We start from the raw sequence: 144,179 nt of genomic DNA on the forward strand, positions 1-144,179 counted from the left end.
ATACATATTGCCAGCCATACATATTGCCAGCCAGTTATTAACTAATTTAGCTAATAAAAGCAGAATCTAATGTGTGTTAATAAGCTAACCCCATCCATTTGTTGTCATATGATAATGGTATTTGGTCCTATTATTATGGCAGGGGTCAAAGACAGGCAGTAGTGAGAAGGAGAGAGCGTCACCCATGCTGAGGCAGGGAGAGGACGAACAGATCGTCAGGTGAGAATTTCAATTATAAGGCGCTATCAGTTCAACGCCTCATCTTTGCTGATTAAGTGCTATAACAAATGTTGCCGACATTCGGATTTAATTTGGTTGTCATGGTAGGGGCCAGAGTGAGAGGAAGCGTGGTGAAGGGTACACAAAGAACAATTGTTTTTGACATTAAAGGGCTCAAATCAATCAGATCCGCTTTAGCCAACATCCGCATAGAGCTGGAACTGGGTTAGAGCTGTCAAATCCACAAGTGGCTCCTGGCATTACACCTAAAGCAGACATTGCCAGATATCCCATGCAGCCTGGTTTACGAACACCAGAATGTCAGATGTAACCTACACCTTGATTAGGATGACACAAATCCTAATGATTTCCTTTATGGTTTTTCAATTTGAGGGAGGGGGGGGGGGCTGCCTTTAATCAACATCCACGTCTTCAGTGCCTGGTGAACAGTGGGTTAACTGCCTTGCTCAGGTGTAGGACGACAGATTTTTACCTTGTCAGATCTGGGATTCGATCTAGCAACCTTTTGGTTACTGGCCGAACGCTATAACCACTAGGCTACCTGCCACCTAAGAACACAGTAATAGTAATATAGAAAAAAAATGGTATTTCAGTTGCGATTGGGGTATATTTTTGGATGTCAACCCCCCAATATGCAATCAAAAGTTACGCCCTTGTCTCTAAAGGAATACAGGCACATAGCAATGGAACACACTCAGTGCCAATGGCTCCACGGAAACAGCAGAAGAAACTGAACCTTTCAATCATGATGCATTATGCATGTTTATTTCACACAATAGACTAGAACAAACAATCGACTGTATAGATATGACATTGTGTGCGAGAGAGGCTGCAAAAGAGACAGTCAAGCAGAGCTAAATAAAAAGAGCCCTTTCTGATAGCATGGCGAAGGATTTCTAAGAAATTACAGTGAATGCAGACAAGACATGACACATTCAAATGGAGTTTAAAAAAAAACTGTTATAACCGGTTAGGTAGCGGTGGACACAGAGGGCCTTTATTACAGAGCTTAAGGGACGAGACAGAACATTGACACAGAGAGAAGGAGAGGTGATCTCTCTCTAACACTGTAGGAGGGAACCAGGGAAGGAGACAGGGCCCTGACATGAAGGGTCCAATTTCCCACTGCTGTATCCACCCATCCTTCACCTCCCTCGTTCCACATTACCAACGAGAGGAAGAAATGACATTCACTTTCCCTGTGAATGTGAGAAAAAAACAACGCAGGGAGCGAGACCACAAAACACACATAGAAAAAAACCATTGGGCCATTTTAAATGTCAGATAACGATCTGTGATAGGAGAAGACAAGGATGCAGTTACGGGTCCAGAGGCGATGGAGGAAGAATAATGTGGAACACAAAATGTACAAAGCAAACAGAGGACTTCAAACAGCCGGGTTACAAAGGACTCTGGATGTGTGGGACAGAGAGAAGCCGAGGCAGGCAGGGGACACACAGCTTGGTGCATCAGCAGTTGCAGCCATGCTGGGGGATTGCTACACAGACGGTGATGGGAATACAACACTCATACTGGGAAGTTGCCCTGTACAAACACGGGTTCCCACAAGCTGCAAAACATGGGGTGTCCAGAGTTCACATTACACTTAACACTGGCCAGCTGCTGGATGCAGGAGGTGTGTTGATCTGGTGTTTGAGACAGTTTTTTGTAAGCAAATGTAATTCTGTAAGTCACAGGGCTCTCCAACCCTTGTCCTGGAGAGCTACCCTCCTCTTATACGTTTTCACTTCAACCCCAGTTGTAACTAACCTGATTCAGCTGATCAACCAGCTAATTATTAGAATCAGGTGTGCTAGATTAGTGTTGGAGTGAACAGGTAAAAGGTTGGAGAGCCCTGGTGTAAGACAAGTTACACAATCAGTTTTGTAATGTTCAGTAGATGCCACTAGTTTCTAATATACCTTCTCTGCATTCACCTCTTCCAGACATGTTCAAACACCTTATGGCCATTGGTGAAGTGAACGTTCAATGTATCTGGTAGTTTCTAGTGTGTGTTTATACCTTTTTTGGTCGTCTTTAATGGTCTAGTTAAACATTCCTTGCAACCACCCATCCCTTCCAGTCAAAACCCCAAACAATGACTGAAGGCATACTAGTATATATCTGGTAGTTTCTAGTGTGTAGTTATACCAAGTTTGGTAGTTTTTAGGGTCTAGTTATACCTTCCCTGTACCCACCCATCCCTTCCAGACAGAACCCCAGACCATGACTCATGGCAGAGCTGCTGTTCTATCAATGTTTATTAAGTGTTTGCATAGCAACAAGTCTGACTGTGTGTGACTACTTGGTCCCATCATAATCCAGTTAACTAAATAACAAGCAGACTTAATAATTACATACTATTATTCAAATAATAGCATCAGTCAAGCAATCAATCTGGCAAGTGTTCTTAAGAGCGTCTGGGAGAGTCTTCATCGGTCAGATTTCCTGGTCTGATTGTAAATAGACTGGGTAATAAATGGTCTGGTATACTTGTTTTGGCGGCGTAACTGTGTTGGAGCAAATCAGTGAGCAGCTGCTGTTATGGTCATTGTCACTGAAACCACACCAGTCCGTCCGTATATCCCACCCACGTCAGAAGTTCAGAACGACTCAGTGAATACAATGGCAATGTCAACTCCCCCCGGGGACACAGTGCTGCACCGCAGGGGAACTTACTGCTCTTTAAATGGTCCATGTACATTTTCTTCTCCCTTTCTCTCTCTCCCCATCTTTCACTCTCTCTTCCAGAGTGAGCCTGAAGTAAAAGTGTCTGCATCCATAACACGAGAAGAAAAAAGAAAAAGCGTCTGTCTGACCACAGCCTCACATTGATCTATTGATATGGCTTTCCCTTTAATCAGTGGCCGCGTCACACAGGTCCATCTAAAACCTCAATGAGGAAGTGTGCTTCTCATCTGATCCTAGGATAGTTATGCTAAATACAGAGGCTTGCAAAAGTATTCACCTCCCTTGGTATTTTTCCTACTTTGGTGCATTACAACCTGGAATTAAAATAATTTGGGGGGGTATATCATTTCATTTGCACATCATGCCTACCACTTTGAAGATGCAAAATATTTTTTATTGTGAAACAAACAAGACATAAGAGAAAAAAACAACACTTGAGCTTGCATAACTATTCACCCCCCCAAAGTCAATACTTTGTAGAGCCACACCTTTTGCAGCAATTACAGCTGCAAGCCTCTCGGGGTATGTCTCTATAAGCTTGGCACATCTAGCCACTGGGATTTATTTTGATTCTTCAAGGCAAAACTGCTCCACCTCCTTCAAGGTAGATGGGTTCCGCTGGTGTACAGCAATCTTTAATACCACAGATTCTCAATTGGATTGAGGTCTGGGCTTTGACTAGGCCATTCTAAGACATTTAAATGTTTCCACTTCAACCACTCAAGTGTTGCTTTAGCAGTATGCTTAGGGTCATTGTCCTGCTGGAAGGTGAACCTCCGTCCCAGTCTCAAATCACTGGAAGACTGAAACAGGTTTCCCTCAAGAATATCCACGTATTTAGCGCTATCCATCATTCCTTCAATTCTGACCAGTTTCCCAGTCCCTGCCGATGAAAAACATCCCCACAACATGCTGCCACCACCATGCTTCACTGTGGGGATGGTGTTCTCGACGTGATGAGAGGTGTTGGGTTTGCGCCAGACATAGCATTTTCCTTGATGTCAAAAAAGCTCAAATTTAGTCTCATCTGACCAGAGTACCTTCTTCCATATGTTTGAGGAGTCTCCCACGTGCCTTTTGACGAACACAAAACGTGTATGCTTATTTTTTTCTTTAAGCAATGGCTTTTTTTCTGGCCACTCTTCTGTAAAGCCCAGCTCTGTGGAGTGTATGGCTTAAAGTGGTCCTATGGACAGATACTCCAATCTCCACTGTGGAGCTTTGCAGCTCCTTCAGGGTTATCTTTGGTCTTTGTTTGCCTCTCTGATTAATGCCCTCCTTGCCTGGTCTGTGAGTTTTGGTGGGCAGCCCTCTCTTGGCAGGTTTGTTGTGGTGCCATATTCTTTCTATTTTTAAATACCGGATTTAAATGGTGCTCATTGGGTTGTTCAAAGTTTCTGATATATTTATAGAACCCAACCCTGACCTGTACTTCTCCACAACTTTATCCCTGACCTGTTTGGAGAGCTCCTTGGTCTTCATGGTGCAGCTTGCTTGGTGGTGCCCTTCGCTTAGTGATGTTGCAGACTCTGGAGCCATTCAGAGCAGGTGTAAATATATTTAGATCATGTGACACTTAGATTGCACACAGATGGACTTCATCTAACTAATTATGTGACTTCTGAAGGTAATTGGTTTCACCAGATCTTAACTAGGGGCTTCATAGCAAAGGGGGTGAATACATATGCACGCACCACTTTCCTGTTTATATTTTAGTTTTTTTTTAAACAAGTCATTTTTTTCATTTCTCTTCACCAATGTGCACTATTTTGTTAATGTCCAAATTAAAATCCATTTAAATTACAGGTTGTAATGCAACAAAATAGGAAAAACGCCAAGAGGGTTGAGTATTTTTGCAAGGCACTGTATAAACAACAAAGGTCTCTGGTCAAAAGTAGTGCACTTAATAGGGGATGTGGTGCTATTTAGAACATATACTTCAGTTATAATGTTGATGGTGTGTTAATCAACAACACAGAACACAAGACAGACAGACTGGTAATGAAACAACAGTTCAGGTAGTTATGGGATCAGATCTGTATTTACAGTTTCATTAAGATACATGGGACTCTGGAAACATAGCCATGCAGAAGATATTATGGAATGATTGTCATTGGCTTTTGAGGTAAAAACTACACGACTAAATAGTGTGAAATATGAAAACTACAGAGCATTCAATTTAAAAGCTGAAAACGATTGATCCAGCCCTTGCATTGTTATGACTTGCTATTAAAATACTGCAAGCAGGGATCAAAGTTTTTATAAAGAGAAGTAGAATATCTTGGAATTGGGCCAGGATGAAGACTGTGTACTTGATCTTTGCCAGAATACAAAAGCACCCTCCATCCCTTCTCTCTCTCTCTCTAGCCCACCTCTCGTGCTCTGTGTAGCAGGCTGACGTGGTGTGTGGCCTGGTAGTCAGTCTGGTAGTCTCTGATCTGATCTCGGACAAACACAGTTCATCCTTCCTCTTTATTTGTGCTTGCAGCACTGTGCTCTCTGTCGATAGATATCCTCGGTGAAAGGTCTGTAAAAACCAGAGAAAAAACCCCACATAAACAGGAGAAGAGAGTATTACTGTTCCTCCACCGTACCAACCTGTGCCTGGAGCCCCGTGTGTGTCTGTAAAAGGTGTCCCTCCTCCTGCATGTTATCCATTGATGTACAATTTTCTGCACCATTGAGCCTCCTTCTAAGGCCACGTCCTATACAGAAATTTGACTGCAGGGCCACTCTCCCTCCCTACCGATGGACTGGCAACAGGTAGGTGGAGACTGGGGAGGGATATGTTTTGAGTGGGAAGGACAGGGACAGGTACAGTAAACAGAGCTACCTATTATTTTACTAGTCTGTAAAGGAGTGGGAGGTAGGACATAAAATATTGAGGGATGTTTGGGATGAGAATTGAGCTTAAAAATGTATGTTAACAATAACGCTTATTTAAATTCAACGTGAATCAACAATATCTGTGAACGCCTTGAGAGGGAATACAATGGCATAGAAATGTAATCTCATCCTAGTTCTGCAGTGCACTGGCACCCGACTGAAATAGAACACGGACTTGATTGACACACACTTAGTTTCATGTAGAGTGATTGTGAATGCAGTATCAGGGAAATGCAATCTCAGCATCTTCTGATGCATATCTTCTTCCCTGAGTCTCCTTGATGTTTGTTTTGATAGGTGAGTAAATGAGTATGTCTTTATGTGTCCCTGTGTTGATGACCGGTCTGGTGTGTCATCCAAAGACAGGCAGCTAACAATCACCTTTCTGTTGTCCATCACTGGGGGTGTTGATGTCTCTTGCTCACACACACCCACATGCTCCACCGACAGCACGCACGCACATACCACACCCACAAGCTCCCCCACACACACTCTCATGAGGACTGCCACTGCAAAGGAAGACCCAGAGTTACCTCTGCTGCAGAGGATAAGTTCATTACAGTTACCAGACTCATAACCATTTATTTCTTTTGGATGCAATTTAACAGAATTCAAATAACAGACATCTCAACATCAACTGTTCAGAGGAGACTGGGTGAATAAGGCCTTCATGGTCAAATTCCTGAAAAAGAACCACTGCTAAAGGACACCAATAAGAAGAAGAGATTTGTTTGCGCCAAGAAACACGAGCAATGGACATTAGACCGGTGGAAATCTGTCCTTTGGCTCCAACCGCTGTGTCTTTGTGAGACGCAGAGTAGGTGAACGGATGATCTCTGCATGTGTGGTTCCCACCGTGAAGCATGGAGGAGGAGCTGTGAAGGTGCATTGCTGGTGACACTGTCTGTGATTTATTTAGAATTCAAGGCACACTTAATGAGCATGGCTACCACAGCATTCTGCAGAGATACGCCATCCCATCTAGTTTGCGCTTAGTGGAACTATCAGTTGTCTTTCAACAGGACAATGACCCAACACACATCCAGGCAGCGTAAGGGCTATTTGACCAAGAAGGAGAGTGATGGAGTGCTGAAATCAGATGACCTGGCCTCCACAATCCCAACCTCAACCCAATTGAGATGGTTTGGGATGAGTTGGACAGCAGAGTGAAGGAAAAGCAGCCAACAAGTGCGCAGCATATGTGGGAACTCCTTCAAGGATGTTGGAAAAGCATTCCAGGTGAAGCTGGTTGAGAGAATGCCAAGAGTGTGCAAAGCAGTCATCAAGGCAAAGGGTGGCTGCTTTGAAGAATATAAAATATATTTTGATTAACACTTTTTTGGTTACAACATGTGTTATTTCATAGTTTTGATGTCTTCACTATTATTCCACAATGTAGAAAATAGTCCAAATAAAGAAAAACTCTTGAATGAGTAGGTGTGTCCAAACTTTTGACTGGTATTGTACTAAACTAAAATATAAACGCAACATATAAAGTGTTGGTCCCATGTTTCATGAGCTGAAATAAAACATACAGAAATGTTCCACGCAACCCCAGGACCTCCACATCCGTCTTTTTATTTATTTAGCCTTTATTTAACTAGGCAAGTCAGTTAAGAACAAATTCTTATTTACAATGACGGCCTACCCCGGCCAAACCCTTCCCTAACCCTGGCGACGCTGGGCCAAATATGCACCGCCCTATGGGATTCCCGATCACGGCCGGTTGTGATACAGTAGTAGTGATGCCTCTAGCACTGAGATGCAGTGCCTTAGACCGCTTAATCACTCGGGAGCCCTGCCGGATCAGAGACTTGTCCCAAAGCCATTCCTGCATCGTCTTTGCTGTTTGCTTATGGTTGTTGCAAACTCCTAGTCGGCTGTCATGTGCCTTTTACTGAGGAGTGGCTTCCGTCTGGCCACTCTACCAGAAAAGGCCAGAATGGTGCAGTGCTGCAGAGATGGTTGCCCTTCCCCAGATCTGTGCCTTGACACAATCCTGTCCCAGAGTGCTGACATGCTCTATAAACTGTTGGACCTTATTTAGGCAGGTGCCTTCTGGAACGTTCCTCCATCTCTGACACTCTCCATCCAAGCTTGTAGTGTCATACCCAAGAAGACTCAAGGCTGTAATCGCTGCCAAAGTACTGAGTAAACGGTCTGAATACTTGTGATATTAACGTGATATTTTTGCTTTGTCATTAGGGTATTGTGTGTAGATTGATGTGGGAAAATAATTACTTAATCCATTTTAGAATAAGGCTGTAACGTAACAAAATGTGGAAAGGGTCAAGGGGTTTGAATACTTTCCCGAAAGTACATAAATACAGTGTATGTATGTGGACCCCCATTCAAATGAGTGGATTGGGCTATTTCAGCCACAACCGTTGCTGACAGGTGTATGAATGAAATCGAATACACAGCCATGCAATCACCATAGACAAAACATTGGCAGTAGAATGGCCTTACTGAAGAGCTCAGTGACTTTCGATGAGGCACCGTCATAGAATGCCACCTTTTCAACAAGTCAGTTTGTCAAATTTCTGCCTTGCTAGAGCTGCCCTGGTCAACTGTAAGTGCTGTTATTGGGAAGTGGAAACATCTAGGAGCAACAACGGCTCAGCCGCGAAGATGTAGGCCACACAATCTCACAGAACGGGACCGCCAAGTGCTGAAGCGGGTAGCCCATCCTCTTTCTATTCTGGTTAGAGCCCGTTTGCTCTGTTCTGTGAAGGGAGTAGTACACAGCATTGTACGAAATCTTCAGTTTCTTGGCAATTTCTCGCATGGAATAGCCTTCATTTCTCAGAAGAAAGTTCTTTGTTTCTGGCCATTTTGAGCCTGTAATCGAATCCACAAATGCTGATGCTCCAGATACTCAACTAGTCTAAAGAAGGCCAGTTTTATTGCTTCTTTAATCAGAACAACAGTTTTCAGCTGTACTAACATAACTGCAAAAGAGTTTTCTAATGATCAATTAGCCTTCTAAAATGATAAACTTGGATTAGCTAACACAACGTGCCATTGGAACACAGGAGTGATGGTTGCTGATAATGGGCCTCTGTATGCCTTTGTAGATGCTCCATAAAGTAAAAAAAAAAAAGAAATCTTCCGTTTCCTGCTACAAAAGTCAATTACAACATTAACAATGTCTACACTGTACTTTTTATCAACTTGATGCAATTTTAATGGACAAAAAAAAATGGCTTTCTAAGTAAGCCCAAACTTTTAACGGTAGTGTGTGTATATATATATAAAAATTACCCATCCACCACTTTGGAGGATAAAAATAAACATTTTGAAACGTTTTTTTTTTAAATGTCTCATCGCATATTACCTACAGATTCTGAACCTGTCTGCTCACTCCATCTCTCACTAATATAATGTTTAAGAACGCTTGCGGGGGAGTTTGATCAGGGACAGGAAGACATAACGCTTCTCTTTATCCTCACTCAACCCTTTCATGTGTGCAGCACGAGGGAGTGTGGATTTGTATGGGCTTGATGTGACTCAGCATTGAGACAGATGTTGGTCTGCTAACAGTAACAACTGTTATAGAAACACTTCTGTCACTCGGAACTAAACTGTGACTGTAAAGTTCAACTTCTGTCATTGTAAAAACCGAGGGAAAAACCCATAGGGAGGCTGGATTGTGATCAGCCTATTGGGCTTTTCTTCTTTTTTTTCAACTTAGTTGTATAAGTCATCCCACATCATCATGATTAAAATCACATTCATCTGATGCAACACATGCTAAGAAACAACCAAACTTATCAAGGCCAATCAAGGAGATCAACATGTAACTTTATTTATGTCAATTTTAGTAATTTAGCACAGTGGTTCTCAACTGGTTTTGCCTCGGGACCCAAATTGAACCAGTTTGTTTCATTCGCGACCCAATATTTGAATCGCAAAAACAAATTGACAAAATACATGGAACATTTTTGTTTATGCTATATTGATAGTAAATTATATGACAAGAGAACAACATCCCCACCTCTTTCATTGTCAATAATACAATTTTGCTCATATTTTTGATGAATAATGTTAAACTCACTGGCTTGAGACCATAAAATCAACCAAAATAGTGCTGCTAATAGCTCTATATTGAAAATGCTGTGATTGAAGAAACATTTTTCGGATATTAAAGTATAAAAAAATGTAAGTTCATTATCATTTCTACTCACTTTCTACCTGGTTTAAGTTGTTAACATTCAGACTGGAGTATTTTTTCACCAGATTTTTTTATATCATTTGTAACTCAAGATACCGGCGACCCATTAAAAAAATGTGGGTGGTGACTCACCACTTGAGAATAGCTGATTTAGCAGACGCTCTTATCCAGAGCGACATACAGGAGCAACTAGGGTTAAGTGCCTTGCCCAAGGGCACATTTTTCAACTAGTCAGCTCGGGAATTTGAACCAGAGACCTTTCGGTTAATGGCCCGACACTCTTACCTTGGCTACCTCCTGTCCTGTACGTGTCAGTCCATTTAACTGGATGTGATCTGATAGTGTCTGCATTGACGCAGCCAGCTTGTTCAGTGCCTCTCAAGGCTACGAACCCTGTTCACCGCTGAGACAGAAGAGTGTGATAAGATAGCCACAGTGAACAGACAGAAAACAAGAGAGATGCTTACCCCTCAAAGATGATGGCCACTTGGTATGATATGGCTACCACTACTGTCAGCACCAACCCCACCGGACTGGCATTCCTGGAGGAGGGAGATGAGCATTATACTATGTTCACAATATGTACATTTATTCATAAATTAAATATGTTATTCCACTGGCAAATGATACAATCTGATTATGTAGGTCAGGGGTGGGGAACGTCCGGCCTCCGGGCCGTATACGGCCTACGAGACCGTTTGATCAGGCCCCCGAGCCAATTCATAAATAAAAAATAATTTAATTTAAAAAATCTGTTTTTCCACAACAACATTTATTTGAATTCTAAATCCACCCACACACCTCCCCCAAAGCTTTGGCGGTACCAGACAGCTCGTCATCATCGAGCACCTGTAGATCATAAAAATGACTACAGTAAAGAAAAGAAAAGTAGATGCGGAGTGTCACGCTTTCCAAGACAAATGTATATTTTTTTGTCGAAGTGAAAGGCAAACCTGTATGCCTAGTTTGTGGGGATGCACTTGCAGTAGTGAAAAATGCGAATTTGGAGCGTCATTGCAGCTCGAAACATGCTAAACCGAATGAGTTGCAAGAACAACTTCGAGTGGATAAAGTCATTGCTCTTCAGTGGAGCGTGGTTGCCCACCAAGCCGCCTTTACGAAACCTCATTTGGATGAGGAAAATGTTATGCAAGCAAGTTTTGTGGTGAGCGAGCTTATCGCAAAGAAACTGAAGCCTCATTCGGAAGGAAAAAACATTGAAGGACTCCGCAAGACATTTCTTTGGCATGTGACGAAACAACTGACAACAAAAACCGCCACTTTGCAATTTTTGTGCGTGGGATTACCGCTGAGTTTGACACAGGGGAGGAATTGCTGTCTTTGGAAGCCATGCATGGCACCACCAGAGGTGCGGACTTGTTTGAGAGACTTGGCTTGAGCAAATTTGAGCTACGGTTTGAAAAATGATGTGGCCTTACTACAGATGGAGTGCCAGCCATGGTTGGCTCAAAAAAGGGGTTAACCTCATTAGTGAAAAAAGACATGAGTCGTCTCAATCTTGATCCAAGTGTATGCAACTCCATCATACATCAGAAAGTCTCTGTGTACAGTCCCTAAAGCCGACCAATGTAATGGCAACTGTAGTGTCGACCATTCATTTTATCAAAAGCAAAGGGCTGAACAACCGCCAGTTTAAGGAGCTATTGAGTGATCTTGAATCGGAGTATGGTGATCTAGTTTACCACTGTGAGGTGCGATGGTTGAGCCGTGGAAACAATACTCGTGCGGTTTTACGGACTGAAGGATGAAGTAAAAGAATTCATGGAGATGAAGGGGAAACCTGTAGTGGAACTGAGAGATGACAAGTGGATGTGTGATTTGGCCTTCATGGTGGACATGACTTGAACGTCAAGATTCAAGGGCCGAACCAGCTTCTCAGCGATCTGCTGTCAAATGTGAAATTGTTTGAAGCGAAATTAAAGCTGTGGCAAGTCGAACTAGAAAGGGACGACACAGTTCATTTTCCTACTCTGCAAGGACAAGAGCCTGAGATTATGTCGGAATATGCCGGTGAGTGTGGAAAGCTCGCAAAGGCATTTTGTGAGCGGTTTAAGGATTTGAAAAGTAAACAACTGGAGTTGAACATATTTGCAACCCCGTTTAACGTCGAACTAGCAGATGTGCCGGATGGCCTACGACACGAAGTCATTGAGCTGCAAAGCAATAACGAGCTCAAAGCCAGGTACAACAACCTCCCTCTCCTTGAGCTCTACAAAATGTATGTTTAGCGCTGAGCATGTTCCTGTTCTGAGGAGACATGCACTTAAATTTGCATCTGTTTTCGGGACGACCAAACTGACTCTTGCAAAGACTCGATTCTGCTCAAGACTAACTGACACAAACCTGGAAAACCTGCTGCGAGTAGCGTCGTCTTCTCTGCCAGCTGACATCAAACGCCTCAAAGATAAGCAGTTTCAGCCATCGCATTAGAGGTGAGCTTGAACAAGTAATCATAATAACAACATTATTTACAATACTTAATATTTATTTAAATAGGATTTGCACTTTTCTAAATACTCAAGGACACAAGAAACGTCATAAAAGTCATATTTAAACTATAAAACCAATGTCAGTGATTAAAGTCACATTAAGACATGAATAAAGCAGAAAATAGCACATTTTAATATGGCCGCTGAATTAATTTATAAATATCCAAATGGCCCTTGATAGAAAAAAGGTTCCCCACCACTGATGTAGATGATACTTTCATGATAGTAGTTGATTATATACAGTGTTTTTAAAGGGGGTGTGTGAATGAATGATGTTGTGGGATCATTGGGATGACAAACAACAGGAGATGATCAGGCTGGATTCAAGCCATGTGTTTTGTAATCGGATGTCAATTTCAGGCGCCTGTGTTATCGGCAATTATAGTAATTATAGAGGATATGGACAAAGCTGAAAGAAGTTGTACCGAGCTGGACAACAAGAGAAGGAGAGAGAGAGTTACATATCCTCTATGTAAGGGGAACAACTGAAGACTATTTCTTTTCTGCACCAGCGATTACTAAGGGAGCAAATGACCACTCTGCTTTCAGATGGAGTCTGGCCACGCTTCATGTGGACTCAATTAGGCACTAATCACACACATATTGAGCAGCAGTAGCATTTACAGTGAGGGATGAGATATGGAAGGCTTTTGGGAACTAAATGGAAGGCGCACGCACGCACGTGCGCGCACACACACACACACACACACACTTGCTGCCTAACTTCTCTTGACCTGGCTGAAGGTCTGCTGGTGGGTAAACGAAACATGGGCATTGCTGGTCAAAGTGCCCTTTTCCATTGAATTTCATTCAGAGACAACTGAATGTTAATTGTAAGACAAAGCGTCACCTTGAGTAATCCAGCCTAACCAAAACAGCTGTCACCATTTATCAAGTTTTATGCTTCTGTGCAAAGTCTGTACTCATTATTTTGCAGTGGGTTTCAAACACAGCGAGAAGTTGGAACAAAGGTGAAGTTAAAGGGATACTTTTTTTCAACGAGGCCCTTTACCTACTTCCCCAGTGTCAGATGAACTAGTCGATACCATTAGCACGTCTCTGTGTCCAGTATGAAGGCAGTTTCGCAAGTCAACGCGAACTGGCGTTCGCGCAATGACTAAAAGTGTATGGGTATCTGCACGCTAGTCTATGGGTATCCACGCTAGTGGATACCCATAGACTTCCAGTCATCGCGCTAATGCTAGTTAGCATTGGCTCGAGAAACTACCTCGTCAAGGAAAGTGCAAACAAGGACTTGTTGTTGGACTTTTCTGTTACCATCTGGTGTAAACATAATAAATATATACCTTATTCAGCACCAGATCCCGAAGTGAACCACATTCATTATACAGATCAAATAAATATCTATTCTATGCAGCTGACAAAACCCACTCGATAATATGGGTCACTAGCTATATTTTGACATCCCCATTGCCCTACATCCCACACTGTCCTACGTTATATGAGCTGTGCATTGGCCGTGCAGAGCCAGACATGTAAAGTACTGTAACTAGAGCTTTTCACTGACTCAGAACAGCAGCATGTGTCAGACTCACCCAGTCTGGATGTGACTAAATGCCACACAACATGGCCTGCATATTAGTATGAGCTGTTTGTAGGGCCTCTACTACAGACTGTGGCTACATGTCAGATGACATTCCCTGTGTACTACGTTTAGACTATAGCCTTATGTGACTTTGGTCAATTTTATAGAGAGTAATGTGTAGTGGTTTGGTGCTCTAAGATCTGTATAAAATCTTTAGAAAACTTTTGCCTATTGTTGTCATACCATACCGTCAGAGTTATGGTCAAAGTTGGTTAAAACACATATAGATCTGGGGTGCATAGATTACCAAAGTATGAGTCATAATACCCATAAAACCTAGTAGTCAAACAAGGAAATGATTCCAATTGTTTTCCCACCATTCATTTATCCCATATGGGATTTGAGAAACACTTAAAATAAGGGCTGTGTTTCATGTAGGCTTACTTTTGTATGACGTTTTGATAACCGTGAAAACTCTCTCTAGGAAAAGGTGACTTATCAATATATTTACCTGTATTTATCCCCCAAACATGAAATGCTAATTAGCTGCTAATGTGGCTATCATAAAGAACTACAAATGCCATTATGATCTGGACGAGACTGCCAAATCCAGGCAAAGGTGAGAATCTCTAGATTAACTAATGTTAGCTACATTTTGAAATTAATAAATTGGCAAAATGTAATTAAATGGACAATTCTGTGAACTGTCTTGTACAAGTTTTAACTTAACATAGTACCTGTTAGCAAAGGTGTCAGAGATGATGTTCAGATGCTTGCAGGGATTTGTAGTCTTGCATGATGTCTACTCTGATGCTAATGATCATTTTCTGATCTGAGAGTAAATAGTGCCGAATATATTGATAGACGTCACCTTGTCCGAGAGAGATTTACACGGTTATCAAAACATCGCCAGGGTAAGCCTTATATGAAGTGTTTCTAAAATTCCCCATGGGAAAAATGAACAGCGGAAAAATGATTGAAACCATTTCCCTGTTTGACTGCTAGGTTTTATGGGTATTATGACACTGTGGGGCTCGATTAAAAAAAAACAAGTTTAATGACTTCATTATTAAAGTGACCAGTGTGTGTATGTATGTATGTATGTATGTATGTATGTATGCACACACAGGTCACTTTAATAATGTTTACGTACAGTTGAAGTCGGAAGTTTACATACACTTAGGTTGGAGTCATTAAAACTTGTTTTTCAACCATTCCACACATTTCGTGTTAAACTATAGTTTTGGCAAGTCGGTTAGGACATCTACTTTGTGCATGACACAAGTCATTTTTCCAACAATTGTTTACAGACAGATTATTTCACATATAACTCACTGTATCACAACTCCAGGGGCCAGAAGTTTACAAGTTGACTGTGCTTTTAATAAACCGCTTGGAAAATTCCAGAAAATGATGTCATGGCTTTAGAAGCTTCTGATAGGCTAATTGACATCATTTGAGTCAATCGAAGACCTCAGATAAAAAACTGTAGACCTCCACAAGTCTGGTTCATCCTTGGGAGCAATTTCCAAACGCCTGAAGGTACAAGCAATAGTACGCAAGTATAAACACCATGGGACCACGCAGCCGTCAGACCACTCAGGAAGGAGAGGCGTTCTGTCTCCTAGAGATGAATGTACTTTGGTGCGAAAGGTGCAAATCAATCCCAGAGCAACAGCAAAGGACCTTGTGAAGATACTGGAGGAAACATGTACCAAAGTATCTATATCCACAGTAAAACGAGTCCTATATCGACAGAACCTGAAAGGCCGCTCAGCAAGGAAGAAGCCACTGCTCAAAAACCGCTATAAAAAAAGCCAGACTATGGTTTGGAACTGCACATGGGAACAAAGATCATACTTCTTGGAGAAATGTCCTCTGGCCTGATAAAACAAAAATATAACTGTTTGGAGGAAAAAGGGGGAGGCTTGCAAGCCAAAGAACACAATCCCAACCGTGAAGCACGGGGGTGGCAGCATCATGATGTGGTGGTGTTTTGCTGCAGGAGGGACTGGTGCACTTCACAAAATAGATGGCATCATGAGGTGGGAAAATTATGTGGATATATTGAAGCAACATCTCAAGACATCAGTCAGGTTAAAGCTTGGTCGCAAACGGGTCTTCCAAATGGACAATGACCCCAAGCATACTTCCAAAGTTGTGGCAGGACAACAAAGTCAAGATATTAGAGTGGCCATCACAAAGCCCTCAATCCTATAGAACATTTGTGGGCAGAACTGAAAAAGCGTGTGCAAGCAAGGAGGCCTACAAACCTGATTCAGTTACACCAGCTCTGTCAGGAGGAATGGGCCAAAATTCACCCAACTTATTGTGGGAAGCTTGTAGAAGGCTACCTGAAACGTTTGACCCAAGTTAAACAATTTAAAGGCAATGCTACCAAATACTAATTGAGTGTATGTAAACTTCGGACCCACGGGGAATGTGATGAAGAAATAAAAGCTGAAATAAATCATTCTCTACTATTATTCTGACATTTCACATTCTTAAAATAAATTATCCAAACTGACCTAAGACAGGGAATTGTTTCTAGGATTAAGGTGTATGTAAACTTCCGACTTCAACTGTATATACTGTATTCTAGTCAAGGCCATCCTATTAAACTATTGCTGTATATATACTATTCTATCCACGTATTCTTCAGATAAACTATATAGCATATGCACAGAAATAGTTGAAAAGGATGGCCTTGACTAGAATACAGTATATACCCATTTTCATATGCAAAACAGTATTTAACATTATTAAAGTGACCAGTGTTCCATGTCTATGTACATAGGGCAGCATCTTCTAAGGTGCAGGGATCAGTAACCAGGTGGTAGCCGGATAGTGACAGTGACCAAGTTCAGGGCAGCGTACTGGGTGGAGGCCGGCTAGTGGCAGTCTGGACGGCGTTGAGAAGAAAGCTGTTTTTCAGTCTCTCGGTCCCTTCTTTAAAGCACCTGTACTGACCTCGGCTTCTGGATGATAGCGGGGTAAACAGGCTGTGGCTCGGGTGGTTGAGGTCCTTGACGATCTTCTTGGCCTTCCTGTGACACCGGGTGCTGTAGATGTCCTGAAGGACAGGTAGTGTGCTCCCGGTAATGTGTTGGGCTGACCGCACCACCCTCTCAAAGGTGCATCTGTAAAAGTTTGTGAGGGTCTTAGGGGCCAAGACAATTTCTTCAGCCTCCCGAGGTTGAAGAGGCATTGTTGTGCCTTCTCTGCCACACTGTCTGTGTGGGTGGACCCCTTCAGATTGTCAGTGATGTGTACGCAGAGGAACTTGAAGCTTTTCACCTTCTCCACTGCGGTCCCGTCAATGTGGATAGGGGTGTGCTCCCTCTGCCGTCTCCTGAAGTCCATGATCAGCCCCTTCATTTTGCTGAGGGAGAGTATTTTCCTGGCACCACTCCGCCAGGGCCCTCACCTCCTCCCTGTAGGCTGTCTCGTCATTGTTGGTAATCAGGCCTAATACTGTTGTGTCATCTGCAAACTTGATGATTGAGTTGGAGGCGTGCATGGCCACGCAGTCATGGGTAAACAGGGAGTACAGGAGGGGGCTGAGCACGCACCCTTGAGGGGCCCCTGTGTTGAGGAACAGCGTAGTGGAAGTGTTATTGCCTACCTTCACCACTTGGGGCGGCCAGTCAGGAAGTTCAGGACCCAGTTGCACAGGGCGGGATTCAGACCCAGGTCCCCGAGCTTAATGATGAGCTTGGAGGGTACTATGGTGTTGAAGGCTGCGCTGTCGTCAATGAACAGCATTCTTACATAGGTATTCCTCGTGTGCAGTGCGATGGCGATTGCTTCACCCGTGGATCTATTGGGGCGGTATGCAAATTGCAGTGGGTCTAGGGTGTCGGGTAAGGTGGAGGTGATATGGTCCTTAACTAGCCTCTCAAAGCCCTCCATGATGACAGAAGTGAGTGCTACTGGGCGATAGACATTAAGTTCAGTTACCTTCGCTTTCTTGGGTGCAGGAGCAATGGTGGACATTGTGAAGAAAATCAATTCGCCCCAATGTTTTGCTACGTTGCGTGTTGGTTTGTACTGAACAACAAATTTCCCCGAAATGGTGTGCACCCTTCTTCAACAGCCTTTGGGGGTCACCATTTGAAATCGATCTTCCTATTGCTTTTCAACCCTTTTCCCCAGAGAAATATGACATTTATGATGTCAGGTAAAAAAAAGGTAATCCTTTATCTCTCGTGTAACTTTGGGGTTATCGCTGGGAGGACATGACAATAGACAGACATTCTCATTCCCACCAATAGGAAAAGGGGATTACTTTTTGTCCTTCTCCATTTTCAAAGTTGTATCTCAGGGCAATGTGTTACATATACTGTACATATACAGTGTGTGGGTTGGATAACAAACAGCGTACAGTATTCTTTCCATTATGAAAGGATACATTATCATTGCTTTAGATGGTAAAGGGGGACCTGGCCTGGTATGGCTGCCACTGTAGCAGACGCAACCAGGCCGGTAGATGTAACCAGGCTGGCTCTCACCCAAGGGAGGATCCCTCCTCTGCATTTCATTGAGTTCCATTCATCTTTATATCTCCTGTTATCTGATTACCTTTCTTAATTGGAGCAGTGGGATCAATGTTAATTTGATTCCCGCTGTCCTGTTCTGGGCCAGGAGAGAGGTGGATGACAGACCGAAGGAGACAAAATAAGAGGGAGAGAAGATGAGAGTGAATGAAAGTCAGTGGGTAAATGAGGAGGAGGTTTGGATACTTGGGTCAAGGTGACCACGACACACCTGAAGGACACTCTTTGTCTGATGACGTGACCAAGCCACCCACCTCTGGAATACAACAAACGTGTATACATATCCCCACATGCTCAGAGACGGCAAATTCATGAGAACACCCACAGACACTCACACACAGGTACATTCATGAGAACACCCACAGACACTCACACACAGGTACATTCATGAGAACACCCACAGACACTCACACACAGGTACATTCATGAGAACACCCACAGACACTCACACACAGGCACATTCGTGAGAACACCCACAGACACTCACACACAGGTACATTCATGAGAACACCCACAGACACTCACACAGAGGTAAATTCATGAGAACACCCACAGACACTCACACAGAGGTAAATTCATGAGAACACCCACAGACACTCACACACAGGTACATTCATGAGAACACCCACAGACACTCACACAGAGGTAAATTCATGAGAACACCCACAGACACTCACACAGAGGTAAATTCATGAGAACACCCACAGACACTCACACAGAGGTAAATTCATGAGAACACCCACAGACACAGAGGTAAATTCAGAATAACTGTATGAGAACAGTGACTACCTGGGAATTGCTTTGGTCCTCTGTTTTGCTTCACAACCTACTGAAGTTAACCATTGTGTAAAAACATCCTGAACTTATTGTGTCAAAATGACAAAGGTTATAGATTCAGAATTCAGCACAAGAGCTGATCTAACAAACGCCTTTGCACATGTATTATCACTACAGAAAGGCGAGTGCAAACACTGAACCCCCCCCACACACACACACACACAACTCCCCCACACACACACACATAATGGCCGTCACCTAGGGAAAGTGTCATCTCAAATTGAACAGCAGAAAGTGGGTCAATGAGATTCCGTCGAGGGAACAAGGCGACAGGTTGTCGGTGTTGTCGCTGCAGACCAGATCGCTGGGTGGGTGACTCTTGCTAACGCTCTGCTCAATACGGACCTTTTTTCCATTCCATACGTGTCCATCCGCCATGCAGGCAGGGTGGAAGGCCTCAGTCAGGGACAGCTGGCTAGAATAGAAACGTCATGGCCCCAGGATGACCACAGGAGAGAGAGGAGCGGATAGGAAGGAGGAGAAGGTAACAGAGGGATTGAGACTTGAATAGAAGGGCAAACCTGGGGGATTTGAGACCAACATAAAACCTAGATGACATGCTGGGGGATTTAAGACCAAAATAAAACCTAGATGACTTGCTGGGAGATTTAAGACCAAAATAAAACCTAGATGACTTGCTGGGAGATTTAAGACCAAAATAAAACCTAGATGACATGCTGGGGGATTTAGGACCAAAATAAAACCTAGATGACATGCTGGGGGATTTAGGACCAAAATAAAACCTAGATGACATGCTGGGGGATTTAAGACCAAAATAAAACCTAGATGACATGCTGGGGGATTTAGGACCAAAATAAAACCTAGATGACATGCTGGGGGATTTAAGACCAAAATAAAACCTAGATGACATGCTGGGGGATTTAAGACCAAAATAAAACCTAGATGACATGCTGGGGGATTTAAGACCAAAATAAACCTAGTTGACATGCTGGGGGATTTAAGGCCAAACAAAATCATTAAATGTTTTATTTGTCATACGCTACATAAACAACAGGTGTCGTAAACTAATAGTGAAATGCTTAGTTACGGGTCTTCCCAACAATACAGAGACAAAAAAAGAGAAAAAAATAACGGCAAGGAAGAAATACACAATGAGTCGATGTCCAGGGGTACAAGGGTATTTGTGTTTAGATATGTACGTATACTGTAGGTAGGGGTAAAGTGACTAGGCAACATGAGAGATAAACAGTAGCAGCAGCGTACGTAATGAGTCAAAAGAGTTAGTGCAAAAAGGGTCAATGCAGATAGTTAAATAGTTAACTAACAGCTACCCGGACTAACTACTTAGCAGTCTTATGTCTTGGGGGTAGAAGCTGTTCAGGGTCTTGTGTGCAATAATAGTGCAATAGTAATGTTTAACATGATTTTTGAATGACTACCTCATCTCTGTACCCCACACATACAGATAATTGTAAGGTCCCTCAGTCGAGCACTGTATTTCAAACACAGATTCAACCACAAAGACCAGGGAGGTTTTCCAATGCCTTGCAAAGAAGGGCACCTATTGGCACATGGGTAAAACAAAAAGCAGACATTGAATATCCCATGAAAAATGATGAAGTTATTATTACCATTTGGATGGTGTATCAATACACCCAGTCACTACAAAAGACAGGCGTCCTTCCTAACACAGTTGTCAGAGAGGAAGGAAATCGCTCAGGGATTTCACCATGAGGCCAATGGTGACTTTAAATCAGTTATAGAGTTGAATGGCTGTGATAGGAGAAAACTGAGGATAGATCAACAACAACATTGTAGTTACTCCACAACACTAACCTAATTGTGATGGATAAACAACAGTTACTCCACAACACTAACCTAATTGTGATGGATAAACAACAGTTACTCCACAACACTAACCTAATTGTGATGGATAAACAACAGTTACTCCACAACACTAACCTAATTGTGATGGATAAACAACAGTTACTCCACAACACTAACCTAATTGTGATGGATAAACAACATAGTTACTCCACAATACTAACCTAATTGTGATGGATACACAACATAGTTATTCCACAATACTAACCTAATTGTGATGGATAAACAACATAGTTACTCCACAATACTAACCTAATTGACAGAGTGAAAAGAAGGAAGCCTGTACAGAATACAAATATTCCAAAACATGCATCCTGTTTGCAACAAGGTACTAAAGTAATACTGCAAAAAATGTGGCAAAGCAATTCACTTTTTGTCCCGAATACAATGTGTTGTATTGATTTTATCCCAAACAACACAATAATGAGTACCACTCTCCATATTTTCAAGCATAGTGCTGGCTGCATCATGTTATGGATACGCTTGTAATCATTAAAAGAAACGAACTAACCACAGGCAAAATCCTAGAGGAAGACCTGGTTCAGTCTGCTTTCCACCAGACACTGGCAGGGGAATTCACCTTTCAGCAGGACAATAACCTAAAACACAAGTCCAAATCTACACTGGAGTTGCTTACCATGTAGACAGTAAATGTTCCTGAGTGGCCGAGCTACAGTATTGACTTAAATCTACTTGAAAATCTATGGCAAGACGTGAAGATGGTTGCCTATCAATGATCAAGGACCATTTGGCAGAGCTCGAAACACAATCCAGGTGTGGAAAGCACTTAGAGACTTATCCAGAAAGACTCACAGCTGAAGTCACTGCCAAAGGTGCTTCTACAAAGTATTGAGAGTTGCTTCTACAAAGATGTGTAAATGAGATATTTCTGTATTTCATTTTCAATAAATGTGCAAAAATGTCACTTTTCATTATGGGGTGTTGTGTGTAGATGGGAGAGAGAAAACAATCTAATCCATCCATTCAGACCTAGACTTTTTCCACATTTTGTGGTGTTACAGCCTGAACTCAAAATGGATTAAATCGTTTTCCCCCTCTCTTATTTCTCTCTTACAGCCTTTTTCTAAAATAAATAAATAAATAAATACAAATCCTCAGAAATCTACACACAATAACCCCATAATGACAAATCGAAAACAAGTTGACATTTTTGAAAATGAAAAACCTTACTTACATAAGTATTCAGACCCTTTGCTATGAGACTCGAAATCGAGCTCAGATGTATCCTGTTTCCATTGATCATCCTTGAGATGTTTCTACAACTTGATTGGAGTCCACCTGTGGTAAATTCAATTGATTGGACATGATTTGGAAAGGCACACACCTATCTATATAAGGTTCCACTGTTGACAGTGCATGTCAGAGCAAAAACCAAGCCATGAGGTGGAAGGAATTGTCCGTAGAGGTCTGAGACCGGATTGTGTCGAGGCACAGATCTGGGGAAGGGTACCAAAACATGTCTGCAGCATTGAAGGTCCCAAAGAACAGCGGCCTTCATCATTCTTAAATGGAAGTTTGGAAATACCAGGATTCCTATGGCCGCCCGACCATATTGAGCAATCAGGGAAGAAGGGCCTTGGTCAAGGAGGTGACCAAGAACCCGATGGTCACTCTGACAGAGCTCCAGAGTTACTCTGTGGAGATGGGAGAATCGTCCAGAAGGACAACCATCTCTGCAGCACTCCACCAATCAGGCCTTTATGGTATAGTGGCCAGACGGAAGCCAGTCATCTTCAGTAAAAGGTACATGACAGCCCGCTTGGAGTTTGCCAAAGGCACCTAAAGACTCTTAGACCATGAGAAACAAGATTCTCTGGTCGGATGAAAACAAGATTCAACTATTTGGCCTGAATACCAAGCGTCACGTCTGGTGGAAACCTGGCACCATCCCTACAGTGAAGCATGGTGGTGGCAGCATGATGCTGTGCGTGTGTTTTTCAGGAGCAGGGACTGGGAGACTAGTCAGGATCCAGGCAAAGATGAACGTAGCAAAGTACAGAGAAATCATTGATGAAAACCTTCTCCAGAGTGCTCAGGCTGAGGCAAAGGTTCACCTTCCAACAGGACAACGACCCTAAGCACACTGCTAAGACAAAGCAAGAGTGGCTTAGGGACAAGTCTCTGAATGTCCTTGAGTGGCTCAGCCAGAGCCCGGACTTGAACCCGTCTATGGAGAGACCTGAAAATAGCAACGCTTCCTATTCAACCTGACAGAGGTTGAGAGGATCTGCAGAGAAGAATGGAAAAACTCCCCAAATACAGGTGTGCCAAGCTTGTTGCTTCATACCCAAGACGACTTGATGCTGTAATCGCTGCCAAAAGTGCTTCAACAAATTACTGAGTAAAGGGTCTGAATACTTAGGTAAATGTCATATTTCAGTTGACATTTTATTTATAAATCAGCAAAAATGAAAAAAGTTTTTGCTTTGTCATTATGGGGCATTGATGAGAAAAAAAAAACGATAATCAAATTTTACAATATGGCTGTAACATAACAAAATTTGGAAAAAGTCTGGGGTCTGAATACTCTCTGAAGGCACTGTATATGCAGAGTCAGGAAGGATATTAGGAGAGCAAGGGAAAAGGAGGGAGAGAAGAAGGAGGTGTGAAGAATGTTATACGGTGATGATGGTGAGAGTGTATCGGGGGTTGACAAACACAGGAGGATGGTTTCCAGGTGCTGGTGAATGAGGGAGGTCTCTCTGTTAGAGCCAGATGTATATGGATAGCAGGTAAAGTGTTAAAACCTACTCGTGACAATACTGCATCAGTCTCAATGCATCTGCTAATCTCCTTTAGGTCATGGGATGGACGGAGGTAGAGTAAGTAGATGTGTGTGTGTGTGTGTGTGTGTGTGTGTGTGTGTGTGTGTGGGGGGGGGTGCATTTGGGTGAGTGTGTGGAGGTGCTTTGCCTGGATGAGCTAAGGAGAGCAAGGGAAGCAGAACTTGTAGCCTACGTGAAAATCTATTTTGTGGCAATGGAGACAGAGAGGTGGTTAAATCCCCCAAAAAACTAGGCACCAGGCACCTGTTAAGAATGATCCCAGGAGTTCAAGCCTCATAACTGTTGAATAGTCATGTGACGTTAAGAAATTAATGAACATGCAGTAATGCAACATCTCCAGTACTGTATCAGTCTGCATCATTGATACAATGGTGCAGTGCTATAGTTTGTGTGACTAAACAGCCTTTCGAAACCAATATCTGACCACTGAGCCACACGTGCGTGTGGGGGCACACCTCATGGTCCGACTGTAGCCCTTTCATCCCTGGGGTTACTGACGCTCGAGCGCGGGGGGATGCTGGAACGGCACAGGGGCGATACCGCTGCCTAGCAACTCAAACGATTTTAAAATGGAGGGAAAGAAGGAGTGCAGGGAGAAAAGTAGAGAAAAAAGGGAGCTGCAGGAAAGGAGGATAATAGGTTGCAGTAATAGGCTGCTCTCTCCTGCTGTCTGCCTAGCAACAGTGCCAAGCCACTCACCAGTGGTTTGGTCACTGTTGTCATGGAGACCACACACACATACAGTTTTCCGCTCCTGAAGGAGAAGTGATTCGAAACTCATAAACAGCAATACACAGAGTGACGTTTGACATTTGTAGTGCTCGTCATTGTTCCCCAGCTCCAAAATTATAATCTAATTGAGTCTTTATTTATACAGATTAGACGCAATTCCCTCAAGGTTTTGCATCCCTATGTTTTATCATGTACCGAAATGCAATTGTTTCTTTGCTGCAGGTAGAGTTTTTTTGTGTCCTGCATGAACACTCTGAAATAAATCAAATCAAAGTTTATTTGTCACGTGCGCTGAATACAACAGGTGTAGACCGTACAGTGAAATGCTTACTTACAGGCGCTAACCAATAGTGCAAAAAAAGGTATTAGGTGAACAATAGGTACAGAAATAAAATAAATAAAACAACAGTAAAAAGACAGGCTATATACAGTAGCGAGGCTATAAAAGTAGCGAGGCTACATACAGACACTGGTTAGTCAGGCTGATTGAGGTAGTATGTACATGTAGATATGGTTTAAGTGGCTATGCATATATGATGACCAGAGAGTAGCAGTAGCGTAAAAGAGGGGTTGGCGGGTGGTGGGTGGGACACAATGCAGATAGCCCGGTTAGCCACTGTGCGGGAGCACTGCTTGGTCAGCCCAATTGAGGTAGTATGTACATGAATGTATAATTAAAATGACTATGCATATATGATAAACAGAGAGTAGCAGCAGCGTAAAAGGAGGGGTTGGGGTGGGCACACAATGCAAATAGTCCGGTTAGCCATTTGATTACCTGTTCAGGAGTCTTATGGCTTGGGGGTAAAAACTGTTGAGAAGCCTTTTTGTCCTACACTTGGCACTTCGGTACAGCTTGCCATGCGTAGAGAGAACAGTCTACGACTGGGGTGTCTGGAGTCTTTGACAGTTTTTAGGGTCTTCCTCTGACACTGCCTGGTACAGAGGACCTGGATGGCAGACAGCTTTGCCCCAGTGATGTACTGGGCCGTACGCACTACCCTCTGTAGTGCCTTGCGGTCGGCGGCCTAGCAGTTGCCGTACCAGGCAGTTATGCAACTAGTCAAGATGCTCTCGCTGTTGCAGCTGTAGAACCGTTTGATGATCTCAGGACCCATGACAAATCTTTTTAGTTTCCTGAGGGGAATAGGCTTTGTTGTGCCCTCTTCACGACTGTCTTGGTGTGTTTGTACCATCCTAGTTTGTTGTTGATGTGGACAGCAAGGAACTTGAAGCGCTCAACCTGCTCCACTACAGCCCCGTCGATGAGAATGGGGGCGTGCTCGGTCCTCCTTCTCCTGTAGTCCACAATGATCGGCTTAGTCTTGGTTACGTTGAGGGATAGGTTGTTAGTCTGGCACCACCCGGCCAGGTCTCTGACTTCCTCCCTATAGGCTGTCTCGTCGTTGTCGGTAATCAGGCCTACCACTGTTGTGTCGTTTGCAAACTTAATGATGGTGTTGGAGTCGTGCCTGGCCACGCAGTCGTGGGTGAACAGGGAGTACAGGAGGGGACTGAGCACGCACCACTGGGGAGCTCCAGTGTTGAGGATCAGCGTGGCAGATGTGTTGCTGCCTATTCTTACCACCTGGGGGCGGCCAGTCAGGAAGTCCAGGATCCAGTTGCAGAGGGAGGTGTTTAGTCCCAGGATCCTTAGCTTAGTGATGAGATTTGATGGTACTATGGTGTTGAACGCTGAGCTGTAGTCAATGAATAGCATTCTCATGTAAGTGTTCCATTTGTCCAGGTGGGAAAGGGCAGTGTGGAGTGCAATAGAGATTGCATCATCTGTGGATCTTTTCAGGCGGTAAGCAAATTGGAGTGAGTCTAGGGTTTCTGGTATAATGGTGTTGATGTGAGCAATTACCAACCTTTCAAAGCACTTCATGGCTACAGACGTGAGTGCTACGGGTCTGTAGTCATTTAGGCAGGTTGCGTTTGCGTTCTTGTGCACAAGGACTATGGTGGTCTGCTTGAAACATGTTGGTATCACAGACTTAAATGAGGGACATGTTGAAAATGTCAGTGAAGACACCTGCTAGTTGGTCAGCACATGCCCGGAGCACACGTCCTGGTAATCCATCTGGCCCCGCAGCCTTGTGTATATTGACCTGTTTAAAGGTCTTACTCACGTCGGCTACGGAGAACGTGACCACACAGTCGCCTGGAACAGCTGATGCTCTCAAGCATGCCCTAGTGTTGCTTGCCTCGAAGCGAGCATAGGAGTGATTTAGCTCGTCGGGCATCAGATGTAGGTGTAAGCTCGGGTCACTGGGCAGCTCGCGGCTGCTTCCCTTTGTAGTCTGTAATAGTTTGCAAGTCCTGCCACATAAGACGAGCATCGGAGCCGGTGTAGTATGATTCAATCGTAGCCCTGTACTGACGCTTTGCCCGTTTGATGGTTCGTCACAGGGCATTGTAGGATTTTTTGTAAGCTTCCGGGTTAGAGTCCCACACCTTGAAAGCGGCAGCTTTACCCTTAAGCTCAGTGTGAATGTTGCCTGTAATCCATGGCTTCTGGTTAGGGTATGTACGTACAGTCACTGTGGGGACGACGTCCTCAATGCACTATTTGATAAAGCCAGTGACTGATGTGGTGTACTCCTCAATGCCACAGGAAGAATCCCGGAACATGTTCCAGTCTGTGATTGCAAAACGGTCCTGTCGTTTAGCATCTGCTTCATCTGACCACTTTTTTATAGACTGAGTCACTGGTGCTTCCTGCTTTAATTTTCACTTGTAAGCAAGAATCAGGAGGATAGAGTTGTGGTCGGATTATCCAAATGGAGGGCAAGGGAGAGCTGTGTATGCGTCTCTGTGTGTGGAGTACAGGTGATCTAGAATTATTTTCCCTCTGGTTGCACATTTAACATGTTGATGGAATAATTAACATCCTAATGACAAGAGAATAAACCGTTAATACCATCAAACTAATTCCATATAATGAGAGCACAAGACAGTGTGCAGGAAGGAACAACAGCGGAAAGAGCAACAGCAGACAATATGTTGTATTTTACACCGTGAGTACAGGCTGTTTTGGAGCTGCAGTCTAGGCTATCAACTGAGCCCTAGTGCACACTGAGACCTCCATTAGGGGTAATTCTGGCCTTCCTGTTCTGTCTGATGAGTGGAGAATATGTAGCCCCCACCATCTCATGTGCTGTCTGTACAATTTTCATGCATTTACATTTTAGTCATTTAGCAGACGCTAAAGAACATACATTTACATACTTTTTTCATACTAGTGGAACCCGCAACCCTGGCGTTGGAAGTGCCATGCTCTACAAACTATGCTACATGGAACTACACCTCAGGCCGCATGGCAAATGGCCCAGGAACACAAGAACAATACTTGAGGGCCAGTCAGTCCTCCCCCTGTCAAGAGGAAAGAAATCTCTCAAGGAAAGACGCAAGCAGGTTTATCAAATCAAGCACATAGCCATGTAATCTCCATAGACAAACATTGGCAGTAGAATGGCCTTACTGAAGAGCTCAATGACTTTCAAAGTGGCACCATCATAGGATGCCACCTTTCCAACAAGTCAGTTCGTCAAATTTCTGCCCTGCTAGAGCTGCCACGGTCAACTGTAAGTGTTATTATTGTGAAGTGGAAACGTCTAGGAGAAATAACGTCTCAGTTGCGAAGTGGTAGGCCACACAAGCTCACAGAACGGGACCGCTGAGTGCTGAAGCACGTACTACCAAGTTCCAAACTGCCTCTGGAAGCAACGTCAGCACAAGAACTGTTCATCGGAAGCTTTATGAAATGGGTTTCCATGACTGAGCAGTCACACACAAGTCAAAGATCACCATGCGTGATACCAAGCATCAGATGTAGGTGTGTAAACCTCGCCGCCATTGGACTCAGAAGCAGTGGAAACGCGTTCTCTGGAGTAATGAATCACACTTCTCCATCTAGCAGTCTGACGGAAGAATTTGGGTTTGCCGGACACCAGGAGAACGCTACCTTCCCCAATGCATAGTGCCAACTGTAAAGTTTGGTAGAGGAGGAATAATGGTCTGGGGCTGTTTTTCATGGTTCAGGCTAGGCCCCTTAGTTCCAGTGAAGGGAAATCTTAATGCTACAGCATACAATGACATTCCAGACTTTGTGGCAACAGTTTGGGAACGCCCTTACCTTTTTCAGCATGACAATGCCCCTGTGCACAAAGCGAGGTCAATACAGAAACGGTTTGTCGAGATTGGTGTGGAAGAACTTGACTGGCTTGCACAGAGCCCTGACCTCAACCCTATTGAACACCTTTGGGATGAAATGGAATGGCGACTGCGAGCCAGGCCTAATCGCCAAACATCAGCCCGACCTCACTAACGCTTGTGGCTGAATGGAAGCAAGTCCCTGCAGCAATGTTCCAACATATAGTGGAAAGCCTTCCCAGAAGAGTGGAGTCTGTTATAGCAGCGAAGGGGGTACCAACTCCATATTAATGCCCATGATTTTGGAATGAGATGTTCGATGAGCAGGTGTTCACATACTTTTGGTCATGTAATGTATGTCCTACGGAGCCATTGTACCGACTTCCTGTTATGATGAATATTACTTCACTACAAAGTGAAGTGCTGTCATTATGTCTTGCCAATCAGACAGTGTGAGTGGGACTGGGACCGGAGAATTATGGGTTTTCAGCTAGCCAAACAAACAAACCAATGCACACACACCTAGCACAAACATACACTCAAACACACTCTCTCTCGCACCCACAAACAGACACGGACACACAGACTTACATGAATGCGAGTCCCAGATAGTTGGCAGTGCTGCCCCAGTACATAGGGTTCTCAGTTACATTGAAGGGGAAACCTTTCACTTTCTCTTCCATCAGGATCCCAAAATAGTCACCTGGAAGAAACACACGGACATAAGATATTCAATACATCACACTACAGGTGACCAGATACACTACCCTCACAAGGCACACTGATAAGCTTTAATATTGCAGATAGATTGTGGCTCTATTAATGTTATTGTCTGCATCATTTCCAATCACCAATATACACTGAAAAATATATATACGCAACATGTAATGTGTTGGTCCATGTTTCATGAGCTGAAGTGAAAGATCCCAGAAATGTTCCATATGCACAAAAATATTATTTCATTAAAAAAAATGGCACAAATTTGTTTACATTCCTGTTAGTGAGCATTTCTCCTTTGCCAAGATAATCCATCCACCTGACAGGTGTGGCATATCAAGAAGTTGTTTAAACAGCATGATCATTACACAGATGCACCTTGTGCTGGGGACAATAAAAAGCCACTATAAAATGTGCAGTTTTGTCACACAAAGAATGCCCCAGATGACTTTTTGAAGGAATGTGCAATTAGCATGCCGACTGAAGGAATATCCACCAGAGCAGTTGCCAGAGAATTGAATGTTAGTTTCTCTAACATAAGCCGACTCCAACGTCATTTTAGAGAACTTGTCAGTATGTCCAACTGGCCTCACAACTGCAGACCACGTGTAACCACACCAGCCAAGGACCTCCACATCCAGCTTCTTCACCTGCGGGATCGTCTGAGACGAGCAACCTGAACAGCTGATGAAACCGAGGAGTATTTCTGTCTGTAATATAGCCCTTTTGTGGGGAAAAAACTAATTCCAATTGGCTGGGCCTGGCTCCCAAGTGGGTGGACCTATCCCCTCCCAGGCCCACCCAAGGCTGCGCCCCTGCCCAGTCATGTGAAATCCATAGATTAGGGCCCAATTCATTTATTTCAATTGACTAATTTCCTTTTATGAACGGCAGTTAGGAAAACATTTAAATTGTTGCATGTTGCGTTTATATATATTTTTCAGTATATTTCTTTGTAAATATATAGTAAATATATTATTTTAAATACGGTACATATATTTTTTAAACAACCCCTCCCCTAATTGGAGTAAACTAATGGACAACATTACTTAGGTTTCTTTGCTCAGCTTATAAATACTATATACATTTTGCAGACCGTATATTTGACATCAGTTATATTTGGTTTGTTTTTAGTCTGAGCCGTCAGCTACCCTTAACCCCTCCCATCTATCTCTTAAGACCATCCAGTTTTGATTTCTAACTGCCATATATGTATTTTCCACTCTGTGCTGTGATGTTTTACAAAGGTTCTGACCCTTTATATGCTCATAGTTTCTACAGATTGCAAATTAAATAAATATTTTTGCTAAGAGTTGTATTATATTACTGATTGATTGTCTATGACTTTTCAAATCACCCAGAAGCGCTCTTTTCAGAGTTAGCTCCTAATAAATGTTGCTATTTTTTTTACCATTCCTGAACCTTCGACCAAAAACAAGCTTCATATGGGCAGTACCAAAACAAGTGATCTAATGATTCTGTCTCTTTGCAGCAAAATCTGCAGAGTTGGGATGGTTGTATCCCCCCGTATATATAAATAACATTTTATTGATTGCAAGTTTGATATAATAATTTAAATTAAGTTTTGAATCCGGCGTCGTTTTATGCATCAATTCATGAACCATATGCCATGGAATCGGTACATCGAAAATCTCCTCCCAACTATTTTGCAACCTGTACGGCACAGCTGTACATTTTTTGGTCCTTAAATAAAAAAGTACACCAGTTTTATTTATCACAATCTTTAACCAATTTTGGTCTTTAATGCAGGACAGACAAGTTCCTTATCTTCTCCCCCTTCCACTTGCCTCCTTCATTTTTGTGGTAATGCTGCAATCAGTTGGTTGTAACTTCGGATAGAGCAGACATTTCCATATATTTCTGTTAACTGCATGTGACATACATTAACTCCACCAGTTCGATTTATGATAAAAAACGTATCTTTGTCAATTTATTTTTAAATTCTCAAAAAAATCATGTTTTTTTTAAATCAATTTGTGTGTTTGAGATGAACAATAATATTTGTTCTGTCTTTTCGGGTGTAATAAAACCAAAAAAGTGGTTTTAAAAATAGCAATATTTTGGAGATTCATTCATTTTCAAAAGGCCATTCTTGAACACTGGGTGTGCCATTCTTGCTAATCTGCTAGAGAACCAGTTCGGATTTAAGTATAGTTTTGTATGACTGAAGCCTTTAGTGAGAGGTCTAATGCATGAATATTTAATCATTTCTGCCCTCCGAATTCATATTAATTATATAAATAGGCCCATAAATATGGCTAAATATTTTGGCTTGGTGGATGGTTATAAAATGGAGGAAGGTGGAGGGAATGTATGAGTGAGGCTGGTGGCAGGAGTCTCTGATCTGGGGCATAACTCAGTGAGCACCTGGCTGCCAACTGGCATAACCTGCCAGTGGGAGCTCTCCCACCATACACAGACGACACAAAAATACACTATTATGGTTGGTTTGGCAACATCTCTGGATTTTTGCATTAGGGTGAGGAGGGGTATACTATGAAGTTACAGTTGAAGTCGGAAGTTTACATACACTTAGGTTGGAGTCATTAAAACGTGTTTTTCAACCACACCACACATTTCTTGTTAACAAACTATAGTTTTGGCAAGTCGGGAAATATCAAAAGAAATCAGCCAAGACCTCAGAAAAACTATTGTAGACCTCCACATGTCTGGTGCATCCTTGGGAGAAATTTCCAAATGCCTGAAAGTACCACGTTCATCTGTACAAACAATAGTACGCAAGTATAAACACCATGGGAACAAGCAGCCGTCATACCGCTCAGGAAAGAGACGCGTTCTGTCCTAGAGATGAACGTACTTTGGTGCGAAAAGTGCAAATCAATCCCAGAACAACAGCAAAGGACCTTGTGGAGATGCTGGAGGAAACAGGTACAAAGTATCTATATCCACAGTAAAACAAGTCCTATATTGACATAACCTGAAAGGCCGCTCAGCAAGGAAGAAACCACTGTTCCAAAACCACCAAATGAAAAGCCAGATTCCGGTTTGCAACTGCACATGGGGACAAAGATCGTACTTTTTGGAGAAATGTCCTCATGTCTGATGAAACAAAAATAGAACTGTTTGGCCATAATGACCATCGTTATGTTTGGAGGAAAAAGAGGGAGAATTGCAAGCAGAAGAACACCATGCCAACCGTGAAGCACGGGAGTGGCAGCATCATGTTGTGGGGGTGCTTTGCTGCAGGAGGGACTGGTGCACTTCACAAAATAGATGTCATCATGAGGATGGAAAATTGTGTGGATATATTGAAGCAACATCTCAAGACATCAGTCAGGAAGTTAAAGCTTGGTCGCAAATGGGTCTTCCAAATGCACAATGACCCAAAGTTGTGGACAATAAAGTCAAGGTATTGGAGTGGCCATCACAAAGCCCTGACCTCAATCCTATAGAACATTTGTGGGCAGAACTGAAAAAGTGTGTGCCAGCAAGGAGGCCTACAAATCTGACTCAGTTACACCAGCTCTGTCAGAAGGAATGGTCCAAAATTCACCCTAATTATTGTGGGAAGCTTATGGAAGGCTACCCGAAACATTTGACCCCCATTAAAGGCAATGCTACCAAATACTAATTGACTGTATGTAAACTTCTGACCCACTGGGAATGTGATGAAAGAAATAAAAGCTGAAATAAATCATTCTCTGCTATTATTCTGATATTTGACATTCTTAAAAAACTCCTTAGGGCTGCAATCCCGTTAACGGGATCGATATGACAACAGCCAGTGAAAGTGCAGGGCGCCAAATTCAAAACAACAGAAATCTCATAATTAACATTCCTCAAACATCTTATACCATTTTAAAGTTAATCTTGTTGTTAATCCCACCACAGTGTCTGATTTCAAATAGGCTTTACAGTGAAAGCACCACAAACGATTATGTTAGTTGACCACCAACTCACAGAAAAACAGCCATTTTTCCAGCCAAAGAGAGGAGTCACAAAAAGCACAAATAGAGATAAAATTAATCCCTAAACTTTGATGATCTTCATCAGATGACACTCATAGGACGTCATGTTACACAATACATGTATGTTTTGTTTGATAAAGTTCATATTTATATCAAAAAATCATAGGCGCATTCCTTTCACTAGTTCCAAAAACATCCAGTGATATTGCAAAGAGCCACATCATTTTACAGAAATACTCATTATAAATGTCGATAAATATAATTGTTAGACATGGAAATATAGATATGCCTCTCCTTAATGCAAGCATTGTGTCAGATTTCAAAACAACTTTACGGAAAAAGCAAACCATGCATAATCTCAGACGGCGCTCAGAAAATAAATAAAATTATCCGCCATGTTGGTGTCAACAGAAATCAGAAATCACATTATAAATATTCCCTTACCTTTGACTATCTTCATCAGAATGCACTCCCAGGAATCCTAGTTCCACAATAAATGCTTGATTTATTTATGTCCAAGTAGCTACTTTTCGTTTAGTACAAAAATCCAAAAGCTTGTGCAGGTCCATCCAAACGTCGGACGAAAACTTCAAAACATTATATTATAGGTCGAAGAAACTTGTCAAACTAAGTATAGAATCAATCTTTAGGATCTTGTTATCATAAATCTTCAATAAAATTCCAACCAGAGAATTCCTATGTCTGTAGAGAAGCCATGGAACGCAGGTCGCTATCATGTGAAATGTGCGTGACCAGGACCTGGCTCTCTGCTAGACCACTGACTCAAAGAGCTCCCATCCGGCTCCTCAACACAGTAGAAGCCCCATTCAAGTTTCTAAAGATGGTTGACATCTAGTGGAAGCCCTAGGAAGTGCAACATCATCCATATCCCACTGTGTATTCAATAGGGGCTGGGTTGAAAATCGACCAACCTCAGATTTCCCACTTCCTGTTTGTTTTTGCCTGCCATATGAGTTCTGTTATACTCACAGACATCATTCAAAGAGTTTTAGAAACTTCAGAGTGTTTTCTATCCAATACTAATAATAATATGCATATATTAGCAACTGGGACTGAGGAGCAGGCCGTTGACTCTGGGCACCTTTCATCCTAGCCACTCAATACTGCCCCTGCAGCCATAAGAAGTTCAAATAAAATGGTGATCCTAACTGACCTAAGACATGGAATTTTTACTTGGATTAAATGTCAGGAATTGTGAAAAACTGAGTTGAAATGTATTTGGCTACGGTGCATGTAAACTTCAGACTTCAACTGTAGGTAGATCTGTCAGGATTTTCTAAAGCGAGCCAGCTTCATCTAGCTTCACATTCCAACTCAGGCCTCATCCATGTTACGAAGGTGGATATTGATCCCGCACCTGCCGCTAACTCAAACCAGGATTGCAACTGCATGTGTGTCGCAGCTGTATAGCACAACGAGTCGAACGCCAAACTCTTCATTGAGACAATGCTGGAACAGCATTGAGAGACAAATTATTCTGAAAATTCAGCCTATGGTGGTTAATAAACTGGTTGTTTCGAACCTCTGATGCTGATTGGCTGAGAGACGTGGTATATCAGACCGTTTACCATGGGTATGACAAAACATGTATTTTTTAATTACATTGGTAAACAGTTTAAAATGGCAATAAGGCACCCCCGGGTGTTTGTGGTACATTGCCAACATACCATGGGCTTTATCCAGGCACTCAGAGCTGCATCGTGCTTAATTAAGAACAGCTCTTAGCAGTGGTATATTGGCTATATACCAAGCCCCCTCGGGCCTTATTTCTTAATTAGAAGTGCCATCTTTCTTTTATTACACGTATCGTTAATGCCGTCTTATCAATGAACCTGGCACCCTTTTTTCAATCATATTGATCAAATAATGGTCATACAAAATGCCATTGCTAAATTTGCAGTTTGATAGGTATTTTAATATTAATATTTTTAACACAAAATATTTGATCAATCAAATATTTGATCAGTCTTTTTCCTCAAATGAAAGGGAGGATGATGTCATTTTTGCGAGAGGGAGAGAATCTGATTTCTGGCAAAAATGTGAGTCACCTTCGTGGCAACGGTTATCCCGAACTCTGAATTTAGTTTAGCTCCTCTATCCCGCTTCGAAGTATACCCCTCAGCTGTTTGGTTTGGTAGGTGAAAGGTGGAGAGCGGTAGGGGCGAAGGGAGGTGTCATGACGTTTGCCTGGGGGTAGGTTTATGACAGTCAAAAAACCTCTTTCCCCCTTTTTCCTCTCTCTACCCTACTGATGTTACATTTGCAAAACCCTTGGTTAACATAGAGATTCTGGGAACATCACAAGGTGGGGGGAAATGAACTATATTCTGGTAATCTGACCAATTGAACATATGCGGTGGTACTTAATGAATATGATGTCAGTTCGGTTGTCATCTGAGACATTCTCAATGATAAGATGACATAAACTCTACAGTGGAAAGTCTACACATCAGAATTATCGGATTCACATGGAATTGTTCAATTTAAATGTTTGAATATGAAATTATTCGTGATGGGATGAAATTTGATTTTAGCTTCTAAAATGTAAGATTTGGGTTTTCATAAGGTAGGGCGCTGCTCAATCAGTGGCCTGCCCCTGTGAAGGGACATGGGCTATAAAACTTTTCAAACACGCCCTCCTCTCCCTTCCTATATAAAGCCTTGACGACAATATAACCTCCTGTTCCGAGGATGTAGGATGACGGTCCGATGTCAGAATGGTTCCGATAATAACTACAGAACGAAGCCAACATCAGCTTGAGCTTTGGCTGCGAATGGTATTAACTTTGAACTCTTATTCACTACAGAAGTGATACCTCCTAGCTGTTGAGTTAGCAACAGCCGCTGCAAACGAGGGTTATTAGGAAGGAACAGACAAGAGTATCCCGTCTACCACACAACGGTGTTACTACAACGTATCCAATTGACAACCAGAGACATTCTTCAAAGGACAAAGGAGTCGGTTGGATAACACGGCCTTCCATCTACCACCAACCTAACGAAGCGCAGCTCAGAGTAAATATTTATTGCATTTTCCTTTTCCAAATGGGCGGTAATTTAGAATGCATAAGATACTGTATTTACGATAGCACAGCTTCGTCCTTTGTTCTTCAATCTTCCCACTCAAACCCAGCCCCTTTTCTTTTGTGTAGCAAGCTGTCATATCTGTTCTGCCTGCTAGGGACGTTTTCCTTTATGACGTAATTTGTAATCAAGTTATGATTTAATTATGTTTAATTCTGTGTGATTAGTTAGGCATTTAGTAAATAAATAATTAAACTTGTTAAGCCAGGGTTCGTGCAGATAACCAATCATTTTTCAGATGAGACTGAATTAAGATGACGATTAATATTGACTGCTATTGATGTAAAATATTACTAGGTCTTTAAGAGTTTATTCGGAAGATAACAGCTCTATAAATATTATTTAGTGGTGGCCGACTCTCTAGTTAATCACTTATTCCGGCATAGCCAAAGACACGACAGAGGTTACACTAAAGTAAGGTGTAGGCTGAGGCATTGCTCAGTGTAACTGGAGAACCCGCATGGCTTCGACTGCAGTGTGAATTATTTTCCATACAAACAGTACCTCTCTCTCTAAGTAAAACAGACAAGTTGATCTTTTCTAATTCACACAGATGGCCATTTTCATTTTCTCTTTAAAATGCCAAATGTAAGAAGAGGCAGGTAAATACATGTTTTTATATATAATGGCTTACATTATGTAGTCTGTGTGATTGACTTACATCAACAAATCTTTGCTGAATAGAAACCTGGCTTTTAGGGCATCATAACAAAACCATGGTAAGCTAAATTGACTTTCTCTGCGTCACTTTAGAAGATAACTATATTTTTCAATTTGGTTACGAGACTTCAAACCCAGATTTGTTGACAAATGACCAAAGTCACTGAAGGAGTGTTTCTTTACAGTACACTACATTATCTAGAGACTCCAAGCCCCCCCACCAAACTGATGTGGCTCTGCTTTATGTATTCTTTGAGTATTAGAAATACCGGTCTCTTGACGTAAAAAAAAAACTAATGACACTCAGCATTCACATGATGGCTTAAAGGTGAAAAATATAAGTGATAAAGAGTTTCAGAGAAAAACATGAATGCAAGAGCTGTGGTATATGGACAAAAATCCATTAGAATGATACGTTTATAACTATAATGTGCACCTCCCTTACTTTTTTACATTACCCTTAAAACTACTACTACTAATTTGAATGGCATAGCTATCAACGTACCCATTAGCAATTGGCCATATTAGCAGACGTAGTTCATTTCAAACATCACATTTCCGTACAGGTAAACTATTTATATTTACTGACATCCTCGGTAAGTGGTCAGTTCGGTCGTCACGATCATTTTCTGTTTATCATCCCCGCTCTTATGAACACAATTTCGAAACGGTGTAGCTGCACGCACCCAACATGACCATTTTAGAGGTTTGGAGGCCCCACAAACACTTACTCTCTTCGGAATCACCTCAAAACGCACTAGTCGGTTTACCTCCCCTCATGTCGATTGGTATGTTATTCGTCCTAGTCTACCCACCTAAAAATCCACCTTCACGAGGATAAACACTAACTTCATAAACAGCCATCATTGTTCACTTAGCTGCTCCACAGCCAATGGGCTTGGTTTCACTTTAGGAGCCATGGCACTGTAGCTCATTCTAAATCACAGTTACCCACTCACACCTTATGGCAGTAACCGCTGCATGATTTGATTATTCCAAGCGTAATGTTGACACCTTTATCTTCCTTCAGGGCCTATTGACCTCCGCAGTAGAAGACATAAAAAAGAAACATAGAAACTGACAGAAGAATTGGACGCAGGAGCTTCAAAACATTGTGGGATTCAGAGTGAGTCAACATTGAGTTATAGTTATTTTTAAACAAGCTCTGAGGCAGGGAGAAAAAGGGACCTGAGCAATACAAAAACATTTAAACAACAACAAGAGGCCTTAGGAGGACAAGAGACTGAGCGTGAACAGAGGCTGAGTAAGCAGCTGAGCCCTATGGATGTTTGATACCAAATCATAGAGCGGCGTAAAAATCACAGGGCAGCATGTAGCCTAGCGGGCCAGTAACCGAAAAGTCGCTGGTTCGAATCCCCGAGCCGACTAGGTGAAAAATCTATCGATGTTCCCTTGAGCAAGGCACTTAACCCTAATTGTTTCTGTAAGCCGATTTGGATTTACAGGCTCTCTCGCGCGGGATCAGTCTGGTTCTCAAAGTAGGTGGTGAGGGGGTTGTCCTTGAAAACAAGCCCAGCTCGGGTAATATTCTGATATTAGTTCGTTGTTGATACGAATGTGTATGTTTGCGCAGTTGGACTTAAAATGTAGGATAATGGGTCTGGTAGTCTGATCGACATACCTTGCAACAGTACTAAAATGGCAGAATAGAGATTGACAAATAGTAGATAGTGAAGGGTTTGACCTTGAAAAGAAGTACAGCTGGTGATAGATTTTTTCCCATTGTTAAAAAGTGTTTGCGTCGGTGGAATTAAAATAAAGTGTACTGGGGTTGGTAGTCCGGTCAGCCATACAACAGATTATGTATGTATTATGTACAGTATATAGGCATTAAGAGATGGGTGACAGGGGGTTGAGGAAGATGAGCGAGGCGAAGGCAGGGGCTACAGAGCATGAACGCACAGCCACTGACATGACCAATTTCTGCCTGAAAGGTTACGTATGTATAGTTCCCAACGTGTAAGAATAGTCACAACACGCCAAAGGGTTTTTCTGACCAATTTATAAGAGCTCTCTCAGCCTATTGCCGACGGTCTGAGCACTGATGAAGGGATCGTGCGTTCCTGGAGTAACTCGTGCAGATGTTGTGACTAATCCTGTACCTGTTCCGCAGGTGTGATGTTCAGATGTGCCGATCCTGTGCAGGTGTTGTTACACGTGGTCTGCCACAGCGAGGACGATCAGCTGTCCGTCCTGTAGCGCTGTCTTAGGCATCTCACAGTACGGACATTGCAATTTATCGCCCTGGCCACATCTGTTGTTTTTCCAGAGCCAGTAGATGGCCTCTTTAGTGTGACCTTAATTGCCTACCGTCTGTAAGCGGTTAGTTTCTTAACGACCATTCCACAGGAACATGTTCACTAATGGTTTATGGTTCATTGAACAAGCATGGGAAACAGTGTTTAAACCCTTTACAATGAAGATCTGTGAAGTTGTTTGGATTTTTAGGAATTATCGAGTTTATAATAAAAAATACGAAAAAGCACTCCTCTACAAAAAAATGTAAATTACAATGTTCACTCATTGTGTCCATAAAGAAAACAGCACAAAAATTAACACATCTATACACTCGATGAAATGAGTCAATGAAATTGAACATGGGCTATGTCATGAAGTGGCCCTTTCTGGGTATAGATAGTGGCTTCCCCCTCTCTCTCACTCTCTCCTACACCCAGGTTCTGTTATCTCAGGCCATAAATTCCTGGCTGAGACTCTCTCCCCCTGGTCATGCAGAAAGGGAGAAACAGAGAGAACGAAGGATTTCACATGGCCAAAATGGGAATTTGAAACAAAACGTCCACTTGTGAGAAGGTGGGAATGGTTCGTGGACTCTTAAGGGACGGGTATGACAAGTGTGTTTCATTTGGTGACCTCAGAGAGGACAGGAAACACACAATTATATTTCTGAAAGTGTACATTTCTCAATTATGGGGTTTGCATCTAATTCTTGTATAGAATGAAGGTGTAAAGATGAAACTATTTGCGTAATTATGTCATGTGTTGTTAAACCTTTAATTGAGAAAATTGTATACCCTTTAAAGTTTAACTAAGTCATTGGCCCGCCCCCGTGAGGACAGCTATGATCTGGCATCATTAGAACTGCCTTTTCTATTGTTACAAATAAAAAACCATCCTGAGGAAATCCTCTTCAGACCACAAAAAACTCAGTTTAAGCTAAGGTGGCAATGGTTGTTGAATTCCTAACCATACCACGTGGAGCATTGGCTACATGATGGGAAATGGTTAAACTCAGACTATTGATACCAACAGAATAAGAGCAAATCTTAGATACTAATTACTAGTCTGCAGCTACAAATGATGTAAACCTGGGATGCCGATAACCGTTGAAGCATCTATTCTATGAGAACATATCTGAATGGTACTCTGAAGTATCCATTCTAACCACGAAAGACTGATCTTCAGGAAAGCAGAGAGAGAGAGAGAGAAAGAGACTCGGATGACCACGCGCTCTCACCACTGGCGTCCCCCAGGGCTCTGTTCTAGGCCCTCTCCTATTCTCGCTATACACCAAGTCACTTGGCTCTGTCATAACCTCACATGGTCTCTCCTATCATTGCTATGCAGACGACACACAATTAATCTTCTCCTTTCCCCCTTCTGATGACCAGATGGCGAATCGCATCTCTGCATGTCTGGCAGACATATCAGTGTGGATGACGGATCACCACCTCAAGCTGAACCTCGGCAAGACGGAGCTGCTCTTCCTCCCGGGGAAGGACTGCCCGTTCCATGATCTCGCCATCACGGTTGACAACTCCATTGTGTCCTCCTCTCAGAGCGCTAAGAACCTTGGCGTGATCCTGGACAACACCCTGTCGTTCTCAACTAACATCAAGGCGGTGGCCCGTTCTTGTAGGTTCATGCTCTACAACATCCGCAGAGTACGACCCTGCCTCACACAGGAAGCAGCGCAGGTCCTAATCCAGGCACTTGTCATCTCCCGTCTGGATTACTGCAACTCGCTGTTGGCTGGGCTCCCTGCCTGTGCCATTAAACCCCTACAACTCATCCAGAACGCCGCAGCCCGTCTGGTGTTCAACCTTCCCAAGTTCTCTCACGTCACCCCGCTCCTCCGCTCTCTCCACTGGCTTCCAGTTGAAGCTCGCATCCGCTACAAGACCATGGTGCTTGCCTACGGAGCTGTGAGGGGAACGGCACCTCAGTACCTCCAGGCTCTGATCAGGCCCTACACCCAAACAAGGGCACTGCGTTCATCCACCTCTGGCCTGCTCGCCTCCCTACCACTGAGGAAGTACAGTTCCCGCGCAGCCCAGTCAAAACTGTTCGCTGCTCTGGCCCCCCAATGGTGGAACAAACTCCCTCACGACGCCAGGACAGCGGAGTCAATCACCACCTTCCGGAGACACCTGAAACCCCACCTCTTTCAGGAATACCTAGGATAGGATAAAGTAATCCTTCTCACCCCCCCTTAAAAGATTTAGATGCACTATTGTAAAGTGGCTGTTCCACTGGATGTCTTAAGGTGAACGCACCAATTTGTAAGTCGCTCTGGATAAGAGCGTCTGCTAAATGACTTAAATGTAAATGGATGAACTCTTCAAAAGACGGACTGACGATTCCGACAGAGATCACGACGACACACTGGGCGTAAATATATATTGATTGCAATTATTCCCGAATGACGTTCATGTGCAAAGGATTAGCATTTCAATTAATTTAAATATCAACTGTGTAGGGATTCCTTTTGTCTTTCCCGCCTGTTCTCAGTCCACACCCCCTTCTCAGTCCACACCCCCTTCAGTCCACACCCACTTTCCTTTATCCACCAAGCCGTCATATCAGCTTAGCCCACTAGGGAACCTCCCCTATCCTTTCCTTGTAACCATATCTACTGTTTGTTTGTTTATGCATTTCTGTGATTATTTAGTTAGTTAGTAAATAAATGATTAAGCCAATTGGTGTATGGATGATTCATAGTAAAGGCTGGGTTCGTGCAGATAACCAACCATTTACGACCTTTGGATTGAGAATGACGTGTGGTAAAGGATAATTCATTAATTAGAAGACTAATTGATCAGATATTAAAATATCTGAAGAGTTATATTAGGAAAATTATAACTTTGTAATCTGAAGATTTTCATTGGTGCCCCAACTTCCTAATTAATTACATTCACATGATTAGTTTAATCACATAATAATAATTACAGAGAAGTGATTTGATAAAATAACAGTCTTCATTTTTAATGATGCCAAAGAGACAACAGCTACATAACTGCAAGTATAATACAAAAGTTTAAAAAACATTCCTCTGTACCTTATCCTACCTCATTTGCACACACTGTATATATAATTTTCTACTGTATTATTGACTGTATGTTTGTTTATTCCATATGTAACGCTGTAACAACTGTGTTGTTGTTTGTGTCGCACTGCTCCGCTTTATCTTGGCCAGGTCGCAGTTGTAAATGAGAACTTGTTCTCAACTAGGCGGCAGGGTAGCCTAGTGCGTTGGACTAGTAACCGAAAGGTTACCGAAAGGGCCAAAATTCACCCAACTTATTGTGGGTAGCTTGTGGAAGTTCGACCCAAGTTAAACAATGTAAAGGCAATGCTACCAAATACCAATTGAGTGTATGTAAACGTCTGACCCACTGGGAATGTGATGAAAGAAATAAAAGCTGAAATAAATCCTTCTCTCTACTATTATTCTGACATTTCACATTCTTAAAATAAAGTGGTGATCCTAACTGATTAAGACAATGCATTTTTACTAGGATTAAATGTCAGGAATTGTGAAAAACTGAGTTTAAATGTATTTGGCTAAGGTGTATGTAAACTTCAGACTCCCTGTTTATAGGACCTTCCACCCCCACCTGGGATATGCATGCCTGATGAAGACCTAAGGGTCGAAATGTTGTTATAGTAAAATCACCTGGAAGCATGAGCAGCAGTGCGCGGCATTTTCCTTTTTCATGAATTCACCTAAAACTCCAGCACCTGCAAAACATACCTGGATGTGCGTATGTTCTTCAGCTTTTGTTCATGCAATAGAATTCTACTCCAATGCACTCTGCCTAGAAGAACATCTCTTGCATAGTTTGTTTTGCATACTATGGCTTACATAGTTTGTTTTGTTATGGTATGTTATATTGAAAGTGGCTAATATTGCGTTGATTCGATCACAATTCCAACAGTAGAGCGAAACGTTGACATTGTTAACTAAAGGGGAAAACTCTAGAAAGTTGAGTGAAGTTTGAATTTCTTCTGTGCGGCAGTCTGAGGGGAGCTGCAGGCCCGCAGCCTAGAGGTAACATTGGTAGTAGTTGCCAGGCGCACCAATTTGAGTGAGTCAAGAACTGCAATGCTGCTGGGTATCAAGAATGGTCCACTACCCAAAGGACAGTATTGAAGTCGAGATGGGCCCTGTGGAACGCTTTCAACACTTTCAACACCACAGAGTCCATGCCCTGATTAATTGAAGCAGTTCTGAGGGCAAAAGGGGCAAAACTCAATATTAGGAAGGTGTTCCTAATTCTTTGGACTCTCAGTGTACATTTATTAAAAGAAACTCCCCACACACTACACTTTTTAAGTCTTATGTATTTACTGTGCTAACGCCAAGTCTCAAAACCTTTCTGCGAGAGCACAGCATTTGCACATATGTCACCACAATAAAAACAAATGAAACACAAATTTAAGAAAAATAATAGGTCTATAATATATTCTGAAAAGCAGTGGAGAGAAACTTTAAGACCCACCCAGGAAGGTCCCGGTGAATCCGAGAGCCAGGAAGCTGGTGAGCACCAAGACAGAGCCCAGGGCCATGAGAGCTGCCCCCGTGTAGAACACCTCTGGGCTGGCCATCACCTCCCACCTTGCCTGGGCCTTCATCGCCACTGTCATACTGGAGAGAGGGAAGGGGCGTGGGGGAGAAGGGGAGGATTAAGGGATAGGAAGAGGTAAAGGTGCAGATGGAGAGGAGGAAAAGAGATGAAAGAACAGAGAGAAGCGAAGGGAGATGAGAGAGAAGTGGAGAGAGAAGAGAGAAGGAAGAACAGAGAAGAAGCGAAGGGAGATGAGAGAGAAGTAGAGAAGAGAGAGAGACGAGAGAAGGAAGAACAGAGAAGAAGCGAAGGGAGATGAGAGAGAAGTAGAGAGAGACGAGAGAAGGAAGAACAGAGAAGAAGGAGGAAAGGGGAGATAAGGCTAGAAATTAGCAGGCAGCCTGGTTTTTGTTAACATAATCATACATATGAAACAGGAGAGATGATTCAACATGTATGTCAATGAAGTACGCAAAGCTGGCCTAGTTTCTTAAGGTCAACACATCACTGAAATTAAACTTGGGTTAATGTTTTGTTGAGAAGAGCAAGCACAAACAATTTAAGCAATGTATCTGATAATGATGGCCAAAAGTAAACTTTCCCAGGGGTTTGGATTGAAAAACACAGATACTGTGTATACTCTGAGCCCTCTACGCACAGTACCCATAACATGTTTAGAGTTTCATGATAAATGATCAGGGAAAACCAGCGATATAATGGAGAATGATCTTGATTACATTTAATATCAAAGTACACAGTAAAACTTTGAAGGACTCCCAACTTAACCCATGATCTGATAAGAAAACGTTTCCCATGACTTTATTTGGTTGTGATTTATTTGCTGTTGTCATGGACACTATGCAACAGGCTCTCACAGTCTCACTGCAGAATTAGACTTTCATCTACTTTGTGCAAACATTACATTTCGAAGTTGGTTGTTGCTCCTACTGTTCTGTATCATTCCATTTCTCCAAATGTAAACATTTTTAAAAGTTAAGCCACTCATTCTGAATGGGTAAGGTAAGGGTTAAGGTTTGGGATAGGGTTTAAACAAAAAAATTAAAAGCAGTTTCCACGACTGGGATCATGTAACACCCCCATTCACAACACCCTAATAAAACCAGAGCCTACTTGATGGAAATAGCTCACTGTTGCCTCTAGTGGCCAGTTTTGAAAGCATTTCCCGACATCCTCAGGACATGGATAGACATCCAACTTCGACGTCAATCTTGAACTATCTCCCTGAGTTGATGTCAACCAGACAGAGTTTAAAAGGTGACATTCATTTTTCTGGTGGCAAAATGACAGACAGAAACTTACCTTCAACTGAAGCAAAAATAATAAACAATGACCAATGAAAATGACAGTAACAGAGAATTACAAAAACAGTGAGTTACTCCTCCCCTTCCATCTCAAATCACAGCTGCCACAGTGAGTCTTTGGCAGCAGGTGTTCCTACCAGGATCCCAGCACCCACACACAATTCCTGGTAGTCTGCCTTTGAAGTTGAATGCAATGCAACAGAAATGTGCACATCACAACAACACAGACCCTCCTACCAGCTTTCCTAACCTAGTTTTCTTCTGATACCAACCTAGTTTCCCCTTATGGTCTGGCAAATAGTTTTCCATACATAATGTATGCATGCACAAACAAAAGCTATGCGCGCACACACATACAGGCCAGGGATCTACGGTAACTTATTTGATTTATTATTTATATATATATATTTTTTTTACAAAGAGCACGTTTGCAGCTAAGATGAAAAATGTAAGTGCACACAAAGAAATGTAGGAGCACAATGAAAACATAAAAAAGATGTCAGCGTCACCCACAACCACCAACAAAACACCAAATGATGGAATTCCTTATGGAAGAATGGTGTCGCATCCCTCCAAGAGGTCCAGACACTTATAGAGTCAATGTCAAGGCGCATTGGAGCTGTTCTGGCGGCTTGTGGTGGCCCAACGCCCTATTAAGGACCTTTATGTTGGTGTTTCTTTTATTTTGGCAGTTACCTGTACATACACACATGCACAAACAAAAGCTACACACGCAGACACAGATAAGCATGGAATGGCGGGCATTAAGAAACAGAAGGAATGACGAATCTCCAGATTCGTAGAGAAGAGTCAGCCGGGCATTCTCTCAACCAGCTTCATGCTTCAAAGAAACCACTATTAAAGGACACCAATAAGAAGAAGAGACTAGCTTGGGCCAAGAAACATGAGCAATGGACATTGGACCATTGGAAATCTGTCTATTGGTCTGATGAATTCAAATGAGATTTTTGGTTCCAACCGCTCTGTCTTTGTGAGACGCAGAGTAGGTGAACAGATGATCTCTGCATGTGTGGTTCCCACCGTGAAGCACGGAGGTGGTGTGATGGTCCTTTGCTGGTGACTGTCTGTTTTTGACTTAGAATTCAAGGCACATTTTTACAAGCATGGCTACCACAGCATTCTGCAGCGATAAGCCATCCCATCTGGTTTGCACTTAGTGGGACTATCATTTGTTTTCAACAGGACAATGACCCAACACACCTCCAGGCTGTGTAAGAGCTATTTGACCAAGGAGAGTGATGGAGTGCTGCATCAGATGACCTGGCCTCCACAATCACCTGACAACCCAATTGACATTGTTTGAGAGGAGTTGGACCACAGAGTAAAGGAAAAGCAGCCAACAAGTGCTCAGCATATGTGGGAACTCCTTTAATACTGTTGGCATTCCAGGTGAAGCTGGTTGAGTGAATGCCAAGAGTGTGCAAAGCTGTCATCAAGGCAAAGGGTGGCTACTTTAAGAATCTCAAATTATTTGTTTAACACTTTTTTGGTTACTACATGATTCCATGTGTTATTTCATAGTTTGTGTCTTCACTATTATTCTACAATGCAGAAAATAGCAAAAATAAAGAAAAATGGAATGAGTAGGTGTCAAAACTTTTGACAGGTACTGTATATATCATTTTTCTTCCACTTTGACATAACAGAGTACTTGTCAAAGATTGTTAACAAAAAAATGACAATTAAATCAATTTTAATCCCACTTTGTAACACAAAATGTGAAGAAATCCAAGGGGTCTGAATACTTGTATAAGGCACTCTCGCAGCTTGAGACTCCTGTCACTTGGTTGACTGAATAGGGTCTCCTGAGGGACAGAAAGTTGTCATGGTACCTTAGGTGTTAAACATAACAGATTTGATAAACATACACCCCACTCAGGAGAGTGAGTCATCATACTGCAACAATTTGTGACAGTTAAAGAGTTAGACCTGATTATAACAGCATCTTGAAGCAGCATCTGAAGGAAACTGGGATGTCGAGAAGGTGAGTAGTGAACATTTTTTCTCTGACATTGAAATACATACAGTACTTTCAACAGTTCAAAAGAACCTTCAATTCTTCGGTCCCATCATGAGAGACAGAGCGAGCATAGCATAGAGCATAGATGTGAATGAACAGTGGAGATCTAAATAAATAACCGTTATCCTATGAAGGAAGGGATTTATTGATTACTTTATTGATTTATCGTTTCTCGTCAAACGTTTCCTGTGAGTTGGAGAAATACAGAAGCCGTAATATTATATGTTATTGGTAACTTATTTTGTACATAATGTTCCGCCACCATATCTTATGACCGAAAAGAGCTTCTAGATATCAGGACAGCGTCGGTGTCTAGTGGCCTCCTTGCTCGAACACGCCTTTTCAGTTCTGCCCACAAATGTTCTATAGGATTGAGGTCAGGGCTTTGTGATGGCCACTCCAATACCTTGACTTTGTTGTCCTTAAGCCATTTTGCCACAACTTTGGAAGTATGCTTGGGGTCATTGTCCATTTGGAAGACCCATTTACGACCAAGCTTTAACTTCCTGACTGGTGTCTTGAGATGTTGCTTTAATATATCAACATAAATGTCTTTCCTCATGGTGCCATCTATTTTGTGAAGTGCACGAGTCATGTGCAGTTGCAAGCCGTAGTCTGTCTTTTTTATGGCGGTTTTGGAGCAGTGGCTTCTTCCTTGCTGAGTGAACTTTCAGGTTGTCGATATAGGATTCGTTTTACTGTGGATACAGATAATTTTGTACCGGTTTCCTCCAATTGACTCAAATGATGTCAATTAGCCTAGCAGAAGCTTCTAAAAGCAATGACATAATTTTCTGGAATTTTCCAAGCTGTTTAAAAGGCACAGTCAATTTAGCGTATGTAAACTTCTGACCCACTAGAATTGTGAGACAGTGAATTATAAGTGAATATAATCTGTCTGTAAACAATTGTTGGAAAAATTACTTGTCATGCACAAAGTAGATGTCCTAACCAACTTGCCAAAACTATAGTTTGTTAACAAGAAATTTGTGGAGTGGTTGAAAAACGCGTTTTAATGACTCCAACCTAAGTGTATGTAAACTTCCGATTTCCACTGTATATCCTACCAACGGGACATTAAAAACTGTAATATCTTATGTTTCACCGAGTCATGGCTGAACGATGACATGAATAACATACAGCTGGCGGGTTTTACAAGTTTTCGGCGGGATAGAACAGCAGCCTCTGGAATGCCGCCTACCTATATTTGTAAACAACAGCTGGTGCACAAAATCTAAGGAAGTCTCGAGGATTTTAATGCCTGAGGTAGAGTATCTCATGATAAGCTGTAGACCACACTATTTACTAGAGGTCGACGATTAATCAGAATGATTAATCAGATTAATTAGGGCCGATTTCAAGTTTTCATAAACAATTGGAAATCGGTATTTTTGGGCGCCGGTTTCCGATTTAAAAAAATATATTTTTAGTATATTTTTTAATACCATTATTTAACTAGGCAAGTTAGTTAAGAACACATTCTTATTTTCAATGACGGCCTAGGAACGGTGGGTTAACGGCCTTGCTCAGGGGCAGACCGACAGATTTTCACCTTGTCAGCTCAGGGATCCAATCTTGCAACCTTACAGTTAACTAGTCCAACGCTCTAACCACATGCACTCCACGAGGAGCCTGCCTGTTACGCGAATGCAGTAGAAGCCAAGGTAAGTTGCTAGCTAGCATTAAACTTATCTTATAAAGGAGCACGTGATGCCGCGGAGCTGAGCAGACGTTGACAAACCGAGCTCTTCAAAGTTATATATTTTTACCTAAATAACAACGTTGAAACAATATTCTAACATCGGCTGATAAATTGTCAAGTACTTACCTTCCCAAAGAGCCATGGACCTCCGACCGAGAGGCAAGAAGGACGACCAAAACGTCGTTGATTCCCAAGATAACGATAACGCTACAGCTAGCAAGATTAGCATTAGCCCTCATAACTCAGACGACAGTTCCAGACTGTTGCTCTCAGCAGCCTCTTGCGAGCCTGCCGACATGCTGGCTACTCTCCTCCGGGAAATTCAGGATGGTAACAGAGGTCTTTCTCTGAAAATGGATAAGAAATCGTCTGAACTCCATTCTTCCATTGATGACCTGAAATCCTCCATGAATGACCTCCTTTTGAGAATGACTGAGGCAGAGTTGCGCATTAGCACAGTTGAAGATACCATCGCTAGACATGACCAGGTCTTGACACAACTGCAAAAGGACAATGCCTACCTCAAAAACAAGGTAGATCAGATGGAGAACCAGAGTAGACGTAGTAATATCCGTGTGGTGGGATTGAAAGAGGACAGCGAGGGCCGTGACCCGGTGCGTTTCTTCACTCAATGGATCCCGGAGGTCCTAGGCATAATCAACTTCACCAAGCCGCTGGAAATCGAACGCAGAACATCAGCTCCGAAACCCCGGCCAGATGAGCCCCCACGAGCCGCCCTGATCAGGTTCCTCCGTTTCCAAGACAGAGAGAAGATACTGCAACTCGCAAGAGCCAAAGGGGACATCACCATCGATGGAAAGAGGGTCAGCCTTTTCCTAGATATGAGCGCGGATCTCGCCAGACGCCGCAAGCAGTTCAGACCTGCCGCCAAAGCACTGAAGGAGAAGAACATCACCGGCTACCTCATCCACCCTGCGCGGATGAAAGTTCAGTACAAAGGCCGAAGCCATCTCTTCAACACACCGGGAGAAGTGCACACTTTTCTCAAAGAACTGAGCAACGTCTGAGCCAGGACGGTCTCTCTGGGGGATAAAATGCAGTTAGTTTGTTTTCTCTTATCCGGATTGAACTGCTGCTATCTCCCGGTCACTTTCATTTAATTGATTTGTACATTTTCAACTAACCGTATCTTCCCGGGGTGAGTTCTATTACATTTACAGGAGAGTATATTTTGGTTTAGTCCATATCTACTGGGCGAAGCAATAAGTGGGTTTAGGCCCACTGCTTTCCCCCTCATTTATGTTAATCTTTCGTAAAGACACTCAAATCAAATCAAAATCAAATCAAATTTTATTTGTCACATACACATGGTTAGCAGATGTTAATGCGAGTGTAGCGAAATGCTTGTGCTTCTAGTTCCGACAATGCAGTGATAACCAACAAGTAATCTAACTAACAATTCCAAAACTACTGTCTTATACACAGTGTAAGGGGATAAGGAATATGTACATAAGGATATATGAATGAGTGATGGTACAGAGCAGCATACAGTAGATGGTATCGAGTACAGTATATACATATGAGATGAGTATGTAGACAAAGTAAACAAAGTGGCATAGTTAAAGTGGCTAGTGACATAAGAATGCAGTCGATGATCTAGAGTACAGTATATACATATGCATATGAGATGAATAATGTAGGGTAAGTAACATTATATAAGGTAGCATTGTTTAAAGTGGCTAGTGATATATTTACATCATTTCCCATCAATTCCCATTATTAAAGTGGCTGGAGTTGGGTCAGTGTCAATGACAGTGTGTTGGCAGCAGCCACTCAATGTTAGTGGTGGCTGTTTAACAGTCTGATGGCCTTGAGATAGAAGCTGTTTTTCAGTCTCTCGGTCCCAGCTTTGATGCACCTGTACTGACCTCGCCTTCTGGATGATAGCGGGGTGAACAGGCAGTGGTTCGGGTGGTTGATGTCCTTGATGATCTTTATGGCCTTCCTGTAACATCGGGTGGTGTAGGTGTCCTGGAGGGCAGGTAGTTTGCCCCGGTGATGCGTTGTGCAGACCTCACTACCCTCTGGAGAGCCTTACGGTTGAGGGCGGAGCAGTTGCCGTACCAGGCGGTGATACAGCCCGCCAGGATGCTCTCGATTGTGCATCTGTAGAAGTTTGTGAGTGCTTTTGGTGACAAGCCGAATTTCTTCAGCCTCCTGAGGTTGAAGAGGCGCTGCTGCGCCTTCTTCACGACGCTGTCAGTGTGAGTGGACCAATTCAGTTTGTCTGTGATGTGTATGCCGAGGAACTTAAAACTTGCTACCCTCTCCACTACTGATCCATCGATGTGGATAGGGGGGTGTTCCCTCTGCTGTTTCCTGAAGTCCACAATCATCTCCTTAGTTTTGTTGACGTTGAGTGTGAGGTTATTTTCCTGACACCACACTCCGAGGGCCCTCACCTCCTCCCTGTAGGCCGTCTCGTCGTTGTTGGTAATCAAGCCTCAAGCATCCCTTACCGTGGGCAGTAAATATTCAGCCATAAATATCTATTCACAACGTTTGTTTTCAATTTAGAGAGCTCGCAGGTTTTAGTTTACGCCAAGGTTTAGCTAGTAAGAGCAAGATGGAAAGCGAGCAGCAACGTATCTCTACAAGTGTATTCATGTTTGATTGTTGGGATTGTTGTTTTAGTCTGACAATCGGGGTGGGTGGGATTTTTATTCTTTTTTTCTTCCTTTTTTCTGTTTTTATTGTTTCCTTCCTAAAGACACACAGGTCACTTTTGTGCTCAAACCAAAGTTGAAACATTTCCTAATTATCTGCATATGATAGATTTCTATTCAGTTACATATTTGAAACCCAACCTATGCTTAATCCACTAAAATATGTCACATTCAACGTAAAAGGTCTTAACAGCCCGATTAAAAGGAAAAGAGTCTATACATACCTTCAGAAATTAAAGGCTGACATTGTGTTTTTACAAGAAACACATCTTACAGCCAGTGAACACAAGAAATTGAAGAGGGAATGGGTAGGACAAGTTTTTGCATCCTCTTTTAACTCCAAAGCAAGAGGAACTGCAATTTTGATAAGTAGACACATCCCCTTCTGCGTCAACAACACCATCTCTGATCCCTCTGGCAAGTTTGTTTTGGTGCAGGGGCATATGTTTTCAGAGTCTTGGACCCTATTGAATATTTATGCTCCTAACTTCGATGACCATATGTTTATTCAGAATGTCTTCCTTCAGGTTGCTCAAGCACCACCAGGATGGCTACTGGTTGGAGGAGATTTTAATTTTTGCTTAGATACAGTTCTTGATAGGTCTTCTGATAAACCCTCACTTCTTACCAAAGCCGGCAAGCTCACCATGTCATTCATGAAAGATCTCAATTTACTAGACATCTGGAGACAGTTGCACCCACAGGATAGGGACTACTCTTTTTATTCACACCCACACAAGACACACACATGCATAGATAACTTTTTACTTTCGACACAACTGTTTCATAGAGTGTTAGATGTCGAGTATCTCCCCGGATTGCTTAGTGACCATTCTCCTCTGGTATTATCAATCTCCATTCCTACCAAGGTAAATGGAGCATATAGATGGAGACTAAATTCTACACTCCTAAAGCAACCTGAATTTTGTGCATTCATCAGAGAGCAGATCAATATTTTTACTTTGACAAACAAACCCTCTGCTCCTGACAGCTTCATTCTTTGGGACACATTGAAGGCCTATCTGAGGGGACAGATTATTTCCTATACTAAAGGGCTGAAGAAAAAACACGGTGCGGAACTGAGTGCCCTTGAATCTGAAATCTCCGAGCTAGAGAAAACCTACCAAAGAGGCCCGACTAAAGATCTATACAGGCTTTTGGTAAATAAAAAACTTAAATATAATATTCTGAACACATATCAAGCTGAGAGGGCCATCACTAAATCAAAACAGCGTTATTATGAGCTTGGAGAGAAAGCTCACAAAGTATTGGCATGGCAACTGAAAGCAGAGGAAAGTAAGAGGACAATTAATGCCATAGAAACTCTTACTAATGAGATATCTTTCGACCCTACTGTAATTAATAATACTTTTAAGAAATACTATGAAGACCTCTACACTTCCCAATCAAGCGATGATCTATCAGAGATAGACTCCTTTCTCTCCTCTCTCAACCTCCCATGCCTGTCAGGGGAAGACAGCGAGTGCCTGAGTGAACACTTCTCAGTTCCTGAATTGTTGGAGGCCATTAAATCCTTACCTTCTAATAAATCTCCTGGGGAGGATGGCTTCCCTCCAGAGTTCTATAAAGAATTTAGGGATATGTTGGTCCCCTACCTTATGGAGGTACTTAAAAAAGCCAGAGAAGACAACTGCTTTCCAGAGTCCTTCTCTCAAGCAGTGATTACTGTAATCCACAAGAAAGGGAAAAACCCACTAAAGTGCGCCTCCTATAGACCAATCTCTCTCCTTAACACAGATTGTAAACTGGTCACCAAGATGCTATCTAAGAGACTGGAGTCATGTCTTCCCCTGTTGGTCAACCCAGATCAGACTGGCTTCATAATTAATAGATTGTCCTCCAATAATCTCAGAAGGTTCTTTGATATAATTCACCTTGCTAACAAAAACAAAATACCTAGTGTCGCATTCTCCCTCGACGCTGAAAAGGCCTTTGATAGGGTTGAATGGCCATACCTCTTTCGCGTCTTGGAAAAGTTTGGTTTAGGTACCGTGTTTGTAAATTTGATAAAATCACTCTACAAATCTCCTAAAGCTAGGATTGCTACCAATGGGATTACTTCCTCCTCTTTCCCTCTTTATAGGGGGAACAGACAAGGTTGCCCAATTAGCCCCCACCTCTTTGCCCTCGCCATCGAACCGTTGGCTGAGGCTATTAGAATGTGCCCTGACATACATGGATTTGAGGTGGGCCCCCATACCCATAAATTATCACTCTTTGCGGACGACCTTATCTTATTTCTAACAAACCCAGAACACTCCCTCTCTCACTTGCAGATCCTACTACAGTGTTATAGTTCTTTCTCTGGATATAAGGTCAATTTTGATAAAAGCGAAATCTTACCGTTGTCTGTCTTTGACCATCATACCATCAAGAACAAAGTTTCCTTACAGATGGTCGCCTATGGGCTTCACATATTTGGGCGTAATGGTGGGTGGTAATCTGAACAACCTCTATAAACTCAATCTGGCCAGTTTGTTGCAAAAGGTGGAGGTTGACCTTTGTAAATGGATGGACTTACCTCTCACTCTACTGGGTAGAATCAATGTAATTAAAATGAATGTCCTGCCCAGGTTTCTATATCTGTTTCAATCTCTCTCTATCCCTGTTCCCGCAGCATTTTTTTCCTCTCTCGACAAGCTGACCAGACGGTTTATCTGGCACGGCAAAACCCCTAGGGTTGGCCTGGATAAACTGACCCTTGATTACAGTCAAAGGGGGCTTAAACCTCCCCAATTTTAGAATGTACTACTGGGCTGCACAGTCTAGGTTTCTGGCTCAGAGGTTTGACAATGGTCCCTCTCCCTCATGGTTGAACATTGAAAAGCTTGAGGTAAATGATGACACTGGGGCAGATTTGTTTTACAAATGGGACAGAAAATCTATAAAAACCATCACAGACAACCCTTTAATCATACATTCTGTCCTGGCATGGCGCAAACTGCATGAGCTGTTCGGACGAGGGGGATTCCTTTCCCCTAAAACCCCTTTATGGAACAATAGATTGATCCTTATGTTTTTCCAGAATAGTAACTTTAGACCATGGTCTGATAAGGGGATCACTCTTCTGGAACATTGTTACGAGGAGGGAGTTCTTATGTGTTTTGATCAGCTGAAACAGAAATGCCACTTGCCTAACAGGGACTTCTTTAGCTACCTACAACTACGAAACTTTATTAGGGTGACTCTCAAGGGACAATGGAACCTACCTAAGATGTCACCTATTGAACAACTCTGCCACGCAGACCAACCACTGTTCAAGACCATTTCCCGTGTTTACAATGCTCTTATGTCAGGACTAACACTGCCTGGGCTAGATAAACCCCGACTTAGATGGGAGAAAGATCTGGGTATTGATCTTGATGAGGATCTATGGAGTGACCTATGCAGGGATGGTGTTACATCCACATTGAACTCCAGATACAGACTGATCCAGTTTAATTTCCTCCATCAGCTCTATATCACCCCATCTAGACTGCACAAGTTCAACCCAGATATCTCCTCCCTATGTTTTAGATGTGGAATGGAGGAATGTTCCTTCATCTGAGCCACTTGGCAGTGTTCAAAACTACACGGTTTCTGGCAGGGGGTATGCGATACCATATCCTCAATTCACGGGGTTGCATTCCCTTTAGACCCGGAGGTCTGTCTACTGGGTAACTTTACTAACACCAATCTTAGGCAAAGCCATACTATAAAGCTAACAGAAATATTGCTAGCGATTGCCAAGAAATGTATTGCCTTGAAATGGAAATTGGATTCCTCCCTGCCAGTTGCAATGTGGCTATCGGAAGTTAATAGTTGTATCCCTTTGGAGAAAATCACTTACTGCTTGAGGAATAAGTTAAAGACATTTTACAGAATTTGGCAACCTTTTATTGACTATATGGAGAATCTCCCCCACATCTCATTGATTGAATCTATATATAATCCTCACATAATGTTTCACACGTAATGTATAATATGTAGCCTACGGCAGGTGATCCAATGTCTCGTTATTTTTTATATTTTTTATTATTGTATGTTTGTTTATATAATTATAATTATAATTTATTTTTGTTACGCTCGTCTGTTACTGTCACTTTGTCCTATCGTTGTCTAATATCTTTTCACTTTTGTTTTGAATGTTCTTTTTTGGAAAATGCAAAAAACATTTTTTTAATTTGTTTTATTTTTTAACTTATCTTATAAAAAACAATCAATCATAATCACTAGTTACAACTACTAATCCAGGTTAGCAGGCAATATTAACCAGGTGAAATTGGAACCACCAAGACTCTTCCTAGAGCTGGCTGCCTGGCCAAACTGAGTATTCAGGGAAGAAGGGTCTTGGTCAGGGAGGTGACCAAGAAACCAATGGTCACTGACAGAGCTTCAGAGTTCGTCTGTGGAGATGAACGACCATCTCTGCAGCACTCTACCAAACAGGCCTTTATGGTGGAGTGGCTAGACAGAAGCCACTCCTCCGTAAAAGGCACATGACAGCCCACTTGGAGTTTGCCAAAAGGCACCCAAAGGACTCTCAGACCATGAGAAACAAGTTTCTTTGGTCTGATGATACCAAGATTGAACTCTTAAGCCTGAATGCCAAAGGTCAGCCTGGAGGAAACCTGGCACCATCCATACAGTGAAGCATGGTGGTGGCAGTATCATGCTGTGGGAAGGTTTTTCAGTGGCAGGGACTGGGACAGCAGTCAGGATAAAGGGAAAGATTAACGGAGCAAAGTACAGAGAGATGCTTGATGAAAACCTGCTCCAGACTGGGGCGAAGGTTCACCTTCCAACAGGACAATGACCCTAAGCACACAGCCATGAAAACGCAGGAGTGGCTTCGGGACAAGTCTCAATGTCCTTGAGTGGACCAACCAGAGCCCAGACTTGAACCCAATCGAACATCTCTGGAGAGACCTAAAAAAAGCTTTGCAGCGACGCTCCCCGTCCAACCTGACAGAGCTAGAGAAGCTCTGCAGACAAGAATGGGAGAAACTCCAAACACAGCTGTGCCAAGCTTGTAGCGTCATACCTAAGAGGACTCGAGGATATAATCGCTGACAAAGGTGCTTCAACAAAGTACTGAGTAAAGGGTCTGAATACGTATTTAAATGTGATATTTCAGTAGATTTTTTTATACATTTGCAAACATTTCTAAAAACCTGTTTTTGCTTTGTCATTATGGGGTACTGTGTATAGATTGATGTGGGGAAAAAACAATGTTATCCATTTTAGAAATCAGGCTGTAATGTGGTAAAGGTCAAGGGGTCTGAATTATTTCCGTATGCACTGTAAATGTTTATGAACTTGAGAGCACTCTGGTGCCAGTACAGCACAAAGGGTCCCTCATCCTCGTTTGAGCTTTTAGGGCTCATAAACTGGTAATGTCCTAATAATCTAGACACTTCAATTGAGTCATCATCAAGGGAGTCTAAATCAAGAGCTCTCAGAGAATTATAGTGCTGTTCATAGGCATTGATTCGTTTTTTATACACTACCGTTCAAAAGTTTGGGGTGACAAAAGTTTGAAAATGACATTTTTTGTCCATTAAAATAACATCAAATTGATCAGAAATACAGTGTAGACATTGTTAATGTTGTAAATGACTATTATAGGGGTAAACAGCAGATTATTTATGGATTATCAACAAAGGCATACAGAGGCCCATTATCAGCAACCATCACTCCTGTGTTCCAATGGCACGTTGTGTTAGCTAATCCAAGTTTATAATTTTAGAAGGCTAATTGATCATTAGAAAACCCTTTTGCAATAATGTTAGCACAGCTGAAAAATGTTGTCCTGATTAAAGAAGCAATAAAACTGGCCTCGATTACAGGCTCAAAATGGTCAGAAACAAAGACATTTCTTCTGAAACTCTTCAGTCTATTCTTGTTATGAGAAAGGAAGGCTATTCCATGCAAGAAATTGCCCAAAAACTGAAGATCTCAGAGAGAGGAACCTCTTCACTGTTGTAAATAGTCATTTACAACATTAACAATGTCTTCACTGTATTTGTTACTTAAAATGACTTTTTATTTTTTTATTTCAGAAACAATTACATTTCTAAGTGACCCCAAACTTTTGAATGGCAGTGTATATATAATGTATTCCTATCTCATCCCTAAAGGTCAGAGGGAAAAATCATTCACAAACGTCTTCATTAAAAATGCCAATTTATGAAGTTCTCCATGGCTCGGTTAGTGTTATTGTTGTTGACTGGTGCCCACAGGGAGGTGGTGACAAAATAGCTGTGGCATTGCGGGCAAGAGGGACTGGCATGGCTTTTAGAATATTAGCATGGCATTCATGCAATTATTCACAATCTTGTTGCGTGTGTGTGTGTGTGTGCATGAGTGCGTGCGCATGAGTGTTTATCTTCATATAAGCTGTGCATGTCCGTGGTGTTTGTGTGTGTGTACACAAACTAACTTCCTAACTCTAGGATACTCAGAGATCGGACGCACCATGCTGGGACAGAAGGGTTTTTGTCAGCGACAGACAAAGCCACGAAGTGAGCTAGCGAGTGTTGTGTGTGTTGTTCAATTGAAGAGGTCAGGTCACGCTACTCTAACTTAAGGGTTTAACACACTGCTCCATCTGTCAATCTCTGTTCATTCAGTACGTCAGAGGTGAAGGCAGGTTATAAATACAAGCACAAACGCTGTGTTCCACATCCCTTCTACTCCCCACACCTCTGAGAGCTGTCATTATGTCTAAATGGGCTACCAGACAGGGAGAGATGGGAGGGTGGAGGCTAGAAATTGAAACTGTCAGATAAATTGGCGTTGGGTACTTTCTGAATACGTCTTTCAAAACCAGCTCTGCCTACCAGGAAAAAAGGGGCACACCCTCCACCCCTACTCACCCATCACGACCAGGTTAGTGCAAGGACAGTCTTGGGGTGGGAAAGCCATCCATTCCAGGAAACTAGAAGTAACTTGTGCAACATTTAGTTTCACTAAGTAAAAGTGGGCCTGTCTGTCTAAACTGATGGAGTAAGTCAGACAAGTAGCTCTCTATGAATGGATAGTTACTCCTCACAAACACAAACAGGAAAATACCAGAAGCAGTAAACTGTTGGTCATTCTGTCCAAATATGAACAGGAGCTTAAAGGTCCATTCATTTCAATGAAAGTTGTATATTTTCCAAAGAGCATTTTCCACTTCAATCATAACGGCCAACTATGCGAATGATTTGGAAAAAGAGTAGAGACAGTCACTTCTTGGGGAAACCCCTAAAGGTCTCTCCACTTTGTGCTAATACTATGTTTCATGTGATACTTGACAAAGATAGATATGGTATTAGCTATGACTTAAGATCACTTTGTCTTGGGAGCCACAGCTTTGAGCTACACTTGTACTCCAACATACTGCAGAAACATACAGCAATTTAGAACTCAAAATGTGCATTGCCACGACGGACATTCTGCAGCCGTCACAGGTCACCAGAACAAAAAGTTACCGTTGTACAGCCTTCAGCCATAAGACTGACCATAGGGTGGATTCCACACCACTGGTCACAGCGGACATTGAAGTGCGAAGAGTGTGACGAAGGAGAAGGCTGTTTTTCCCTTCACTATCAGAGATAAATACAACATAACCTTGATCTACTACCACTCACACAAACGCAAGTAACCCCCCCCCCCCCTCCCTGTCTTTAAAGTAAACAAGGAGGATAACAATCACCTGGAGGGAGGGAGAGAGAAAGCGAGCGAGTGAGAGCGCAGAGAGAGAGAGAGAGCGAGAGAGCGCAGAGAGAGAGAGCGGCAGAGAGAGAACTAGAGAGCGCAGAGAGAGAGTGAGAGAGTGCGGAAGAGAGAGAGTGAGAGAGTGCGGCAGAGAGAGAGTGAGAGAGTGCGGCAGAGAGAGAGCGCAGAGAGCCGCAGAGAGAGAGCGCAGCGAGAGGTGAGCGAGAGCTGGAGAAAGCGAGCAAGAGAGAGCGCAGAAAGCGCAAGTGCAGAGAGGCAGAGAGCGCAGAGAGATGGGCACCAACCTGTGGCTGCGGTAGACATTGAGGAGGATGATGAGGGTGCCTAGGCAGTAGCAGGCCAGATAGGGACCCCCAAACAGTCTGGTCAAACCTCTCGTACGATGCTCCCAACGCGCCACCTGCAACACAAGTTTTACTTCATGAATAAAGTGCCTTTTTGGTCACATAATATAACTAAATATGTAATATAACTAAAATAAAAAAAAGTATAGGTTCAACTTCATAACAAACATGTTTTCCCATCTCCAAAGATTAAATAAAAAAGGTGACAATTAAAATGACTGGGTTGACCGTAAGAGGGTGGACAATGTCACCTTAATAAATCTGCCATGAATCCACAAGTGACAGGGGGAATAGAAGATTGTTGTGTACAACAGGGAGTGGCAATTGAATGCAAGCTTAACACATGTCTAGCACATCTATGGGCAACAGGGTTGACGTGTCATGCTCGACAGTCAGTTTTCCACCACAAAACAGAAAATAAATAAATATATCTTCAGAAATGACTGTCAAAGCAAAACAATTACAGTGCCTTCAGAAAGTATTGATACCCCTTGATTTACTCCGCATTTTGTTGTGTTACAGCCTGAATTCAAAAAGGATCAACAAATTCTCACCCATCTGCACACAATACCCCCATAATGACAAAGTGAATGTTTAGAGATTTTTGCAAATTTATTTAAATGAAACACAGACATAACCCATTTACATAACTATTCCCACCACTGAGTCAATACATGTTAGAACATATTTTAAGTATATTTAAAATTACCTAAATTGGAACAATTTTAAATAAATGTAATGCATTTAATGTTCATTTTATTAGCATTTAAGTATATTAAATACATATAAAATCATCTAAATTAAGACACTTTTTGTACTTAAGTTTATTGTTATTATATTAGATAAAGAACAAAAAATATATAATATGAAATACAACTTATAAATTAGAAATATACTAAAATGGTATTTGAGTCAGAATTCCTGTATTTTCTTTACAAAAAAAAGTGCATTTATAATGCGTTTCATGTATACTTCTACAAATACCACTTCTACTCATTAACCACATTAGCTACTGTATTGAGCCATGTAAAGGTTACCTTTACAATTAACACTTTTGAGATATATGCACCATTGGGATTTCACACTTTAGTTGTTCACATACATTTTTGGTAATAATTGATCATTTAAAAAAAATGTGGAATATATATGTAATTAAAAGTACTACATTATTCAGTTCTAAAATGAATATGAAAAGATTTGAATAAGCCAAATATGAGAAACAATATCATATTATAAATCAAAACTTCAACTGCAGAAAATGATGCTGGGGAATAAGCCAATGTTTATTCACATGCATTTTTTTGAGTATGCTTCAAATATATTTTGTGGACATGTAAGTTAAATATGTTTTTGAAAGTATACTTAAGTATATTTTCTTGCAATATGAAAAAGTATACTCTCAGGAAGCATGTTCCTCAGCTGTGCAATATCATTGTCACCTTTCTCTGCACTCTTCTGAACAAGAATTCAGAAGGTACTTCAAAACTCATTGGCACTGAAACTACAGTGCCTTGCAAAAGTATTCATACCCCTTGGATTTATTCACACTTTGTTGTCCTACTGAAAGGGAAATTTGTATCCCAGTGTCTGTTGAAAAGCAGATTGAAATAGGTTTTCCTCTAGGAGTTTAACAATTCCGTTTCTTCTTATCATTAAAAACTCCCTAGTTGCAGTCTAAGGCACTGCGTTGCAGTGTTTGGGCGTTCGGGAGTCCCATAGGGCGGCGCACAATTGGTCCAGGGTCGTCCGGGTTAGGGGAGGGACATTATTTGGTTCATCGCACTCTAGCGACTCCTTGTGAGTCTTCAGTTAAACGGTGTTTCCTCCAACACATTGGTGCAGCTGGCTTCATGTTTTGGAGGACGCATGACTCGACTTTCTCCTCTCCCGAGCCCATTGGGGAGTTGCAGCGATGAGACAAAAATGTAACCACAAGATTGGGAGAAAAAGGGAGTAAAAAGGGAGTAAAAATGTGCAAACCCATAACAGGATGCAGCCACCATCATGCTAGAAAATATGAAGTGGTTCTTAGTGATGTGTTCTGGATTTGGATTTGTCCCAAAATAACACTTTGTATTCAGGACTTTAAAAATAAATGGCCACATTATTTGCAGTTTTACTTTAGTGTCTTATTGCAAATAGGATATTTTTTATTCTGTACAGGCTTCCTTCTTTTCACGCTGTCAATTAGGTTCATATTGTAGAGTAACTACAATATTGTAGAACATAACCAATATGGGGTATTGGTTTTAGTCCAGTGATAAAAAATCTCTCGATGTAATTCATTTTAAATTCAGGCTCTAGCACAACAAAATGTGGGAAAACGTCAATAGGTGAATACTTTCTGAAGGCACTGTATGTATGCAATAAGGCACTAAAGTAATACTGAACATTTTTTTATAATAATAATTATACACTTTTAGGCCTAAGTGCAAAGCCTTATGTTAGCGGCAAATCCAACAACACATCACTGAGTAACTACCTCCTTATTTTCAAGCATGGTAGTGGCTGCATCATGGTATGGGTATGCTTGACATTGGCAAAGACTGGGGAGTTTTTCAGGATGAAAAGACATTGGATGGTGCTTAGCACAGGCAAAATCCCAGAGGAAAACATGCGTCAGTCTGCTTTACAACTGACACTGGGAGAGGAATTCACCTTTCAGCAGGACAATAACCTACAACACAAGGTCAAATCTACACTGGAGTTGCTTACCAAGAAGACAATAAATGTTCCAGAGTGGCCACGTCACAGTTTTGACTTAAATCTGTCTGAAAATCTATGGCAAGACTTTAAAACTTCTGTTTAACCATGATCCCCAACACCTTGACAGAGCTTGAAGAATTATGAAAATAATAAAATGGGAAAATATTGCACAACACAGGTAGCTTATGAGACTTACTTACCCAAGACGACTGTTGTTGGTATTTCTAACATGTATTGACTCGGGGGGTGAATACTTATCTAACCAAGGTATATTAGCATTTAATTTTTCATCCATCTTTAGACAATGTTAGAATTTTCTTTCACTTTGATATTACAGAATATTTGCACCTTGTGTCTGGAACTCTACCGGAGGGATGCGACACCATACTTCCACGAGAAATTTCATCATGTAGTGTTCTGTCTCAGGCAGCGCTCCAGAATATCCCATAAGTGCTCAAATGGGTTTACATCCTCATCAAACCATTCAGTGACCACTCGTGCTCTGTGGATAGGGGCAATGTCATCCTATGGGGGCATAGCCATGGTATCCAAAATAATGCCCTGCCCAGCAATTTATACACGCCCCTAAGCATAATGGGATATTAATTGCTTAATTAACTCAGGAACCACATATGTATAGAAGTACCTGCCTTTACTTCCTTTTGTATCCCTCAATTACTAAGCATTTCCATTATTTTGGCAGTTAACTGTACCTTATATGCTTTATGACAGAAGGTACTATAAATACACAGGTAGATCAAAGCTTTACCACACTGTGTGAATGCATTCTGTGCCAGCACCATTCACAGATTCAATCAAGGCTTAGGTAACAGCCTGGACAGGCCACTCCATTCAGTTACTTACCACGGGTGTATTTCAGACAACAAGGTCCTGGCTTGTCTCTGATATGATGCATTAGGAGCTCTTAAATGTGTTTGTGTGGGCTCTATTACAGAGGTACTGGGTGTCTTAGTGGGTGCAGGCTCAGTCCCCCGGGGCCCGGTTCTCTGACAGGGCCTTAGAACCAGCCTAATCACCACATGAGATTCATGCCCCGTATTAATGCACGGCCGCGCTCCGTCCCTGTCCCCAGCCCAGGGAAACAGAGGGAACAGAACATGCCCTAATCACATGCATAACAGGCTACACATTAGAACTCCTCCTCCCCTCCTACAGCTATGCTATTTACTGTTTAACCATTTCAGAAAATGAAATTAGAGCATCTGTCTTAGATCTTCGATTAGATCCTATTTCTATCTCATCCGATCACACAGACTATACCAGAAATGTCAGCCTCGACAGTTAGTCTAGATGCACAGTTGATATATAACTAAACAACCAAAAGACAAAACCATTACTGTCTTGTCTAAAAAGCGATACTAATACCTTCTCCCCTGTCAAGGTGAACCTCATCTATAGCGCACCGTGGCCGTTGTTCCACTAGACATTTATATTTCAGTCATTTAGCAGATGCTCTTATCCAGAGCAACTTACAGGAAGCCCTGACTAGTCAAAGCCTTGGGGAAAATAATACATGCAGGGTGCAGAGAAAAGCCAGAGTTTAGAATTCTAGACAAAATGGTTATGAAACACACACACAGAGAGCGAGACAGAGAGACAGAGAGAGAGAGAGAGAGCAAGAGAGTGACCTTATCTCCACTCGACGAGACAGAAGAGCTGAATCCTATATTGAAATTCAACGCTACAAAACCAGCAGCAATGGTTTCCATGCAAACCGTTGTTTGTGCTCCTACAGTCTGACTCCACTGGCTATCGTGAGGACAAATGAGCTATGGAGAAAAACAAACTTTGCATTATTTGAGCAGGAGATCGAGACTATCAAATCGGTTATCCATCCATAATCATTTTAAATCAAGAGTGAAATCAGGAATCTAAAGCACTTTAATTCTAAATATACACCACTGGTCAAAAGTATGGACACACCTACTGATTCCACGGTTTTTCTTTATTTGTACTATTTTCTACATTGTAGAATATAGTGAAGACATCAAAACTATGAAATAACATACGGAATCTTGCAGTAGTAACCAAAAAAAAAAGTGTTAAACAAGTCCAAATATATTTTATATTTGAGATTCTACAAATAGCCACCCTTTGCCTTGATGACAGCTTTGCACACTCTTGGCATTCTCTCAAGCATCTTCATGAGGTCAATTAACAGGTGTGCCTTGTTAAAAGTACATTTTTGGAATTTCTTAACTTCTTAATGCATTTGAGCCAATCAGTTGTGTTGTGACAAGGTAGGGTTGGTATACAGAAGATAGCCCTATTTGGAAAATGAACAAGTCCATATTATGGCAAGAACAGCTCAACCAAGCAAAGAGAAAGTCTATGATTACTTTAAGACATGAAAGTCAACCAATGCGGAACATTTCAAGAACTTTGAAGGTTTCTTCAAGTGCAGTCGCAAAAACCATCAAGCGCTATGATGAAACTGGCTCTCATGAGGACCGCCACAGGAAAGGAAGACCCAGAGTTACCTCTGCTGCAGAGGATAAGTTCATTAGAGTTACCAGCCTCAGAAATTGCAGCCCAAATAAATGCTTCAGAGTTCAAGTAACAGACGCATCTTAACATCAACTGTTCATGGTCGAATTGCTGAAAAGAAACCAATACTAAAGGACACCAATAAGAAGAGACTTGGTTGGGTCAAGAAACACGAGCAATGGACATTACACCGGTGGAAATGTGTCATTTGGTCTGGAGTCCAAATTTGAGATTTTTGGTTCCAACCGCCGTATCTTTGTGAGACGCTGTGTGGGTGAACGGATGATCTCTGCATGTGTATTTCACACCATAAAGCATGGAGGAGATGTTATAGTGTGGGGGTCCTTTGCTGGTGACAATGTCTGTGATTTATTTAGAATTCAACGCACACTTAACCAGCATGGCAACCACAGATTTCTGAAGTCATACGCCATACCATCTGGTTTAGGCTTAGTGTGACAATCATTTGTTTTTCAACAGGACAATGACCCAACACACCTTCAGGCTGTGGAAGGGCTATTTGACCAAGAAGGAGAGTGATGGAGTGCTGCATCAGATGACCTGGCCTCCACAATCACCCGACCTCAACCCAATGGAGATGGTTGGGGATGAGTTGGACCGCAGAGTGGTCCAAGGACAAGCAGCCAACAAAAGTTCAGCATATGTGGGAACTCCTTCAAGACTGTTGGAAAAGTATTCCAGGGGAAGCTGGTTTTTTATTTCACCTTTATTTTAACCAGATAGGCCAGTTGAATACAAGTTCCCATTTACAACTGTGACCTGGCCAAGATAAAGCAAAGCAGTGCGACAAAAGCAAAGACAGAGTTACACATGGTATAAACAAACGTACAGTCAATAACACAACAGAAAAAGGCAATACATAGGCCAATAGTGGCGAAGTAATTACAATTTAGCAATTTACATAGTGATAGATGTGCAGATGAGAATGTGCAAGTAGAAATACTGGTGTGCAAAAGAGCAGAAAAACAAAAATAAAACAAATATGGGGATGAGGCAGGTAGTTGGTTGGCTGGGCTACTTACAGATCGGCTGTACACAGCTGCAGCAATCGGTAAGCTGCATTGACAGCTGATGCTTAAAGTTAGTGAGGGAGACATAAATCTCCAACGAATTTTTGCAATTCGTTCATTGGCAGCAGAGAACTGGAAGGAAAGGCAGCCAAAGCAGGTGTTGGCTTTGCAGATGACCAGTGAAATATGCCTGCCTGAGCGCGTGCTACGGGTGGGTATGCTATGGTGATTAGTGAGCTGAGATAAGGCGGAGACTTAGCAAAGACCTATAGATGACCTGGAGCCAGTGGGTTTGGCGACGAATATTTAGCGAGGACCAGCCAACCAGAGCAGTGGTGGGTAGTATATGGGGCTTTGGTGACAAAACGGATGGCACTGTGATAGACTGCATTGAATTTGCTGAGTAGAGTGTTGGAGGCTAATTTGTAAATGACATCGCTGAAGTCAAGAATCAGTAGGATAGTCAGTTTTACGAGGGTAAGTTTGGCAGCATGAGAGAAGGTGGCTTTGTTGCGAAATAGGAAGCCAAATCTAGATTTATGTTGCAGTAGTTTATGTGTTGGGGGGCTAGGGTCAGTTTGTTATATCTGGAGTACTTCTCCTGTCTTATCCGGTGTCCTGTCTGAATTTAAGTATGCTCTCTCTAATTCTCTCTCGGAGGACCTGAGCCCTAGGACCATGCCTCAGGACTACCTGGCATGATGACTCCTTGCTGTCCCCAGTCCACCTGGCCGTGCTGCTGCTCCAGTTTCAACTGTTCTGCCTGCGGCTATGGAATCCTGACCTGTTCACCGGATGTGCTACCTGTCCCAGACCTGCTGTTCTCAACTCTCTAGAGACAGCAGGAGTGGTAGAGATACTCTTAATGATCGGCTATGAAAAGCCAACTGACATTTACTCCCGAGGTGCTGACTTGCTGCACCCTCGACAACTACTGTGATTGTTATTATTTGACCATGCTGGTCATTTATGAACATTTGAACATCTTGGCCATGTTCAGTTATAATCTCCACCCGGCACAGCCAGAAGAGGACTGGCCACCCCTCATAGCCTGGTTCCTCTCTAGGTTTCTTCCTAGGTTTTGGCCTTTCTAGGGAGTTTTTCCTAGCCATCGTGCTTCTACACCTGCATTGCTTGCTGTTTGGGGTTTTAGGCTGGGTTTCTGTACAGCACTTTGAGATATCAGCTGATGTTCGAAGGGCTATGTAAATACATTTGATTTGATTTAACTTTGGATTGGAGATGCTTACTGTGAGTCTGGAAGGAGAGTTTACAGTCTAGCCAGACAGCTAGGTATTTATAGATGTCCACATATTCTAAGTCAGAACCGTCCAAAGTAGTGATGCGGGCGGGTGCAGGCAGTGATTGGTTGAAGAGCATGCATTTCATTTTACTAGCATTTCACCCTTTCATTAGTGAGTTCCAAATATCTCTAACTGTCGCCCCAGCGTGCGTTCTTTTATGCACGTGATGTTAGAAGGTTCTCTCCATTCCAGAATGTGATTGTTACGCAACAGTACATTTAATCCACTCTGCCCTCAAACCAAGGCATGCAGCCTGTTTTTATTTATAGGCTGTTTCAACTTCAATTTCAAATGATTTTCAAACAAGTTTTTATTTTCAGTTTGAATTGGGGTGTGTTCCGCCTCCTCATTCATTCACAGAAAAATTGTCATTTTTACTTCTGCGGACAATTCATTTTTGGGACATTTCTGACCCAGACAAAATTCCCCTACACACTTCCCAATTGTTTGCATGCATTCCAATTACTGCATAGATTGTAATGGGCACATATGTGCGTAAAATATTTTTTTTGTAGGTTGTACTGATTATGATGAGCTAAGATAATTCCAGCTGTGTGTATCCATGTTTGTTGACATACAATGCATTCTGGGTTTCAGGTAATCGTTTGTTGGACCAAAGATGTTATAACAAAATGAGGTGAGTAAGGGTTCACTCATTGTTTGAGGACTTCCGGAAATGAATGATGGGATGTCGACAATAGTGGACGACACCCCCCCTTTGAACATACTACTATAAACAGACCAAACTCATCTTGTCTCCTTTTATAATCTATGGTTTCTGTGAGGGAAACAAAAAGCATGGCAGCGCGCAGAAACTACCCATTGTCCGGATTTCTAGAGTGTTTTACTCAATTATTTCGATCAATGGTGAGCTTACCCGTGATGTGATTAATTATAGTCATTGCTATTAGCTAATTCATATTGTAGATTGTCAGCGAGAGTTATACAAATATGACCGCTTGTGTTACGTCAATCTTTCCTCAGTTAGCGCTAGGACAAATGTAGACTACATATTTTCTGGTTTGGATGATTGTGTTATGCTGTAGATACTTTTGTGAATGTCTGAAAATTGCATCCAAGAATAAACCTCACATTCGGGACATAACTTTGTAAGGACTGTGTTTGTGCAAAATGTTTCTGAAAAAAGTGTCGGCAGCTCAAATGCTGATTGTTGCATCATTCGAAACTGGCCGTTCTAAATAAGTGTTCTAATCACACCGGTTTGATCGTACGCTACAGGGACCACTGTAGAATGATCACACCCGTGTGTTGGTACGTGTGAAAAGGTTAACCTTTTTGGGATAGGGGGCAGCATTTTTACTTTTGGATGAATAGCGTGCCCAGAGTGAACTGCCTCCTACTCTGTCCCAGATGCTAATATATGCATAGTATTATTATTATTGTATAGAAAACACTCTGAAGTTTCTAAAACTGTTTGAATTATGTCTGTGAGTATAACAACTCATATGGCAGGCAAAAACCTGAGAAAAATCCAACCAGGAAGTGGGAAATCTGAGGTTTGTAGATTTTCAAAGCTTGGCCTACCGAATAAACAGTGTCTACGGAGTCAAGTTGCACTTCCTACGGCTTCCACTAGAAGTCAACCGTCTTTAGAAACTTATTTGAGGATTCTACTATAAAGGAGGGGCTCATGAGACCTGTTTGAGTCAGTGGTCTGGCAGAGTGCCTTGGTTTCATGACGCGCGGTCACGAGAGAGTTAGCTCTCGTTCCAGTGCTTTTCTTCAGACATAGGAATTCTCCAGTTGCAACCTTATTGATGATTTATGTTTCCAAAGATTGATTCCATACATCGTTTGACTTTCTATGACCTATAACGGAACCTTTCAAGTTTGTCTGGACGAAGTGCTCGCGCCTCATGAAGATGGATTACTGGGCTGAACACACTAACAACAAGTGGCTATTTGGACATAAATATTTCTCTCTGGCGGATATTTCTCTGGTTGGATTAGACTCTGAGCGCTGTTCTCAGATTATGCTTTTTCCGTAAAGTAAAAAAAAAAATCTGACACAGCGGTTGCATTAAGGAGAAGTCTATCGTTAAATTCTGTGAATAACACTTGTATCTTTTATCAATGTTTATTATGAGTATTTCTGCAAAATCACCGGATTTTTTGGAATCAAAAACATTACTGCACGTAACGCGCCAATGAAAACTGAGATTTTTGGATATAAATATGCACATTATCGAACAAAACATACTTGTATTGTGTAACATGAAGTCCTGTGAGTGTGATCTGATGAAGATCATCAAAGGATAGTGATTCATTTTATCTATACTTCTGCTTTTTGTGACTCCCATCTTTAGCTGGAAAAATGGCTGTGTTTTTTTGACTTGGCGATGATCTAACATAATCATATGTTGTGCTTTCGCTGCAAAGCATTTTTGAAAAAAGACACGATGGGTAGATTAACAAGAAGTTTATATTTAATTTGCTGTATTGAACTAGTTCATGTGTGAAACTTACATATTTAAAAAACAAAATATGAATTTCGCGCGCTGCCTTTTCAGCGGAATGTTGTCGAGGGGTTCCACTAGCGGAACACCTGCGCTAGAAAGGTTAAAAGCAGTTGGAGGCCACGGAAGGAGTGATGTATGGCGTTGAAGCTCATTTGGAGGTTTTTTGTTAACAGTGTCCAAAGAAGTTCCAGATGTATACAGAATGGTGTCGCATGTGTAAAGGTGGATCAAAGAATCACCCGCAGCAAGAGCGACATCATTGATATATACAGAGAAAAGTGCCGGGCCGAGAATTGAACCCTGTGGCACCCCCATAGAGACTGCTGATAAGAATATGGTGATTGACAGAGTCGAAAGCATTGGCTAGGTCGATGAAGACGGCTGCACAGTCCTGTCTTTTATCGATAGTGGTTATGATATCGTTTAGGACCTTGAGCGTGGCTGAGGTGCACCCGTGACCAGCTTAGAAACCAGATTGCATAGCGGAGAAGGTACGGTGGGATTCGAAATGGTCGGTGATCTGTTTGTTCACTTTGCTTTCAAAGACTTTAGAAAGGCAGGGCAGGATGGATATTGGTCTGTAACAGTTTGGGTCTAGAGTGTCTCCCCATTTGAAGAGGGGGAAGACAGTGGCCGCTTTCCAATCTTTAGGAATCTCAGACGATACGAAAGAGGTTGAACAGACCAATAATAGGGGTTGCAACAATGGTGGCAGATAATTTTAGGAAGAGAGGGTCCAGATTGTCTAGCCCAGCTGATTTGTAGGGATCCAGATTGTGCAGCTCTTTCAGAACATCAGCTGTCTGGATTTGGGCGAAGGCTTGGGCCAGTTGCTGAGGGGGGTGCAGAGCTGTTTACCGGGGTTGGGGTAGCCAGGTGGAAAGCATGGCCAGCCATAGAGAAACGCTTTTTGAAATTCTCGATTATCGTGGATTTATCCGTGGGGACAGTGTTTCCTAGCCTCAGTGCAGTGGGCAGCTGGAAGGAGGTATTCTTATTCTCCATGGACTTTACAGTGTCTAAAACATTTTGTAATTAGTGCTGCAGGATGCAAATTTCTGTTTGAAAACACTAGCCTTTGCTTTCCTAACTGACTGTGTGTATTGGTTCCTGACTTCCCTGAACATGTGCATATCGCAGGCACTATTTGATGATAGTGCAGTACGCCACAGGGTGTTTTTGTGCTGGTCAAGGGCAGTCAAGTCTTGAGGGAACCAAGGGTTATATCTGTTCTTAGTTATACATTTTTTGAAAGGGGCATGCTTATTTAAGATGGTGAGGAAGGCACTTTTGAAGAACAACCAGGCATCCTCTACTGACGGGATGAGGTCAATATCCTTCCAGAATACCCGGGCCAGGTCGATTAGAAAGGCCTACTCGCATTAGTGTTTTAGGGAGCGTTTGACAGTGATGAGGGGTGGTCGTTTGACCGCGGACCCATAACGGATGCAGGCAATGAGGCAGTGATCGCTGAGATCCTGGTTGAAAACAGCAGTGGTGTATTTAGAGTGCAAGTTGGTCAGGATGATATCTATGAGGGTGCCCATGTTTACGAATTTGGGGTTGTACCTGGTAGGTTATTTGATCATTTGTGTGAGATTGAAGGCATCTAGCTTAGATTGTAGGATGGCTGGGGTGTTAAGCATATCCCAATTTAGGTCACCTAGCAGTATGAACTCTTGACGATAAATGGGGGGCAATCAATTCACATACGGTGTCCAGGGCACAGCTGGCAGCAGGGGGGGGGTCTATAACAAGAGGCAACAGTGAGTGACTTATTTCTGGAGATATGGATTTTTAAAAGTAGAAGCTCGAATTGTTTGGGCACAGACCTGGATAGTATGACAGAACTCTGCAGGCTCTCTCTACAGTAGATTGCAATTCCTCCCCCTTTAGCAGTTCTGTCTTGACGGAAAATGTTGTAATTGGGGATGGACATTTCTGAATTCCTGGTAGCCTTCCTAAGCCAGGATTCAGACACGGCTAGGACATCAGGGTTGGCGGAGTGTGCTAAAGCAGTGAATAAAGCAAACTCAGGGAGAAGGCTTCTGATGTTAACATGCATGAACCCAAGGCTTTTACGGTTACAGAAGTCAGCAAATGAGAGCGCCTGGGGATACACAGAGCCTGGGTTAACACATCTTAGGGCTAGGGCCCTTTTTTAAGAGTTTCCACCTGACTGATGTGCCCAAAGTAAACTGCCTGTTAGTCAGGCCCAGAAGCCATGATATGCATATAATTAGCATCATTGGATATACATTTTAAAATAAGGTATGAGACAAAACACAATTGATATGGTAGCCGAAAATCCAAAGACAAACCAAAACGGAAATACTTTTTTTTTCATGCTCTTTCAATGGAAAGCTATGGGTCCTATGTAATTTCGGCTCCCAGATTGCAATTCCTATGGCTTCCAGGACACGTCAACAGTCTTTTTTCAAGGTTTCAGGCTTGTTTCTTCCAAAAAACGAGGAAGAATTTTGAGTTTTGGTACCGGGAGTCACAGTTGGATATTAATCTGTGGGCGAGCGAGGAAGAGGACACGCTCTTGCTAATTTTCCTTTTCTATTGATCATACTTCTTTCTGTAGGACATATTATAGTTGATTTACATTTTAGGGTACCTGAGGATTAAATAGAAATGTAATTTGACTTCTTTTAACAAAGTTTAGCAGTAGCTTTTTGGATTCCTTTGTCTGCTTTTTGAACGAGTGGATTACTGAAATCAACGGCGCCAACTAAACAGACTTTTGGGGATATAAAGAAGGATTTTATCTAACAAAACAACCATCTATGTTGTAGCTGGGACCCTTGGTTTTGCAAACAGTGGAAGATTTTCAGAAAGTAAATGATTATTTTATCGCCATTTGTGATTTTATGAAGCCTGTGCTGGTTGAAAAATATGTTGATGTGGGGCGCCGTCCTTAAACATTCGCATGGTATGCTTTCGCTGTAAAGCCTATTGTAAATCGGACAATGCAGGTAGATTACAATAATTTAAGATTTTAACCGATATAAGATACTTGTATGTTCAGAAATGTTTAATATTACAATTATTTATTTGAATTGCGCGCCCTCCAATTTCACCGGATGTTGTCAACAGGTGTCCAGTTGACAGGACGCCTAGCCCTAAGAATTAACCTCTACATCACCAGAGGAACAGAGGAGGAGTAGGATGAGGGTACGGCTAAAGGATTTAAGAACTGGTCATCTAGGGCTTTGGGAACAGAGAATAAAAGGAGCAGATTTCTGGGCTTGGTAGGATAGATTCAGGGAATAGTGTACAGACAAGGGAATGGTAGGGTGTGAGTACAGTGGGGGTAAACCTAGGCATTGAGTAACAATGAGAGAGGTTGCATCTCTGGAGGTGTTAGTTAAGCTAGGTGCAGTCTCCGCATGTGTGGGGTGGGGGTGGGACAAGGGGCTATCTGAGGCATGTTGAGCAGGACTAGGGGCTCCACAGTAAAATAAAACAATGAGAGCTGCCCTAAACAACAGTATACAAGGCATACTGACAGAGAGAGGCATAAAGCAATCACAAGTGTTGATTGGAAGAGCTAAGACCACGGGTGAGACAACAATGGGTAAACAGCTAAGACAACGACGGGTAAATGGCGATACATGGGCAGTGAGGGTCAGTTAGCTACACACAGGGCCTGAGTTCCAGGCTGAGGCCAACAGATAAAAAAAAATAAAGTACCGTGTTAATGAACAGTCCAGCAGGCATCAGCTGTGTAGCCATGTGATTATAGGGTCCAATGAGCAGCAATAGATGAAACAGGGAGCCGTTCCGTAGTCAATTGCTACGCTAGGTGAGAGGGAGACAGTTTTCATGAAGCTAGCGGGCTGGGGCTAGCAGATGGATCTTCACCACATCCACAAAGCAGAGGCCGGTTGAGAGCACGTCGGCCAAATTACGTCAGCAGATCAGCAGACCAGTAATGATGGATCGGCGGGGCTCCGTATCGACAAAGGGTCCAGGCCAAATTGGCAAGAGAGGCATTGTAGTTGGTGTACTTCGCTTGCTAGCCGGGAGATGGGCCTAACTCGAGGCTAACTGGTGCATGCTTCTGGACAAGGGTGTTAGCCACAATAGCAGCTAGCTAGCTGTGAAGATCCGGTGCAATGGTCCAGAGCTTGCGGCAGGAATCCGGTGATGTAGTGGAAAAAAAGTAGCTGTCCGATATGCTCAGGGCTGATATCGCACTGTGCAGACTGGCAGGTATTATCCGGGCTAAAGTGGCTGGTGTCCGTGCTAAAGGTAAAGGCCGCTAGCAGTGGCTAACAATGACTACATAGCTAGTAGCTAATTAGCTGGCTAGCTTCTGATGGAGGTTCCAGTTATTAGGTCTAAAAAATATCAGATTCGTACCACATTGTGCGAGGCGGGTTGCAGGAAGGTATATTTACTTCGAAAATGGAAAAAAAGAGATTGTAATATAATTAAATGTATACCAGAAAAATGAAAAAGACTGAATATTTACATGGGACAAAAACAAATACGTCTTACTGCTGCGCCATCTTGATTGAGAGAATGCCAAGAGTGTGCAAAGCTGTCATCAAAGCAAAGGGTGACTATTTGAAGAATCGAAAATCTATTGTGATTTGTTTAACACTTTTTTTGTTACTACATGATTCCATGTGTTATTTCATAGTTTAGATGTCTTCACTATTTTTCTACAATGTATAAAATTGTAAAAATAAAGAAAAACTCTTGAATGTGTAGGTGTTCTCAAACTTTTGACCGGTAGTGTAAGTAATGCAGATTCTCAAAATCTCCGAACACTTATTTATTTCACCTTTATTTAACCAGGTAGGCAAGTTGAGAACAAGTTCTCATTTGCAACTGTGACCTGGCCAAGATAAAGCATAGCAGTTTGACACATACAACAACACAGAGTTACACCAGGAATAAACAAAACATACAGTCAATAATACAGTAGAAAAAGTCTATATACAGTGAGTGCAAATTAGGTTTTGAATTAATGAACACCTGGGTTGGGCATTGAGGCTACCATATTGAATCTGGCCTTTAACATCGTCTTGTTTATCCAGGTGAATTCCTAATTCATAGGAAACCCCGAAAAAACAGTCTAGCACTAAACCACCTGCAGCTGGTTGTAGGACATATGAATGGTAAGTAAAAATGCATACAGTGGTTCGTCCTTTGTGGCGTACCTCGGCGCAGCTTACATGGTGCCACAGAATTCTGTGCGAATTAATTACTTAAAAATCATACAAATGTGATTCTCTGGATTTTTGTTTAAGATTCCATCTCTCACAGTTGAAGTGTACCTATGATAAAAATTACAGACCTCTACATGCTTTGTAAGTAGGAAAACCTGCAAAATCGGCAGTGTATCAAATACTTGTTCTCCCCACTGTATATATTTTTTATTGCAGGAAATTGGCTGTAAAACACAAGATGGGGGCGTGAAAAAGGTTCTTGCCCGGACCGACGCCAACGGGCTGACCATGGTCATTGCCACGACGCCGCCACGCCCACCACTTAAGCCCCTTTTTGAGCCAGGAAAAAAACCTGTGGGTGTGGGTGTGCATGCATGTGTGGCTGGGTTCGGAGCTAACTGTAAAAAACGTGAGTGTACACACACACGCTCCATAGCTGTCATATCCAAAGGAACGCTAAACATCCGAGCTAATAAATTAGGCTAAATATAACTAATTACGTTTAAATGTAAGATAAGATCATAGTGGCCCAATTATATGCAAAGGGCTGTATGGTGCAGCAGCTCATAAGAATATCATTTTGTGATTGTGATTGCATTTTTGGACTTTAAAATTAATGGTATATTAAATTGATTACTGCAGATTATAATTTCTAAATGCCTTGTGAGATCAATTGTTGTATCCCATAAAACCCCAAAATATAAGCTTGTTTACCCCATAACTATAATCTAAATAATAACTCAAATCTAAAAACACTGTATAGTCTCAAAACATGGTTAAAACTATCATTTTGATCTCATGGATAGTCAGACAGCGGTATGAATGCAAGGACTATGAATTTGAGAGTGATTACATTTCTCCAGCCCCATCCCTCAGCTACATATCAAAACAATAGCGGGGTAGTCACAATCTTGTTGTTTGAACTGCAGATTGCCCCATTAAATTCAACAATAATCTCAATGTCCCTGGTCCACTTGACAGTCTGAAGTAGTAACAAAGTAACCTTGGTAATAATAACATTAATAGATTGTTATGTCGGCAGCCAATGGAAAGACATGGAGTAGCTACCATCTAAGATGAAGAGTTGCCCAATGTTGCTTTATAGTGAAAATTCAGAATTCAAACTTTTACATTCAGACGAGCACAGGTGGAACCTTGAATCCCAGACTACTACACGTGAGGCTTCATGCAGAATCCCCATCATGTTTCTCTTCACTTTGTTTCACATGTTTTGCTTCCATTGAAATGAAAAGTAATCTTACTTCCTTTCTATTCCACCCTGTAAAACATATTTTTATTATTTATTTTTTACCTGCCCAAAATGTTCAGTACATCTCCCTGCTAGACTTTTATTATATTGTGGTTCTCCTCTCATCCCTTCACCCCTCTTTTCTTATCCTTTGTCAGCTAGTTCTGCTAAGCTCCTTTCATTCTTGCTGACTCATGGTCTGGTTGATTGTTCTGGGCTGTGGCCATCAGGCCAACTCGGGCACTCAATAAAACACCCGAGGGGTGAAAAGGGGTCCTTCGGCCCTGATGGCTAATGGGCTGGCACCCATTCTACATCAGTTGCATTTTCCACCTCTAGGCCTGAGAGGCTGCTTATTAAAACAGGCATAGGAGTGAGGCACCGGTGGTGTTGGTGAGTGTGAAAGGTGGATGGGAGCGAGGTTTGATTGCAGTTTTTCACAAACATTGTTTCCCCTTCAACACCGCTTGATAACTCCAATGCAACCACCGCCGCCCACCAACTTACATCAAGCCTCCTCATTCACCTCAGAGAATGAGTGAAAACTGTCATGTCAAAAACTCAACAAGGGTCTGTATGCTATTGTGTTAGGGAGGTGTTGGGCGCTGTGTGGGTGAAAAGGCATACGGTACCAGAGTGCATGTTGCCATTTCAGAATCCAGTGTATAAATGAAGAGGGTCTTTTAGGGTGATGTATTGTTTAAATATTTTGCATTACTCATCTCATATGTACAGCTGAAGTCAGAAGTTTACATACACCTTAGCCAATGTGAGCGTACCAAGTAATTAGGCGTCACTCTAAAGCGGGAAGGTGGAATAAACGAGTCAGGAAAAAGGTTTTTCTGATTGAACACGGTTCTCTATTGAGAGTATTTTGTCAACAAAAACATTCAAACATAATCAATGAAAAATCTTCCAAGGAAAAACACACATCTTCTTCTCCAGATGAAACAAGAACACAATAGGATAATCTTTAAACTACAACAAACATAAATCACGGTTTTGTCACCGTCTTAGTGGTTCTTTCAGCACAGCTTCTCTCTCTCGGTGGCCATCTTCCAGAGATAGTTTCCCCTCTCTCTTCTGGTTCCATTCTCTCTTTTATAGGGGAAGGAGAGTATCTCATTAGTACCGTCAGCTGTGCTTAATTGACTCTGGTTACCTTGTCTCCCAGGCTCTGTTGGGCAACTATCCATGAGCCCAGCCTGCCCTCTAGTGGTCCGTCCACACCAAATACATTTAAAACTTTGTTTTCCACAATTCCTGACATGTAATCAAGGCAAACATTTCCTGTCTTAGGTCAGTTAGGATCACAACTTTACTTTAAGAATGTGAAATATCAGAACAATAGTAGAGAGAATGATTTATTTCAGCTTTTATTTCTCTCATCACATTCCCAGTGGATCAGAAGTTCACATACACTCAATTATTATTTGGTAGCATTGCCTTTAAATTGTTGAACTTGGGTCAAATGTTTTGGGTAGCCTTCCACAAGCTTCCCACAATAAGTTGGGTACATTTTTGCCCATTCCTCCTGACAGAGCTGGTGTAACTGAGTCAGGTTAGTAGGCCTCCTTGCAAGCACATGCTTATCAGTTCTGCCAACAAATTTTCTGTGGGATTGAGGTCAGGGCTTTGTGATGGCCACTCCAATACCTTGACTGTGTTGTCCTTAAGCCATTTTGCCACAACTTCGGAAGTATGCTTGTGTTCATTGTCCATTTGGAAGACCCATTTGTGACCAAGCATTAACTTCCTGACCTATGTCTTGAGATGTTGCTTCAATAGATCCACATAATCTTCCATCCTCATGATGCCATTTATTTTGTGAAGTGCACGAGTCCCTCCTGCAGTAAAGCACCCCCGCAACATGATGCTTAACGGTTGGGATGGTGTTCTTCAGCTTGCAAGCCTCCCACTTTTTCCTCCAAACATAACGGTGGTCATTATGGCTAAACAGTTCTATTTTAGTTTCATCAGACATGAGGACATTTCTTCAAAAAGTACGATCTTTGTCCCCATGTGCAGTTGCAAACTGTAGTCTGGCTTTCTGATGGTGGTTTTGGAGCAGTGGCTTCTTCCTTGCTGATCGGCCTTTCAGGTTATGTCGATATAGGACTAGTTTTACTGTGGATATATATACTTTTATACCAGTTTCCTCCAGCATCTTCACAAGGTCCTTTGCTGTTGTTCTGGGATTGATTTACACTTGACGCACCAAAGTACATTTATCTCTAGGAGACAGAACGCATCTCCTTCCTGAGCGGTATGATGGCTGCTTGGTCCTATGGTGATTATACTTGCATACTACAGTTTGTACAAATGAACGTGGTACCTTCAGGCGTTTGGAAATTGCTCCCAAGGATGAACCAGACATGTGGAGGTCTACAATTGTTTTCTGAGGTCTTGGCTGATATACTAACTGTATATACTATATTCTATCCTACTGTGTCTTAGTCTATGCCACTCTGACATTGCTAGTCCAAATATTTATATATTCTTAATTCCATTCCTTTAACTTTAGATTGTGTGTATTGTTAGATATTACTGCCCTGTTGGAGCTAGAAACAAAAGCATTTCGCTACACCCGCAATAACATCTGCTAAACACGTGTATGCGGCCAATCAAATTTGATATCTTTCATTGACTGTACAGGAGCCGTGTGCAGCATGTGCAGGAGCAGTTCGAGCTTCAACTTGGTGGGAGAAGCTGTGCTGTTACTGTGTGGCAGCGTTTCACAAACTCGGTCCTGCGGACCTTAAGGGGTGCACGTTTTGGTTTTTGCCCTAGCACTACACAGCTGATTCAAATAATCAAATCATGATGATTAGTTGAATCAGCTGGGTAGTGCTCAGGGAAAAAACAAAAATGTGCACTTGGGGTCCCGGGGACAGAGTTTGGGAAAACCCTGTTGCATTTCAGTGTAGAAAGTCATTTTGGTGCAAAGGGCAACATCGTCTAATGCTAGGTCGTGAATCTAGCTTGGTTGACATTGTAACTTGAGTGTAATATTATTATTTTCACCTTTATTTAACCAGGTAAGCTAGTTGAGAACAAGTTCTCATTTGCAACTGCAAATTCGACACATACAAAAACACAGAGTTACACATGGAATAAACAAACATACAATCAATAATAGAGTACAAAAAAAGTCTATATACAGTATGTGCAAATGAGGTTGGATAAGGGAGGTAAGGTAATAAATAGTCTATGGTGGCGAACTAATTACTATATAGTAATTAAACACTGGAATGGTAAAATGTGCAGAAGATGCATGTGAAAGTAGAGATACTGGGGTGCAAAGGAGCAAGATAAATAAAATACAGTATGGGGATGAGGTAGTTGGATGGGCTGTTTACAGATGGGCTATGTACAGGTGCAGTGTCTGTGAGCTGCTCTGACAGCTGGTGCTTAAAGGTAGTGAGGGAGATATGGGTCTCCAGCTTCAGTGATTTTTGCAGTTCAATCCAGTCAGTCATCGGCAGCAGAGAACTGGAAGGAGAGGGGCCCAAAGGAAGAATTGGTTTTGGGGGTGACTAGTGAGATATACCTGCTGGAGCGCGTGCTATGGGTGGGTGCTGCTATGATTACCAGTGAGCTGAGATAAGGCGGGGCTTTACCTAGCAGAGACTTGTAGATGACCTGGAGCCAGTGGGTTTGGCGATGAGTATGAAGCGAGGGCCAGCCAACGAGACCGTACAGGTTCCAGTGGTGGGTAGTATATGGGGCTTTGGTGACAAAATGGATGGCACTGTGATAGACTACATCCAATTTGTTGAGTAGAGTGTTGGAGGCTATTTTGTAAATGACATCGCCAAAGTCGAGGATCGGTAGGATGGTCAGTTTTACGAGGGTGTGTTTGGCAGCATGAGTGAAGGATGCTTTGTTGCGAAATAGGAAGCCAATTCTAGATTTAATTTGGATTGGAGATGCTTAATATGAGTCTGGAAGGAGAATTTACAGTCTAACCAGACTGTTACGGATACAGTTATCCTGTGTGTGTGTGTATCCTGTGTGTGTTTCTTTTCACTCCTTCTCCCCTCACAGGTGAAAACCATCACTCCCCAATCAGTCAACAATCAATCATCAATCAGAAGACACACCTCCTCCTATTTCCTACCCTATCACAGTTCCTTCCCCATGGTTTAAAAACCCCATCATTTGTTTGCTCTAGAGCAATCTCTCGCAATCTCTCTGTAAATGCCATGTCTGTAGGTCTCTGTGTTTCACTCTCGCTTTGTGTCTTAACCTCTCTTTTGTTTGAGCACCTCCATAGCACTTTGTCATCACCTGTGAGTATTGTTTTTGGTTATGGTGTTTGTTTGTTTGTGGGAAAAGGGGGAAACCAAGACAAGTCGCCCATGGGCATACACTACCCGTAGGTGAACTTTGTTAAATACACTAGTTAGAACTGGGCGGACCACCCACTGTATTTTTGGTTAGTTAGTTAGCTCTCTGCACAGACCATACAAACGCTCCACACCGCGTGGCCGCGGCCACCCTAATCTGGTGGTCCCAGCGCGCACGACCCACGTGGAGTTCCAGGTCTCCGGTAGCCTCTGGAACTGCCGATCTGCGGCCAACAAGGCAGAGTTCATCTCCGCCTATGTCTCCCTCCAGTCCCTCGACTTCTTGGCACTGACGGAAACATGGATCACCACAGACAACACTGCTACTCCTACTGCTCTCTCTTTGTCTGCCCACGTGTTCTCGCACACCCCGAGAGCTTCTGGTCAGCGGGGTGGTGGCACCGGGATCCTCATCTCTCCCAAGTGGTCATTCTCTCTTTCTCCCCTTACCCATCTGTCTATCGCCTCCTTTGAATTCCATGCTGTCACAGTTACCAGCCCTTTCAAGCTTAACATCCTTATCATTTATCGCCCTCCAGGTTCCCTCGGAGAGTTCATCAATGAGCTTGATGCCTTGATAAGCTCCTTTCCTGAGGACGGCTCACCTCTCACAGTTCTGGGCGACTTTAACCTCCCCACGCCTACCTTTGACTCATTCCTCTCTGCCTCCTTCTTTCCACTCCTCTCCTCTTTTGACCTCACCCTCTCACCTTCCCCCTACTCACAAGGCAGGAAATACGCTCGACCTCATCTTTACTAGATGCTGTTCTTCCACTAACCTCGTTGCAACTCCCCTCCAAGTCTCCGACCACTACCTTGTATCCTTTTCCCTCTCGCTCTCATCCAACACTTCCCACACTGCCCCTACTCGGATGGTATCGCGCCGTCCCAACCTTCGCTCTCTCTCCCCCCTACTCTCTCCTCTTCCATCCTATCGTCTCTTCCCTCTGCTCAAACCTTCTCCAACCTATCTCCTGATTCTGCCTCCTCAACCCTCCTCTCCTCCCTTTCTGCATCCTTTGACTCTCTATGTCCCCTATCCTCCAGGCCGGCTCGGTCCTCCCCTCCCGCTCCGTGGCTCGGCGACTCATTGCGAGCTCACAGAACAGGGCTCCGGGCAGCCGAGCGGAAATGGAGGAAAACTCGCCTCCCTGCGGACCTGACATCCTTTCACTCCCTCCTCTCTACATTTTCCTCTTCTCTCTCTGCTGCTAAAGCCACTTTCTACCACTCTAAATTCCAAGCATCTGCCTCTAACCCTAGGAAGCTCTTTGCAACCTTCTCCTCCCTCCTGAATCCTCCTCCCCCTCCCCCCTCCTCCCTCTCTGCAGATGACTTCGTCAACCATTTTGAAAAAGAAGGTCGACGACATCCGATCCTCGTTTGCTAAGTCAACGACACCGCTGGTTCTGCTCACACTGCCCTACCCTGTGCTCTGACCTCTTTCTCCCCTCTCTCTCCAGATGAAATCTCGCGTCTTGTGACGGCCGGCCGCCCAACAACCTGCCCGCTTGACCCTATCCCCTCCTCTCTTCTCCAGACCATTTCCGGAGACCTTCTCCCTTACCTCGCTCATCAACTCATCCCTGACCGCTGGCTACGTCCCTTCCGTCTTCAAGAGAGCGAGAGTTGCACCCCTTCTGAAAAAACCTACTCTCGATCCCTCCGATGTCAACAACTACAGACCAGTATCCCTTCTTTCTTTTCTCTCCAAAACTCTTGAACGTGCCGTCCTTGGCCAGCTCTCCCGCTATCTCTCTCAGAATGACCTTCTTGATCCTAATCAGTCAGGTTTCAAGACTAGTCATTCAACTGAGACTGCTCTTCTCTGTATCACGGAGGCGCTCCGCACTGCTAAAGCTAACTCTCTCTCCTCTGCTCTCATCCTTCTAGACCTATCGGCTGCCTTCGATACTGTGAACCACCAGATCCTCCTCTCCACCCTCTCCGAGTTGGGCATCTCGGCGCGGCCCACGCTTGGATTGCGTCCTACCTGACAGGTCGCTCCTACCAGGTGGCGTGGCGAGAATCCGTCTCCACACCACGTGCTCTCACCACTGGTGTCCCCCAGGGCTCTGTTCTAGGCCCTCTCCTATTCTCGCTATACACCAAGTCACTTGGCTCTGTCATAACCTCACATGGTCTCTCCTATCATTGCTATGCAGACGACACACAATTAATCTTCTCCTTTCCCCCTTCTGATGACCAGGTGGCGAATCGCATCTCTGCATGTCTGGCAGACATATCCGTGTGGATGACGGATCACCACCTCAAGCTGAACCTCGGCAAGACGGAGCTGCTCTTCCTCCCGGGGAAGGACTGCCCGTTCCATGATCTCGCCATCACGGTTGACAACTCCATTGTGTCCTCCTCCCAGAGCGCTAAGAACCTTGGCGTGATCCTGGACAACACCCTGTCGTTCTCAACTAACATCAAGGCGGTGGCCCGTTCCTGTAGGTTCATGCTCTACAACATCCGCAGAGTACGACCCTGCCTCACACAGGAAGCGGCGCAGGTCCTAATCCAGGCACTTGTCATCTCCCGTCTGGATTACTGCAACTCGCTGTTGGCTGGGCTCCTGCCTGTGCCATTAAACCCCTACAACTCATCCAGAACGCCGCAGCCCGTCTGGTGTTCAACCTTCCCAAGTTCTCTCACGTCACCCCGCTCCTCCGCTCCCTCCACTGGCTTCCAGTTGAAGCTCGCATCCGCTACAAGACCATGGTGCTTGCCTACGGAGCTGTGAGGGGAACGGCACCTCAGTACCTCCAGGCTCTGATCAGGCCCTACACCCAAACAAGGGCACTGCGTTCATCCACCTCTGGCCTGCTCGCCTCCCTACCACTGAGGAAATACAGTTCCCGCTCAGCCCAGTCAAAACTGTTCGCTGCTCTGGCCCCCAATGGTGGAACAAACTCCCTCACGACGCCAGGACAGCGGAGTCAATCACCACCTTCCGGAGACACCTGAAACCCCACCTCTTTAAGGAATACCTAGGATAGGATAAAGTAATCCCTCTCACCCCCCCTCCCCCTGAAAAGATTTAGATGCACTACTGTTCCACTGGAGGTCATAAGGTGAATGCACCAATTTGTAAGTCGCTCTGGATAAGAGCGTCTGCTAAATGACTTAAATGTAAATGTCTAGCTTAGGGGTGTTTTTGAATACTTATTGTTTCTTTCCTTGGGTCCAGCTCAGCCCCTTTTCCTGCTCCCCCCATTACCGTGTGTTTATAAATAAACCTAGAGTTTGACGGTAGATTTCTGTTGTCGTGGTTATTTCGTGCACACTTTTACTTTGTCACAATAATAATTTGCATGAGTTATGTTACGGGTCTCATTACCATCCCCCCCTAGACTGTCGGGCCAAAAGGGATTCGTAACACAGACACCTAGGTATTTGTAGTTGTCCACATATTCTAAGTCAGAACTGTCCAGAGTAGTGATGCTGGACGGGCGGGCGGGTAGCGATCGGTTGAAGAGCATGCATTTAGTTTTACTTGCATTTAAGAGCAGTTGGAGGCCACGGAAGGGCAGTTGTCTGGAGGTTAGTTAACACAATGCAGAATGGTGTCGTCTGTGTAGAGGTGGATCAGAGAATCACCAGCAGCGAGAGCGACATCATTGATGTATACAGAGAAGAGAGTCGGCCCGAGAATTGAACCCTGTGGCACCCCCATAGAGACTGCCAGAGGTCCGAACAACAGGCCCTCCAATTTTACACACTGAACTCTGTAGTTGGTGAACCAAGCGAAGCAATCATTTTGAGAAACCAAGGCTGTTGAGTCTGCCAATAAGAATGTTGTGATTGACAGAGTCAAAAGCCTATTCGATGAATACGGCTGAACAGTACTGCCTTTTATCGGTGGCGGTTATGATATCATTTAGGACCTTGAGCATGGCTGAGGTGCACCCATGACCAGCTCTGAAACCAGATTGCATAGCGGAGTAGTTACGGTGGGATTCAAACTGGTTGGTAATCTGTTTGTTAACATGGCTTTTGAATACCTTAGAAAGGCAGTGTAGGATAGATATAAGTCTGTAGCAGTTTGGGTCTAGAGTGTCTCCCCCTTTGAAGAAGGGGATGACCGCGGCAACTTTCCAATCTATGGTAATCTCAGACGATAAAAAATAGAGGTTGTGAGAGAGTGTAATCAGTATTGTGTAATCTGGTTGACGTTAGCGCCACCAGCTAGCCATAGAGTCAGAGAGATAAGAAGGAAGAAGAGGGACAGGCTGACCCTGCCATTACCTCAATGTCAACATGGCTGACTGAGCCCGCTGCAGAGGAACGTAAGGGGTAGGGCGGGCACACAGTCCTGTTCAGACCTTGAGGCTGAGCTGCTTCAAATCTCATGAACCACCAACCTGCTAACTATCATTTCTCCTCTGCAATGATCAATCATGGTCACAGTGATTGCCTTGAGTGCACACACCTAGTTACTCAGGTCATTATCAAATCACTGATTAAAAAGAACGAAAACCAAGAGTAAATGGACACAGCCATTGAGGACCAGCGCTGAAATATCTCACTGAGCTCACTTCCCTTCTCTGCACAGCTAGAACACACAAACTTGTCTCAAGTCTATGGGTGCAACCCATGTCTGGGGCACAAATAAATATTGGACGCAGCTATGGTGGGACTAGCTAACTCATGTCTGACTACAACAATGTACTAACTGTGAAACACATTCGACACCTTGTAGAGTCCATGCCTCGACGAATTGAGGTGGTTCGGGGGGCAAAGGGGGGGTGCAACTCAATATTAGGAAGGTGTTCCTAATATTTTGTGCACTCAGCAAATGATATAGACTAAGGCAACAGCCAAAGGGTATTCAAACAAACCCTATACAGGTGTCAAATCCTCCATGTACATTCACAATTTTTACAAGTGCTCAGAATATTTTGCTTTCAATTAAAGGCCAGTGGACATTTATAGGCTAAAGAAATGTTGGGTAAGATGTTTGTGAAAAGAAGCTCTACCCTTTCCTCTGAAATTATATAAAAAGATCTATTGAAAAGCCTCTATTGAATAGAGTTTTTATTTTCCCCTTTCCCGCAGACCCACTTGAATGCTTTTAGGTTATTCTCACAGAGAGAGAGAGAGGACACATGCTGTACCAATTCAATAGAATTCTATACTGGTCTCTCACAGTCAGAACATCTCAAGTTGGTTTATATTTCTCTATATCTGTCTCCCTTAGTCTCTACTTATGGTGAGTTTTGCAGACTTTGTTTCATGTGTTAAGATTTTCTGAACAACAGATATGAATGACTGGCAAAAAAAAGATCTGAGTAAAACCCACACAGAAAAAAAGATCTGAGTAAAACCCACACAGAAAAAAAGATCTGAGTAAAACCCACACAGAAAAAAAGACCTGAGTAACCCACACAGAAAAAAAGATCTGAGTAACCCACACAGAAAAAAAGACCTGAGTAACCCACACAGAAAAAAAGACCTGAGTAACCCACACAGAAAAAAAGATCTGAGTAACCCACACAGAAAAAAAGATCTGAGTAACCCACACAGAAAAAAAGATCTGAGTAACCCACACAGAAAAAAAGATCTGAGTAACCCACACAGAAAAAAAGACCTGAGTAACCCACACAGAAAAAAAAGACCTGAGTAACCCACACAGAAAAAAAGATCTGAGTAACCCACACAGAAAAAAAGATCTGAGTAACCCACACAGAAAAAAAGATCTGAGTAACCCACACAGAAAAAAAGATCTGAGTAACCCACAGAAAAAAAGACCTGAGTAACCCACACAGAAAAAAAGACCTGAGTAACCCACACAGAAAAAAAGATCTGAGTAACCCACACAGAAAAAAAGACCTGAAGAACTAGCTGTAAACTTCAGAGACCACTCGGGCTTGGTGCTGCTAGCCCAAAACTCTCCACTCTACTATTAGAAGAATACCACTAGTTGCTACAAAACAAATGTCGACAAACTATGACCTCTTTCATGACGTTTAGTGTGCCAAGTGTTATTGTTATCAACCAGTTGACGGTGGAAATCAATGTTGTTTTGGTGTTTCAATATTACATCGGAGTCTAAAAGATAAAAGCGTTATATAACCAGCTGATAATGCATGTTAAGGGCGTGCATTTGCATAACCAGCCCAGATAAATGTGTCATGTTGTCCTCCTAAACCTGGGGCAGATCCTCGGTCTCTGCAAATGTGTTGAAGGCATGGCCTTAAAAACAGATGACTTCTTTCAGCATGTTATCCAATAGACAACTAACAATTTGTTCTGTTTCATTGAATTAACTTCCAACACTGATTGCTTTGATATGTAAACTGAGGAACTGTGAAAGAAATGGGTTGGGAGAAATAGAGGGAGAAGAACAGAGCAAAGACAGGAGGGGCAGGAAAAACAGGCGTGTAACAGAGAGAAGTTGGGAGAGGCTGGTATACACCTATGGACAGAATCAGTGTTGAAGTACTAGGGAGCGGTCTCCAGACTACATTCTTGTCTCGGTGTCGGATACCTTTGACTCGGTCTCGATAGTGAAGACTCATCATTTCTTCTAGTCAGAATTATCAGCTTCCATTCAGTCAGAGCATAAAACCGATTCGCCAGGCCAAATATATACACTCCTTTCTTGAAACAATCTCTTAACAGTCTTTATATGTATTATAGACATGTTTGCACAGTGGCAAACCTATAGCCCTTCAGTGTGCGACAGGTTCGTGATTCTGAAAGGATAGTAAGCATAATACTAGCTCACTCATGTAGGGAAGTGCACTTTTTGCAAAACACAAAGGGCCAGTAGTGTAGTGGAAGGTATACGCAGGTATAAGCCGTATACCCACTTTTTTGATGCGAATCAAAGTAGTTTAGTGGAGGTATACGAAAAATTACATGGGTAGCCGGTAGAGTAGAAAATACATTTTAGCTTATGATATCTACCAGTAAATGCTAACTGAGGCAACAATGGATACGCAAACCAGGTATTGCATTTTTTTGTGTTGGTGTTGGTTAAATTTTTTTTTTTTAATTTTTAAACTAAGAATCTTGAAAGTGAAAATCTGAAGGTAGAAAAAAGAATGTTTTACACAGGGTGCTCATCCTTCACTGGGAGGGCAGTTAGGGAACTCTTTTGCAAAATTAGAGTACTCCCATTTTTCCAGGCACCATAAGGCTGATGGAAATGTTTATCTTTATTTAGCCATCTTACATATAAAACCTTATTTGTTCATCAGAAACTGTGAAAAACTCACCACAGGTTAATGAGAAGGGTGTGCTTGAAAGGATGTTGGGTTATATTGGAGAGAGTCTCAGTCTTAAATTATTTTCCACACAGTCTATGCCTGTATTTCGTTGGCATGATAGTGAGGGCCGAGAATCCACTCGCACATACAGTTGAAGTCGGAAGTTTACATACACTTAGGTTGGAGTCATTAAAACTCGTTTTTCAACAACTCCACAAATTTCTTATTAGCAAACTATAGTTTGGGCAAATTGGTTGCATGATAAGACATTTTTCCAACAATTGACAAATTAATTCACTGTATCACAATTCCAGTGGGTCAGAAGTTTACATACAGTAAATTGACTGTGCCTTTAAACAGCTTGGAAAATTCCAGAAAATTATGTCATGAAGCTTCTGATAGGCCTAATTGACATAATTTGAGTCAATTGGAGGTGTACCTGTGGATGTATTTCAAGGCCTACCATCAAACTCAGTGCCTCTTTGCTTGACATCATGGGAAAATTAAAAGAAATCAGCCAAGACCCCAGAAAAACAATTGTAGACCTCCACAAGTCTGGTTCATCCTTGGGAGCGATTTCCTAACGCCTGAAGGTACCACGTTCATCTGTACAAACAATAGTATGCAAGTATAAACACCATGGGACCACGCAGCCGTCATACCGCTCAGGAAGGAGACGCGTTCTGTCTCCTAGAGATGAATGTACTTTGGTGCGAAAAATGCAAATCAATCCCAGGACAGCAGCAAAGGACCTTGTGAAGATGCTGGAGGAAACAGGTACAAATGTATCTATATCCACAGTAAAACAAGTACTATATCGACATAACCTGAAAGGCTGCTCAGCAAGGAAGAAGCCACTGCTCCAAAACTGCCACAAAAAAACAGACTACCGTTTGCAACTGCACATGGGGACAAAGATCGTACTTTTTGTCCTCTGGTCTGATGAAACAAAAATAGAACTGTTTGGCCATAATGACCATCGTTATGTTTGGAAGAATAAAGGGGAGGCTTGCAAGCCAAAGATTACCATCCCAACCATGAAACACGGAAGTGGCAGCATCATGTTGTGGGGGTGCTTTGCTGCAGGAGGGACTGGTGCACTTCACAAAATAGATGGCATCATGAGGCAGGAAAATTATGTGGATATATTGAAGCAACATCTCAAGACATCAGTTAGGAAGTTAAAGCTTGGTCGTAAATGGGTCTTCCAAATGGACAATGACCCCAAGCATACTTTCAAAGTTGTGGCAAAATGGCTTAAGGACAACAAAGTCAAGGTATTGGCGTGGCCATCACAAAGCCCTGACCTCAATCCTATAGAACATTTGTTGGCAGAACTGAAAAAGCATGTGCGAGCAAGGAGGCCTACAAACCTGACTCAGTTACACCAACTCTGTCAGGAGGAATGGACCCAAATTCACCCAAACTTAATGTGGGATGCTTGTGTAAGGCTACCCGAAACGTTTGACCCAAGTTAAACCATTTAAAGGCAATGCTACCAAATACTAATTGAGTGTATGTACACTTCTGACCCACTGGGAACGAGATGAAAGAACTAAAAACTGAAAGAAATAATTCTCTCTACTATTATTCTGATATTTCACATTCTTAAAATAAAGTTGTGATCCTAACTGACCCAAGACATGGGATTTTTTTACTAGGATTAAATGTCAGGAATTGTGAAAAACTGAGTTTAAACGTATTTGGCTAAGGTGTATGTAAACTTCTGACTTCAACTGTAATACATCTGTTAAAGTGTGTATGCGACGAATAAACTTTAATTAGATTTTCAATATGTACTGTTTGAGGTACTCGAGGACCGGAGTTGGGAAACACTGCTCTCTAGTTATATGATAAATAGAATTACGCCAGAACAGCCACTAAACATTTGAATGTGAAGGTCCATTCTATTAATTTTATTTCTATGCATCGGCTACTCATTACTCATCAATATTAATTTTGAATGGAAATCATGTCTATGAATTTTACATATATGCTTTGATTACTCACCACATTCCAGAAGAAAGGGTTGAAGATGATGGCGATGACAGCAACACAGAACCTGGGGTCATAGACGTCTATGTGCTTCAGAACATCCCCCATTACTGACATGTCCACCTGACAGACATAGAAACAGAGAAATATCAGAAGCACAGAAATAGAATTCTATGTCAAACTTCAAAAGACAGTTTAACTTTGACCTTTGGAGTTTTTTTTACTGATGAGTGCCTAAAGGTTTTCTTTGAGTATATGAACAGAGTTGTAGGCCTTTTCTAGATGGGAAAATGAACTGTAGGTATTTTAATTCGGTCAGAGTGTTAAATAGTATTTCAGTATGACTGATGACTAATGTAGTCAATTTTGGATATCATTCACGGCTTCATGCTGAATATTTATAGGGCAGCAGGTAGCCTAGCGGTTAGAGCATTGGGCCAGTACCTAAGGGTACATCTGTCAATGTGCCCTTGAGCAAGGCACTTAACCTTAATTTGCTCCAGGGGCACCGTCCTACTATGGCTGACCCTGTAAAACACATTTCACTGCACCTATCCGGTGTATGTGACAATAATATACAGTACCAGTCAAAAGTTTGGACACACCTAATCATTCAAGGGTTTTTCTTTATTTTTACTATTTTCTACATTGTAGAATAATAGTGAAGACATTACAACTATGAAATAACACAATTGGAATCATGTAGTAAGCAAAAAAGTGTTAATAAAAATATATTTGAGATTTGAGATTCTTCAAAATAGCCACCCTTTGCCTTGATGACAGCTTTGCACACTCTTGGCATTCTATCAACCAGCTTCATGAGGTAGTCACCTGGAAAACATTTCAATTAACAGGTGTGCCTTGTTGAAAGTTAATTTGAGGAATTTCTTTACACTTAATGCATTTGAGTCAATCATGTGTGTTGTGATAAGGTAGGGGTGGTATACCCAATTTGTTAAAAGACCAAGTCTATATTATGGCAAGCACAGGCCCAGTGACTTAGCCATTTAAAAAAAAAAATGTATTTGAAACCTTTAGAAACTATTGAAAAATTACTCAAATGCACACAATTTCCCTCTAAATGGCACAAAAACGATTTTCTCTGTCAAACTCACAACACAACTACCTGGCTGCAAAAGTGCATTGAGAGTAACGTCAGCAGCAGGCGCTCAGCTCGTGCACAGGCAGAAGCAGGCCAGCAGCAATTTCAGCAGCAATTTTTGCTGACGGCAGCAGCAAGATTGTAGGCGTTCAAAGAGACAAACCCAATGAATATAAACTCAGAAGAAAAAGGAATGTCCCCTTTTCAGGACCCTGTCTTTCAATGATAATTGGTAAAAATCAAAATAACTTCACAGATCTTCATTGTAAAGGGTTTAAACACTGTTTCCCATGCTTGTTCAATGAACCATAAACAATTAATGAACATGCACCTGTGGAACGGTCGTTAAGACACTCACAGCTTAAGGGCAGTTAACCTCTTCAACCTATGGGGGCGCTATGTCATTATTGGATTAAAAAACAAGCCCGTTTTAAGCGCAATATTTTGTCACGAAAAGATGCTCGACTATGCATATAATTGGCAGCTTTGGACAGAAAACACTGACGTTTCCAAAACTGCAAAGATATTATCTGTGAGTGCCCCAGAACTGATGCTACAGGCGAAACCAAGATGAAACTTCAAACAGGAAATGAGCAGGATTTTTGACGCTCTGTTTTTCATTGTCTCCTTATATGGCTGTGAAAGCACCACGAATTAGCCTGCCCTTTCTATCGTTTCTCCAAGTTGTCTGCAGCATTGTGACGTATTTGTAGGCATATCATTGGAAGATTGGCCATAAGAGACTACATTTACCGGTGTCCTTTGTTGAAATTGTTGCGTAATCGCCAAGCTACTCGCATTCATCCATGTGATTGAGACAGAGAGGAGACTTCCAGGAATGATATATCATGAAGAGATATGTGAAAAACACCTTGAGGATTGATTCTAAACAACGTTTACCATGTTTCAGTCGATATTATGGAGTTAATGTGGAAGAAAGTTTGGCGTTTGGATGAATGAATTTTCGTTTTGTTTTGGTAGCCAAACATGACGCACAAAATGGAGCGATTTCTCCTAAACAAATAATCTTTCAGGAAAAACGGAACATTTGCTATCTAACTGAGTCTCCTCATTGAAAACATCAGAAGTTCTTCAAAGGTAAATTATTTTATTTGAATGGTTTTCTGGTTTTTGTGAAAATGTTGCCTGCTGAATGCTAACGCTATGCTAACGCTAAATGCTGTTACACAAATGCTTGTGTAGCTATGGTTGAAAAGCATATTTAGAAAATCTGAGATGACAGTGTTGTTAACAAAAGGCTAAGCTTGTGAGCCAATATATTTATTTCATTTCATTTGCGATTTTCATGAATAGTTAACGTTGCGTTATGGTAATGAGCTTGAGGCTATAATTACGCTCCCGGATACGAGATTGCTCGACGCAACAGGTTAAGAAAATAAATTATATGTAATTGTTCAATAATATGGAGTTGTTCAATAATTCAATGTGTTTAAAAATTAAAAATATCTGATCATATAAAATGTGTTTATATTACTTTAACAAATAAAAATGTGATAATAAAGAAACAAATCTAAACTAAAAAATGTCAAATCATATTTTTTGCCGTGATGGCCAGTCAATTTGAGTAACGTTATTGTGTATTCTACATAATGACGCAGTTTTACGTTATTACGTAATGTTGTCATCACGCAATGATATCACAACTTCATTTAGCAACAAAATCGACTTGCCTCAAGCAACTTCCCCTGAAAATGAGTTGTCAACACTGAGAACAGCTCAAATAAGCAAAGGTTAACAACAGTCCATAATTTCTGCTAGCGACCCACCTCAACAACATCCGGTGAAATTGCAGAGTGCCAAATTCAAAATACAAAACACGCAATATTAAACATTCATGATAATACAAGTGTCAAACATGATTCTTTAGCTTAGAATCTTGACAATCTAACCGCATCGTTGCTTTACGGCGACAGTACAGCAATTGATATTCTGAGGTCAGCGCCTCACAACAGCATATTATCCAAACAAGCACAGGCGTCACAAAATCCCATATAGCGACAAAATAAGTCACTTACCTTTTGAAGATCTTCCTCTGATCGCAATCACAAGAGTCCCAGGAACACAATGAATGGTCGTTTTGTTCGATAAATTCCTTCTTTATATCCCACATTGAGTTCAGTAATCCACCCGTTCAGAATGCAGACATAGGAGTTCCAAAAGTTACCAGTAAAATTTGTCCAAACAAATCAAATGACGTTTCTAATCCATTATTAGGTACTCTAATGTCTAAATAAACAATAATATTTCATACGGAGCTAACTACTTTCAATAGGAAAGGAAAAGAACGAAGCTCGCACGCAAGGAGACTAGTTTTGCCATAGGACTCCGTGAGGATAAACAACTATTCCTTGTTGGTTTTTCAGAATACAAGCCTGAAACCATGTATAACTGTTGACATCTTGTAGAAGACATAGGAACTGCAATTTGGGAGGTGGAAGTCTTTGTTTTCAATAGCTTAACCTTTGAATTGGCTGGCAGGTCAACAGAAAGTGTCCTTGGGTTTTCACCTGCCAAATCAGTTCTGTTATACTCACAGACATAACTTTAACAGTTTTAGAAACTGTAGAGTGTTTTATATCCAATACTACCATGTATATGCATATCCTAGCTTCTGGGCCTGAGTAGCAGGTAGTTTACTTTGGGCACCTCAGTCATCAAAACTTCTGAATACTGCCCCATATCCCGAACAAGTTAAGACACGAAGGTCAGTCAATCTGGAAAATGTCTTGAACTTTGAAAGTGTCTTCAAGTGCAGTCGCAAAAACCATCAAGCGCTATGATGAAGCTGGCTCTCATGAGGACCGCCACAGGAAAGGAAGACCCAGAGTTACCTCTGCTGCAGATGATAAGTTCCTTAGAGTTACCAGGCTCAGATATTGCAGCCCAAATAAATGCTCCAGTTCAAGTAACAGACATCTCAACATCAACTGTTCAGAGGAGACTGTGTGAATCAAGCCTTCATGGTTGAAATTGCTGCAAAGAAACCACTACTAAAGGACACTAATAAGAAGTAGACTTGCTTGAGCCGTGAAACACGAGCAATGGACATTAGACCGATGAAAATGTATCATTTGGTCTGAGGAGTCCAAATTTGAGATTTTTGGTTCCAACCTCCGTATCTTTGTGAGATGCAGAGTTGGTGAACGGATGATCTCTGCATGTGTGGTTCCCACCGTGAAGCATGGAGGAGGTGCAATTCTGGTGACACTGTGATTTATTTAGAATTCAAGGCTCACTTAACCAGCATGGCTACCACAGCATTCTGCAGCAATAAGCCATCCCATCTGGTTTGAGCTTAGTGGGACTATAATTTGTTTTTCAACAGGACAATGACCCAACACACCTTCAGGCTGTGGAAGGGCTATTGAACCAAGAAGGAGAGTGATGGAGTGCTGCATCTGATGACCTGACATCCACAATCACACGGCATCCACAATCACCCGACCTCAACCCAATTGAGATGGTTTGGGATGAGTTGGACTGCAGAGTGAAGAAAAAGCAGCCAAACCAGATGGGATGGCGTATCGTTGCAGAATGCTGGTTACGTGTGTCTTGAGATATAAATAAATCACTGACAGTGTCACCAGCAAAGCACCCCATCACACCTCCATGCATCTCGGTGGAAACCACACATGCAGAGATCATCCATTCACCTATTCTGCGTCTCAAAAATATATGGCGATTAGAAGCAAAAATCTAAAATTTGGACTCATCAGACTAAAGGCCAGATTATCACCGCTCTAACGTCCATCGATCGTGTGTCTTGGCCAAAGCAAGTCTCTTCTTATTGGTGTCCTTTAGTAGTGGCGTGGTAGGTTTATTTGAACAGTGAGAGACAGAATAACAACAACAAAATCCAGAAAAATGCATGTCAAAAATGTTATAAATTGATTTGTATTTTAATGAGGGAAATAAGTATTTGACCCCTCTGCAAAACATGACTTAGTACTTGGTGGCAAAACCCTTGTTGGCAATCACAGAGGTCAGACATTTCTTGTAGTTGGCCACCAGGTTTGCACACATCTCAGGAAGGATTTTGTCCCACTCCTCTTTGCAGATCTTCTCCAAGTCATTAAGGTTTCGAGGCTGACGTTTGGCAACTCGAACCTTCAGCTCCCTCCACAAATTTTCTATGCGATTAAGGTCTGGAGACTGGCTAGGCCACTCCAGGACCTTAATGTGCTTCTTCTTGAGCCACTACTTTGTTGCCTTGGCCGTGTGTTTTGGGTAATTGTCATGCTGGAATATCCATCCACGACCCATTTTCAATGCCCTGGCTGAGGGAAGGAGGTTCTCACCCAAGAATTGACGGTACATGGCCCCGTCCATCGTCCCTTTGATGCTGTGAAGTTGTCCTGTCCCCTTTGCAGAAAAACACCCACAAAGCCTAATGGTTTCCACCTCCATGTTTGACGTGGGGATGGTATTCTTGGGGTCATAGGCAGCATTCCTCCTCCTCCAAACACAGCGAGTTGAGTTGATGCCAAAGAGCTCCATTTTGGTCTCATCTGACCACAACACTTTCACCCAGATGTCCTCTGAATCATTGTTCATTGGCAAACTTCAGACGGGCATGTATATTGGCTTTCTTGAGCACATATACAGGTACTGCATGATTTCAGTCCTTCACGGCGTAGTGTGTTACCAATTGTTTTCTTGGTGACTATGGTCCCAGCTGCCTTGAGATCATTGACAAGATCCCCCCGTGTAGTTCTGGGCTGATTCATCACCTTTCTCATGATCATTGCAACTCCACGAGGTGAGATCTTGCATGGAGCCCCAGGCCGAGGGAGATTGACAGTTCTTTTGTGTTTCTTCCATTCGCAAATAATCGCACCAACTGTTGTCACCTTCTCACTAAACTGCTTGGCCCATTCCAGCTTTGTGTAGATGTACAATCTTGTTCCTGACATCCTTGGAGAGCTCTTTGGTCTTGGCCATGGTGGAGAGTTTGGAATCTGATTGATTGCTTCTGTGGACAGGTGTCTTTTATACAGGTAACAAACTGAGATTATGAGCACATCCTTTAAGAGTGTGCTCCTAATCTCAGCTCGTTACCTGTATGAAAGACACCTGGGAGCCAGAAATCTTTCTGATTGATAGGGCGTCAAATACTTATTTCACTCATAAAAATGGAAATCAATTTATAACATTTTTGACATGCATTTATCTGGATTTTTTTGTTGTTCTTCTGTCTCTCACTGTTCAAATAAACCTACCATCAAAATGATAGACTGATCATTTGTTTGTCAGTGGGCAAACGTACAGAATCAGCAGGGGATCAAATACTTTTCCCCCCCTCACTGTAACTCTGGGTCTCCCTTTCCTGTGGCGGTCCTCATGAGAGCCAGTTTCATCATAGCGACTGCACTTGAAGACACTTTCAAAGTTCTTGAGATTTTCTGGATTGACTGACCTTCATGTATTAAAGTAACGATGGACCGTCATTTCTCTTTGCTTATTTGATCTGTTCTTGCCATAATATGGACTTGATCTTTTATAAAACAGGGCTCTCGACTGTATACCACCCCTACCTTGTCACAACTGATTGGTTCAAATGCACTAAGTGAAGAAATTCCTCAAATGAACTTTTAACAAGGCACACCAGTTAATATACACACTTTTTATTTTATTTTTTACGTTGAATGAGTAGGTGTCCAAACTTTTGACTGGTACTGTATATATATATTTTTTTTATTGCAAACCCAAGACCCTTGCACGACTGAGTAGTGACACCATGTTCACCTCCAATTCAAACATGAACATACGTCGCTGCTTGTTTGGGTTTCCCCACACTGAGGCATAGTGCCTTCTTCACCTGATACTTGTTGTTTTTAGACATACCCGACTTTGAACTGGGCTTTGAATGGGGGAGGAGAGGGGCCAGGGTTCAGTCAATTTTAGAGTTCCATTACCACAAGGCAAACACTTTATTTTTTCATTTTGAAAAGAGCTTTTGACGCCCCCACATAGACACAATGACCTAGCCTGCAAAGGCCAGCAAACCATTTGAACTGGTCATGTCCAAGCCTACTCTGTGGTGATACGGAATTAAGTAGCCTACAGTACATCAGTTGACCATGTGTACCCACCTGCACGTGTTACTGGTTTGACTCTGTTAAACAACCGCTATAATTTGCACTAGTAAATGTAGCCTACATTTCCAGCATGTTGTAGGAAACGATGGTTTAAGCAGGTAGGCTAATACTTCAGTTCAAGGTCTGCTTATAACCAAACCATCATCAGATATTTCTTATCCACTGGTTGTTTGTAAAGCATTAGTCTAGATATCACTTGTTAGTCATTAACAAGATTCAAAACCATTGTATTATGAAGGACAGTAGGCTAATCCTTTGTTAATCATGTAAGAGGCTAGTGGTTAAATAATTAAATAGGTAGCCAGTTTATAAGTAGACATTAAACTTACCTCATCCCCATATGTGTTTATTCCTGCTCTTTCGCACACCAGTATTTATACTTGCACATCCTCATCTGCACATCTATCACTCCTGTGTTAATTGCTAAATTGTAATACCTTCACCACTATGGCCTATTTATTGCCTCACCTCATTTGCACACACTGTATACAGATTTTCAATTGTATTATTGACTGTACATTTGTTTATCCCATGCGTAACTCTGTGTTGTTTTTGTTGCACTGCTTTGCTTTATCTTGCCCAGGTCGCAGTTGTAAATGAGAACTTGTTCTCAACTGGCCTACCTGGTTAAATAAAGGTGGAAAATAAATAAGGCTTATCGTGCAGGCTGGTCTCATAGGCAAGACGTAACATCGTAAACAAAAATCCATGACCTCAAATTAGTATGACATGTTACGTTTGATATGGTTACATTAGACAGAAGTTCGGGGTGAGAGTATAACGCAAACATCAGGAGGATGGTTGTTCGGGATGGACGGGTGAGGGTATAACGCAAACGTCTAGCAACCCAAAGGTTGGATGTTCAAATCTCATGACAGACAACTTCAGCATTTTAGTAACTACTTAATACTTTTTTAACTACTTAGCATGTTAGTTAACCCTTCCCCTAACCCAGCTAATGTTAGCCACCTAGCCACAACAAATTGTAATTTGTAACATATCATACGTATTGAAAATGTGTAACATATTGTACAAATTGTAATTTAGAAAATAATAATTTATACCTTACAAAATGTAACATTTCATTCTAATTTGAGTGTCCCTGATTTACTATGTTACGTCTAACCCCGGAGTCCAGGTTGCAAAGTGATACCCAGAGACGGTCCAGCCATACAGGCTCGAGCAATATTCAGAAACAGTAGGCTATAATATTATTTGTATAAGCTGTCAGACCCACAACTCTCCAGCAGCTTGACTCTACACCATGGCGACACTGTAGCCTACTACCTAAAACGTGTTGTGCACTGCGTTGTTGCTAAACCAACTCGGTCACATCTCACATACACTCACGGAATGCAACACTGTGCAGTGTGCACTGAACATTATTATCTATGACAGAGACAATGGTCGATGTCACGTTATAGCGGTTGTGTGGCAATTCATTCGTTTCGATACATTCTTTGCCTAAAATGGGTTACTGTGTGGCGAATGACAACAAATCAACGATAGTTAGTTGTTGAGTAGACCATCCCAATTTTTGCCCTCTCTGAATGTCATGCGCACACACTAGTACCATATGTATCACCCACTCACTCGTGTACCTTACTGTAATCCACGTTATTCAGCCCTCCGCAACAATCCAGCACGGGATTTCTCTTGTCGGCAACGCCGCTCATACACACACCACGGTAGAAAGAACGACTGACTGAGAACTTGAATGCTTTATATGTGCTGATAGCAACGCATTTCAGAATAACTGAGCTAAATGTATGACAACATCTTCACCAAGATTAGTAGTAGAACAGATACAACAGCCAACTCTAACCCACTGAAGCCGACAGCGCAGTGTTTTCTGGGTAACGCGGTTCAAAGGTCATCGTCATTGAGCAACGACAGACAGAACCGCGAGACATAACCAGGTAGGCCATCTATTTACCAGAATCACTGTTGCGATGACCAACATTTTAGTATGGAAGGCATTGTATACCGCGTAGCCAACTGAAATGTTCTGCAGGCAGACACAGTCTAACAGGTTGCTGTAAAACATGCATTGATATTACTCAAAAACATTATCTGGATCTCACTACTGCCATCTAGCCTACTGCCATTAGTGCTTGCAGGCTAAATTAACAGGCGTTTGACACTAAATGCATTCAAAGTAGAGGAGGAATGAGACCACAATGGAAATGAGTCTCTTACTTTATTGTGCTATCCTGGTCACGTTTTTAAAATGTATGTACTGTATATGTACTTTTTTCACTGGCAAATGAAAATCAATCAATGATGGATACATTAATACATTTATTTTCTGTGGATGATTACATTAAGGAATAAACAGAGGCATGATCCCATATCGTAGCCTGACAACACTACATTCTTCCACTGCTCTGCCGTTCGCTACATATTTTATTTTATTTCACCTTTATTTAACCAGGTAGGCTAGTTGAGAACAAGTTCTCATTTGCAACTGCGACCTGGCCAAGATAAGTCTGGAAGGTGAGTTTACAGTCTAACCAGACACCTAGGTATTTGTAGTTGTCCACATATTCTAAATCAGAACCGTCCAGAGTAGTGATGCTGGACGGGCGAGCAGGTGCGAGCAGCGATCGGTTGAAGTGCATGCATTTAGTTTACTTGCATTTAAGAGCAGTTGGAGGCCACGGAAGGAGGGTTGTAATGGCATTGAAGCTCGCCTGGAGGGTGTCCAAAGAAGTACCAGAGGTATACAGAATGGTGTTGTCTGCGTTGAGGTGGATCAAATCATCACCAGCAGCGAGAGCGACATCATTGATGTATACAGAGAAGAGAGTCGGCCCGAGAATTGAACCCTGTGGCACCCCCATAGAGACTGCCAGAGGTCCGGACAACCAGCCCTCCGATTTGACATACTGAACTCTATCAGGGAAGTAGTTGGTGAACCAAGCGAGGCAATCATTTGAGATACTAAGGCTGTTGAGTCTACCAATAAGAATGTGATTGACAGAGTTGAAAGCCTTAGCCAGGTCGATGAATACGGCTGCACAGTAATGTCTCTTATCAATAGCGGTTATGATATCGTTTAGGACCTTGAGCGTGGCTGAGGTGCACCCATGACCAACTCTGAAACCAGATTGCATAGCGGAGAAGGTACGGTGAGATTCGAAATGGTCGGTAATCTGTTTGTTAACTTGGCTTTCAAAGACCTTAGAAAGGCAGGGTAGAATAGATATGGGTCTAGAGTGTCTCCCCCTTTGAAGAGGGGGATGACCGTGTCAGCTTTCCAATCTAAGGCTATAAGAACTGGCTGTCTAGCACATTTGGAACAGAGAGTAAAGGGAGCAGGTTTCTGGACACGATAGCATAGATTCAAGGCATAATGTACAGACAAAGGTATGGTAGGAAGAGAGTACATTGAAGGTAAACCTAGGCATTGAGTAATGATGAGAGAGATATAGTCTCTAGAGCCGTTTAAACCAGGAGATGTCATCGCATATGTGGGAGGTGGAACAACATGGCTGGTTAAGGCATATTGAGCAGGGCTAGAGGCTCTACAGTGAAATAAGACAGTAATCACTAACCAGGACAGTAATGGACAAAGCATATTGATATTAGGTAGAGGCATGCGTAGCCAAGTGATTGTATGGGTCCAGTGAGTGGTTGGGCTGGCTGGGGACACAGCGATTCAGACAGTTAGCAGGCCGGGGCTAGCAAGATAGGCGTTAGCAGGCCGGGGCTTGCATAAGGGCCTTAGAGGGACGTTGCGATGGGGGAAAGTATGTTTTTGCCTCCTTGTGCAGTGATGTCGATAGACCAGTCGTGGGATTAGTAGGGTTCCATGTACCAGAGGGGTCCAAGTCCAATTGGCAAAATGGGTAAAGTGGTCCAAGAAACTGGCCGATGGATCAGCTAACAGTCCAATATGCTCTATATAGCTAGCAGGCCGCGGTTAGTAGAACTGGCCTTCAGGGGACGTCGTGGCTGAGGGGCCTGTTGGGATCCTCAGGCAGATTATGTCGGTATTCCAGTCGTGAAGGATTGGCGGGGTTCCATGCCCCGTACCGGCATTAGAAGGGGTCCGGATATTGTAGCCGAGGAGTGGGCTTTAGGAGTAGCCCAGGAGCCCTAGCCGGGAGATGGGTCTAACATGGGCTAGCTCCAGGCTAGTTGGTTCTTGCGTTAGCCAGGAGTAGTCAACCCGGGTTGCGGTTAGCTAACTGCGATGAATCAGATGAAAAGATTCAGAGTTTGCGGTAGGAATACGGGGATATGGAGAGAAAAATAGGTCCGGTATGCTCTGGTTTGAAACGCGTTGTACGAACTGATGAGAGCTTTCGGAGCTAAAGGTTAGCTGATGACCACTAGCAGTGGTTAGCTGACTGATAGCTGGTAGCTAGCTAGCTTCAGTTGAGGTATTCCAGTTCGGAGGTAAATAGAAATACTTTAGGGAAATAAACAGATCCACACCACATAAGGTGAGGCGGGATGCAGGAGAGTATTTTGAAGTTGAGGTTTAGGAAAAATATTAAAAAGAATGCGACGAAAAATATATAAAATAGAAATAGGGACGAGACAAGGGACGAGACAAGACAAAGACGTCTGACTGCTACGCCATCTTGGAAACCAAGTACTTTAGTCTGAGACTGCCATCAATCAAGTAGTTTGTGGTGACGCGGGGCACGAGGGGCATTGTACAAAATAAAGTAATCAGCGATAGGATCGTCTTTAACCAACCAAAGCCAATGGTGAATTTGTTTGCATTCGGTGAAGGGTCAGGGAGGTACTCCGAAACCAGACTCATTACAAAGAAGAAACTTAACTTCCGTGTGTGTGGTGTAGCCAGGCAACATATCACTGATTGTCTCACCATCCCCCATCTGACCCTCTGATACTGAAGTCTCAGTTAACCATTCATGGTATGATCGGGACATAGAAGCACGTCATGGCATTGAGGGACTCAACATGACACAACGACATGGAGGGAATGGGATCGAAACATGTGGAGACAAGAAGTTTCACGTTTTAATGTCACGTGCACAAGTATAGTGAAATCCCTTTATTGCAAGCTCCAAAGAATATGATATTCAGCAGCATAGCAACAGTATATTTATCACCCTGGTAAATTAATCTTTATTTTATTCATATTGGCCCAGTACAAGCAGATAAATCCATCTCTCAGAGAACAATGGGTAAACATGCTCGATGAAACCTTTTTAATTTTTTAAAATTAAATAATCAAATCAAATCAAATGTTATTTGTCACATACACATGGTTAGCAGATGTTAATGCGAGTGTTGCGAAATGCTTGTGCTTCTAGTTCTAACAATGCAGTAATAACCAACAAGTAATCTAACTAACAATTCCAAAACTACTGTCTTATACACAGTGTAAGGGGATAAAGAATACCTTATCTTACCTTACCTTATCTTATACCTTTGTTTGGTTCCTGTATACTCCTCTCTCGCTGCTCATCTCCATGGTTAAGCGTGCGTAAGAGTTAAGCGTGCGTAAATGGAACGTATTTCTTTTTTTATGCTATTTTCTCTATGCGTATTCTGACCTCGAACTTGAGCATGAAAATAGCATGCCATTCACCCGCTATTCGTTTAAGATGGAGCTCGAATAAATGAATGTGTGGCGGAGGTGTGCCTAGAGATGTGCCGTATTCTGACCTTGACTTAATTCCACCACCTTTACGCGCGAGGAAATCATGAATAAAGTCGAGCGAACCTGTCGGTTCCAAGTGGAAAAGCATATACTTATAAATAACTGCAATCTCCATTCACTGTCATTTATAAATTGATAAGATCTATTGATAAGAGCTAGGTAAATAAGTCATCTGATTGGAGAAGGGGATTGTAAATACACATAGCAATCGTTTTAGATCATTTTTCCTCATGATCCCTGGAGATAAATATGAAACCAGCCATATGGAAGTAAACTGAAAATCATATCAACATGACATGTATTGCAGCCCCTTTTCCACAGTTAAATAAGATGTAAATAGCTGTGCCGTTCTTCAGAATTTGAATTGTGTGCCCTCATTATTTGCGTGGGTAAAATGTGGAGACCCAGGCTATAGGCTTCTGGAGGGCTGGACTTGCTGAGTTGATGTATGCACTTGAGAATGTTTTGATTATATTCCGGGCTTTTCTATGTTTTATTTTACAATTTGTATCATGTTAAATATTAGCTATTATTGGGAGACACCGTCAGTAATGACCACATACAGTGCATTCAGAAAGTATTCAGACCCGTTCACTTTTTCCAAATGTTTTTACGTTACAGCCTTATTGTAAAATGTAGTTAAAAAGTTAAAATCATCCATCTATACTCAATATCCCATAAAGACAAAGCAAAAACAGATTTTTATAAATGTTTGCAAATCTCTCTAAAAAAATTAATGAAATGTTTATTTTACATTAGTATTCAGACCCTTTACTTTGTTGAAGCACCTTTGGCAGCGATTACAGACTCAAGTCTTCATGGGTATGATGCTACAAGCTTGACACACCAGTATTTGGGGAGTTTCTCTCATTCTTCTCTGCAGATCCTCTCAAGCTCTTTCAGGTTGGATGGGGAGCATTGCTGCACAGTTATTTTCAGGTGTCTCCAGAGATGTTCGATCAGGTTCAAGTCCGGGCTCTGGAAGGGCCACACAAGGACATTCAGAGACTTCTCCCGAAGCCCCTCCTGCGTTGTCTTGGCTGTGTGCTTATGGTCATTGTCCTGTTGGAAGATGAACCTTCACCCCAGTCTGAAGTCCTGAGCGCTCTGGAGCAGGTTTTGATCAACTGTGGGACCTTATATAGACAGGTGTGTGCCTTTCCAAATCATGTCCAATCAATTGAATTTACAACAGGTGGACTTCAATCAAGTTGTAGAAACATTTCAAGAATAATAAATGGAAACAGGATACACCTGAGCTCAATTTCGAGTCTCATAGCAACAGGTCTGAATACTTATGTAAATAAGGTATTTCTGCTTTTTATTTTTTATAAATTTGCTAAAATGTCTAAAATCCGCTTTATCATTATGGGGTATTGTGTGTAGATTGATGAGGGAAAAAAAGTAATTTAATCAATTTTAGAATAAGACTGTACTTTCCAAATGCACTGTAGGTAAGTCACAGAGGCTAAGAAATACAGTATATAATCATATACAGCAAGCCATTTACCAAACACTTTTATCCAAAGCAACTTAGTCATTCGTGCATATATTTTTACATATGGGTGGCCCCAGCTGAAATCAAACCCACAACCATTGGCGTTGCAAGTGCCATGCTCTACTGACAGAGCCACACAGGACCACAAAGTCAACAGCCTTTGAAGCTAAATGCTTTGACAGTAGGTGTAGACAGGATGAGATATGATTAGGCACAGAGGATAATGATAAAAGAATGAACTGATTTTCCCTGGATGATTACGTTAAGGAAGCAACAGAGCCGTCATCCCATATCTCTAGCCATTTACGGTATGCTCTTCTGAATCATCTTCAGGGATCATCTGGCCAGAGCTCAATGACTAACCACAGGGGATCTCATTAGGACAGTAAGTGTCAGAAGCCTTCCTCCTCCTCTCCCTCCGTTTACCTCAACTCACCTTTCCAGCATTACTGACTGAGCGCATGGTGTTCACTCATCAACATCTTCAAGGTTTTCTGAGGTAGCTGCCTCTTACGTGTTGATTCTTTTCACCTGAGAAAGTACACAATATCCTATAGCATATCCTGTTTGATGAGTGATGTTTCTCAGGGCACACTTCTATCAACACCTCCCATCATTACATCCGTTTACCTATAGGCATCCATGTGTGGTGAGGTGAAGTGCGAGGACCTTTTCATTCGAATTTTGTATTTATTCATTGTTATTCTTTTTATTTTTGTATTTATTTTTGCTCTTTGAACTGGAGATCAGTCACAGTATATAACACGTGCACCAAGAGGGAAACGCAGGTGTAATCGTAAGAAAACGTTGTGAACACAAAAAGACATGCGGTAGCCTGTACACTGCATGTGTTTGGAAAGATGCTAGGCTTATATGCAGGGGCGGATCCAGAGGGGTGTCCACTGCCACCGCAAAATTTCATTCGCTACTGGCAGTTTGATGCTGATTGACATCTCATTTCACCTCTTATTGAAAGAAACATTTATTTTGACGTTCAGCTGCACATTTTTGAAATCGAGGATGAGGAAGAGAGAATATTAACGTTGGTTGCGAGATACATATAAACAAGAAGAACATACAGAAGAAGAAGAGATAATATTTCCACAGCTCCACAAGCTCTTTTGCGATTGGCGAAAGCATCATATTTGAAGTAAGTTTTAAGGTTTAGCATCGGGTTTACGTTTCTTGAACAACTTTTACGAAAGTTGAGTCGCTGTGTAAGTTAACGTTAGACCTTTGGCTCTGTTAACAGACAGTTAATCAGATAAGAGAGACATTATGTTTACATCTGTGCTAGAAATACACGCATATACAGTACAGTGTCGTAAGTTACAGTATACGAATGTTTACCTAATGTGGGGTAACTAGTAGGCTACAGATGTCAGTGTTCAGCAAGTTAACATTCAGCTATTTGAAATCCAATAACTCAGTTAGATTTTCGTACTTGAACTCGAAACAAACAATTGTTATTATCAATCTGTTAACGTTACTCAAAAAATGACCACAATTTGCAGATAGCCTGTTTGTTATCGTAAAGATGTAAGAAATTATAGCTAGCTAAGTTACATACTGCAGAGTAGGGCTAGCCATGATCTAACTAGTAACTTAGGCTGGTAGTTGATTTTAAGGTAGGACAGAAAAATAGTGACCAAAGTGTTGGTGAGAGCTTCCAAAGAGCTATCTCTTATCAGGTGCTTGACAGTCTCACAGCTGAGCTGCAGAGGCGTTTTTCAAAGAAGAAGAGTGCAACATTCTTGAATGAGGAGCCTCTGTTTGACTTTGCTTAGACCTTTGAGTCAGATTTAGAGGACCTCAAACATGAGGTTCATCAAACCAAGCGGCTTCTTGATAGAGAGAAAAGTGGAAGGGACAGACCGTCTACTCTCCTTGACTTTGTTGTGTTTCTAGAACCTTATAAAGAGGTCTTCCATGAGCTATTTCGACTTTGTAAGATTTCTGTTGTTACACCAGTCAGCAGTGTTTCTTGCGAGAGAAGCTTCTCAGCTTTAAAACGGATTTAAAACCCACCTTAGGACAACAATGGTTGATGACAGGTTAAGTCACCTCGGAATTCTCGGTGTTGAGTCAAGGAGAGCACTCTCCCTCAACATGGATTAGTTTGTGAAACATTTTGCTAGTTCTCACCAGAACCGCATAATTATGCAGATTTAAATCTAACATGGAAAATTTGGCACTTAGGCGGTCCCTCTGGTCATGATTAAAACCTGCAATGTGTACTAGCTAGTACACTGACATTCTAAAACGATAAATCCAAATGGTATCATGTCACACAGATTTAATTGATTAGGCCAATTCTAAAACGATAAATCCAAATGGTATCATGTCACACAGATTTAATTGATTAGGCCAATTCTAAAACGGTAAATCCAAATGGTATCATGTCACACAGATTTAATTGATTAGGCCAATTCTAAAACGGTAAATCCAAATGGTATCATGTTACACAGATTTAATTGATTAGGCCAATTCTAAAACGGTAAATCCAAATGGTATCATGTCATACAGATTTAATTGATTAGGCCAATTCTAAAACGATAAATCCAAATGGTATCATGTCACACAGATTTAATTGATTAGGCCAATTCTAAAACGATAAATCCAAATGGTATCATGTCACACAGATTTAATTGATTAGGCCAATTCTAAAACGATAAATCCAAATGGTATCATGTCACACAGATTTAATTGATTAGGCCAATTCTAAAACGATAAATCCAAATGGTATCATGTCACACAGATTTAATTGATTAGGCCAATTCTAAAACGTTTCTTTACTATTAGTTAACATAAAACATATGAGCATAAATATTATACTGTACGTTTGTAATATTGATGGGCACCAAAATATTTTGTTTTTTAAGTTTAATTTATGTAATAGACCCAGATTATATATTCATGAAAACAGAGAGACCAAGTCTCTCCAGTATGTAGGTTGTGTGTGTGTGTGAGAGAGAGAAAGAAATTCTCACTATCTGCCATGTTGAATTCTAGTAAAGTAACCCTTTTGGAGCTCACTATCTGCCATGTTGAATTCTAGTGAAGTAACCCTTATGGACCTCACATTGAATTCTAGTGAAGTAACCCTTTTGGACCACACTATCTGTCATGTTGAATTCTAGTGAAGTACCCCTTTTGGACCACACTATCTGCCATGTTGAATTCTAGTGAAGTAACCCTTTTGGACCACACTATCTGCCATGTTGAATTCTAGTGAAGTAACCCTTTTGGACCTCACATTGAATTCTAGTGAAGTAACCCTTTTGGACCACACTATCTGCCATGTTGAATTCTAGTGAAGTAACCCTTTTGGACCACACTATCTGCCATGTTGAATTCTAATGAAGTAACCCTTTTGGACCTCACATTGAATTCTAGTGAAGTAACCCTTTTGGACCACACTATCTGCCATGTTGAATTCTAGTGAAGTAACCCTTTTGGACCACACTATCTGTCATGTTGAATTCTAGTGAAGTAACCCTTTTGGACCACACTATCTGTCATGTTGAATTCTAGTAAAGTAACCCTTTTGGACCACACTATCTGTCATGTTGAATTCTAGTGAAGTAACCCTTTTGGACCTCACATTGAATTCTAGTGAAGTAACCCTTTTGGACCACACTATCTGCCATGTTGAATTCTAGTGAAGTAACCCTTTTGGACCACACTATCTGTCATGTTGAATTCTAGTGAAGTAACCCTTTTGGACCACACTATCTGTCATGTTGAATTCTAGTGAAGTAACCCTTTTGGACCTCACATTGAATTCTAGTGAAGTAACCCTTTTGGACCACACTATCTGTCATGTTGAATTCTAGTGAAGTAACCCTTTTGGACCTCACATTGAATTCTAGTGAAGTAACCCTTTTGGACCACACTATCTGTCATGTTGAATTCTAGTGAAGTAACCCTTTTGGACCTCACATTGAATTCTAGTGAAGTAACCCTTTTGGACCACACTATCTGTCATGTTGAATTCTAGTGAAGTAACCCTTTTGGACCTCACATTGAATTCTAGTGAAGTAACCCTTTTGGACCACACTATCTGTCATGTTGAATTCTAGTGAAGTAACCCTTTTGGACCACACTATCTGCCATGTTGAATTCTAGTGAAGTAACCCTTTTGGACCACACTATCTGCCATGTTGAATTCTAGTGAAGTAACCCTTTTGGACCTCACATTGAATTCTAGTGAAGTAACCCTTTTGGACCACACTATCTGTCATGTTGAATTCTAGTAAAGTAACCCTTTTGGACCACACTATCTGTCATGTTGAATTCTAGTGAAGTAACCCTTTTGGACCTCACGTTGAATTCTAGTGAAGTAACCCTTTTGGACCACACTATCTGCCATGTTGAATTCTAGTGAAGTAACCCTTTTGGACCTCACATTGAATTCTAGTGAAGTAACCCTTTTGGACCACACTATCTGTCATGTTGAATTCTAGTGAAGTAACCCTTTTGGACCACACTATCTGCCATGTTGAATTCTAGTGAAGTAACCCTTTTGGACCACACTATCTGTCATGTTGAATTCTAGTAAAGTAACCCTTTTGGACCTCACATTGAATTCCAGTGAAGTAACCCTTTTGGACCACACTATCTGTCATGTTGAATTCTAGTGAAGTAACCCTTTTGGACCACACTATCTGCCATGTTGAATTCTAGTGAAGTAACCCTTTTGGACCACACTATCTGTCATGTTGAATTCTAGTAAAGTAACCCTTTTGGACCACACTATCTGTCATGTTGAATTCTAGTGAAGTAACCCTTATGGACCTCACATTGAATTCTAGTGAAGTAACTCTTTTGGACCACACATTGAATCCTAGTGAAGTAACCCTTTTGGACCACACTATCTGCCATGTTGAATTCTAGTGAAGTAACCCTTTTGGACCTCACATTGAATTCTAGTGAAGTAACCCTTTTGGACCACACTATCTGTCATGTTGAATTCTAGTAAAGTAACCCTTTTGGACCACACTATCTGTCATGTTGAATTCTAGTGAAGTAACCCTTTTGGACCTCACATTGAATTCTAGTGAAGTAACCCTTTTGGACCACACTATCTGTCATGTTGAATTCTAGTGAAGTAACCCTTTTGGACCACACTATCTGCCATGTTGAATTCTAGTGAAGTAACCCTTTTGGACCACACTATCTGTCATGTTGAATTCTAGTAAAGTAACCCTTTTGGACCACACTATCTGTCATGTTGAATTCTAGTGAAGTAACCCTTTTGGACCTCACATTGAATTCTAGTGAAGTAACCCTTTTGGACCACACTATCTGTCATGTTGAATTCTAGTGAAGTAACCCTTTTGGACCACACTATCTGCCATGTTGAATTCTAGTAAAGTAACCCTTTTGGACCTCACATTGAATTCTAGTGAAGTAACCCTTTTGGACCACACTATCTGCCATGTTGAATTCTAGTGAAGTAACCCTTTTGGACCACACTATCTGTCATGTTGAATTCTAGTAAAGTAACCCTTTTGGACCACACTGTCTGTCATGTTGAATTCTAGTGAAGTAACCCTTATGGACCTCACATTGAATTCTAGTGAAGTAACTCTTTTGGACCACACATTGAATTCTAGTGAAGTAACCCTTTTGGACCACACTATCTGTCATGTTGAATTCTAGTGAAGTAACCCTTTTGGACCACACTATCTGCCATGTTGAATTCTAGTGAAGTAACCCTTTTGGACCACACTATCTGCCATGTTGAATTCTAGTGAAGTAACCCTTTTGGACCACACTATCTGCCACATTGAAGAACTCCGGGTTAAGTGAATTATCACTTCTACCTCTAATCAGCAATCATAGGATTCATTCACGCTCCTTAGATGCCAGCTTAGGGTTACACACACATTTTATGTCATGGTCTATGGACCCCCTGAAGTAGGGACCACCCCATGTATAAAACTCTACTTCCATCGCTGCTTATAGGACGGATGTGCTACAATGTTGTTTAGGTTTTATGGAAGCGTGTCATGGCATTGAGGAACTCAACACGAAACGACGACATGGAGTGACTATGATCAAAACATGGGACAAGTCACAGAGGGTTGTAAAGCAAAGTTCCTTCTCATTTTTTGATGCACTGAGCAAATTTCAGCTCTGCTGAGTGCAAACTTGAACGTTGTGAAATTCCCGTGCAACTTCCAGTGTGCTTTTCCTGTGAACACTGAGGATGTACCCGCTTTAAGGTACAGTTTTATCAGTGGCCAAGTAGGGTACTGTGGCTATTTGATCATAATGTAGGTCTACCAGAGAGTGGTCCTACCATCAAAAACAATAGAGCAAATTCATCCCATAACATTTTAAGATGGAAATAGATGTTCTATCATTCAGCCTACTGTAGCAGCCAATATGTGGTGTTCAATGTAGGCCTACATTCCATGAGACTTTTTTTTTTTTTTTTAAACATGCAGGGCTTGACATGAACCTCTTTATCCACTTGTCCTTCAGAAAAGGAGGTGACTGAAACTGTTGTTTAATGCAAAAAAACACTGTACAAAATAAAATGTATTATTATTCCCCTACCATTATTACAACGAATCATACAACATATGCTACCCTCTGCCTATTGGCTACTTAGCTTATTCAAGTCTGTCTTAAAATACAACACTACCCCTTTAAGACAAAAAAAAAGCTCATTTACCTGACTCACTTGTGCTCTTGTCGGAAGCAATCACTCCCCTATTGCTGACATCAACATGTATTGATCACATCTTTAACTAATGCTGCAGAAATTTGCTTGAAAGCAGTATCCAGTATCCGTAGTGATCACAATATAGTAGCCATATCTAGGAAAACCAAAGTTCAAAAGGCTGGGCCTAATGTTAAGAATATATGTTGGTTTGTGCTGTGTAATGAGTAGCAAACAGACACTGCACTTGACACATTTATGAAATTGCTTATTCGAGTTGCTAATAAGCATGCACCCATTAAGACAATTACTGTGAAAACTATTAAATCCCTGTGGATTGATGAGGAATTGAAAAATTGTATGGTTGAGAGGGATGAGGCAAAAGGAATTGCAAATAAGTCTGGCTGTACAACCGATTGGCAAATTGAGAAATCATGTGACTAAACTGAATAAAAATAAACTATACTATGGAACAAAGTTAAATGAAATAAAGAATGATAGTAAAAAGCTTTGGAGCACCTTAAATTAATTTCTGGGGAAAAAGGCAAACTCAGCTCCATCATTCATTGAATCCAATTTCTCATTCACCACAACAACAAGTTGCTACAGTAAAGGGAAACTTTGATACTGTTAACTAACAGGGAAAACTCTAGAAAGTTGAGTGAAGTTCAATCTCGTACTTCTCTCCTTGGGCTGATATTTCTTCTCATGCACTCTGTGCAGCAGTCCTGGGGAGCTGCACAGCAGGCTCAAGGCTACTGCGCGGCACTCACGCACACAGTTTAGAGGGAACATTGGTTGTAATAGAGGTTGGTGCATGGGTGGATGTTTATGAATGGCAGACCTTGAGATATAGAAAAGAGAACAAAGCAAATACTATTTCTTAGAGACATTTTAATTTGTCTTTAAGCATATGATCTGTATGCAGTACCTCGTCTTTCCATTTAAAAGACTGAATGCACAGCAATGAATGATAGTTACAGTACTGTGTATCCTAAAACTAGTAATTGAAGAAGCCTATAAACAACTATTAAGTCTGATAATTTCCTTTAAGTTTTCTCATGATGTACAGTACCAGTTAAAAGTTTGGACACACCTCATTTCAGGAGTTTTCATAATTTTTTCAAACTAGTTTCTACATTGTTGAATAATAGGGAAGACATCAAAACTATGAAATAACACACATGGAATCATGTCGTAACCAGTGTTAAACAAATATATTTTATATTTGAGATTCTTCAAAGTAGCCACTGTTTGCCTTGATAACAGCTTTGCACACATTGCAAACTTTTGACTGGTACTGTGTGTCCTTTTTCAGACATCAAGCAGACTAACATCCTGCCATGCAAGATGGTCGGTTTCACTTTAAGAAGGTCAGCTTGTTTGTGAATGTGCTTTATCACAACAAGAAGACCAGTAGAGATTGGGCAAAAGGAGATTATACATTTGTACTTCTGAGCTGATCAGTCAGACAGAGGAAGAGGATAAAGGAAGAGTTATGCTCGAAAAGAGATAGAAACAGAGTGATAGATAAAGGGAGAAGTAGAAGACAGAGAGAGATGAAGGGAACAGAGATTGACTGAGAGCCATGAGCAATGTTCTGCATTTCTAATACTCCAAGCGTACTGATACCCACGGACTCACTCCCTCCTGCCTCCCACCCGGCAACAGTGTGATGTTCGTGGCCTGCCACCTCTTCCCTATACGCACACAGACACGTGCAGACTGAATGGCACGGCACTCAACCCCCTCCCTACCATCTAATCCCTCTCCCCCTTCGATTTAGCACTGGTTAAAGACAGTGCAGAGTACATTAGCGACTACACTACAGGGGTCATAGAGAAAGCAAGAGAGAGTGGGAAATAAAAGAAAGGTCAGGTGCTTCTACAGTTAATACCTATCTCTCAGCAAGCAGATTATCCAGCTGTAAATGGGCATCTTCAGCCGGGGCCACTGCCTGGGACTCTTTACCGAGCCCTGGCCCCCTGCAGTTCCCGCAGAACCACATTGACGTAACACAGAGGTGTGATTATAGGGACGATAGTGACCCATCCCTATCTTGTTGCACACGTATGATGGCTATTGATTAGGATTATTTTTTTGTCTTTTGTCACAGATCGGGAAGCTATGACATGATTCTGTTGGAGACGTAAGTAGTGAGAGGTTTTGGATGGGGGTAGAAGTATGTTTACATTTGAGTCATTTAGCAGATGCTCTTATCCATACCCAGTGGGCAAAAACTGGTTGAATCAACATGATGACGTTGAATCAATGTGGAAAACGTATTGGATTTGCAAAAAGTCATCAACGTAATGGCATTTCGGATATTTTTCACTTAACTTTTAACCTACATTGAACAAAAATATAAACACAACATGTAAAGTGTTGGTCCCATATTTCATGAGCTGAAATTAAAGATCCCAGAAATATTCCATACACACACAAAGTTTATTTCTCTCAAATGTTGTGCATAAATGTTTTTACATCGCTGTTAGTGAGCATTTCTCCTTTGCCAAGATAATCCATTCACCTGGCAGGGGTGGCATGTCAAGAAGCTGATTAAACAGCATGATCATTACAGGTGCACCTTGTGCTGGGGACAATAAAAGGCCACTCTAAAATGTGCAGTTTTGTCACACAACACAATGCCACAGATGTCTCAAGTTTTAAGGGAGCATGCAATTGACATACTGACTGCAGGAATGTCTACCAAAGCTGTTAATTTCTCTACCATAAGCCGCCTCCAATGTTGTTTTAGAGAATATGGCAGTACGTCCATCCCGCCACAATCTTCACCTGCGGGATCGTCTGAGACCAGCGACGGGACAGCTGATGAAACTGAGGAGCATTTCTGTCTCTAATAAAACTATTTTGTGGGGAAAAACTAATTCTGATTGGCTGGGCCTGGTTCTCCAGTGGGTGGACCTGGCTCCCAAATGGGCGGGCCTTTGCCCTCCCAGGTCCATCCATGGCTGCGGCCCTGCCCAGTCATGTGATATCTATACATTAGAGCCTAATGAATTCATTTAAATTGACAGATTTCCTTATATGAACTGTAACTCAGTAAAATCATTGAAATTGTTGCATGTTGTGTTTTATATGTTTGTTCATTAAAAATCCAATGACATGGTGCTATTTTTTGTTGATTTCACATTAAATTCACAATAGTTGACAACTCAACAAACTGTAAATCAAAAATAGATGTTGTACTGACATCTGTGCCCAGTGGGGAGTGACTTATAGTTAAGGTAGCTAGGAGAGCCTCCCGAGTGGCACAGTGGTCTAAGGCACTGCATTGTAGTCCTAGCTCTGCCACTAGAGATTCCGGGTTCGAGACCAGGCTCTGTCGCAGCTGGCTGCGACTGGGAGACACAAGGGGCGGTGCACAATTGGCCCAGCATCGTCCGGGTTAGGGGAGAGCTTGGCCGGCAGCGATGTCCTTGTCCCATCACGCACAAGCAACTCCTGTGTCAGGCCGGGCACAGTGCACGCTGACACTGTCACCAGGTGTACGTTGTTTCCTCCGACACATTGGTGCGGCTGGCTTCCGGGTTAAGTGGGCATTGTGTCAAGAAGCAGTGCGGTTGGGTTGTGTTTAGGAGGATGCGTGGCTCTCGACCTTCACCTCTCCCGAGTCCGTACGGGAGTTGCAGCAATGAGGCAAGACTGTAACTACCAATTTGGATGCCACGAAATTGGGGAGCTACTTTTTTTTTATTAGCTAGGAGAGCCAACCTTGTATCACAGTTATAGTATCAGCAAAGTTAGTGCTATTAAGAAAAGACAAGTACGAGTGTTAGTGAAAGAAAGGTTAATAAATATATTTTTTTAATTGTGCAATTAGCAATGAATATTAGTCATTTAGTCACCTGTTTTCGCAGCTATAAACTGAAATAAAAGCGGTTTTGCCTAGTTGTTCTGCAGAATTATTTGAGGAAAGAAAGAGAGGAAGACTCCACACCACTCTCACTTGAGCACCTTACCTAGTTATTTTCAGATCTCATTCTGCTCTTTTGTAGCTTTGGCAACTACAGTGTGTGTTTTTTAAAATCCCAATTCACTCCTCTCCCTCTAGGCTTTATAGACGCTCCCCACCCCTTGGCTGCAATTCTTCCAATTTACTGTACCCTGCTCGCCCGAGCCATGTGAAATTCCTGGTCTCTGGCAGCGTTTGGAACTGCCGATCTGCAGTCAAGAACGCAGAGTTCATCTCAATTGAAATACATTCTAACAGTATTTCTGTCTTCTCAACTCACTATCACATACTTTTAATGTGGGGCTATGACAGTCAATTGCAAATTAGCCTGACATAATGTATCTTATCTCACCACCACTAATGAGATGTGCTTGATGCATGTTGCGTCAGAGTTTCTCAAAGTTAGGGAGCGTGGTCGACATTGCGCATCTCATCTCTGCTGTCACATTCAACCTGGATCGATATTTGCTTGTAATGCAGAGGAGAGCACTGAATTGAACTTCACACAGATATGAGCTGGTGAAGTGTACCATGAGTTTTATGGTGCTTTCAAGACAACTGGGAATTCAGAAAAATACGAAATCATGACGTCAGTGATCTTGAGGTTGGAAAGTCAGAGCTCTAGAAAGAGGCCTGAGTTCCCAAGTTGGAATATCGAGTTGGATAACCGTTCAAAAAAGAAAATATGTTTTTCCCAGTTGTCTTGAACTTACTGAAGTTGGAAGTCTGAGATTTCTGAGTTCCCAGTTGTCTTGATTGCAGCATTAATGCTCAGAGGGAGAAGGCAGGGTATTCCATTTGAAGTCAGGAACCAAAACTCCTCCGTAGTGACGTGAATGCGTTGTCTGCAGCATTCGGTCACGTGACAGCTTGATCATCTGTTCGATTTCGCTTACCGGCACGTCAACTGAGCCAGGATCACAGTCAAACGGATTGGAAAGTAGGTCCCAAAGTTCTCTTCCATTCATTGGGGTGGTAGGGTAGCCTAGTGGTTAGAGCATTGGACTAGTAAGCGGAAGATTGCAAGTTCAAACCCCCGAGCTGACAAGGTACAAATCTGTCGCTCTGCCCCTGAACAGGCAGTTAACCCACTGTTCCTAGGCCGTCATTGAAAATAAGAATTTGTTCTTAACTGACTTGCCTAGTTAAATAAAGGTTCCAAAAAAAAATAAAAATGGAGATGAGCAGCCTTCACTCGTGTGGGACACCGGTCTGGTCTCATAGCACCCGGGACACTTACTGATGCTGTTTTCTGTTAGATACATGCACAGCTGAATGGTTCACTTTTGAACGACTCTCCAATAGGGCTGCAAAGGGTCGGAAACATTCCGGTAAATGTCCAGAATTTTTCCGGAAATTTTGGTGGGAATTTGGGAAATGTTGCTTAAATTCATCCAAAAAGTTAGCTTATAACAATTAACCTTTTTCTCTGGGATACACATAAGGCAATTCTAGGTCTTGTGGCATATTTTGTTTAAACTATCACCAAATCAATGGAATTGCAACCCTCTGCATGCACAGTGCATTCTTCCATCACGTGCTGTGCACTCTTCCATCATTCTCAAGATCTTGCACACTAATGAGATTATATTGATCGCACACTACTACACTGTCTGAGCCAAGGACTACATGCTTTCTGGTAAGTTTGATTTACAATACTGGGTGGGGTAAATATATGTTATAAGACATACATTATTTTTTGTTAACTCGTAAATAGTAGCCTACAGCAAAGTGTGTTTAAATAATTTCAAACTTCTTAACAATTTCTGCTAGTTAGGTTTTGCTACCATGTGGGTTTTAGCTTGCTTGAGCCTGCTAACTGAGGAGTGTTAATTCACCTGTGCCCATACATGTTTCATTTTAAAACATTTATCTTACAAAGCAGTTGTTTCATCTAACTTCTTAACTATTTATCTGTACATGGAATTGTATTTGTTTTTTTACTTATTTATTTTCTCATCTATACAGGAAAATGCCACGGGCACTATCTGATGTGTGGATACATTTCACTGCAGCTAATGTAGAAGGAAAAGCTGTTTACATTTGCAAATACTGTGCCAAATAATATGTGAAGAATACAACAAAGAATCATCTGGCCACGTGCATAAAGTTCCCTCAACGCTCACAACAAGCAACCTCTGACAAAAGTCCCTCTACTTCTATTCAAGGTGAAAATGATGCATCAGACACCTTATCGATAGCAACAGCTCATGATCCTCCTGGAATCAGAAGTTTTCTTGACTCAATGGAGGAACGTAGTCAGAGAAATGCGGATGAATGTCTTGCTCGAGCTGTGTATGCAACTGGTTCACCTCTGATGCTCACAGGCAATGTGTATTGGAAGGGATTTCTGAATGTTCTTCGCCCAGCATACACCCCTCCAACCAGACATGCTTTATCTACTAATTTTCTGGATGCTGAGTTCGACAGAGTGAAGGTCAAGCAAATCATAGAGAAAGCAGACTGAATTGCAATCATCTCTGATGGATGGTTGAACGTTCGTGGGCAAGGAATAGTTAACTACATCATCTCCATCCTTCAACCAGTATTATACAAGAGCACAGACAGAAGGGGCAACAGACACACCGATCTCTACATTGCAGATGAGCTGAAGGCAGTCATCAATGACCTTGGACCACAGAAGGTATTTGCACTTCCTTCTCCACTACACCCCGGGCATTACAGCCTAGCCCTAAGAAAATACATTCCAGGTGACTGCCTCATGAAGCTCGTTGTGAGAATGCCAAGAGTGTGCAAAGCTGTCATCAAAGCAAAGGGTGGCTATTTGAAGAATCTCAGATATAAAATATATTTTGGTTACTACATGATTCCATATGTGTTATTTCATCGTTTTGATGTCTTCACTATTTTCTACAATTTAGAAAATGGTAAAAAATAAAGAAAAATCCTTGAATGAGTAGGTGTTCTAAAACTTTTGTCCGATAGTGTATAGCGAATCAAAGTCAATGCATGGGCCTTTCAGCCCTCACAGCTAACGCCCATTTGGAGAGCATAAGCTGGGGAGTTTGAGTTGTTCAGTAAGAATTTCCTCTTCATTGTTAGCAAAAGCATGAATTCTTTGTTTAACAGTGTTATCTGACAAAGGTATTGATATGAGTTTCTTTGCCTCTGCTTCCTCACACATTTTTCTCACCATACCAATTGCCCCATTTCTATCCATATCTGTCTAATATTGTGTGGTTTCATAGTGTAGCAGGCCTAGCCATTCACTGTGGGAATGGTTCAAGTGCAACAGTCAAGTGCAGACTTTTCCCATGATCTAAATGGCGCTATATGGTTGAAATGTACCTTTTTATATTTTAATTATTTTAATTTAGATTTTTAAGGTTTAACCACATTACAATGATTTTGAGATACAAAGTCAATATTACGGCGGCAGGGTAGCCTAGTGGTTAGAGCGTTGGACTAGTAACCGGAAGGTTGCGAGTTCAAACCCCCGAGCTGACAAGGTACAAATCTGTCGTTCTGCCCCTGAACAGGCAGTTAACCCACTGTTCCCAGGCCGTCATTGAAAATAAGAATGTGTTCTTAACTGACTTGCCTGGTTAAATAAAGGTAAAATAAAAAATGTGAAATTCTCCCACGACCCCATTTTCATATCAGGTGACCCCACATGGGGTAGGCCCCCCTAGTTTGGGATCCGGTGCCTTAGAGAGTTCCTCAATGAGCTTGACACCTTGATAAGCTCATTTCCTGATGATGGCCTAGCGTTCTTTATACTTGGCGACTTCAATCTCCTGACGTCTCCCTTCGATTCATTTGTTCCCAACTCTCTCTTTCCCCTCCTTGCCACTTTTGACCTCACCCTTTCATATCCCCTCCCACTCACAAGGCAGGCAATATGCTTGACCTCATCTTTACTAGAGGCTGTTCGCCTACTAATATCACTGCAAACCCTTCTAGGTCTCTGATCACTACTTTGATTCCTTTTCTGTCTCCCTTTTCTCCATCTCTAGCCACTCAGCCCCTACCCAGATGGTCATGCGCCATCGCAATCTTCGTTTTCTCTTTCCCACCACACTCTCCTCTTCTATTCTATCATCTCTTCCTTCTGCAAAATCCTTCTCGCTTCTGTTTCCTGATTCTGCCTCTTCAATCGTACTCCTCTCTTTCTGCATCCTATGATTCGCACTGTCCCAGGACAACACCCTGTCATTTTCCGCAAACATCAAAGCAGTGACTCGCTTCTGCATGTTCATGCTCTACAATATCTGTAGAGTACGACCCTACCTCACAGAGGAAGCGGTGCGGGTCCTAATCCAGGAAATTGTTATCTCACATCTGGACTACTGGAACTTGCAGTTGGCCAGGCTCCACGCTTGTGCCATCAAACCCTTAAAACTTATCCAGAAGGCTGGTGTTCAACATTCCCAAGTTCTCCCATGTCACCCCGCTCCTCCTCACACTCCACTGGTTTCCAGTCGAAGCTCGCATCCACTGCAAGACCATGGTACTTGCCTACGTAGCAGCAAGAGAAACTTACCTACCTTCAGGCTATGCTCAAACCCTTCACCCCAGCCCTAGCCCGCTGTTCTGCCACCTCTGGTCTCTTGACCCACGGGAGGGCAGTTCCCACTCAGCCCAGTCCAAACTCTTCTCTGTCCTGGCACCCCAATGGTGGAACCAGCATCTTGATCTAGGAAAGCAAAGTCCCCGCCAATCTTGCAAAACCATCTGAAATCCTACCTCCTTCTTAAATAATCCCACAGCACCCCCCACATTCTCACCCTGACCCCCCCCCGCCCCCAAAAGAAAAATCACGAACTAACACTCGTACTTTCCTCTTTTTTTCCCCCTTACTAGCTCTGCCTTTGCTGATAGCTACTTTATTGAGGAAAAATGTACTTATTATGCCTGTGATATGTGGTTTTCCCACCTAGCTATCTTAAGATGAATGCACTAACTGTATGTCGATCTGGATAAGAGCGTCTGCTAAATGATGGCATGTACCAACATTTGTTATCCAAAAAATATCCCTTAAATCTCTAAATATACCTTTACTGTAACATATTTGAGACATCAGCAAACAGGACCTCATGAGTATCCAAAAAGAAGTCGACTGCAGAAGAGGAAGCTTGTCACCTTTAGTGCACTACGGTATAACTGTAGAAGACATAAAGAAATGTGACTGACAGTGAACAGAACAGTGAGTCAAGATGAGAATCTCTTCTCTGAGTGTCTGGAAAGTTATTTTAAGTCTAGACATTCATGTAAGATGGCCTATGACTGCATGCAACAGGCCTGAGCTTGCAGCTCCTGGTTTATATCTGGTTCTACAGAGACTGAGGGAAAACCAGAATAAAACAAGCTGTTTTGGTCCACCTTTCTTTGAACACAAAGGCAAATGACATTTTGTGGCTTGGTAGTGTATTTATTTTTAGACAATCTCTTATCTGCCAAGCAGCCTAATACGTGGTCATAGCTTTGATGATGAAGTAGAGACGAAGAGACTATGGCTTATGTCCATACTTCCCAACACCCTCAGGAGAAATGTTTGGTAAGACGGTCATAGGTCAACATTCCAGACTGTCAATTCAAATGGTTACACACAGTTATGACTGTACCTCAGAACCCCAGGGCAGTCTGAACCACAAGGTTGACCCATCCGAAGGAGCTTAAATCTTATTTTTTTACAACCAAATCTCTTCTTTTTTCCCCCTAAATGGCATGTTATAGAAGGGCCCTGACACTTTTTGTTTTTCAATTTCACTTCATTTTTGAGATACTTACCACAACTAAATGTAACATCATTTTGCGGATAAAGTTCGTAATGACTTGTGTACAACATCTAAAAGACGTGCATCACTATACTTCTGTTTCTAAAAGGACGTACAGTATTTTGGTGTTTTTGGAGCATCTGTTTATGTTTTTTTCAGAGTCCTGCTTGTTTCTCACAAACAAGTGGAAAATAAAGTTTTATTTAAAAAAGGGGTCTGGACCCTTCTATAACATGCCATTTACATCAAAAATAGAGATTTGGTCATACAAAAGCTAAATTCTCCTTTAAGTTAGAGAAAGAGATAAAGTTCTTATGTGAATCATTTTTGTGTATGTCTGCTCTGAGTGAACCAGAATGAAAGTAAACTGGTTCATTTTTGCCTGGATGCAAAGAGCAGATACATATTGAGGAATCCATGGCAACGGCTTTAGGCGAGGGCAGAGCTGTCTGCTTTCAAAACAGACTGACAGACAAACGAACGGGCAGAGACAGACAGACAGGTGGGAGTTACTCATGTCTACCCAAACAGACCAACCGACTGACAGAAATATAGCCAGTATGATGTATTTTGCATCATATGATGCAAAATGCAGCATTGTGTGATGCAATAGGCATCACACCGGCTGTATTTCTGTATTTTGAAAGTTATATATCTAGAAAACTTTATCTGACATGCAAAACATTTTGGGACTATATCAACAATGGACTAATGAAACAAATACCAAAAGAGTTTTCCTTTAACAAAACGGAGCTTTTGTGTCAAACATTTTCTTCCACCTTTGTTTGCTACTTTTCAGTTCTTTTCAGTTCTCTGTGGCTACATGTGTATGTTCCTCAGGTGGAGTTACTCATCTGTTCAGCGACTCCAGATCCTGGATTAGGGTTGTTAGAACAGACAAACTCCACAACCTTCAGAGCAGAAAACATACTGTATCATATGTCCTACACTAATCTGCATATTGAGTTGTATGTTTTCCACATTGCGTCAGAACAGCGTGGTCAGTTAAGTGATCAGTCAGAAAACATGTGTTTTACATGTGTCTCTGCTGGAGCATCCAGCCCCAGCCTTTCCCCAGGCTCCACTGTGTGAATATTTTGATGCAATCGCTCCCGCGTGTGTCACCCTCCTCAGCTCTTACAATGCTGAATGTGTTCAGGAGACCTGGTGTCACAAGGTGCTGGTGGGTCTCACAGTGTCTCGACCTCAGCACGGTAAGGAAAGTCCCTATTAATGAACTATGACTCAATGGAACAGTTCAACCCACTCTGTAAATGGGACTAGATTCACTCACAAGTTCTTTCAATAAATCAACGGAATGTCAATGTGAGAACCATCAAAAGCTCATACATTTCAGTTGGTTTGCTGGGATTGAAAAGAAAAACAACGTGCTCTGTATACATCACAGCTCTTTCTGGGAAAGCAGACAGTATGAATCAAGACTGCTATTGTTTGTACAGTAGAATGTCAAGAGCGTGCTCGTAACAGACGAACGAGGGGAGAAAACATCCACCAGATAAGGTAGGCCTATTCCACATTGATTTCATCTCTCCCTCTGTTGACTGTGTCAAACCTACTACTGATAAAACTGAGATTGGTAGGAAAAAAATTCCTCTCAAATATTTTTCTGTCAAAGCTCAAAACCAATGTCACCAAGGAAATCATCGCTAAGATCACCACTACAATAGTTACGGGGATACGAGCACGGGACAATGTGATTTAGACCTAGTATACGTCAGGGTGGAGATGGGCAGCTCGGTGTGTTTCAGAGGAGGTGTGCTTTCCACTAAATACACATTCCATGTCTTCAAACCATTTACATGGGACTCTGTCCTATTGTAACATGATACAGAGGGCGGAAGTTTGGTGAAAGCTAAAGGAAAGACAAGGAGCAGACATAAAAATCAAATCGTAAAATAAGTTGAATTCTAATCTGAATGTTTTGATGGATCATATCCAATTGTGTTATTTTGGGACTGGTTGATAGTGACACACCACATGTGTCACACACTCTCATGTCCAGCTTATTATATGGTTGTTCTGACAAAATAGCAAAGCTCTTAGCAGAACACACAATTACAACTTCTGTAAGGGTAGGCAACAACATGTCTGCTACGCTGATCCTCAACACTGGGGCCCCTCAGTGGTGTGTGCTTAGTCCCCTACCTGTACTCCCTGTTCACCCACGACTGTTCACCCACGACTGCTTGGCCAAACATGACTCCAACACCATCTTTAAGTTTGCTGACCACACAACAGTGGTAGGCCTGATCACCGACAACGATGAGACAGCCTATTGGGAGGAGGTCAGAGACAACATCCTCTCCCTCAACGTCAGCAAGACAAAGGAGCTGATCGTGGACTACAGGAAAAGACAGGCCAAACAGGCCCCCATTAACATTGACAGGACTGTAGTGGAGCAGGTATAGAGTTTCAAGTTCCTTGGTGTCCACATCACCAACAAATGATCATGGTCCAAACACACCAAGACAGTTGTGAAGAGGGCACATCTACACCTTTTCCCCCTCAGGAGACTGAAAGGATTTGGCATGGGTCCCCAGATACTCAAAAAGTTCTACAGCTGCCCCATTGAGAGCATCCTGACCGGTTGCATCACCACTTGATATGGCAACTGCTCAGCATCTGACTGTAAGGCGCTACAGAGGGTAATGCGTATGGCCTAGTACATCACTGGGGCCAAGCTTCCTGCCATCCAGGACCTATATACTAGGCCGTGTCAGAGGAAAGCCCCAAAAATTGACTCTAGTCATCCAAGTCATAGACTGTTCTCTCTGATGACCTTTGACCCCCCCCCTCCATTTGTATTTTACACTGCTGCTACTTGCTGTTTATTATCTATGCATCATCACTTCACCCCTACCTACATGTACAAACTACCTCGACTAACCTGTATCCCCGCACATTGACTCGGTACCAGTACTCCCTGTATATAGCCTCGTTATTGTATTGTGTTACTTTTTTATTATTTTTTGGTAAATATTTTCTTAACTCTTTCTTGAACTGCACTGTTGGTTAAGGGCTTGTAAGTAAGCATTTCACTGTATTGTATTCGGTGTTGTATTTGGCGCATGTGACAAATAAAGTTTGATTTGATTTGTCTCTTACCTCCGCTCTATCACACACACACACCGCGACTGCACAAACACCAACAAAACATGTGACCACCCACACAAATGAATACCTTTAGATGTTTGAGTGACTGACCTCTGACCCCTGCATGTTAGTAATGAAGCAGAGAGAAGAACAAAACACACTCTTCCTCTATGGTTTCAGCCATTAATGTGGGCCACTTACAGAGAGGGCAAACTAGGGCAGTCTGACAGCGATGAAGGCACCAAAAACAAGAGTGAGATGAATTTCCATGTTGCTATAGTAACACAAATAAATACAAAATGTATCGTGGATTAGAGAGAATGAAATGGAGAGACTACAATAGAAGAAGGATAGAGAGCACTAGATGTGGGGGGAAAAAATGAGACAAAGGCGATATAAGCTCATATCAAATTTTATTTGTCACATACAAATGCTTAGCAGATGTTAATGCGAGTGTAGCGAAATGCTTGTGCTTCTAGTTCTGACAATGCAGTAATAACCAACGAGTAATCTAACCTAACAATTCCACAACAACTACCTTATACACACAAGTGTAAAGGGATGAAGAATATATACATAAGAATATATGAATGAGTGATGGTACAGAACGGCATAGGCAAGATGCAGTAGATGGTATTGAGTACAGTATATACATATGAGATGAGTAATGTAGGGTATGTAAACATAAAAGTGGCATTGTTTAAAGTGGCTAGTGATACATGTATTACATATAGATGGCAAGATGCAGTAGATTGTGGGGCGGCAGGGTAGCCTAGTGGTTAGAGTGTTGGACTAGTAACCGGAAGGTTGCAAGTTCAAACCCCTGAGCTGACAAGGTAAAAATCTGTCGTTCTGCCCCTGAACAGGCAGTTAACACACTGTTCCTAGGCCGTCATTGAAAATAAGAATTTGTTCTTAACTGACTTGCCTGGTTAAATACATTTTTTTCTTTTTTTAAGATGGTATAGAGTACAGTATATACATATAAGATGAGTAATGTAGGGTATGTAAGCATTATATTAAGTGGCATTGTTTAAAGTGGCTAATGATACATTTTTACATCAATTTTTCATTATTAAAGTGGCTGGAGTTGAGTCCGTGTCAGTATGTTGGCAGCAGCCACTCAATGTAAGTGGTGGCTGTTTAACAATCTGATGGCCTTGAGATAGAAGCTGTTTTTCAGTCTCTCGGTCCCTGCTTTGATGCACCTGTACTGACCTCGCCTTCTGGATGATAGCGGGGTGAACAGGCAGTGGCTCGGGTGGTTGTTGTCCTTGATGATCTTTATGGCTTTCCTGTGACATCGGGTGGTGTAGGTGTCCCGGAGGGCAGGTAGTTTGCCCCCGGGGATGCGTTGTGCAGACCTCACTACCCTCTGGAAAGCCTTACGGTTGTGGGAGGAGCAGTTGCCGTACCAGGCGGCGATACAGCCCGACAAGATGCTCTCGATTGTGCATCTGTAAAAGTTAGTGAGTGCTTTTGGTGACAAGCCAAATTTCTTCAGCCTCCTGAGGTTGAAGAGGCGCTGATTGCGCCTTCTTCGCCACGCTGTCTGTGTGGGTGTACCAATTCAGTTTGTCCGTGAGGTGTATGCCGAGGAACTTAAAACTTACTACCCTCTCCACTACTGTCCCGTCGATGTGGATAGGGGGGTGTTCCCTCTGCTGTTTCCTGAAGTCCACAATCATCTCCTTTATTTTGCTGACGTTGAGTGTGAGGTTATTTTCCTGACACTACACTCCAAGGGCCTTCACCTCCTCCCTGTAGGCCGTCTCGTCGTTGTTGGTGACCAAGCCTACCACTGTAGTGTCGTCTGCAAACTTGATGATTGAGTTGGCGGCGTGCATGGCCACGCAGTCGTGGATGAACAGGGGGTACAGGAGAGGGCTCAGAACGCACCCTTGTGGGGCCCCAGTGTTGAGGATCAGCGGGGTGGAGATGTTGTTACCTACCCTCACCACCTGGGGGCGGCCCATCAGGAAGTCCAGTACCCAGTTGCACAGGGCGGGGTTGAGACCCAGGGTTTCGAGCTTGATGACGAGTTTGGAGGGTAGTATGGTGTTAAATGCTGAGCTGTAGTCAATGAACAGCATTCTCACGTAGGTATTCCTCTTGTCCAGATGGGTTAGGGCAGTGTGCAGTGTGGTTGCGATTGCATCGTCTGTGGACTTATTGGGGCGGTAAGCAAATTGGAGTCGGTCTAGGGTGTCAGGTAGGGTGGAGGTGATATGGTCCTTGACTAGTCTCTCAAAGCACTTCATGATGACGGAAGTGAGTGCTACGGGGCGGTAGTCGTTTAGCCTAGTTACCTTAGCTTTCTTGGGAACAGGAACAATGGTGGCCCTCTTGAAGCATGTGGAAACAGCAGACTGGGATAAGGATTGATTGAATATGTCCGTAAACACACCAGCCAGCTGGTCTGCACATGCTCTGAGGACGCGGCTGGGGATGCCGTCTGGGCCTGCAGCCCTGCGAGGGTTAGCACGTTTAAATGTTTTACTCACTTCGGCTGCAGTGAAGGAGAGTCCAGAGGCTTTGGTAGCGGGCCAAGTCAGTGGCACTGTATTGTCCTCAAAGCGAGCAAAGAAGTTGCTTAGTCTGTCTGGGAGCAAGACATCCTGGTCTGTGACGGGGCTGGTTTTCATTTTGTAATCCGTGATTGACTGTAGACTCTGCCACATACATCTTGTGTCTGAGCCGTTGAATTGCGACTCTACTTTGTCTCTATACTGACGCTTATCTTGTTTGATTGCCTTGCAATACACTGTTTCCGGTCACCTTGCCCTGGTTAAAAGCAGTGGTTCGCGCAAATGCTGCCATCAATCCACAGTTTCTGGTTTGGGAATGTTTTTAATAGTTGCTGTGGGTACGACATCGCTGATGCACTTGCTAATAAACTCGCACACAAAATCAGCGTATACATCAATGTTGTTGTTTGACACAGTGCGGAACATATCCCAATCCACGTGATCGAAGCAATATGGAAGCGTGGAATCAGATTGGCCAGACCAGCGTTGAACAGACCTGAGCGCGGGAGATTCCTGTTTTAGTCTCTGTCTATAAGCTGGGAGCAACAAAATTGAGTCATGGTCAGCTTTTCCAAAAGGAGGGCGGGGGAGGGCCTTATATGCGCCGTGGAAGTTAGAATAACAATGATCCAGGGTTTTACCAGCCCTGGTAACACAATCGATATGCGGATAGAATTTAGGGAGTCTTGTTTTCAGATTAGCCTTGTTAAAATCCCCAGCTACAATGAATGCAGGTTGATATGATATGATATATGTGGTTTCCAGTTTAAATAGAGTCAAATAAAGTTTGTTCAGGGCCATCGATGTGTCTGCTTGGGAGGGAATATATGCGGCTCTGATTATAATCGAAGAGAATTCTCTTGGTAGATAATGCGGTCAACATTTGATTGTGATGAATTCTAAGTTAGGTGAACAAAAGGACTTGAGTTCCTGTATGTTGTTATGATCACACCACGTCTCGTTAATCATAAGGCATACCCCCCCCCCCCCCCGCCCCTCTTCTTACCAGAAAGATGCTTGTTTCTGTCAGCGCGATGCATGAAGAAACCAGCTGGCTGTACCGACTCCGATAGCGTGTCTCGAGTGAGCCATGTTTCCGTGAAGCAAAGAACATTAGTCTCTTATGTCTCTCTGGAATGCTACCCTTGCTCGGATTTCATCAACCTTGTTGTCAAGAGACTGGACATTGGTGAGTAGTAAGCTAGGGAGCGGTGCGCGATGTGCCCGTCTCCGTAGCCTGACCAGAAGACCGCTTCGTCTGCCCCTTTTACAGCGACGTTGTTTAGGTTCGCCGGCTGGGATCCGATCCATTGTCCTGAGTGGTGGGCAAAACAGAGGATCCGCTTCGGAAAGTCGTATTCCTGGTCATAATGATGGTGAGTTAACGTTGCTCTTATATCCAGTAGTACCTCCCAACTGTATGTAATAAAGCCTAAGATTACCTGGGGTACCAATGTAAGAAATAACACGTAAAAAAACAAAATACTGCATAGTTTCCTAGGAACGCGAAGCGCCGGAGGTTAGAGATGAGGGCACAGAAATAGGTAACAGAAGAGGACGCTCGCCTTTGTCTTTCATCCTTGATATGCCAAGCTTTTTTTCTGCATTTCTCTCTGCTCCGATGTGAAATAGAGGAGGTGGAGTGGAAAGAAAAACATGGTCTGTTATTGACTGTAAACATCTAATTGTCTTTTAAATTTACCACCGATCAGTGCACTGCGCCCAGCCCGCCACAGGAGTCGCTGGTGCGCAATGAGACAAGGATGAGACAAGGATATCCCTACCGGCCAAACCCTCCCTAACCCGGACGACGCTAGGCCAATTGTGCGTCGCCCCACGCACCTCCCGGTCACGGCCGGCTGCGACGGAGCCTGGGCACGAACCCAGAGTCTTTGGTGGCACAGCTAGCGCTGCGATGCAGTGCCCTAGACCTGCAGACCTCTCCTATACCTCTTCATCCTCACCAGGGTCTTGACCTGACTGCAGTTTGGCGTCGTAACCGACTTCAGTGGGCAAATGCTCACCTTCAATGGCCACTTACACACTGGAGAAGTGTGCTCTTCACAGATGCATCCCGGTTTCAACTGTACTGAGCAGATGGCAGACAGCGTGTATGGATTCGTGTTGGTGAGCAGTTTGCTGACGTCAACGTTGTGAACAGAGTGCCCCATGGTGGTGGTGGGGTTATGATATTGGCAGGCATAAGCTACGGATAATGAACACAATTGCATTTTATTGATGGCAATTTAAATGCACAGAGATACTGTGACCAGATCCTGAGGACCATTGTCGTGCCATTCATCCGCCGCCATCACCTCATGTTTCAGCATGATAATACACAGCCCCATGTCGAAAAGGATCTGTACACAATTCCTGGTAGCGGAAAATGTCCCAGATCTTCCTTGGTTTGCATGATAGGAGACCTTCTCCCTTACCTCACCTCGCTCATCAACTCATCCCTGACCGCTGGCTACGTCCCTTCCGTCTTCAAGAGAGCGAGAGTTGCACCCCTTCTGAAAAAACCTACACTCGATCCCACCGATGTCAACAACTACAGACCAGTATCCCTTCTTTCTTTTCTCTCCAAAACTCTTGAACGTGCCGTCCTTGGCCAGCTCTCCCGCTATCTCTCTCAGAATGACCTTCTTGATCCAAATCAGTCAGGTTTCAAGACTAGTCATTCAACTGAGACTGCTCTTCTCTGTATCACGGAGGCGCTCCGCACTGCTAAAGCTAACTCTCTCTCCTCTGCTCTCATCCTTCTAGACCTATCGGCTGCCTTCGATACTGTGAACCATCAGATCCTCCTCTCCACCCTCTCCGAGTTGGGCATCTCCGGCGCGGCCCACGCTTGGATTGCGTCCTACCTGACAGGCCGCTCCTACCAGGTGGCGTGGCGAGAATCCGTCTCCACACCACGTGCTCTCACCACTGGTGTCCCCCAGGGCTCTGTTCTAGGCCCTCTCCTATTCTCGCTATACACCAAGTCACTTGGCTCTGTCATAACCTCACATGGTCTCTCCTATCATTGCTATGCAGACGACACACAATTAATCTTCTCCTTCCCCCTTCTGATGACCAGGTGGCGAATCGCATCTCTGCATGTCTGGCAGACATATCAGTGTGGATGACGGATCACCACCTCAAGCTGAACTCGGCAAGACGGAGCTGCTCTTCCTCCCGGGAAGGACTGCCCGTTCCATGATCTCGCCATCACGGTTGACAACTCCATTGTGTCCTCCTCCCAGAGCGCTAAGAACCTTGGCGTGATCCTGGACAACACCCTGTCGTTCTCAACTAACATCAAGGCGGTGGCCCGTTCCTGTAGGTTCATGCTCTACAACATCCGCAGAGTACGACCCTGCCTCACACAGGAAGCGGCGCAGGTCCTAATCCAGGCACTTGTCATCTCCCGTCTTGATTACTGCAACTCGCTGTTGGCTGGGCTCCCTGCCTGTGCCATTAAACCCCTACAACTCATCCAGAACGCTAACACCCGTCTGGTGTTCAACCTTCCCAAGTTCTCTCACGTCACCCCGCTCCTCCGCTCTCTCCACTGGCTTCCAGTTGAAGCTCGCATCCGCTACAAGACCATGGTGCTTGCCTACGGAGCTGTGAGGGGAACGGCACCTCAGTACCTCCAGGCTCTGATCAGGCCCTACACCCAAACAAGGGCACTGCGTTCATCCACCTCTGGCCTGCTCGCCTCCCTACCACTGAGGAAGTACAGTTCCCGCTCAGCCCAGTCAAAACTGTTCGCTGCTCTGGCCCCCCAATGGTGGAACAAACTCCCTCACGACGCCAGGACAGCGGAGTCAATCACCACCTTCCGGAGACACCTGAAACCCCACCTCTTTAAGGAATACCTAGGATAGGATAAAGTAATCCCTCTCACCCCCCTTAAAAGATTTAGATGCACTACTGTTCCACTGGATGTCATAAGGTGAATGCACCAATTTGTAAGTCGCTCTGGATAAGAGCGTCTGCTAAATGACTTAAATGTAAAATGTAAAATGTAATGATAGAGGTTGACACGGGAGTGAAAATTCATTCCTGTCCCGTGTTGTCAGTTTTATCCTGTACAGTCCTGATCCCACAACAGTTCTATACCCTCGAGAACTTTCCTGTACCCTTCCAGATAAAAATGACACCCGTCCTGTCCCGTGCTCAGTTTTGCGTGCAGAAATATGAGGCTATTGTGTTTGTTTAGGAAGTATTGAAAATAATTTCAGTAATATGTGGTTGTCTTACCTATTTTAGTTCAATGCACTGACTGTAGTCTCTCTGGATAAGAGGGTATTCTAATTTACCTAAATGTAGATGGTTTAAGCTGGAAGATGAAGACAGAGAACGCAGCAGAATGGTCTGCTCAGCACAGCACTGGCATGAATCTGTAGCCTACAGCTGAGCACTGTGCACATATGAACACTTACAACAGATTAACATTTACAACATGAACATAAAAAATACACACAAAAAAGCAGAGCGGCTGTACTGCATAAATCAATCTAGTTTTATTTCACTCTTCACCTCAGATGGCACGGGTTTAGTTAAATACACAAACAATTGGGCTTGACAATAATGTTTTTAGGAGTAGAGCAGCTATGCCACTTGTCCCGCTCTCTGGTTGGTAGCCTATTTGATTACACTACATCATTTTTTACAAGCAGTGTACTTGGTTCCTTCTTTGTCAAAGACAACTCCATCAAATTTAGCTAAAACATTGCTATTTGCTTGGCTCTAATGTTAATGTTAGTGATGGGTCCTGGGCTGCAACAAGACATTGCAATTCATCTATTGAAGGCCTCACCAGTTAGCCTACTGATGTTGGTTGGCATCTGAGGTAGCCTATTGACTAGCTACAACTGGGGCGAAGGCGCGAGAGTGAGCTGACGGAACGGGGAGGGGGGAAATTACCTTTTTTTATTAAGTAAACTATATTAGGCCTAGCCTACCCTGTTTTTTAATTAAATGCTCTAAACATGACATATTTCTGCCCAAAAAACTCCACTTATAACTATTCCTGTACTGCCCATTCCTGTAGACTGTTGCTCCTGTCCTGTCCTGTCCTGTCCCACATTTGACTCTCGACCTTGACTCTCATTCCTGCCAGAATCCTGTGGGACACGTGTTCTGTGTCAACCTCTACTGCATAATCACCAGACATGTCACCCCATTGAACATGTTTGGGATGCTCTGGATCGACGTGTAAAACAGTGTATTCCAGCTCCCGCCAATATCCAGGAACTTCGCACAGCGATTGAAGAGTGGAGCAGCATTCCACAGGCCACAATCAACAACTCAATGTGAAGGAGATGTGCCACGTCGCATGAGGCAAATCGTCACACCAGATACTGACTGGTTTTCTGATCCAAGCTCCTACTATTTAAAAATAAAATTAATTGTATCTATGACCAACAGATGCATATCTGTGTTCCCAGTATTGTGAAATCCATAGATTAGGGCTTGATGTGTCACGCCCTGACCGTAGAGCTTTTTATGTCTCTATTTTGGATTTGGTCAGGGTGTGATTTGGGTGGGCATTCTACGTTCTATTTTCTATGTTTTTGTATTTCTTTGTTTTGGCCGGGTATGGTTCTCAATCAGGGACAGCTGTCTATCGTTGTCTCTGATTGGGAACCATACTTAGGTAGCCCTTTTCCCTCCTTTCTGTGTGGGAAGTTGTCTTTGTTTGTGTGCTGGTAGTTTGCACAACGAAGCTGTTCGGTCGTTGTATTCTTTATTGTTTGTATTTTCTAAAGTTTCAGTTCGTTAATAAATTATGTGGAACTCAAAGTACGCTGCGCCTTGGTCTCATCCTTCATCCGACGACACCCGTGACATAATGCATTTATTTAAATTGACTGATTTCATTATATGAACTGTAACTCGTTACAATCTTTGAAATTGTTTCATGTTGCGTTTATATTTTTGTTCAGTGTAGCATCATGGAATATTTAAGATTTTAATTACATGCCCACATCACAAGATATTTTTGAACTCAGGAAATCTGAGGAGAAGAGCAAGGAAACTGATAAGAAGGAACTATAATTAGAGAAACCCAGTTATATCCAGTTTTGATCACTGCATCCCAGCAGTGGAACCGAATGTATGCGTCAGAGTGTAACAGATAGATCAATTAGGAAAAATGAAGAATGGGATAATGCCTGGATATATCAAGCCTTCAGGTCCAAACAAACACTCAGCAGCCTTTTACCCTTGTTCTATCTTGACAAATCAGTGACGAGAAAAGGGGAAATAAACAAACCATTTAGTTGTCTTTTCGGTGCAGGAGATTGGCCAATGGATAGCAACAAATTGATTCTCAACAAACAGATTTCCTTTGATGAATTTCCACGGTTTGCAATGCTCAAATGGTATCCCAAATGTTGGGCAATCAAAGCAATTTAAGAAGTTACACTTGTTCGTTAACATTAAATCCAGCAGTGGGTGTTTGTTGTATCTTTGGAAATAAGTACACTTTATGACCAAAAGTGCTTGTCGAACATCTCATTCCAAAATCATGGACATTAATATGGAGTTGGTCCCCCCTGAGCTGCTATAACAGCCACTACTCTTTTGTGATGGCTTTCCGCTAGGTGTTGGAACATTGCTGCGGGGACTCTGCAGCCACTAGAGCATTAGTGAGGTCGGTGTTCAATGAGGTTGAGGTCAGGGCTCTGTGCAGGCCAGTCAAGTTCTTCCACACTGATCTCGACAAACCATTTCTGTATGGACCTCGCTTTGTGCATGGTGGCATTGTCATACTGAAACAGGAAAGGGCCTTCCCCAAACTGTTGCCGCAAGGTTTGAAGCACACAATCGTCTAGAATGTCATTGTATGATGTAGCGTTAAGATTTCCCTTCACTGGAACTAAGGGGCCTAGCCCGAACCATGAAAAACAGCCCCAGACCATTATTCCTCCTCCACCAAACTTTACAGTGGGCACTATGCATTTGGGCAGGTAGCGTTCTCATGGCATCCGCCAAACCCAGATTTGTCCGTTGGACTGCCAGATGGTGAAGCGTGATTCATCACTCCAGAGAACTCGTTTCCACTGCTCCAGTCAATGCTTGACATTGCACATGGGTGATTTTAGGCTTGTGTGCATGCGGCTGCTCAGCCATGAGAACCTATTTCATGAAGCTCCCGGACTAACAGTTGTGCTGACATTGCTTCCAGATGCAGTTTGGAAGTCAGTATTGAGTGTTACAGACGATTCTTACACGCTAAGTGCTTCAGCACACGGGTGTCCCGATCTGTGAGCTTGTGCGGCCTATGACTTCGTGGCTGAGCCGTTGTTTCTCCTAGATGTTTCCACTTCACAATAACAGCAAGTACAGTTGACTGGGGCAGCTCAAGCAGGACAGAAATTTGACAAACTGACTTGTTGTTGGAAAGGTGACATCCAAGGACGTTGCCACGTTGAAAGTCACTGAACTCTTCAGTAAGGCCATTCCACTGCCAATGTCTACTGCCAATGTCTACTGCCAGGCTATTTATACAGAACATGTGTATAAAACCTGTGTAAACGATATACATGATTTATATGACAATATTTTAGTTTGACAATAATTCTATTACACAATTTCTGATAAATCACATGCCTTTGTTTTATTTTCCTGCATAAGTAAAATCTGTATCATGCCTGTATTGCCATTCATTCCAATTAGACTGGTTTGGATTTCTCCCTGACCGGATTTCTATGGTGCACCCCCCCCCCCCCCTCGAATTACAGGAAATTAGCTGTAAAACTGCTCCAAAAAACGGTGGTACGCAGCTGACAAGAGATGCTTTCTGCCCAGAGCCAAGACTTAATGTTGATTGCGGGGGCGAAATCTGTTGCATCGGTTGCATAATGCACTCTGCCCATCTCTTGGACAGGTATCGAATTACCAACATTTTAAAGTAGTCCTGACAAAGTAATGTAACCAGCGGTAATCATTGGGGCTTCTTTAGCATAGAGCCAGAAGAGGAGAGAGATGGTAGTTTTGCAACCTCAGTCTGGTGCCAATTAAGATACAACAATAGCTTCAAAAAGAGTAGCATTTAAGATCACAAGATTTTAAAAACAAGAACTTTTTGTAACCTTGCACTATACACTAGTGGCTCATAGACGTGTTCCCACAATGTTTAACTAATGTTTCACTGTAAAATATTGCATGGTTAATCCTAGGTCAACTACAAGGTGAGCTTTCATTGGAAGATGGGATGAAGGTCAAGAGGAAATGAGAGGTCTGTTTATTGGAGGTGGGAGGCTATAAAAAGAAATTGACAAAGAAAAGGATGAAGTTAGCTAGTCAGACATATCAATGGTTGCCATGACGATATGAAGAGGACGGTTATCTCTGTAGAAAGTAGAGACATTATTTATTTATTTTCCGTAGCCGTATAGTGGACATTAGACAACATTCTAGGAATTTCTAAGAAACAAGGCCTGTAATTTGGATGCTCTAAAATTAAACTGTTGCTCTCAACCTGAAAATGGGTTAACAGGTAAACATGGAGCATGACTTTATGAATTCTGACTGACTTAAAACCAATGTCATGGAATAAAGAATGATCCAGGTCTGTGTTAGAAACTTCAGCTGTACAATTGAGCTAGGCACGGTGATGCACTTACAGTATTTTTCTATTCAATACAATTCTTTGTATTTTTTTTAACAACTTGATTGTCCATTTGCTCTGACGTTTTCACATAGTTGCACACTGAATTTCTAAAATACGTCTCAACAATACACTAACCATATGAATATTTCCACAGCATTTGGTGGCACTACTTTTAAAAAACCTCTTTCAGTTGATTGAAAAGACCAACTCCCACTCAGTAAAATGAATGTTTGTACAGTACATCATGACTCATACCCAGTATATAAGGGAAAAATATACAGTAACAAAAGGCACAATCTGTTTTTCACTCTCCCAGTCTTGCTGGTCAAGGTCCTTTCTGTTATGCCAATGTTTGTCAGCTCCATTACAATATATCATTACATTATGTCATTACATATTTGACATTTCATTTCCTGTTTTGGCCTGGGAGTATTGTATGCAACAGAGAGCCTCAGTTTTGTCCACAGAAGCCAAAGGAATGTACTAATTTGATGATTACGTAACAACAGTAGCTAACCTCCGCTCTTTCTATTCAGCCCCTAGTCACTCCTCCACACTAACACAAAGTCTTCACAGGAGGGAGAGCGAGCGAGTGAGAGAGAGAGAGATAGAGAGGGCTAGCATATGTGAGAACAGGTGCAGAACAGCAATGCCTTCAAAGAAATACCTTTAAATCAATGCATTTGCAGCAATGTCTTTTAACCAAAACCTTAACATCAAAGCCTTCTGTGAGGGTCACTTTATCCTTCAAGCGTACGTTTACATTTGAGTTGTTTAGTAGAAGCTCTTATCCAGAGCGACTTACAGTTAGTGCATTCATCTTATGACAGCTAGGTGGGATAACCACATGTCATAGTAAGTATACTGAACAAAAATATAAATGCAACATGTAAAGTGTTGTTCCCATGTTTCATGAGCGGAAGTAAAATATGCCAGAAATGTAACATTAGTACAAAAAGCTTATTTCTCTCAACTTTTGTGCACAAATTTGTTTACATCTGTTGTTAGTGAGCATTTTTCCTTTGCCATAACTGATGCTAATTGGCCGGGACTGGCTCCCCAGTGGGTAGGCCTTGCTACCAAGTGGATAGGCCTATGCCCTCTCAGGGGGGTTTATTATTTTATTTTTATTCAGTGTATATATACATTTTTCCTCAATAATGTAGCTATCAGCAAGGTCAGAGTTAGTAAGGGGGTACAAAAAAGTTAATGTTAATTCACAAAAGTATTTTTTGGAGGGTAGGGGGGATTATTTAAGATACTCTTTGAAGAGGTAGGGTTTCAGATGTTTTCAGAAGATGAGTAATGACTCTGTTGTCCTAGCTTCAGGGGAAAGCTGGATCCACAGTTTTGGTGCCAGGACAGAAAAGAGATTGGACTGGGCTGAGGGGGAGCTGGCCTTCTTTAGGGGTGGGAGGGCTAAGAGAACAGAGGTGACAGAATGGAGTGCTCAGGTTGGGGTGTAGAGTTTGAGCATACCCTGAAGGTAGGGAGGGGAACTTGCACTTACGTCTCCGTTTGCTCCACAGGAGTTTGTTGGCACAAGCAGGGAGCTCGGCCAGTTGTCCAGACAGGAGATGACAAGCGTCTGGATTAGGACCTGTGCCGCATTCTGTCTGAGGTAGAGTTATACTCTACAGATGTTGTTGAGAATGAACCTGCAGGAGCGAGTCATTGCTTTGATGTTTGCAGAGAACAATAGGGTGTTGTCTAGGGTCATGCCAAGGTACTTTACGCTCTGGGAGGGGGACACCGTGGAGTTCTCAACCTTGATGGAGAGGTCTTGGAGCGAGCAGGCCTTCCCCTGGAAGAAAAGCAGCTCCGTCTAGTTGAGGGTAAGGTGTTGGGCCGACGTCCAAATGGAGATATCTGCCAGGCACGCAGAGATGCGTGTCGCCACCTAGGTGGGAAGGAAAAAAGTAGTTGAGTGTCATCCTCATAGCAATGATAGGAGAGACCATGTGAGGATATGACAGAAGCCTGGGAGATGCCAGTAGTGAGAGTACGTGGTGCAGATCATCTCCACGTCACCTGGTAGGAGCGGCCTGCCAGGTAGAATGCAATCCAAGAGTCTGCAGAGCCTGAAAAGCCCAGCCCTGGGGGGGAATGTGATTGTTCATGGTGTTGAAGTTAGCGGATAAATCTAGGAGGATGAGAACAGAGGAGAGAGAGTCGGGCTTTGGCAGTTTGGAGAGCCTCCGTGACACAGACAAGAGCAGTTTCGGGTGAGTGACCCAACTTGAAGCCTGACTGGTTACAGTCAAGAAGATCGTTCTGAGAGAGATAGCACGAGAGTTGATTAGGGACAGCACGCACAAGTGTTTTGGAAAGAAAATAAAGGGATTCAGGTCTGTAGTTTTTGACGTCAGATGAGTCTAATGTTGTTTTCTTGATGAGTGACTCGGGCCATTTTGAAATCAGATGGGACGCAGCCAAGGGTCAATGATGTGCTGATGGAGGAATGGGAGATGGTCTCTGGAAATGGTATGGAGACGGGAGGAGGGGTTGGGGTCGAGTGGGCAGGTTGTCAGGCGGCCGGACCTCACTCGTCGCAGGATCTAGAGAGAGAGAGAAGAAAGAGGTCAAGGCGTAGGGTGGTTGTGTGAGTGGGACCGGTGGATTCAATAGGCTGAGGGAATGAGGAGCGGATGTAATCAACCTTCTTTTCAAAGTGGTTGACAAAGTCGTCCGCGGAGAGGGAGGAGGTGGAGGATTAACTTCTTCGAGATAGGGGGCGCTCTTTTAATTTTGGGATAAAAAACGTTCCCGTTTTAAACAAGATATTTTGTCACGAAAAGATGCTCGACTATGCATGTAATTGACAGCTTTGGAAAGAAAAAACTCTGACGTTTCCAAAACTGCAAAGATATTATCTGTGAGTGCCCCAGAACTAATGCTACAGGCGAAACCAAGGTGAAGTTTCATACAGGAAATGCCCCAGATTCTGAAGGCGCTGTGTTCCAATGTCTCCTTATATGGCTGTGAATGCGCCAGGAATGAGCCTGCCCTTTCTGTCGTTTCTCCAAGGTGTCTGCAGCATTGTGACGTATTTGTAGGCATATCCTTGGAAGATTGACCATAAGAGACTACATTTACTAGGTGTCCGCCCGGTGTCCTGTGTCGAAATTATTGCGTAATCTCTAGGTCCATGCGCTTTCCATTTCTTCAGAAGAGAAAGTCAACTGCCACGAAGGATTTATCATCGATAGATATGTGAAAAACACCTTGAGGATTGATTCTAAACATCGTTTTGCCATGTTTCTGTCGATATTATGGAGTTAATTTGGAAAAAAGTTCGCGTTTTAATGACTTAATTTTCGGTTTTTTTCTTACCCAAACGTGATGAAGAAAACGGAGCGATTTGTCAACACAAATAATCTTTTTGTAAAAACTGAACATTTGCTATCTAACTGAGAGTCTCCTCATTGAAAACATCTGAAGTTCTTCAAAGGTAAATGATTTTATTTGAATGCTTTTCTGGTTTTTGTGAAAATGTTGCATGCTGAATGCCAGGCATAATCCTATGCTAGGCTATAAATACTGTTACACAAATGCTTGTTTAGCTATGGTTCAAAAGCATATTTTGAAAATCTGAGATGACAGTGTTGTTAACAAAAGGCTAAGCTTGAGAGCAAATAGATTCATTTCATTTGCGATTTTCATGAATAGTTAACGTTGCGTTATGCTAATGAGCTTGCGGATAGATCTACACAATCCTGGATACAGGTTTTTTTCGTAGCTAAACGTGACGCAGAAAACGGAGCGATTTGTCCTAAACAAATAATATTTTTGTAAAAACTGAACATTTGCTATCTAACTGAGAGTCTCCTCATTGAAAACATCCGAAGTTCTTCAAAGGTAAATGATTTTATTTGAATGCTTTTCTGGTTTTTGTGAAAATGTTGCCTGCTGAATGCTAACGCTAAATGCTACGCTAGCTATCAATAGCTATCAATACTGTTACACAAATGCTTGTTTTGCTATGGTTGAGAAGCATATTTTTGAAAATCTGAGATGACAGTGTTGTTAACAAAAGGCTAAGCTTGAGAGCTAGCATATTGATTTCATTTCATTTGCTATTTTCATGAATAGTTAACGTTGTGTTATGCTAATGAGCTTGCGGATAGATTTACACAATCCTGGATACAGGTTTTTTTCGTAGCTAAACGTGACGCAGAAAACGTAGAGCGTTTTGTCCTAAACAAATAATCTTTCAGGAAAAACTGAACATTTGCTATCTAACTGAGAGTCTCCTCATTGAAAACATCCAAAGTTCTTCAAAGGTAAATGATTTTATTTGAATGCTTTTCTGGTTTTTGTGAAAAGGTTGCCTGCTGAATGCTAACGCTAAATGCTACGCTAAATGCTACGCTAGCTATCAATACTGTTACACAAATGCTTGTTTTGCTATAGTTGAGAAGCATATTTTGAAAATCTGAGATGACAGTGTTGTTAACAAAAGGCTAAGCTTGAGAGCTAGCATATTGATTTCATTTCATTTGCGATTTTCATGAATAGTTAACGTTGCGTTATGGTAATGGGCTTGAGGCTGTAGTCACGATCCCGGATCTGGGATGGTTCGACGCAAGAAGTTAAGGGAAGAGACGGTGGAAAAGAGTTTCCTAGGGTTAAAAAATGTAGAATGATAAAAAAGTGGATTTAGCAGTAGATACAGGTAGAGAGGAGGTAATGAAATGATGATAGGTCCTCCAGAAACAAACAGCAGACTGTTAGCCTGGGTTTCTGTATCCTCTCTAGGGTATTGGGACGCTAGCAGCCCATCTGGCCAACATCCAGTGAGATTGCAGAGCGCCAAATTCAAATACAGAAATACTCATTATAAAAATTCAGAAAACGAAACATATTTTACATAGGTTTAAAGATTAACTTCTTGTGAATCCAACCACGGTGTCAGATTTTTTAAATGCTTTACAGCAAAAGCATACCTTACGATTATTTGAGAACATAGCCCAGTTGAGAAATTATTACAAACAGTAACCAGCCAAGCAGAAGCATTACAAAACTCAGAAATAGTGATAAAATTAATCCCTTACCTTTGATGATCTTCATATGGTTGCACTCAGAAGACATTCAATTACTCAAATGTTCCTTTTGTTCGATAAAGTCTCTTTATATCCAAGAACCTCAGTTTTGTTCGCGCATTTTCTTCAGTAATCCACAGGCTCAAACGCAGTCAAAACAGGCAGTCAAAAAAATCCAAATTGTATCCTTAAAGTTCATAGAAACATGTCAAACCGATGTTTAAATTCAATCCTCAGGTTGTTTTTTTCCTAAAGGATCTATAATATTTCAACCGGACAATAACGTTGTCAATATAAAAGGTAAACAAGAAATGCACTCTCTCGGGGTTGCACATGAAAAAGCTCTGTGACACGTCAGGGTCCACGCATTCAGACTGGTCTTACTCCCTCATTTATAAGAATACAAGCCTGAAACAATTTCTAAAGAATGTTGACATCTAGTGGAAGGCATAGGAACTGCAAATTGAGTCCTAAGTCAATGGATACTGTAATGGCATTGAATAGAAAACTACAAAACCCCCCCAAAAAATACTTCCTGAATGGATTTGTCTCAGGTTTTTGCCTGCCAAATCAGTTCTGTTATACTCACAGACACTATTTTAACAGTTTTGGAAACTTTACAGTATTTTCTATCCAAATCTACCAGTTATATGCATATCATATCTTCTGGGGCCCGAGTAGCAGGCCGTTTAATTTGGGCATGCTTTTCATCCAAAATTCCGAATGCTGCCCCCAACCCTAGAGAAGGTATAGCACGTTGTGACATTGGCTGATGTAAAAAAGGATTTAAAAAAAATACATTTGATTGATTGATTGAAGGAACCAAGCAAGCTTCAAGCTTCATAAATAAGAATTTGTTCTTAACTGACTTGCCTAGTTAAATAAAGGTTCAATAAAAAATAAAAACATGTAATTGCCTACACAACACTGCCCCCACGGCTATGGAAGGGATGATACGGAGCGTAAAATGCTCATGCGGCACGGGAGTACGTTGAATGTCAGAGCGCACTTCTTCTTCTTCTTTGGTATCACAGTTGATAACCATGGCAATATATGCTAAGAAGCAAACCTTACTGAAGCACACATTCGTATCACTCTGTATTGGCCTATCTATCTCAATTCCGTTCAATTTCTTTCTTTCTCTACATTGTTCCATAAATATAATTGTCTCTTACTTCATGCTAGTTACAATCGCACACAAACATACCAACACATCAAAGAAAACAAAAGGGGCATAGAAAGTGGTGCAGACCAGGAGGCAGGCATCAATTTCCTCAAGTTCTCATTTAAGCTTAAACTCCATTAGCTATGTGCTCTCAGCAGACATAGAGCCACCATGCCTCTGGACTGCATCCCTTCCTGTGGGCGCCTGCCTGGAACACAAAAACACGGGGGGTTTACACAGAGTTAAAGATAGCGTTCCCATAATCATACGTTGCATGCATCAACCAATGGTTGCGTGCTACATCATAGACTGTGCTGTTGGGCACCAGATTGCTATAACGTATTATGTGGTTAGCTGATACGTAAAATACCTATACAGGCATTGTGAGATCTGGCATGCGTCAGCAATGCCTGGGCAAAGGAATGTGCCCAATATCACAGAGTTAAAATCACATGATCTATAACCAATAAAAATGCTTTACTTAGTCCATGCAAATCTGTGACACATACAGTACACTTATACACACACAAGTGTGTATGTGTTTATGCATGCATGTGTATGCAAGTGTACCTGTATATCCTGTGCTTTCTGTGCCCTTACTTAGCTTTCTGAATGCACACACTTTATCCTTCTTGATGGAGAGTTAACATAAGCCATCAGCTTCATATAGACCCGGGATAAACAGGGTCTATATGAAGCTCATGTCAGAGAGACGTTTGCGTCCATGGTGATCCGTTGTGAAAGACCTGTCATGTTGTGATGTGATGATAATCTGTTCTCCTCAATCCCTTGACAAGAAGTCTCATGCTGCAAGAACACAACAGCAGCCCAATGTGGTTTCGCATGAGGAAATAGAACATGGTCAATCACAGGTCCCTGTTTCAGTATTATATGTTGGATAAAAGAATCAAGACCGACACCAATGTCAAGTTCAATAGCCTTGTTCAAGCATTGTATAAGTCCCTACACACAGAGTCAGGGGAACAGCCCTTCTAGTCGATTACCTCTCAACTAGACTCTGTAACATCATCCTTTTCAATAGACAGTGCAAACATAACGGCAGAACATTCAAGTCATAACAATTGAAAAAACATTACATTTTCCTTTTACTTCAGTTGTCATCTTCCTCTTTTTGTTGCTGTATCATAAACAGAGGACAAGTTAACACAGTCCCTTGCTTACAGAGTAAGCCTGTCCGGTGGCTTGCAAAGCCGACCCACCCGTCAGTAAGTATGGGTTCTGATGGGTAGGATTAGGGCCACGAGCTGGAAAGCTTGGTGGGGTAGATGCCTCGCCTTCAGTTGGCTCATGTCTCAATTATGCGCCCCTTGAACTTAGGCCTGGACTGTGATCCAGCTCATCTAGGTGAGTGTATGGTGTGTTCTGGTTTGTCTGCTCTGCTACACGCAGATCCACCCAATTGCGATGATAGAGGGAGCCACCAACATCCACCCGGTTAGAACGTGGTGCAACTCTCTGTAGGCACATGCCCAGCCTCCAAAGTCTTGTGTGGTCTCCCAGCAGCGGTTTCATCCTTCATCTTTTCACCCACGTCCAGCTCTGGTAGGTCTCGAGCAGTGCAGTCGTAGAAGCACTTAGTGAGCTGCTTTCTGTGTCGCAGTTTGTCCATGACGCCAACCATGACACAGGGCTCAAGTAGCTTGTTAGCTACCGGGATGGTAGTCTTCAGATGTCGGGACAGAAGGTGTTGCGCTGGGCTGTTAATGTTCCTCCACTGTAAGATGGCTTTCCATGGGCAGTTGCTGTCACGCAAGGCCCTGCTTAACAGGTTTTTTGCAATCTTGACAGCTGACTCTGCCTTGCCATTTGCCTTTGGGTGTCTTGGAGAGGAGGTCACATGGACAAACTCCCATTCTGAGGCGAAACGCTTGAACTGTGCAGCGAATTGTGGGCCATTGACCGTGATGACCTTGTCAGGCTGGCCTTGCCTTGCAAACTGCGCCTTGCAGCGGTTTATGACCCTCTCTGCAGACAAGTCAATTTCCCCAAAACCAGAGTAATGATCAACAATGAGAAGATATTTTGTCTGTCAATTTGTCTGTGCCTGAATAAGTCCATGCTGACGATTTGCCAGGCCCTTGTGGGAAGTTTGTGGTTTCCTTTTGCTGTTCATGAGAGTACTCGTTGCATGTGGTACAGCTGCTGACATAGTCTTTAATTTCTGCTTGCATGTTTGACCAGTATAATGTTTCACGAGTAAAAGCATCTCTGGACGTAGTGATTTGGGGAAATTGACCCTCTGACCTCTGAACAAGATGCAATTTTGCATGCTGATCTCATCTCGAAAGGTCCAGTATTCTCTCACTGTGAAAGGTGTCCTATGTCATGCAATAAATTGCAAATGAATTACTTAACAATCATACAATGTGATTTTCTGGATTTTTGTTTTAGATTCCATCTCTCACAGTTGAAGTGTGCCTATGATAAAACAATTACAGACCTCTACATGCTTTGTAAGTAGGAAAACCTGCAAAATCGGCAGTGTATCAAATACTTGTTCTCCCCACTGTAAATGTCACTTTCACTGTTCTGAACACTGAGTGACATCATCAACACAGTGAATCTTGTTCTCACTCTTCTTTTGCTTTTGACACACACATTTTTGCAAGTGATTATTAGTTCCACAAGCTCTGCATGGTTTTCCGTAGGCAGGGCAGTGCTCTTTGCACCGTGCATGTGCATTTCCACAGTATATGCATGCTATGGGGCTCTCTGTGTTCACCATTTGCAGTGAATTACTCTGCCTCGATTGGTTTTGCCTGAATGTCTGAATGTCTGCCTGGCAACAGCGTGAACAGTATCAGCGTCTGAGCGTGGGGTTTCCATTTCCCTTGCTCTCATTCTCATGTCAGTGACTTCGGCAGTGC

General features: G+C 42.5%; 1 protein-coding gene and 1 long non-coding RNA gene across 6 annotated transcripts; one reads left to right on the plus strand and one right to left on the minus strand.

Annotated features, from left to right (window-relative positions):
• Nucleotides 1-4,953: 4,953 nt before the first annotated feature.
• Nucleotides 4,954-98,996, minus strand: pemt (phosphatidylethanolamine N-methyltransferase). 5 transcript variants are annotated; one of them, XM_029629140.2, is made up of 8 exons: nt 98,909-98,996; nt 90,097-90,204; nt 59,997-60,112; nt 44,173-44,318; nt 29,571-29,682; nt 12,356-12,449; nt 10,459-10,533; nt 4,954-5,458 (listed from the first exon to the last, which is right to left on the minus strand). In XM_029629140.2, exons 2-7 carry the CDS (start codon nt 90,196-90,198, stop codon nt 10,462-10,464), a joined length of 642 nt encoding a protein of 213 aa, XP_029485000.1. In that variant the 5' UTR covers nt 90,199-90,204; nt 98,909-98,996; the 3' UTR covers nt 4,954-5,458; nt 10,459-10,461. The 5 variants fall into 5 exon arrangements, with proteins under 5 accessions (XP_029485000.1, XP_029484998.1, XP_029485001.1 ...); XM_029629138.2 differs by having other exon boundaries at nt 98,904-98,985; XM_029629141.2 differs by having other exon boundaries at nt 98,896-98,982.
• A 135-nt stretch (nt 98,997-99,131) lies between these two features.
• Nucleotides 99,132-114,252, plus strand: LOC115106424 (uncharacterized). Its single transcript, XR_003860041.2, has 3 exons — nt 99,132-99,221; nt 113,234-113,266; nt 113,876-114,252. It is a non-coding gene; the product is annotated as an uncharacterized LOC115106424 (long non-coding RNA).
• Nucleotides 114,253-144,179: the final 29,927 nt, after the last annotated feature.

Source organism: Oncorhynchus nerka, linkage group LG23, assembly GCF_034236695.1.
Source record: "Oncorhynchus nerka isolate Pitt River linkage group LG23, Oner_Uvic_2.0, whole genome shotgun sequence".
NCBI lineage: Eukaryota > Metazoa > Chordata > Actinopteri > Salmoniformes > Salmonidae > Oncorhynchus > Oncorhynchus nerka.

Coding starts and splice junctions, on each gene's coding strand:
- pemt (XM_029629138.2), bottom strand. CDS start 98,978: ATGAGCGGCGTTGCCGACAAGAGAAATCCCGTGCTGGATTGTTGCGGA. Junction 90,205..98,903: donor ATAACGTGGATTACAGTAAG/GTACACGAGTGA, acceptor TATGTCTGTCAG/GTGGACATGTCAGTAATGGG. Junction 44,319..59,996: donor AATGTCTACCGCAGCCACAG/GTTGGTGCCCAT, acceptor CCCTCTCTCCAG/TATGACAGTGGCGATGAAGG.